General features: G+C 42.7%; 4 protein-coding genes across 5 annotated transcripts; all 4 read left to right on the top strand.

Moving 5' to 3' along the window:
* The first annotated feature begins 14,089 nt into the window (after window positions 1–14,089).
* On the top strand, window positions 14,090–62,683 carry sh3bp4a (SH3-domain binding protein 4a). Of its 2 annotated transcripts, XR_007448775.1 has the most exons (6): window positions 14,090–14,324; window positions 33,428–33,594; window positions 34,268–36,621; window positions 57,618–57,806; window positions 60,025–62,207; window positions 62,659–62,683. XR_007448775.1 is itself a non-coding variant. In XM_049570167.1 (5 exons), the coding sequence occupies exons 2-5, from the start codon at window positions 33,471–33,473 to the stop codon at window positions 60,247–60,249; spliced, it is 2,892 nt and encodes a 963-aa protein (XP_049426124.1). In that variant the 5' UTR covers window positions 14,090–14,324; window positions 33,428–33,470; the 3' UTR covers window positions 60,250–62,290. The 2 variants fall into 2 exon arrangements, 1 of the variants encoding a protein (XP_049426124.1); XM_049570167.1 differs by lacking the exon at window positions 62,659–62,683 and having other exon boundaries at window positions 60,025–62,290.
* Window positions 62,684–66,688: 4,005 nt separating this feature from the next.
* Window positions 66,689–110,563, top strand: LOC125885258 (uncharacterized). The gene is made up of 11 exons (XM_049570808.1): window positions 66,689–66,743; window positions 74,156–74,264; window positions 102,546–102,612; window positions 102,940–103,055; window positions 104,498–104,719; window positions 104,875–104,952; window positions 106,647–106,752; window positions 106,895–107,027; window positions 108,351–108,591; window positions 110,155–110,302; window positions 110,442–110,563. The coding sequence occupies exons 3-11, from the start codon at window positions 102,576–102,578 to the stop codon at window positions 110,561–110,563; spliced, it is 1,203 nt and encodes a 400-aa protein (XP_049426765.1). The 5' UTR covers window positions 66,689–66,743; window positions 74,156–74,264; window positions 102,546–102,575.
* arl4ca (ADP-ribosylation factor-like 4Ca) lies at window positions 74,674–79,618 on the top strand. The gene has a single exon (XM_049570170.1). The coding sequence runs from the start codon at window positions 75,095–75,097 to the stop codon at window positions 75,677–75,679; it is 585 nt and encodes a 194-aa protein (XP_049426127.1). The 5' UTR covers window positions 74,674–75,094; the 3' UTR covers window positions 75,680–79,618.
* A 76-nt stretch (window positions 110,564–110,639) lies between the features above and the next one.
* LOC125884899 (uromodulin-like) lies at window positions 110,640–119,242 on the top strand. Its single transcript, XM_049570169.1, has 9 exons — window positions 110,640–110,695; window positions 110,834–111,033; window positions 111,990–112,112; window positions 112,303–112,493; window positions 115,075–115,226; window positions 115,339–115,584; window positions 115,665–115,821; window positions 117,716–117,837; window positions 118,035–119,242. Exons 2-8 carry the CDS (start codon window positions 110,844–110,846, stop codon window positions 117,806–117,808), a joined length of 1,152 nt encoding a protein of 383 aa, XP_049426126.1. The 5' UTR covers window positions 110,640–110,695; window positions 110,834–110,843; the 3' UTR covers window positions 117,809–117,837; window positions 118,035–119,242.
* The last annotated feature ends 3,285 nt before the right edge of the window (window positions 119,243–122,527 follow it).

Consider the following 122,527-nt stretch of genomic DNA (forward strand, 5'->3'; position numbering starts at 1 on the left):
TCACATTCTGTCTGATGTTTTTGCTTTAATGTTCCTGTTGCATTAACGTTCCTGCTGTAGATGTTTAAGGTTGTGCTTGTTTTAACTCCTTTATAAACTGTTGGTTAGTTTAATCTGCAGCAAAGCATCATAGTCTATAAAATCATTAACCTGCTTGAGGAAAAATGTCGTCCTAAGTCAGATTCAAAATCACACTGAAAATCAAAGTGAAAAACTGAAATCTCAAACCGTCTGGGCTCCTGATGAGTCGGCGGATGGTGTCCTGGGTCCTGGTCATCAGTGAGCTCCTGGACAGTCTGTGGTGGTACTTGGAGGAACCCAGGGCCCTCTGCACCAGCGTAATGTCTGACAGTCACTCTGATGGTTTCATCCTGGTACTGTTGGCTATGACATGGAGGTCTGTGTGACCCTCCAAGGATCTGCCTCCCCAGACCGTCACTGACCCACCACCAAACCGTTCATGCTGGATGACCACGGCGTCTCCAGACTCGGGGTGCCAGCGGTGGACCTGCCAGTTCTGGTGTTCTCTGGTGAATGATGGAGCTGCCGTGGGTTTCTCCTGGTTCTGGTGTAACGGCCGGTCTCCTGGTATCTCCTCCGTGCTCTTGCGACTGTGCTGGTTCGGCCTCATGCTACCAGTAGTGACAAGGACAACTAACTGACTTGGTGTATCCCTTTCTATGTGACATTCTTTGTCGTGTTGTTGATATACGAATGCGTCTGCTTGTAATTCAAGCTTTTAAATTGAACTGAGTGGTCATGAACATCAGGTATGAATTGGTCATTGTATCAAAATCTTGTTTACCGGTGCCCTCAACCCTCTTAAACTCTCCCAGGTGATCCAGCTTGTGTTGCCATGGGAAACCCATGCATACAGAGCTTTGTGGGTAATTGGTGTTGCAGTAAAGTGGGTGACAGCGTGGGTTCAGCAATAATGATTGTCACAAAAGGAGACTGTGCAGAGAGGATTTAACTCCATAGTGCTGAATGACATTACCTGGACGAACTCTCTGTATCTATCTGTGCACTGATTGATCGCTCGGTGTCGTCTGTGAAGCTCAGGATGAGATTTAGCCCCCAGCTGTAAAGCTGTCTTTGCGCTGAAGTAATTACTTCACACTGGAGTGGAGTACACACGCACGCAGATACAGAGTTCACCTTTTAAAATAAATCTGATATAAAGCTGCAGCCTTTTCCCTCAAACGTTTTGAAACACAAATTCTTCATGTAAAACTGGATTTAAAGCTGCGTTCAGCAGCTGCCGGCAGCAGGAAGTTTAATATCCACAGACTGAGATTAGGACTGTAACAGAGTTAAATAAACATTTCCTGTTCAAAGTGAGTCGCTCTGAAGCTACAGGCACTGCTCTCAAACACTGCAGAAATAAATCTCAGTGGATATAAACGCAGCATAATTGTATCTTTACGTGACGACTTTGTGCTTTTTCCTCTTTAACAAGATGTATTTATGTCATCTCAATCTTCTCAGGTGCACCCACGCAACAATGATCGTGTTTTATTTACTCTGTTCCAGTATAACTGAGGAGCTGGAGGAGCCCCAGGTTACGGAATATTTTCTCCATTGTTTTTCCCCCAACTGGAATTTTACTTTTGACGATAACCACAGTATAGCTGAACACAGAATTGCAGGAGTCTCCTGGATAAATACCCAGTACTGTTATGCTGTGGCTGTCACTTTTAAATCTTCCGAATTTACCAAATCTTCACCCCTAAAAGTCGTGATCAGGAACTATGGGGGGGTTGCACATCAGGGCCGCTGCATGCAGACGAACCTATTAGCCAAAGTCAGCGTTTGGGTGGAAGATCTCACAGAGCAACAGCTCCATGTTATCTATTCGGACTGAGCCTGACAGAGCACCATGGCCCAGTGCCATGGCAGGTCTGGGGGTGGGCCCCGGTGTGCCCTTACTGCACGAGGTGCTTGAAGCCCAAATATTCTGTTTCATCAAGGTCTTCTTGAATCGCCCTTCGTCTGTCCCCTCTCCTGGGAACACTTTGCCTTGGGAGACCCTGACAACACAACTCTGAGGTTCCACCGGGACATGCAAACCCCTTCACCACGTTAAGGCGCCGATTCTGGGAAGATGCCTTCTGGGTGCCTCCGGTTGGAGGTGTTCTGGGCATGTCCAACTGGTAGGAGGCCAGTTCGGTTCTCTGGTGAATGGCAATCGAGCTGCACGGTGCTGGGCACACTGGAGGGATGATATATCTCATCTGGCCTGGGAACACCTTGGGGTCCCCCAGGAGGAGCTGGAAAGTGTTGCTGGGGAGAGGAACGTCTGGGGTGCAAGACTATCCGTCCTTGAACTACATAATCTGATGCAAAAAAACGCCTTAAATTTGTTACGTAGATCCAGCAGGACACTCCCTTAATCAGTCAAGGTTTTGTTGTGAATTTAAAGCTGCATACGTCAGTATCGCAACTCATATGGGAGTAACTGGTTAGTTTATTACAGGTTCAATTTCTTCAGCCACAAACTCTCTCCATGCACAGACTGACCTCTTCATAATTCTTATTTCTCTCATTGCATTGTTGATATTTCTTGTGAAGTGTATTTCACAAGTTAAAAAGGATGTTTTTGAGACGAGATGTGATGATACAAATACATCTTTTCAATAAACTGTATGACCTTTTTTTTTGCAATAAACACATAGCCAACCAAACCTTAAGCTGGTCATTCGTCAATCAAGTTTGTGAAGATCTGAAACTTTTCTCGATCAAATATATTCAAACCACTCTCTAAAATGGCCATTTACAAGGTTATTCTGTCTATTTTCAGGAAACTATTGAGAGTGAAATGTGAATTTAGTGAGCCATAAATCACTTGACCTCATCAATAACAGACATCCCTCATTTTCACCTCACAAGATGAATCCCCGACATCTGCCAAAAGACTGTACATCCATCTGTGAAGGGAAGACATCATTACCCTCTGTTGATCATCGCGTGTCTCGTCTGAGTGTCCTTGAGCGAAACTCTAAATCCCCCCCGCTCGCTCCCTTTGTAAGTTCCCGTGGATAAGAGCAGCAGAAGATGAATGCTGTAGGAATGCGCTTGGTGCAGAGGATCCAGGCAGTGAAATGATAATCATTTAGTAACCAGGGATTTGAGGATTTAAGGATCTGAGGGCCGCCCTTCAGAAAGGAGCATCATTTGGTTTCATCGTGTTGTCAGAGTGGGTTCCTCTGCATCTCAAATGGCAGATTGAGGTCTCAGTGTGGAGTAAACCTGCTCTTCATTTGCAATCGGATCAGCCGCATGAAAAACACGCTGACAAGCTACAGAAAGACAAACTGAACACATAAGACACCACAAGCTTTCTCCTGAAACTGACCACTTAACCAAACCTCCACAGGATTACAGCGGTGATTTATGGTTTGCATCAATGCAAATTTTATACATTCATCACCAGGAATTAACACTAAATCCTAAAAATGCTGCCTAAGGACAGAAGAGGCTGCAAATTTCAGGTGTGTGTGTACTTGCCTGAAGATACAGCCGACTAATCCGCGGCCTTTTCCCGCTGCTATACCGCTGAGAAAGTGATGAATAAGTAATTTCCCTTGAACAGGTTGCGCAGCCTCAAGTGTGGAGATGGAGTGAATGGACAGATGGAGGCGAGAGACAGAAATGGGCCTGGGAAAAGAGGATGTATAGAACAATACTGTCCTGTTCTCTCAGCAAAATCTCCACATTTCCTGCAACTGTGTTTTTCATGTAGACGTTTGGCACCACGAGTGCAGATTACTGTACTGCAGTGTCTTTTTATGCAGAGGAAAATGCTGGCTTTGAACATTTCTGCAAACCACAAATACGTTACATTTGTATGTTTCTTACAGTAAGTGTCGTATTAACATTTCTAAAGTGACGTGGTTTATGAACTTACCTTGTCATCAGGAAGTAGAAGGGATGGTGGAACACACTGACGTGAGGCCTGCCAACTTGCAGACTGCTCTTCAGAACAACAAACAGCGAAATCGGTTGTGTTTTTATAGCCAGCAGTAGCTGCTTTTCCAGCGGCATTTTCACCACCAATCAACTGTGTTTTTTGCAACCCCTTGCCATTTTTCCATCGGGAATAGCACCATGAAAAAGCGATTGTTTTTTAACAAGACATCGCGGAGTTTCCCACGGGGAAAGTGCCGTGAAAAGTAGTGTTTTTTGCTGCCACAAAAAGTGGTTGGTTCGGTGCTTTTCCTGCTGGATAGTGCTTGAAAGGTGTTTGTTTTTGACAAAGACATCGCTGCATCTCCTGTCAAGATTGTGCCACGAAAAGCTTTTTTGTTGCCTGCTTGGATAGTGATAAGAAATGTGTTGTTTTTTTTACCAAGACACTGCTGCAGTTCCTACTAGGATAGTGCCACAAAAAGTGGTTGCTTTTTACCAAGACATCACTGCATTTCCTGCTGGGATAATGCCATGAAAAGTAGTGTTTTCTTGCTGCATTTGCTGCCGGGATAGTGCCATAAAAAGTGATTGTTAAGTATTCATTTTCTGCTGGGATAGTGTCATAAGAAGTGGTTGTTTATTAACAAATTATGCTGCTCTTCCTGCCAGGATAGAGCCACAAAGAGCGGTTGTTTTTTATGGAGACATCGCTGTGTTTCCTGCCAGAATAGTGCCACGAAAAGCAATGCTTTATTAATAAGTTGTCGTGCTTTTCCTGCGGGGATAGTGCCATGAAAAGCCGTAGTGCGCTGGCTCTGGAGGACTGCTGCCCAGAAGAAGGTGAAGGTCACTGCCTGCGTTTTGGTTTAAACCTGAATGGACTGTGAGACATGTGCTGGAGTAGCCGGGCGGCAACAGGCACATGTGAAAGTTAATTTTGTTGTTGTGAACTGGGAAGTACTTAATAAAACTGCATGTGAATGGAGTGCTGAATCCATGCGTCTCCATTTAATCATTATCAGGTTCATAGCAGTTTAAGAACGTCCTCTTCAGCTGACATGTTTATTTAAAGAGCATCACGACAGATCTGATTCTCAGATTCTTTTCTGCCATTTAGTTCTCACCATTTTCAGGGATTCCTGTTTTTGCATTCAGGCAGCATCTGAAATAAACCAAATTCCTGGCGTCTCTTCCCATAACCAACCTGGCTGACAAGCAAACGCTCAGTTATTCTGATGCAAAGCGAGCCGGGCTGATAGTGAGTGTCCTTGATAAAGCAGTGAATAGAAGGGGGTCCTTTTCAGACCCCACAGTTCCCATTCAGCCCCGATGAATAGACGCGTCGAATCCAGTCTGAGCCTCTAATAAGAGCTGAACCTCGGGGCAGCAACGGCCACTCCGAGTGAGTCGTGTTCAACAGAAACCATTTACCTCTTCATACAAACCCCCTGCTTCCTGTGCCAACTTTCTCCGGAGGCGTCTGCATGTCAGACTCTTTGTCTCAGACAGTTCATGTTCTTAAAATCTGCTTAATAACATGTATTAAAATACAATCTGCTCCTGTGAGATCCCATTAAACTGTATCTCAGCTGTGTGCAGGAGAATGAAATGGTGACAGCAGCAGCGATTGAAAAGCAGATCATGCTGCAGAGATATCAACACAACAGCGACACTGGAAAAATATTTATCTGCTTCTGTGGTGATATGATTGAAACCTAGCCATCTACATGTGTCAGGTCAGGATTACAGCTTCTCTTTTGTTGGCTTCATCGGGCTGCAGCCTCCATTTACCAGTCAGTGTGTCCCAGCTCTTATCTCAACAACTATGGGATGGACTGCCATTAAATTTGGTACCAATACTCAGAGGATGGAGCAGCTGTCTGAGCTGAGCTATTATTTTTGAATTTAACCCCCTAAGATCCAGGATTTTGTTTGCTATGCACAACAGGAAGTAGTTTCAGGGGGAAAATAAAGATGTCCTTACACATGGCTGTGCAACGGCTAAATTGCAAATAAAAAAGAACAAAGAACAGGGTTTGGCTTTACAGTCTTACAGGAAGCAACACCGGCCTCCCAGGTGGTTGTTGGATCCGTCCGCCACCCTTCCCAACCGCCCGACTCGGACTTCCTCTCGCTTAACTTTTGTTGTTGTCAGCCAGGTGCCATTAAACGTATTGGTGATCGACTGCGGATCATGCTGACGTTAAAGGACAGCTTTTTTTAGGTGGTGTCCGACGCTGGAAGTCGAGCGAGACCAGGTTGGATAGGTGGACTGATGGTGTCAGTGGATACCGCAAGCAAGCTGGGAGGCACCTGTCGCAGTGGTATGATACATGAACACATGGTTTGAAACACTGCCGGTAGTGGCATAATATAAGGAGCTGGAGAGTCCCTATAGGGTGGGTGGTAAGGGTGGTGGATGGGTCAAACCAAACCCGGACTTTTACCCACAAAGTCGGTGTTCCCTTCCTGTATGAAGAACCAAACCATGTTTTTTACTAAGCCTAACCATAGACCCTTTTCCAGTGCAAGAACTTTTCTCATGTACCTGGGCTTTTGAAAAGCCTTGGCACGTTTCCACCGAAATTACCCAGGGAAAAAACTTTCCCTCAACCCCAAACCTACCCTGGAAAAAGTACCTAGAAGGGAGGGTAGGACTTTTGAGATTACTTGAAATTCTTGAGGGGTGGGGCTGTTTGCAGAGGAAGCTGATTGGTGGACTCACACTCGCAGCGTTCCGCACTTCCTGGCACGGGCAGCTGCTGCAAACTTTATTTCATTTCTACAAGCGTCACTTCGTTCGTGTTTTGATTAAGAATGGATACTGAAACCTGGTACTAAATTAGCCCCGGGGCTAAATTATCAAAGACCATAGTATTGACAAGCTCTAATGTATCGGTTCTTTTGTGCAGGCGCTGATCTCCTCCACATACACACATATAGGACACAAGCCGAATCATCTACGTCATCACTAATTTGAATAAATTTTCCGGAACTTTGAGGTGCTAGGAAATGCACAAGCAAACCACACAGATTACCAGGGATTATTTCACCCAGGTAAATAAATTCCTGGTAATAAATGTTCCTGGAAATGTTGGTGGAAAAGGGGCTCGTGCCTTTGTTGACCTCCTGGAAAGTCAACAGCTGACGCTGAAGGATGCCTAGCGTGTAATCCGTAGACGTGAAAGTCTGTTAACAAAGTGGTGATATGTGACGACTTGGAATGAGAACGTCTTGGCAGTTCAGTAGAAAGAAAGTAGTTCCTACATGAAAGTGCTCCCGACAAGGTCTGTGGATTATCTTGAGTAACCAGGTCATGATTTCTGGAAAGAGACATTGATGGTGAGCTTTTCAAATCTGTCTTTTGGCACAAGCGTCTAAGTGTCTCCTAGTTGCATTATACTGGAGGGAAGGCAGACATCTTGGATATCTCCAACACTCGGCAACTCACACCAAAACTATCTAGATATTTAACCTCTCTAACTCCGCCAGGACGCCGACGTCCTCGCTCCCCCCCTCCTCTGTTAAATGGTATCTCCCAGGCGCACTATGTCATCAAACCATGTGATGTTTGGTATTGCTGGATTCAGGAAGCTCTCGACTTTTCAAAAATAACATAATTTTTCTTTTATTTATTATGTATTTCGCACCAGGGCAGCCTAAACACACAAAGTCCAAAATCGTGATGAGTGGTGACAAGTCACGTCGTGCTGTTTTTCGACGATATACCGTCTAGAAAGTGGGATCACGACTTTCATGTTTCATATGGCTTTATTTGGTGATATTTTATAGTATTTCTGTGTCATAAACAACATCAGCTATCATAATCACACCTGATTTCAATAAGGTACAATGTTTGAAGCTGGCTGAGTGTTGTTTGATCACTGATAGTACCATTTTGAAGCAGAGTGACCGACTTGTCATTTGGAGCTCCGCCTGGATCTTTTCATGGTAAAAACACTGTAGAATGGTCATACTTTGAGCAGTCTTCTTCAAATTTGAAACAAGTGTTCATTGATAGTGTGCCTACAGCCCCACAGTGTCATTTACCTGCTCAGATGAAGCCACAGACAGTTATTCATCCTGAAACACATCTTTTATTTTATTTTTAGGCAAAATCTTCAACTTTTTATTGACTTCAGAGGCCCATTACTCTGTCTCTGTATCACCTAGAGTGTTTCTGACACTTTCACAAGAAACTTCAGAGAGTTTGCTTTCTGGCAAGACCTCATGCATGCATGTAGTCAGAGCGGTTCAGAAGCTACAGTCATTTTAATTTGGGTATGTCGTTTTAGGCGTTTTTGCTACAGAATGGGGGTGAAGTGCAAGAGGATAAATAGCAGTACAGGTATGTTGGGGTGAACTGTCTCTTTAAGAAGCTGGAACAAGAGAATATTTGCAATTTTCCTTTGGTGGATGACTTTAAACAAGCAATCAATCACCTTATTGATTACTCAACTAATTGTTTACTACACACAGGGAAGAAAAAAGTAAATGTTTGTGCCCCTTGAACGTCCTTCGATTGGAAACAGGAGAAAGTTTGACAAACTTACAAACGAGTTTTCCACTAAATCTTTGGTCTCCCTGAGTGGACGTCATGTTTTCAAGGCGAGCAGACCAGAAATCAGAAACAGACATAAAAATGATTTTCTGTCGAATCCAACTTCCAGAGACAGTTTTGGAGTAAATATACAAAACAAATCTGCAAACAAAGACGCAGCTGAATAATGCTTCAGGTTCAGTCTGTCGAGCTGCACCAGGCTTTTCGTCATGTGAAATAAATGAAACCTTCAGCCTGTGTGATTTAGCCGGTGGCCTCCTCAGCCCTGGCCGCCGAAAACGTCTGAGAAATCCTTTTCTAAAAGCGAAGGTCCAAGGTGACTCCTGCTTGCTGAATGGATATCGGCGCCGTGCTCTGATCTCCAGTCACTTCATAAGTCGCCCTACAGATATCCATCATATCCCCCTCGGCCTCTGACAGAGCAGAATGAGAGAGCATGCGGAGGGCGGTCAGATAAATCACCATGCTTTCACTTTTCTGGAGCTGCTGTAGCATTCATCACACACTCTGTGTACAAAGAGGAAGGTAGAGCGATGCCTGATGTTTTCTAAAATCCCGCAGCTTTGGGGATGTGATTGAACCGTTTGAGTCCAACACAAAAGCTCGAGCTGAATAAGATAAGAACTCATGAATTAACAACAAAAAGACTGAGAAGTGAAGGCTGGAAGTGAGGACTTTTTCGCCCTTCATGTTGGTTGAGCTTGGTCTTTTGAGAGCATATATTAAACTACAAATAAAAGGCAGGAGCAGGGGTAAAAATAGCTCGCCGAAACGTAGGTTGCAGAACTGAACTGATCCGATCTGATGAAGCTGCACCAGCACCTGATTCTTACATGATTAAGTAGGACGATGCATTTAAGTACAGCTGTTAAAGCAGCTCCTCCTCCTGTTGTCTCCTGCAAGCTGTTAGCGCTCGGTCTAATTAGCTGCCTTGTTGAAAAATTTGGTTGCTGCCTTTTAAAGCTCCCTCAGGCATGGCTGAGAGGGGAGCAGGAACTGCGGCATGTGCTGCACAGCTCCACATTTTACAACTTTCCTACTGAGAGCCGATCAAAGTTTTCTTCCAGCTTTGGTATTTGACGTCTTTGAGGTCATTCGGGATCTTGAAGCGATGCTGGATTTAGCGGGGCGCAGTGGGAAGTCCAAACTGTCAGGGAGCAAAGTGGCGTCACTCTGACTCCTCTGACAGCGATAGATCAGGTGTGCAGACGGGTGAGCGTACGCAGGGCTCGAACTTCTCTCTCAAGCTCTCTTTTTCATATTTCACCAACTACTTCTGTCAGTGTTTATGGGAACAGCTGAGCGCTAAACTATAAATGCAGGCTGGTATAATTCATCGCATCAGGACAACAGAGACTCACAAAAGATGCAGAGTTGTTGGAGAAGGACTGGGGCCAGGGGGAGGTGATGGCAGTTTGATTTTCTGTTCTCACACAGACACATTAAATTCAGATAACCCAAACTACATCACTGATGCTGCTTTAATGTCATGCAAGAGTTTTGGATATTATGAGTTTCCAACTTCTAAGTAGCGTTTCATAGATGTCAGAATTGTGACTGAGACACTCTTGGACCTTGTAAAGGATCTCTGTGAGAAAGTATTAGGGTGAGGTCATCAGCATAAAACACAGCAGGAGGAAGATACGAGATTTTTGAGAATAAAGTCCAAATGTTGAAAGCAAAATTGAACTTTCAGTATTATCCCCGGCATTTTAAAAAATCAGAGACAAAAGGATTTTTGGAGAGACTGATGTGACACCGACACCTGCCAAGCTGCAGACATCACTGCGTTTTCAACGACTTTTTAGCAACAACAAATGCGGGTGTTATTTAGCGACCCATCTCTGTGTTTCCAGCCAGGATAGTGGTGCCAAAAGCAGGTATTTCAAGCCAAGACGGTCCGTGTATCATTCGTTCATTCCATTTTCAATTTAAAATCAAAAAACGAAAAAACGGTTTGTTTTTCTTATTTTTGATTTTATGCTCACATCAAAAATAGCAAATTGAAAAATGGGGCATGATTGAAATTTGATTTTGATTTTTCATTTGATCCAACTTGCATGACCCGGAATTATTTTCTACAGAAACGCATTGCATTCACTGGATAAAAAAAAATTAGACAACGATGCCCAGCAACAGGTCAGAAAGAGCAATGAGTCGTTAAGGGTGCTGTCAGACAGTCTGAATCAGGGACTCATGTTGTTCCAAAGTTGTATAATTGCCTAGAGTTGGTTCGTGTTCTCACGGCAGCATTTACAAGAGGACCAGATCAAATGCCTTGTGTGAGAAGCTGCTCTTGATTGGTCAGATTTCCATGTGGGAGAAATCCAGGAAGTAAAGCAAACGTTGAAGAAGAGTACACTTGCAAGACCGCCTCTTCAAGAGGGTCTCAGTGCAACCATGAGTGTGATTGCTGTGTTCACACCTGCCCGAACGAACCGCACTGAAGGGGCAGACGAATTTGAGTTGAGCATGGCAGGTTCCTCGCCTAAGTATCACGCCATCCACCTTCCAAGTATTTGTGAAAGTTCGTCAAAGTTGATCTATGACCACTGGCCTCTGAGCCTCAGCTCTTCCTCCCCCTATCCTGACTCTCCTCTTGCTCCTTTTTTCCACGTCCTCTCCTACTTGTCGATATGTAATTTGAACGGGGAGCCTGAACTGAGTCATTAAATTCACTCCTGATTTACTTCAAGGGGACAAAAACAAGACGCCTACTGCTAATATCCATCAGAGACAACACAGAGCTGAGATCTGAAACGAACTCACACTTGCAGAGCTTCTGGTTGCTATTTCTGTTTCTGTTGTCAATAAAGAAACTGTTTCCACAAACAGCACATAAACGCAATAAAACCGGCCCTGGAGTCAGTAACGATCCGCACATTGTGAGACTTGAACAGGCTCTATAAATAAAGTTGAGTGGAGCTGCGGGGGAAATGGCTCGTGCAGCAGGACGGTCTCCTGCTAATGAGCCGCCGTTCGTTGAGGGTTTGGTGATTAAACGCTGTCAGCGAGCTAGAATCCCTCTGCGGCCGCTGTCGTCTGGGCAGCACCATTAGTGATCATAAAAACAGTGGTAGGAGCTTTATTTTAAAGGGTTCTGTCTTGTGCATGCAAAAAGGACGTGAATTTCACAATAAAACATTATAAAAAGTCAACTTTCTATATAAATAAAACATCAGTCTGGTGTCTGATGAGATTTATTTGCTTTAAATGAGAATCACTATTTACAAGAGCGTAAAAAGGCTCACACTGTATGTATGTATGATTGGTCTCTCCCACACTCAGAAACAGCTTCAGTCTAATAGACTTTCATCTCGTCAAACGATTTGTTCTCTCCGCTGTATAAAGCTGCTGTCACTGCAGAGCGGGGAGGTTGCTCTGGAGCTGACAACGACTGGAGAAGACGACAAAATGTCTGGAAATGAGCTTTCGAATGCAGCCTCGGGGGGAGGATTCCCCGCATGTGAGGAGTGATTCAGAGAACTAAGGCCTCTCTCTGCTCTGATGTGACACTGAAGTCACATATTTGCTGTTTTCATGATTCTGTGTGAGATTAGTGACGTTTATGTCCTGATAAAGATTTCAAAGAAAGAGCGTTCACATAGAATTCTGCAGCTTTTTGAACACGTTGGCCTTGAGTCACATTTCTACTCACTGACTGCGGAAAAGAAGAGGGCCAGCTGTCGCACTGCAAAGTCATAAAGTGCTGACCTCTGTTACCTTCTTTGCAACATGTGTTTGGCATGTTCGCTATTTTTAAACTCTGCACTGTCAAGAAAAAAAGATCTACTGTGATGAAAGTCGCGACCACACTTCTCAAACATTTCGCCTATACAAACCAAAAGTACCAAGATCTACGGAACTATTGGGCCAGGCATTAGAGGGAGAAAATGAGGAGGGATGTTTTTTTTTGTTTTTGCATTTTGAAAATGAAATCAAAATGTCCAAAACATTTTTTTTACTGCAACATTGCTGCTTTTCCTGCCACAAGCAAATGAGTGAGGTCACGGCGGCTACGTCCATCATTTTTATGCAGTCTATATGCAGGGACGGAGAGTCCAAAATGGAGGGAGCGATTATAGTTGCAACCTTTTCTACTGAATGGTTCTCAACCTTTTTTGTGACAGTGACCCCTAATTGATACACATTAGGTCATGGACCCCCACAAAGCAAGATTTCACCCCAGGGACCTCCATCTGAGGAGATGTTGGTTGTAAAATATGATTAAGGCCCCCTTCAGGAATCGCTACCTTAACATGGTGGAGGGCTTTGTGTGTCCCCATGATCCTGGGAGCCGTGTCGTCCGGGGTAAGTAGCACCCGATGCGGTCTCCCAAGGCAAACAGGGGCCAGACTAAAGCCCCTTTTACACTGCCAGATTTTCGGCGAATGTTGGGCCGTTTTGCCGGCAAGCTGCGAGCGTTTAGACACACAGAGCCGGATTGGCGAGTTGATCCGAGGTGCTCAATTTTCCGCCTCGTAGGGTAGACATATTGGTGGAACCCTTTAGTTTAAACAGACCGAGGGGAGGGGCTGTTGATGATGCCGCACGTGCGAGCCACTGGCGGTGGATAAACAGGAAACAGCTGATAGCAGGAATTAGCGAGCAGCTAGTAGCAAGAGGGAAACACAAACCTGACAGACACTGTAAAGATGAGCAACTGGGGAGACAAGGAATTGCGCGCCCTCCTTGTCCTCGCAAACGAAGAGGCCGTCAGATGACAGGGACGGTGAAGGACGGCCCGACTTACAACGTCAACCTCCCACGTCACTGTTTACGTCACACACTGAGCTACACGTTTTGTTACTTGCTCACGCCCCCCATTGCCCCGAAAAAGGTGCATTCTGTATAAACAAAAGTAGGTAGGCGGCATTTTGCTGCACTCCCCGATTTTGTTTTTATACTGCCAATGCTGAAAAAAGACTGATTGGGCTTTCCTGCAAATTGGCACAACTCCTGTTTAAAAAGGGCTTAAAACTCTGATGAAATGCCTAAATCTGACTCTGAGTACCTCACCTGGTACAGGTGGGCATAAGGTGCGGGCACCAACACTTGCTGACCCGTGGCATCACAGACTGGTTCTCGGGATGTGGAGCGTCACCTCACTGGTGGGGAAGGAGTGGAGCCAACTAGATAAAGTTGGTCTCAGCGCTGGTTCTGAAATCTAACCTCCTCAACCATGGAGGAAGTGAACCTATGATCAGAATAGTCACTCTTATGACTGTTACTCAGGGGGGGCTTGCATTGAGCTGGGAGGCGGGGTACCCCCTGGTGTCCCCCTGGGGACCCCCTGGAAGTCCCTAAAGGACCACTGCGGGGCTCCGACCCTTGGTTGAGAACCACCGGCTTAATCTGTGATAATACATCATAATTCATTTGTTGATTTTTCCCATGTTTTTTTAAATTATTTATTTATTTAATTATTTGTTACAAAGCACTTTAACTTTGTTCTGAGATCTGATTAGCTTCACTCTGCTGCTACTGTAGTGTGTGTGTGTGTGTGTGTGTGTGTGTGTGTGTGTGTGTGATTGTGTATGTGTAGCCACGCCCCCTCCCAGTGACGCCACCCACTCTCATCCACCACACCGCAGCTCCTTCAGTCCTCCGGCAGACCGGAGCAGAGACGGACGGCAGCCGGCGCGTCTGCGCATCTATCACCGCCGAAAAACTTCTCGCACTGTGGATCAATAGTCTGATTATCACCTTTTATCACTTATTTTCCTTTTTGTGACCTTTAACACAAATGCCACAAAGGAAAAGAAGAAGAAGAAACCTCTCCACCAGCTGTTATTCTTCACCTTCTTCTCACTTCGCACCTACTCTGAGCGCTCGGGCGTCCGGCCAGCAGGAGGTCAGTTCACTTTATCATCAATTTAACATTTAATCACTTCTAATTATCTTTTAAACCATTTAATTGCTAATTTTTTCGCACTGATTCATCAGGGGGGTGAGCGAAGAGGAATTCGGCTTCACTTAAATTAAAAATTTCAATAGCATTACTGCGATATTTGAGTTATCTGTCTCTGTTGTCCATGGTGAGTTTATGTGTCTTTGCTGCTTTACACTGAGTTTATAGTTACATTTATTATATATTATGACTTTATAAAAATATTTTAAGGCATTAAATGATTTTCTTCAGTGGACTAATGTTGTTTTCAGTGTTTCATGGTCACACTGCTATAATATCCTGCTGAAATTAATTTAAATTTTAATATATTTAAAGCGTTTCTGCACATTTTTTCCATAATTTTCAACTCTTCTCAGTCGCATCTGGTCTCTGTAGTTTATTGTCGCTCATATTCATTAAATATTGACACATTAAACTACAAACGCACGTGCGGCTGCGCCCTGAGGAGACGCTCCGCAGCACACGGAGGAAAAAAAAAAAATGGCTGCAAATGATAAGTTTGACAATTAGCGCTGTATTGTCACGTGTGTGCACGCGGGCAGCCACGCGCGTGCTCGCCTCCTCAGCCCAGGCTGCCAATAAGGTCATCTGATAAGCTGAAAATCCTCCTCACACACACACACACACACACACACACACACACACACACACACACACACACACACACACGCGCGCACACACTACAAGCTCCATTTAATTAGATGGAGGTGATTTTGTGTTTCTGTTTTCCTCCTCTTCCTCCCTTTCTGTCTTCTCCTCACTTTAATATCTACCTCTCCTCCTCCTCTTCCTCCCCCTTTCTCCTGCCTCCTTGTTCTCTTCTTTCCTTCCCTTACATCTCTTCATCATCTCGCCTCCTCTTCCCTCTTTCCTCTTTTCGTCTGCTTCCTTTCCTCCTTTTACCTCTCTCCCTGCTCCTCTTCCTCCCCTATCTGTTGCCTCCTCCTTCTCCTCTCTTTCCTCTTCTTCCTCCTTGTTCTTCTCTTGTCCTCCCTTACACGTCTTCATCATCTTTCTCTCCAGCCCTCCTCCTCTTCCTTCTTCTCTACCTTTTTGTCTCCTTCTTTTCCTCCTAACTTTTACCTCCTTTTCCCATTTCTCTTCTCTCTCCCCTCTTCCTCCCCTACCTCCTGCTTGTCTCCTTCTCCTCTCTTTCTTCTTCACTGCCTCCTCTTCCTCTTCTTCCAAACTGTTTACTGTTTTCTCCTCTCTCGTTTTACTCCTCATTTGCCTTTCTTCTTCTCTTCCTCCTTTTGTTTCCCTTTGTCCCTCCTTTTCCTTCTCCTGTCTCCTGCCTCCTTGTTCTCTTCTCTTCCTCCCTTACTCCTCTTCATCTTTTTTCTCTCCTGCTCTCTTCCTCTTCACCTCACTTGCCTCGTCTTCCCTCCCTCTACTTTTCTTCCTCTCTGCCTTCTCGTCTCCTTCCCTCCTAACCTTTTCCTCTTTCCCCCTTTTCTCTCGACTCCTCTTCCTCCCCCATCTGCTGCCTCCTCCTTGTCCCCTCCTCCTCCTTCACTTCCCTTTCTTTCCTTTTCCTTGCCTCCTTTTCTTCCTCCTCCTTCTGGTTTCTTTTCCTTCCCCTTTCTGCCGCCTCTTATTTCTCCTCTTTTCTTCCCTTGCTCCTCTTCATCACCTTTTTCTCCTGCCCTCTTCCCCTTCACCGTCCTTGCCTCCTTTTCTTCCTCCTCCTTTTGGTTTCTTTTTTGTCCCTCCTTTTTCTTCCCCTTGTTTTCCTCCTCCCTTACTCCTCTTCATCATTTTTTTCTCCTGTTCTTGCTTCCTCTTCCCTCCTTCCACTTTTCTTCTTCTCTGCCTTTTTGTCTCCTTCCTTCCTGACTTTTTCCTCTTTCCCCCTTTTCTCTCCTGACTCCTCTTCCTGCTGCCTTCTCCTTGTCTCCTCCTCTTTGTTCTTCGTCCATCATGTCTTCTTCCTCTTCCTCCTTTTTTGTCTCGATCTGCTTTTTATCACCCTTCTGTGTTCCTCTTCTCCCTTTCTTTCCTCCTCCTTCTGGTTTCTCTTCTTGTGCCTCCTTTTCCTTCTCCTTTCTGCCACCTCTTATGTCTCCTCTTTTCTTCCCTTACTCCTCTTCTTCGTCTCTTTCACCTGCCCTCTTCCTCTTCTCCTTTTCCTTCCTTCTTCCTTTTCTCCTTTGTGCATAATCCTTCCTTCAACTATTCCTCTCTCCTTTTATGTCTCCTTGCTTTCCTCCTAACTTTCCTCCTCTTGTTCCTCACCTCCTCTTCCTTCTCTTGTTTTCTGTCCTCTTTCCTGTTTTTTCCTCTTCAGTTTTACTCTTCATCCTCCTCTTCTTCCTCTACTAAAAAACACATGCTCACAAAGTGATTTGAAAGTGACACACACACACCAGCCCATAAGCCTTAAAACTAGCATGTCATCATTTCTCCAGCTCTGTGCAAAGGTGCGCTCCATTTTGTAATTAATGGCCGCTCAGCACAACACACACACACACACACACACACATGCTTCCTTGCTAATGTATAGATGTGAACCACCACTCTGTCCTTTACACACAAACACTTCAACATCTTGTTCTTCCAGAGTACTGAGCTGTTATTTTCCCGTACTGCGTTGGTGTACAGTAATTACGGGGACCTCACTCATTAACAAATGCATCTTATGATGTTGCAGGGCTGCACAGAGAGCAAAACATGTGCTACTTCCTGTTTTATTTTGTCGATCCTCTCCTCACACCTGGCTCGTTAGTCCCTCCCTGTTCCCTTCACACCTGTGTTAGTCTTGTTTAGATAAGAAATGAGCTCTCTAGCGCCCCCATTTTGTTTGATGGGCTCAATAATGGAGGGGTCCCCTCAGATTATGTGTGGTCATATGCCTACAAAGTTGCGTGGTGATGGGTGAAACCCTTGAGATGTTCTACACCTTTATGTGATGAGCCAAGATTTAAGGGGTAGAAATGGGACAGGCCCTAAGAGTACGAGAGGGTGTGTAGATATGAAGGAGTTCGGACAGGTAGGAAGGGGCGTGGTTATGAAGGGTCTTAAAGGTGAGATGCAGAATCTTGAAATCCATATTTAACAGGAAGCCAGTGAAGCTGCCGGAGAACAGGAGTGATATGATCTATGGGGAAGGTCAGGGTGATGATATGAGCAGCTGAATTCTGGACCAATCAATCAATCAATCAATTTTATTTATAAAGCCCAATATCACAAATCACAATTTGCCTCACAGGGCTTTACAGCATACGACATCCCTCTGTCCTTAAGACCCTCACAGCGGATAAGGAAAAACTCCCCAAAAAAACCCCTTTAACGGGGGAAAAAAACGGTAGAAACCTCAGGAAGAGCAACTGAGGAGGGATCCCTCTTCCAGGACGGACAGACGTGCAATAGATGTCGTACAGAACAGATCAACATGATAAATTAACAGTAATCCATATGACACAGTGAGAGAGAGAGAGAGAGAGAGAGAGAGAGAGAGAGAGAGAGAGAGAGGGAGAGAGAGAGAGAGAGCGAGAGAGAGATATGCAGGTAATGACAGTATCTTACAACAACATTAATGGAAGTAATAATATTATAGTTATAGTTCTGGTTACTGCGGTACAATATGTTGAAAGTATGTATTAATACCTGGCAGTATACATGTGTGACAATAGTCATATGTGTATAATAACAGAAGAAGTATGACTAATGACTAATGATGGCAGCAGCAGCAGGAGGCATCTGGCAGGACCACGGCAGCAGCACAACCACACACATCACGCTGTCCAGGCACCACTGTGATATGAGTTAATCTGAGAGACAGTGGAGCACAAAGGCTCCGGAGAAGAAGCCGAGTTAGTGACATCCAGAATGGCCGGGTTAGCTAGATGCAGTAATAGAATACGAGAGAGAGAGAGAGAGAGAAGGAGAGAAGGGGCCCGGTGTATTATAGGGGGGTCCTCCGGCAGACTAGGCCTAAGTCAGCCTAACTAGGGGCTGGTACAGAGCAAGCCTGAGCCAGCCCTAACTATAAGCTTTATCAAAGAGGAAAGTCTTAAGTCTAGTCTTAAATGTGGAGACGGTGTCTGCCTCCCGGACCGTAACAGGAAGATGATTCCACAGGAGAGGAGCCTGATAGCTGAAGGCTCTGGCTCCTGATCTACGTTTGGAGACTTTAGGGACCACGAGTAACCCTGCGTTCTCAGAGCGCAGTGTTCTGGTGGGATAATATGGCACTATGAGCTCTCTAAGATATGACGGAGCTTGACCATTTAGAGCTTTATAAGTTAACAGTAGGATTTTAAATTCACCAACTGGAGGATAACACCTTACAATGAGGTACACAAAATTAGAGTAGTTACTGAGGAACTAACGGGTAGTTACTGAGGAACTAATGAATAGTTACTGAGGAACTAATGAGTAGTTACTATGGAACAAATGAGGAACTAATGAGGAACTAATGAATAGTTACTATGGAACAAATGAGGAACTAATGAGTAGTTACTGAGGAACTAATGAGTAGTTACTGAGGAACTAATGAGGAACTAATGAGTAGTTACTGAGGAACTAATGAGGAACTAATGAATAGTTACTGTGGAACAAATGAGGAACTAATGAGTAGTTACTGAGGAACTAATGAGTAGTTACTGAGGAACTAATGAATAGTTACTGTGGAACTAATGAGGAACTAATGAATAGTTACTATGGAACAAATGAGGAACAAATGAGTAGTTACTGAGGAACTAATGAGTAGTTACTGAGGAACTAATGAGGAACTAATGAATAGTTACTGTGGAACTAATGAGGAACTAATGAGTAGTTACTGAGGAACTAATGAGTAGTTACTGAGGAACTAATGAGGAACTAATGAGTAGTTGCTGAGGAACTAATGAGGAACTAATGAGTAGTTGCTGAGGAACTAATGAGGAACTAATGAGTAGTTACTGAGAAACTAATGAGGAATTAATGAGTAGTTACTATGGAACTAATGAGTAGTTACTGAGGAAATAATGAGGAACTAATGAGTAGTTACTGAGGAACTAATGAGTAGTTACTGAGGAACTAATGAGGAACTAATGAGTAGTTACTGAGGAACTAATGAGTAGTTACTGAGGAACTAATGAGTAGTTACTGAGGAACTAATGAGGAACTAATGAGTAGTTACTGAGGAACTAATGAGGAACTAATGAGTAGTTACTGTGGAACTGATGAGGAACTAATTATTACTTAATCATTACCTACCCTTTTTGTGTACCCTGAAGTAAAGTGAGACATCAAAATGAGTAGGTAATGATTCAGTAATAATTAGTTCCTCATTAGTTCCTCAGTAATTACTCTAATTTTGTGTACCTTATTGTGAAGTCTTACCCAGCTGGAGTTTATGAGGACATACGAGATACGAGATTCAACCAAAAAATGAACGAGAGACGTAAGTGACGGATGAAGACGATTGATATTTCGTAGATGACAGCATGCAGACCGAGTGACATTATTAATGTGGGCCTCAAAGGACAGTGTAGTGTCCAGGATGACACCCAGACTCTTAACCTGAGGGGATGGACGGACTTTCAAGGCGTCAATGGTTCAAGAGAAAATGTGCGATTTAGCCAAAGTAGATTTAGAACCCATTTGACGATGATAATCTATAATAACCTGACCTCTGGACATGTCGTCTGTGCTAGAGTCGTCATACCTTAACCGTACTGTTAGCTTGACAGTGGAGCTGAAAACAAGAGCAGCCCGTGATGTAATACATCCTCATTATCTAATCACTTTAATAAACGTCCCTTTAAATGGCTGCATCACATTAAGCCGTGGTTCACCTCATTAATCACCATTATTACATCATCATCTGAAAACAAGCCGAACCCTTTTCATGGAATCATGAGTATTAAATGAATTCACGGCATGAATGCATTCTCAGTTTCATGTTTCATCTCATCATCCATCTGTGCGTTATGAATCGCCACTCTGCTTTCGTCCTGCTGAAATTATTCAAAACACTTAAACTATCGGCCGCTCTGAAGTTGACTTGTTGACGTGCTCAAAAAGGCGCTTCCTCTCTCTGAGTGCGAGCCTCTCTCCGGTTGAGGGATCTCCTTCAGCGCGGAGGTGGAAGCGGCACTAAAACTCAGCACTTAGTGGGCTCATTTACCTGGGAATTCATCCTGAGGGCAGAGAGGAGCCATTGTAATATTTTACGGATGAATTTCTCCGGTGATGAACGGTGGCGGTCGGGGCAGAGCCGCGCCGCAGAGTAATGTACTTGACCACATGCCAAGCTGAGGGGTTTTTATTTATTTATTTTTTTCCTGCTGGTCTGCAGGGTGAAAATAAAACCATGAACATGTCATAAAGAGACTGCAGGAGGATGACAGAAGAAAAGAAACAAAATCAAAAGTATTTTAAGGAAGGAAGGAAGGAAATAAACTCCTCACAAGATCTACTGCTATTTTATGGTGTCGTCTTTTACTTATCGGAGATGACAAGTGTCAGATTCAAAGGAAAAAGTTGACATTCATTATCATAAATCACCATAAAGAAGTAACAGCTTGATAAATCTGACATGTTATGACATGGAGGCACATCAGTGATCGGGGCTTGCATGACAGACATGCTGCGCCATCACTCATCACTGATTCTAGCGTGCAGATTTTCTTGAACACAACCAGTTGAAATGGCTTTCCCGTAAATCGTACAAAAGCAGCAGATATGTTGAAACGTGACTTTACTTTTCAACAAAGCTGTGGTGAACGTGTGGTTAGATTTAGGCACAAAAACTACTTGCTTGTGGTTGCGAAAAGATCTCGCTTTTGTTTGAAGTACCTGCTTTTGGCGGCACGATCCTGGCTGGAAATGCAGCGATGGTTTCAGCAAAAAACACCCAGGTTTGTTGGCTAATAAGCCGCTGTTAGCCTGTTTGTTAGCTTCCAACAGTCGTCTTTAGTTTGGCAAGTCTCAGCCTGGTCTCACTTCCAACTCCTCAACACTTGGTTCGTGGTCTTCAGAGTCAGAAATCACACCAAGGCACTGTTTGGTGACAGTATGAGATGCGCAGATGGCATTTTTTCCACGCTGAGCAACTACCATTATAGTGTAAGTTGACGAAATGTGGCGTTAGGTCAGTGACTCCTGGCGTCAGACACTGACGAAAAAGAATTCGCTCTAGCAGTGCCGCTGGTAAAATATTTGTGGCAGTGAAAGCAGCTCAAGTCGCTCATGACGTCAAATTCTGAACGCTTGATTATGCTTCTCAATTTAAGGGAGCAGCAAAGCAGGTTACTGGCTGGAGCACAGAAATGTGACTTTGTGCATTTGCCTTTTGGACAATGAAAACAGAATAAAAAGTCTAAATAGGTCTGACATTAAACATTAAACACACAACCTGTGTTGCGTTCAGGCGTTGTCACGTGAGTAACAAATTCCAGTACTTGAATACACCGTAGCACAACACAGCAGCACGTCAAGTGGGCCGAACCTGAACCAAATATGAGCAACATTTTTTGATATCCCCCCAAAGCTGTAAACCTAGGGGAAACACTGTCAGTGGTTTGGGTTCGAGTGCGATTAGTTAAACTGGTGGTAAGGACAGCTAATGAATTGCATTCCCGCCAAAAACAAGCGTTCCAGAGCACAAAGAAATTGTCCACACTTGTGTATCGATTCAACATGAAAGAAGACGCTCTTGTAATTTGTGCTGCCATGTGGTACCTGCGCCGCCATCGGGTCTGGGTTCACGACATCCTCCGTGAACAGCACGTGGAATATCATCGGCTGGATGGGGAGAGGTTCCAGCGCTACTTCGGGCTCAGTTTGACAGCTTGCTGCTTGTGTTGAAGTAGGAACGAATGCGTGGTAGGAACTAAAAGTTTCCAGGGATGTTGTCTGGGTTCCACACAAGTGATGGTCATTTGCAGCTCAAACGCGTCATAGATAATTTGCATAAAGTTCTTCAACTTTCAGTCTTCAGCTCAATTCGCCGAACGCCGCCGCTCATCGCTTTTGCAGCTCAAAACACTTCTAGTAGCCACGTGATGAGAGGGGAAACGTGTTGGGACAAGAATGGAAATATAGGCGGTAAAAGTCCAAGTGGGGCAGGCGGGCGGAAGGGTCCAACAAACACCAATTTTTAAACGAGAGAGAGCGGTGTTCCCGTCCCGTGAGATTATAAAGCCAAACCCTGTTCCTTTTTCCTAAACCCAACCATGTATTTTTGATGTTGAAGGTAAAAGTTTTGTCCCAACGTAGCGCTTTTATTTTGAAAGGCACTGAATCCTGTGAAAATGGAAGTGCATTTTCAAAAAAGACAATGCGTGTAGCAGGCAGAAGTTGACATGACGTCCCAGAACGTTGTCAACCAACACACCCAGGGTACCTTGGACGTCATGTGGACGTGGAAAATCCATGACCAAACGTGGACATGTGACGAGGTCACAGTGAGGATGTGTTGGGTTAACTTGTGCTTTAGTTTCACCACAAAATCCACTTGGTTATGATCATGTTTTAGCTTCTGGTGGCACAATCCTGGTTGGAAACACAGCGAGGTCTTGGTGAGAAACACTCCGGTTTGGTGGCTAAAAAGCCGCTAGAAAAACAGGGATGAGTCGCTAAGAAAAATCCGGTTTGTTGTTTGTTTATCTCTGGACAGCGTCTTGCACCATCCATCGTCCCCTCCAACATTGTCGTCTTTTGTTTGCTTCACGAGTCCCAAAAGAACAATCTTCGAAGTCTTGATGTAGATATCTCTTCAAAGATTCATGCTGCGTTAACTCACAGGCCTCTACGGTGACCCATAGAGGACAATTGTTAAACTCACGTATGTTAAATGAACTCAACAGAAACATAAGATGAAGCTACTAATTATACTCGAGCGTTTTCCTCCCATCACTTTTAATTTCTCAGACACTGAGCAGACATCCAAGGGCACTCTTCGACTGAGCTCCTGTTCATTTCCTCTGCTGGCTCACTGCAGGTGTAAACACACGTCTAAATGCATGCTGGGAGCAGAGCCGCATTGCCGCAGGCCACAACAGGCCGGCCAGTTCGGTCCTTGACTCCAGCACACCTAATCTTTTCACGTCCCTGAGGTCGGGGCTGAATTAAGCCTGTGCTGAGTTCCTGCAAAATAGACGAAGGAGCTGACCTTTAATGGACCTTAAAGTCAAATGAGGTTTTGATGGCGTTTCGACAAGCTGCGGCTCGTTGCATCGACTAAACAACTTCAACAGTCACTTTTTGGGTCATTTATTTTGTCTGGACGGAGAGACGGAGAGCGCCCACGGAGATCTAATCAATAACCAGCAGACACTGAAGACGTCGTGCAATAAATAAAGAAACCAGAGGGATCGTGATCTTTCAAATTAAAATCCGAGGAGACTTCCGCCGCCTACTACTCAACGAGATCTGTAGAATCAGCTAACAAGTTGTTTTCACTTAGTTAAACTGATAAGAGGAGAATCACGACTCAGACGGAGCAAGGAGTCTGTCCTCGCTTTGTTTGATCATGACTTAAGAGACTTTCAGCCCCTCAGCCGCCGTCTTTGATCTGGAATTACCGCCCGTTTGAATGCTTACACAGGAAATTCAACGCTAGATTAAGCTTGAATATCACACACTGTTGGTTTAGTTTTGTTTCCCAGCCACACTAACAGGTCTCCACCGCCGTGTCTCATTCTCTGTCCGGTAATCTGCTCATTCTAAACAGCCGCGATGGAGAAGCGATAAACTCTCTGCGAGCATATGGCTGCTGGATATGGTTATTATAGCAACATTCATCCAGGGATTAGGACCGGCCGACTCTCGGCTAATTAAACTTTCGACTCACCGCTTCCCCCGCTCTGTCAGCCTGGCTGAAATGACTCGAGTTAGACGGCGGAGCATTTCACCGACTCAGTGGGGGGAAGAAATATTCCAATTTTGAGGAAGGCTAACCCACAAGCCCCCCGAGAGCTTCTTTTTTAGCATTTCCTCTCCTTCTGTAATTGAAATGTCTCTCCTAACGTCAACTAAAATGGACTTCATGTCATTAAAGCTATAATTTCTGTTGTTATTCTCTGTAAGAGAGGTCACACGCAGGCTATCGCAGTCTGTCTTTTTATAATTGCTTGTTGTTCTCAAATCCTGGAATGAACGTTTCCAGGAGGCTCAGCGTGGATTTGAAGAGGATCCAGAACCTGCTGCACCCCCCGTCGCAGCGAACAGCAGCTTCCAATTCTCCTTCTCCCCCTGTATCTGTGAGCGCTGGCCTCACCTCCTGCTGCATTCAACTGGGGATCGCCTCCATGTTCTATCAAAGCCAGTGACAGGTCTTTGTCTGCCGGCTTGTTATTGATCCGGCTGCCCGCTGAGTGCTCATTTTTAAACGGGAGGAGGGGGTTTTATCGACGGGCCACACGCTCCCCAATGAGCAGGGAGGGTGCGAGAAAATGAAATGTCACCCCGGAGGAGTTTGACTGGCGCTCAGCTTCCACGGGAACAGATGCAGCTGTTAAACAAGGCCCCGCTTTCTTTCTCCTCGCTGCATGCTCTGCATCCCAGAGTGCACCTCTGCTGTAACCTCCAGAGAGGAGCTGCTCTCAAACAGTTTCTTTACTTTTCTGTCATCCTCAAGCGCGGGACACAAAGTATTGATATATCTGCTCGATCCAAAGAGGAGCAGACTGAAGCTGCACAGGTTTAAATTTAGACCAAAGTTCTGTCGTGCACCAACGAAAGCACAAGAAGTAAAGCCGCGCAGTCATTTTGTGGCGTATTGTTCAAACTGAGTGGAAAATAGTGAAAGAGGTGACACAGATGAGCAAGAATTTAGGCAGGAAGTCGGAGGATTTAACTGTTTAGAGAGCCATCTTCTTCTAGAGATGTCTTGGCTCTAATTGGTTGTGTAAACGTCTACAAGGCAAAGACTTTCGTTTAACTTTAAGGTCCAGTGTGAAGACTTTAGGGGGACATATTGGCAGAACTATAATATAATACGTATGTTTTTTTTAGTGTATAATCACTTGATAATAAGAATTTTCGTTACCTTAGAATGACTCGTTTATATTTACACAGGGAGCAGGTCCTCGTCTACAGAGATCGCCATGTTGCACTGCCATGTTTCTACAGTAGCCCAGAACGGACAAACCAAACCCTGGCTTGAGATAGGGACATTCTTTTTTTCCTGTTTTGCATTTTAGCATCGGCTACTGTCGTTAGCCGCCCCGCTGTGACGGCTAGCATTGGAAAAACACTCACTGCGTTTTAAGGCCCTGACACACCAAGCCAACGGTCGGCTGTCGACCAAAGTTGGGCCGTCAGTGAGCGTCTGTCGGCACCGTCGCTTTTCGGCCGATTGATGTTGAATCAGCGGCAGAGCTTATCGGTGAGAGAGATCACTCTGATTAGCTGTTCAGGTTTTATTTCCTCGCCCCTGTAGCGAGTGAATCTGCCTGTAGTGAAACCGGGGCTAACCGGTGCTTCCTCCTCAGGCTCCACTTCACTCAGCTGCCCCACAGACCCGCTGCTTCTTCCCACTTTAACCTGAATAACAAACCGGAGCTAGCTGGGAGCGGCTAGCGGAGCGTTAGCCGCAGCATGACCGGAGGGAAGCACAGCCAGCTAGCCTCCGCTAGTCTCTGAGCTAGCCCCGGCTCTCTGTTTGGATCCAACCGGAGCACCGAGCCCTGGTTTGTTATTCAGGTTAAAGTGGGAAGAAGCAGCGGGTTTATCGGGCAGCTGAGTGAAGTGGAGCCTGCTGAGGAAACACCGGGACCATCTGGATGTAATAGTCTGTGGAGGTGCTGCGGTGCTCGGCTGCACAGATAGGAAACCCCTCGGCTGACAGGATGTACCACTCTCTCACTCCGCTCTCTCTCACGCAGGCGCAGAACGTACGTGCTACTTGGCCGTCGGATGTAGACCGTGTAGTGTGTTCAAATGCAACTGACACAGGGCGACGTGAGGCGACGTAGACGACGCAACAGTTGGCTCTTTGATGTCAGTTTGGCGTGTCTGCACCTTTAGGCTTGTCAGGATATCAGAATTTCAGTCGTCGATACCAATACCAGTGAATTTCCACGATTCTCGATACTCATTCGATACCACGATAAAAATCAAAAACAGAACTCATGCATTTCTATATTCACTACTTTATTAAAACTGTTTCAAACTTCAAATGAAATCTGCGCGACTCGAGCAGCGCGTAGAACGGATGCGGTGTGAATGCTCTAACCTGTTAACATGCTCGCCAGAATGAAAACACGAGTAAAGAAGCGACCGTCGGCAAGCGCTACGCGAACGCATCGCTCTCCACACATGACTCCTACTACCTGACTTTTCGACAAGCTGGGGTGTTGTGGCTCCAGCAGCACTTGTAGAAGCCACTGTTTCTAGCAAAGACGATGGAGAACAGGCGTTCTTCTTCGGCGCTCGTCCTCTGCACCGACTGACGCGAACAAAGACAGGAATCGACACGGCCCACTGAGGGCAAAGTTGTATCCGGTACTTACGGTACTGGATAAAAACCAGGTACCAACGTATTTTTTAGAAGAGACCTCTGTGGATTATTTGGCTCCTGGTAAAAACCTCCTGCGCATCTGAATCCAAAATGAGTTATAAGAGAAAAAAGGTGATAGATCTGGCCTCTATATCTGCATACATCTCACACACTGCTCTTTTAACATCGTCATGTGACTGCAGTTGGTTGGGATCCAGGTCTGAACACGTTCTCACCGCAAACCAACCGCACCAGAGTTCGTTTGTAACCAAGACCACCTCTTCAAGAAGGTCCCCATCTGGTTGTGCACCTGAGTTCCCCTTGGACCCACTCAGTTGACCACCTGTGGCCAAATGGTTTGTTTTCTCCGTTAGATTGAAGTGAAACTGTGAGGGACCTCTGAGCAGCTGTTCAGCGCTTGGTCTCCGTGCTAATCGTATCTCATTTGCTGTGTGTTGCTCTCAGTTTTGGCTGCAAACAGACGATGCTGCAACATATTGAAGTGCCATATTTTATGAATGCAAACACCTGCATCCGAATCAAAATCCTCATCTTTTAATGTGAAAAGTGAATGCAGAAATTCAGCTCCGAACATTAAAGCTCTAATGAAGATAATCAGTGAGACGCATTTGCATGGAAGCTCCTGCAGTCTGTGTTGCTTTAATCAGATTAAAATGGCATCATTAGTGTGCAAATGCAAATGTTCCCAGTGTCGCTGCCCGCCACATCCTGCAGTAATAACAAAAGTCTCTTGTGACTGAAGGGAACAACGTTTTGCTGCAAAACAATTTCTCGCCGCTTCTCTAATCAGATTACGGTCCTCTGCTGACTGTGTGTTTTCATACACAAATTGAATCACGTCTCAGTCCTGACAAGGAAATTGGGAACTTGCTTGACACAATCAAAGATGCAAATCCTCAGAACACACGGAGCAGGAGAGCGAATACAGCCAGAGGAGGGAGAGATGGTTGCTGGTTTGAATCCCCAGTAGATAGAAAAGCAGCGGCTGAGCCTCGGAGTCTGGGTATGGACTTTCAATTTCTGGTTGGCAGGGAGGAAATATTGATATAATTGTTTTACATTTAAGCTATATGGTCATACATTTTTGTTTTTCGTGCTCTGGGCAAAGACCCTGAAGGCCCAGAAACACCAAACCGACATCAACAAACTTGTTACCATGACAGCCGACTGTTCTGTCGCCACGTGTCGCCTGTGTCTTGGCCAAAAAAGTTGCACTTGAAATCACTGCATAGCCAACGATACACATCCATTCTAGGCCAGCAGGTGGCGATAGTCTGTATTCGTCATTTAAAAAGGGAAACTGGAAAACCTACAGAACACATTCAAGATGCTAGTTAGCCAGTTAGCATACTAACAACACAACCAAATTTTGAAAGAACGTAGCATATTTATTGGTAAATTACAAGAGCCCAGTCTCACTCCAAAGTTGTCGAAATCCAGCGTTTGGGCAGTGACTTGCGGTGTCAGAAACCAACAAAAAAAGACGTCCTTTAACGTTGAAATGATACATGGCCAGTTGACGTTATAGTTTAGCGGTACTTGCGGCGTCAGGGGGAAAGGTGGTAGGACAAGGACGAAAGTTATAGCAGAGAATGTCCCGAACTTTCACCCGAGAGAGCGATGTTCGCAGACAAACCCTGTTCTTTTTTCCTAAACCCAACCACATGTGTTTGTTGTCGAAGGGAAAAACAATGTCAGTTTGCGTTGTTGTACCGACATAGTGATTTTATTTTGAAAGAGACTGTATATAACGTTAAATTTCCTGTGAAAACGTAGTTGTATGTTGAAGGAAGAGAACACGGTGTCCCAGAATGTCAACAACCAACGCACCCAGGGTACGTTGCATGTCGTACATGGACGTGGAAAGTCATGACCAAGCACGTCAAGATGCGACGAGGTCGGCGTGAGAATGTGTTAATTATGAACCATTGCTGCTAAAGAGCTCATTGGCTAAAATTGATCTTGATTCAACATGCTGAATTGGCCAACAAACAGGCTACAAGGGCCAACTAGTGCCAACGGTGCAGGACACACTGTAACTGATGGCATGACATTGACTGATGACCGGCTGTTGGCTAGGTGTGTCACGGCCTTTCGTTGGATGCTAGCATACAATGATATTCTAGACAATAGTGTGTTTGCAACTTTAAGTCCCTAACTTTGTGTCAGTATGCAACGTATCTTCATAAAACACATTGTATGATGAAGTTCGGCACACGGTTCATATGTCTTGTGAATTAGCGCCTTGATATCTTACAAATTAGCACCCCGCCAGTTGGTTTAGGGTCTGTGTGCTTCGCGGCCATTCGTTTTTCGTTTCGAAATAACAGATTGAAACACGGAAAACCAACCATTACCCGTTTTTTGTTTTGAAATGACCAGACGAAAAAAGGAAAAAAACGATTCGTCTCCCATTTTTTATTTGATAATAAAGACGAGAAAAACGGAAAAAGAATCGTTATCCATTATTCGATTTAATTTGGGAATTTAAAAAAACCCTATTTTTGTTCGTTTCTTCTCTGTGACCAGTAAGTTGCATTCATGTGGTGTATGAAATGTACATACAGAGCATGTATATTTCCTATAACTACTAGAATATTGCTTTATCTGACATGTTATGCTAATAAATAACTTTTCTAACTAATCTAGGTCACGCTACATGGACAACAACTAACGGCATACCACATTACACATTAATTGTCCGCAAAAAAATGATATGCAATACGTGAATTAATAAAAACTTTTACTACCGTGGACCAAATGTTCCTTTTCATCCACCAGTTTTCTGTGAAAGTGCCGTCAATTTCAGTCAAGTCGGCAACTCCTGTTCCAGAATTATCTGAGTTGTTTTTCCGACATGCATCCGTTCATGTGTATTTTCCCAGTCGGAAAGTCATTTTTCCGATTATTCCGACACCACATGAATGCAACTTACTGGTCACAGAGAAGAAATGAACAAAAAATACAGAAAGGAGTTTCCCACAGGGTTTTTTTAAATTCCCAAATTAAATCGTTTTTTCTTTTCTTTATTATCAAATAAAAAACGGGAGACGGATTGTTTTTTTCCTTTTTCGTTTGGTCATTTCAAAACAAAAAACGGGTAATGGTTGGTTTTCCGTGTTTCAATTTGTTACTTCGAAATGAAAAACGAATGGCTGCGAAGTACACGGACCGTTTAGGTCGAGGGAAACAATCAGCTGGGCCTCATCGTGTTATGTACTAAACATAATGACACCATAACAATGGCGATGTGACGTGTTGACGGGATGTTACGTACATATGTAACTTAAACCCCTGAACCCTGGTGTCCTGGGTCAAAGTCCTGTGTTTGTTTGACCAGGCCACCACCCTGATCTTCCTTTGTCACTCTTTATGTTACATTTGATTTGACTGATTTAAATTTAATTTACTGTCAAACAAAAATCTGAAATGTGTCTTACAATCAAGGACGTCAACTGTTTCACATAAATATAAGTATAAAACAATATGTAACCAAACAAAATCATCCACCGAAAACTACAAATCACAGCAGACGTAACAAAAACTGAACACAGTGCAACACATTACTCATTACCTTTCACATTCAGTGTTTGACCCCGGCTACTTAGAAGCCATCCTCTGATTTAATAGGTTGTCAGACCCAGGAACAAATGCCAACCCGCTCAGTTGAGCCTGTGGGACATTTAATCCTCTGTGTGATTGCAGAAGCTGATATTGTTCAAATAGAGAGAGGGGTGACAGGGGTCAGACGCAATATTACCAGCCAGAGACAATAATCTTTTAGTAGACGCAGGCTGGAAACTAGACTCAAGTGCTTGACCCACAACTTAACAGAGAACCATCTGTACCATGCACTGATTTCATACTGCATAACACTCATAGAGCGGAGAAACAGTAACAGGATCTGTTTGTCTGACAAATGACCTCAGTGTGCTGAGGGAGAAAATATGTTGTTGTACCTCAGTAATATGATCTATATGTGCACTCCAGGACAGAGCAGCGTCCACATAGATGCCCAAATGTTTATAGGAGGAAACTGGTTAAATCTGTGTGTTATGGACAGTAACTGGAAGACAAAAATGATGATAATAATAGGAGTATTCCTCTCACACCACTCCACTCGTCTGTCCGTACAATACCAATGAACACATAGCCTGACTCCCTTCTCTCCTGCTGTCATATGATGGAGGACAGCCTGCACCCAGAGGTCACATGATTACATGGGTTAAATACAAATTATTAGGGATGCACGATATTGGATTTTTTGCCAACATCCGATTTACCGATATACAACAACTTATTTGGCCGATAGCCAATACCAATATCGATATATCTGCTTTTTTCCCCTGCTAATTTTAGTGATCATCAATTGATTCTAATAGTTTATTTAAAAGCCGATATTGGCCGAAATCGATGATGTGCCGATATTATCATGCATCCCCGACAAATTATAGTGCATTACTTTTCATACGAACAGTGCACAAAAGAAGTATTTGTTAACAACAAGGTGATTTGCATATCAGCTAAATATTTAGTTTGACCCAAAACATTTAGATTAAACATTTAGATTTAGATTTAATATTTAGATTCAACATTTAGATTTAGATTTAACATTTAGATTTAGATTTAATATTTAGATTTAGATTTAATATTTAGATTTAATATTTAGATTCAACATTTAGATTTAGATTTAGCATTTAGATTTAACATTTACATTTAGATTTAGCATTTAGATTTAGATTTAATATTTAGATTTAGATTTAGCATTTAGATTTAATATTTAGATTTAGCATTTAGATTTAGATTTAACATTTAGATTTAAATTTAGCATTTAGATTTAGATTTAATATTTAGATTTAACATTTAGATTTAGATTTAGCATTTAGATGTTTTCCTTTAGATTTAGATTTAGCATTTAGATTTAGATTTAATATTTGGATTTAGATTTAGCATTTAGATTTAACATTTAGATTTAGCATTTAGATTTAGATTTAATATTTAGATTTAGATTTAGCATTTAGATTTAGATTTAATATTTAGATTTAACATTTAGATTTAACATTTAGATTTAGATTTAATATTTAGATTTAACATTTAGATTTAGATTTAGCATTTAGATTTAGATTTAACATTTAGATTTAGATTTAATATTTAGATTTAATATTTAGATTTAGATTTAGCATTTAGATTTAGATTTAGATTTAATATTTAACATTTAGGTGTCACTTAACTATTTAATATATTTCTAAATTAACAAATATTGCTGTAAATGTGGTAAAAGGTGACGTTAAAAAATTGACAACACTTTTTTTAAACATTGATTGCTAAATATGGCAAAATGTTGATGTTATTTTCAGTGTGAGACACTTTACAAACGGCACCCCATACAAAACCCACGCGCACACACTACAGTATCGGTGAGCGGAATAGCATCCTCGCGAGGACGCATTTCTGCTCTGCACGCACAGTTACAACTGCCTACATGTGCGCTCGGTTCTGCTCAACACTTGCACGATGTCGAAAGTAGCGCAATGCAAAAAGTCTTTTGAGACAGGAGGCAGGGACAGTGACTGGGGTCTCCACTTCTTTGATTGGTCAATTTCAACACCAGCAGTTTCTTTTTGCCGGCAGAATTATTGGACAAGAAGATGAAGGAGGAAAAAGAGGTTACTTAACCAAAGATACTCCACTCTGATGTCTAAGTTCCAGGCTCTCTCTGGTTCCTAAACCGTCTTTGACTTAACTTAAATGTGAGGAACACCACCTCTCACGGATACTGTTGTGTGTGTGTACGAGTTTTAAGACTGATTAAACGCCATAGAAATAGTTGCCCCACCTTGCCGTGAAAGAACTTGACTGGCCTGCACAGTCCTGTCCTGCTCTCAACCTCATCCTATACCTTTAGGATGAATGATGCATTGATTAGATGAAAAGTTGTTGTGACCCGACTCGAACACCAGTGCCCATCAGGCCTTATTGCCTGACATCAGTGTTGAATGGGAGCAAATCCCTGCTGCCAAATTTAACATCTGGTGGGAAGATTGAAACCAGCAGAGTGGAGGCTGTTATGGCAGCATGTTAACACCTGTGGTTTTGGAATGGCGTGTTTAACAATTACATATCAGTACAATATCGAGGGGTTCTTGCATCATGCATCATACTTCAGATTAAATTTCAGACAAAGTTCATTGTCACTTTCACTCAACACTTAAATATCTTTGTTTCATTTCTTTGTTGCCTTTCGATTGCACTCCTACATCACATCTCTCCTCCTCCCTCTCGTAGCCCACCGCTCATGCTCTTTGCATTGATTTAGAGAAAAAGAAAGAACTCGCTCTGCTCAGCTGGGAGTCATTCCTTCCCCAGCACGTCCTTCAAAAATGCAGTGATATTTATCAACCTTATTTTCTGCCTTTGCAGCTTTGACCTTTGTAGCCTTTAACTGTTAGTCATCTAGAAAATGAAGCTTCCTACTCCAGTGCTGCTTCTGGGATTCGCTCTAGATTCAAGCAGCAGCTAAATGCCTGAATGCAGATGTGTTTAAAATTGGCTGGTCACTCCCACCCCTGAAATCCGTTCTTTGTTCCCCGTCCAGATGAAAAGCTGCCAATGAGAGAATTCTGTGTTGAGTCCCGGCCATGGCTGCCCATCGCATCATCAGAGTCACGAACAACAATCACATCCTCCCTCGCTGCAAGTCTGAGGGGACGCTCATCGACCTTAGTGAGGGGGTCACCGGGGCCAGTCTTAACGATGTCAAAGGTCAGTGTGTCCACACCTGTTCTCAGTCATGAAGAAAGCATGTGGTCTGTAAGGTACAAGACTCAGTTGATCAATTTGAAGAACTGATTAATCAAAGTATCTATTTTCATCTTTTGTCATTAGATTATTCAGTCGTATGTTGGAAACAGGAGCATTCTGTCTCTGGCTCTTTCACTTCAATGGTTGCACTTCATTACAGCTTTGTTTACATGCTCTATATACGCTAATGAGGGAACTAAAAATAGAAGATTATGCAGTAAATTATGCAGTTCGTCTGCTCATACATTTACCTAGTGATCTGAAAATTTTGTCGTTGCATTCAGAGTGATTAAAGGTTTTTATTTTGGGGGCTATATTTGCCGCCTTCCTTTTTCCCAGGATCAAGTTCTTCCTTTACATGCTTTAAACTGAACCACTGAACCCTGCTGGACACAAACCTCTTTGTCTGAGCTGTAGTAGCATTGCCTCATTATTTCAGCTCGCCCATTATATCTGTGTCTGATTATGAGATAGGCATTGTTGACTGCAGCATTTTGATAATCAGCCATTAAGTGATTAAGTGTGCTCATCTAAATTAGTGACAAACCAGTTGCGAAACCACTTTGCAATCAAGGCAGAGGACCGTCGCTAATAGTTTTAAGAGATTCTGTCTGATATTTGTTTTCCTTTGCAGTGCCTTCTCCGAGTGCCTTAAGGCTGGACACTTCAGCCTCCTATGGAGCTGCGCAGGAAGTGGTCGCTATAAAGGATTATTGCCCCAGCAGCTTCACCACCCTGAAGTTCTCCAAAGGAGATCGCCTCTATGTGTTGGACACATCCGGTGGAGAGTGGTGGTATGCCCACAACAACACAGAAATGGGCTACATCCCAGCAGCCTATGTCCAGCCGGTCAACTTCAGGAACTCTTCGTTTAGCGACAGTGGGATGATTGACAGTCTTGGGGAGGGATATGAGGATGGGTCGAAGGAGTTTGGAGGTTTGGGGGAGTGGACAGGGATGACTCTAAAGCCATCACCAACTTACAACAACAGCCCCTTCTCTGTGAACCCCTTTATCCGTCCGTTAGATCAAAACTGCAAAGATTTAAGTGTGAGAAACTCAACGGACCTAATCCTCTTTGATGCACTGGCATCTCCATCATCTTGCTCAAACTTTACCACCAGTACAATCATGACCAATGGGTTCAGCAGCTGCCACATTAACAATACCACGCCCACCAGCCCAAACCAAGAGGTTGTCCCTAATCTGCACAGGGATAACCCGTTTTTCAGGAGTAAACGTTCCCATAGTCTCTCTGAACTTTCAGTTCTGCAAGCGCAGTCGAATCCGACTTTACCTTCTTCGGGATTCTTCACAGGCCTTAAGGCTCCTTCGCCGGAGCAGTTTCAAAGCAGGGAGGACTTCAGGACTGCTTGGTTGAACCACAGAAAGCTAGCCAGGTCTTGCCATGACCTTGATTCCCTGGGCCAGAGTCCTGGGTGGGGCCAGACGCAGCCGGTGGAGACCAACATCGTGTGCAGGTTGGACAGTAGCGGTGGAGTTGTTCAGCTTCCAGACACCCAAATCAGCATCCACATCCCCGAAGGCCACGTCAGCCATGGAGACCACCAGCAGATCTCCATGAAAGCCTTACTAGACCCTCCTCTGGAGCTCAACAGTGACCACTGCTCCACCGTCAGCCCCGTGGTGGAGATCAAGCTGAGCAACATGGAGACCAAGTCCTTTATCACGTTGGAGATGAAGGTACTGGTAACTGTCAAGAGGGAGAGTTGTCACACTGCAGAGGTGCTTTGCGTTCGCAGTGACTGCAAAGAAGGACCTTACACACCCATCCCTAATGCTTACATTTACAAGGATACAGTCCAGGTACAGCTGGATAGTCTGGAGCCATGTATGTATGTGGCGGTTGTGGTTCAGTCACAATACATCAGCCACAACACCACTGTTTGGGACCATGTGCAGAGGAAAGTAACTCTTGGCGTCTACGGACCCAAACACATTCACCCTTCCTTCAAGGCAGTTGTGGCCATGTTTGGGCATGACTGCGCCCCCAAGACCTTGTTGGTAAACGAGGTGGGCCGGCAGGCTAGCTCCAGCCCACCAGTTGCCCTCCAGCTGTGGGGGAAGCACCAGTTTGTTCTGGGCTACCCTCAGGACCTCCAGGTGGGATTGTACTCCAACATGTCTAACTACCAGGTGAAGGCAAGTGAGGGTGCAGGGGTGATTCGTGGATTTCAGGTTAAATTGGGGAAAGTTAGCAGGCTCCTGTACATGATCACATCACACAACCCCAACAGCATCTCAGACTTCACTCTCAGGGTCCAAGTCAAGGATGCCCTTGACTGTATCCTCACCCAGTTTTGCGTCCAAACTCCACCACCGCCACCAAAGAGCGGAGCGAGGATTACAGGCCAGAGGAGGTTTCTAAAAAAGAAAGAGGTGGATAAGATTGTCCTCTCACCGCTGGCTGTCACTTCCAAATACCCAAAGTTTCAGGACCGGTGCATTACCAACCTTAAATTTGGCAAGTTGATCAAAACAGTGATTAGGCAGCACAAGAGCACTTATCTGTTGGAGTACAAAAAGGGGGACGTTATTGCTTTGCTCAGCGAGGAGAAAATCAAACTGCGAGGGCAGCTGAGGACCAAAGAGTGGTACATTGGATACTATCAGGGGAAGATAGGCCTTGTCCATGCCAAGAACGTTTTAGTTCTGGGTAAGGTCAAGCCCATTTATTGGTGTGGGCCGGACCTAACGACCACAATGCTGCTGGAGCAGATCCTGAAGCCTTGCAAATTTCTTACATACATCTACGCAACGGTGAGGACAGTTTTAATGGAGAATGTGGGCAACTGGAGGGCGTTTGCAGATGCCCTGGGGTACGGGAATTTGCCACTGAATTATTTTTGCCGGACAGAGCTGGACAATGAGCCAGAGAAGGTGGCGTCGGTTCTGGAGAAACTCAAAGAGGAGTGTACAAACATGGAGAACAAGGAGAGGAAGTCCTTCCAGAGGGAACTCATGATGGTAAGACCGATCATGTTTTGATTTCTTATTGGTTTCTGTTTTATTGTGGACTAATTTAATAAGTGTCGCAGTATCAAAGTTGTTGTAGCATTTGTGTGCTTATCATGAAAGGTAAAAAGGTAGACATCAGTTTATTAATAGATTGGGAATTACCTAAATGATGAAACGATCCAATGCTTTCAAAGCCTGTTTTAACCAAAGAATAAACCAGAATAAACAACAGGGTTTTCCTGACCTTTGTAAGACCCGGGCGCAGTGATTCACCCTTTTATTTCTCTCCAACCCCGCCTACTTGTGCTAGTCTTAAGAAAAACAAAACACCACTTCAAAGACGACACAGTGCACCTTACCGGTAGCCTGCAGCTGCACTTTTTGAAGTGGAAGAGACAGTTATCATAGTCGTTAGCCTGCCAACCCCTTGCACTGACCCAAAACGTCCGTCGTTTGTAGTTTTACCCTTCAACAACTTCATCCTTTACTTCACAGATCAACCATCACTTGGTTTTGTTTTTGTTGGCCAAATTTTGTGTTAAGTGTCAGACCGAAGAAGATTTTGCCTAAAATAAAATAAAAAATGTGTTTCAGGATGAATAACTGTCTGTGGCTTCATCTGAGCAGGTAAATGACACTGTGGGGCTGTAGGCACACTATCAATGAACACTTGTTTCAAATTTGAAGAAGACTGCTCAAAGTATGACCATTCTACAGTGTTTTTACCATGAAGAGATCCAGGCGGAGCTCCAAATGACAAGTGGGTCACTCTGCTTCAAAACAGTACTGTCAGTGATCAAACAACACTCAGCCAGCTTCAAACATTGTACCTTATTGAAATCAGGTGTGATTATGATAGCTGATGTTGTTTATGACACAGAAACACCATAAAATATCACCAAATAAAGCCATATGAAACGTGAAACTTATGATCCCACTTTCTAGACGGTATATCTCAGGCAAAAATAGTGGTAGGAGTGAGACTCTTACCTTTTATAAAAGAGCTAAGTTCCCGCTAACAGCTCCGCATAAGATCGCAAGTAATCCTTTAACTTTTCCCATCGAAAAACGGCATGACATGACTTGTCACAGCTCATCGCAATTTTGGACTTTGTGTGTTTAGGCTGCTCTGGTGCGAAATCCATAAGAAATAAAAGATGTTATTTTTGAAAAGTCGAGAGCTTCCTGAATCCGGCAATACCAAACATCACATGGTTTGATGACGTAGTGCGCCTGGGAGATACCATTTAACAGAGATGGGGGGGAGCGAGGACGTCGGCATCCTGGCGGAGTTAGAGAGGTTAAAACCAGCCGCAATCAACTGGACCAGCTGAGTTGCAGGTGACACCATTAGCTGCCTTGAGTCGAGGTCAGACCGGTCAGTTCAAAGTGCTGCAACTTTTCTCTGCAACGTTCTAAAACGGTTTCATCATGTTGTGTATCTTTGGTCTGAACTGGGCTTTGAGAATTAAAAGTTTGTTGCTCTTTGAGAAGGTGTACATGCAATATTATGCTCTTTGTATGTTAGGAAGTGGTGGGGTAAGTTCACAATCACTGAATTGTCCTTGACAAGAGAAATACAGTTTATGAAGTCGCTCCTTTAATGTCATTCTCCTGAAATCATCCGACTGTTACACTGCTGCAAAAACATTCCTGCTCAGCAGAAGTGTTTCCTGCACACATAAATCTGAATAAAAACTGTCGGGCATTACCCTAACAGCTCTGATGCTCAAATAATATACATGTATATTACAAAATGAGCAAGAGAAGACTTGTCAATGTCCCTCGGATGGGTGCGGCATCGTTAGTTAAGCTTCACTGATGCTGATAAGAGCCAAAATGTAATTTACTAAACAGTTGGAGTCAGTCGCTGTCTGATTGATTAGTGTCTCTTTGCAACATTGGCCCTCGACGTGATTTCTCTCCTCTTCAGCCTGTGTTTCAGTCGGACAGGGAGGGATTTGAGTCCTTATGTTCAGTCACATGTACATGTCTTACAGCCTGAGGCACCTCAGAGCGGGAACAGCCTCCACATGAAAAATGAAGGAGTGGTCGGAGAGGGAAAAATCCTGTAAAGAGCAGCATAGAAATAAAACTCAGCATCTGCAGTTTGTGCGAAAACAACTCTGTCAAGCAAACGCACGCCGGCCTCGATGTGTTTTTCTTTCCCGGCAGCACCGGCACCCTGGGGGGAGCAAAATAGTCCCGAGACATTTTCCCTCGCCAGACGCCATTATTCAAAAAGTACTTTAGCAAAGTACATTTTCCAACTGCTGCTTATCCAGGCAGAGTTGATGAAGCGTGCATGCACTTTTGTCGCAGCGACCACCGGAGCAGCTGGGGGTAAACTGCCTCGCTAAATGGGACTTTGACAGTAACTGTTAAGGTAAAGGAGTGTTACCCTTTTTCTGGTCATGCTTTTCACCTGCAACTACCTCTCCGTGTTCGGCTGCACGTCACATGACCTCCGCATAATCTCAAAAAAGTCTGAAGCAAAGGAGGGAATGCTTTTATGTGTTATAAAATGCTTTTCTTCTGGCGGCTACCTTCAACTCCAGCTGAGGCTTTTAAACTCACTGTGTGCACAAAGAGCGCCTCGGCTTTCTTATCTCTGAACCAGGCTTCATCCTTGACTCCTCTGAGCTTCGTTTTTTAAATATTTACTGCAAAATGAAACGAGCACACGCTCAGATGTCCTTCACTGAAGTCCAGCTATTTTCCTGTGAAGTTGGGAACACTTTCATCATCAAGGACGATAAAGAAATTTGTTCTGTTGACCTCGATGGAAGGATTTATCCTCAAGTGTTACAGCACCTTTCAAGTGTGAGACAGATTTGTGGTTTGTCATTATGTGGGCTTTACGTCTGACATGATGTTTCCTGTCTAAACCAGAGGAAAGACACAAAGAAGCCTGACATCATGTTTTAAACTGGAGTTAAAGGGCCATTTCCCCAAAAAATATTCCATTACTTTGTGTCTGAGCCAGACATTCAGTCTCATGTTGCTCTGCAACCTGTTTCCATCCTGTAGAATACTGTATGTGGCATGATGTTTTCAGTTGTCCATCGGTCCATCCCGTTCTCGTGAACACAGTATCTCAAGAATGCCTTAAGGGAATTTCAAATTTGGCACGAACATCCACTGGACTCAACAATAAACTCATTAGATTTTGGTGGTCATAGGTGAAAGGCCTCAATCACTTTAATCTCATCTGTCTCATTCTTGCTAATGCGATATCTTAAGAATGCCTTGAGGGAATTTCAAATTTGGCACAAACATCCACTGGAGTCAACAATAAACTTATTAGATTTTGGTGGTCATAGATCGCTATAATCTGGTCAAAGATCAAGGTCACTGTGAAACTGCATTTGTCCCATTCACATGAACATGATATCTTAACGACACCTTGAGAATTTGGGAATTTCTTCAGATTTGGCAAAAACATCCACTTGGACTCAAACATGAACTGACCTTGCATGTGTCTAATTCTCATGAACATGATATCTCAAGAACACCTAGAAGAATTTTCCTCAAATTTGGCACAAACATCCACTTGGACTCAACGATAAACTGATTAGATGTCGGTGGTCAAAGGTCAAGATCATCATGACCTCGCATCCATCTCATTATTGCAAAAGCAACATCTCAAGAACACCTTGAGGGAATTTCCTCAAATTTGGCACAAACATCCACTTGGACTCAAAGATAAACTGATTAGATGTCGGTGGTCAAAGGTCAAGATCATCGTGACCTTGCATCCATCTCATTATTGCAACAGCAACATCTCAAGAACACCTTGAGGGAATTTCCTCAGCTTTGGCACAAATGTCAGACATGAGCATACACTGTAACTGCAACTAGACTGGTGGGCGAAAGCAACAGGAATGAGGCTAAAAACCCAGAAATTTATTAGCATTTTAGCACTCTTTGTTCCCTCACCTCAGTTTTTTGGCCTTGGCCTTTTTGACCTTGAGGGAATTTCCTCAAATTGGGGGCCGACGTCCACCTGGACTCAGCAATGAAATGAGTCGAATTTGGTAGTCAAAGGTCAAAGATCAAGGTCACTGTAGCCTTCAAGGCATGTTTTTGGCCATAACTCAAGAATTCAAATGATAATAATGAGAGAAATTCACACAAATGTCTCATAATAGGATTTCAGTAAGACAACTCATGTTTTAAATGTTTATTTTAACAGCAGAAGAGTTTGGCGTCTGGACTCCGGCCTCATCGCTCAACGCAGATATGGTTACATGAGATATTGGGCAGTGATGATTAAGTATTTCCCCCTTTAGATGGAGCCTGCAGGTGGATGTTGGTGGAAGTGGACTGAAAGACTGACATACGACGTGTGTGTATGAATCAGTGCAGCTCAAGTTGGCTGCCTGAACTAGCTTGCAGGTGTCGCCCCATATAATGAAGAAGTGACATTTTATATCTAAAAGATCAAAGGTCAACTTCACCGTGACATCATAATGTTCTACAGAAACAGTTTTCTGGCCGTTACTGTCATATCTCAGGAACAGAAGGAAATACTAAATGGTAGGATACTGAATTGCTGACATTAATCTTGGGTGTCCATCTTGAAACTGTGCTGATGGCGGTAGTTCTAGTTTAAAAGAACAGGTTGTCTGAACCTGATTTTCCCCAGATGCATTTAAAACTTGTGTCCTGCTGCAAAAAGTCCCTGATGCACCACACCAGTTGTAAACCACTCCAGAATGTGTGTGAATGTGTGTGTGTGTCCCCTGCGACATTTTCCCCCAGAGTGCAGTAAATTGTCATCGCCTGCAGGAGCAAGGTCCAGTGAGTCAGGCAGGCTTGAATTACTAAATCTTTTCCTCAAAACAACAAAAAGAAGCCAATCGTATATAATTGTTACTCAATAAAACATCCCCATGTTGAGAACCTCTGGCTTCAAAATCCTCGATTAGTGAACGAGGCATTCGTTCTCCCTATTGTGAGGCTTTTATCAGTCAACGCCAGGAGAAACATACACACAAATGTGAGAAATTATTCAGATCTAAGTGTCTAATCAAGCATCATGGAGGAACACAGTATGTTGGTGTTGTGTGTCCAAGGTGCAAATCAGAAGCACTTCAAACACTCACGTATGCAGATCAGTTAATTGGAAAGACGTGTCAGGAAAGGATGGGATGAAATAATGATATCTCAAGGGGATGAACGGACGGTCGAATGGAAATCGATAAAGATTTTAAACTGGAAGTTGTCATGGTGAGGAACCCAGGGAGCGAGACTCAAGGTGGGGTCAATGACTCGACGAGGAAGCTTCATTGTCCCCCCTGTGGTTTCTGTAATGAGAGAGGAGGCAGAACAAATGGGTTTGATGGGAGGGATGTGAGAACTGATACAAGTGGGAAAGAAAGAGTTTAGACACACCTGTATACTGTTAACAATGAGAACAAGGTGTGGTTTCTGTTTTCTCATCTCACTACATTGACCTCATTCAGTTGTTCAGTTCTGGACTTAAACTGAATTTTGAAAAATAGTTCAGTACAGACGCTAAGCATTTATGTGATTAGCTTACTTTAGCATAAAGAGCTAGCTTGGCAAGCTACATCACATAATTCCCCTTATGCCTCTACGCTGGCAATAGCCACGGCCAGAGGCAGTATATTTTAGGGTTGTTCGTCCATCCCATTCTCATGAACGCAATCTTTCAAGAACACCTGAGCATATATTAAGGGTTAGGGTCACTGCGACCTTGTCTGTCTCAGTGGACTCAATGATGAACTGTTCAGAATTTGGTGGCCAAAGGTCACTGTGACCTTGCATCCAACTTTTTCTTGTGAAAGCAACATCTTAAGAGAATCCTTGATGGGATTTTTTCAAATGTGGCACAGATTTCTTCATATTTGGCACGAATTTCTTCAAATTTGGCACCAACGGCCACTTTGAGGCAATGATGAACTGATAAGAACCTGGTGGTCAAAGGGTGATGTTATTGTGACCTTGTGTTCATCTCATTCTTGAAATCTCAAGAACATCTGCAGGATTTTTTTTTTTCCAAATTTGGCAAAAACATCCACTCAGACTCGACGATGAACTGATAACAATTTGGTGGTCAAAGGTCACTGTGACCTTGCATCCAACTTTTTCTTGAGAAAGTGACATCTTAAGTGAATCCTTGATGGGATTTTTTTCAAATGTGGCACAGATTTCTTCAAATTTGGCACAAATTTCTTCAAATCTGGCCACTTTGAGTCAATGATGAACTGATAAGAATTTGGTGGTCAAAGGGTGATGTTATTGTGACCTTGTGTTCATCTCATTCTTGTGAACATGATATCTCAAGAACAAATTTGGCAAAAACATCTTTGAATCCATCTAATTCTTGCAAATGCCATATTTCAAGGGGAACCTTTAAGGAATTTCTTTTAATTTGGCACAAATTAACGTCCACTTTGACTCAACAACAATGAACTGATTGGAATTTTGTGGTCAAGGATGAATTAATTAGAATTTGGTGGTCAAAGGTCAAGGTCACTGTGACCTTGCATCTGTCTCATTCTCATGAACATAATATCTCAAGAACACTGTGAAGGACTTTCCTCAAATTTGGCACAAACATCCACTTGGACTCAGCAATGTATCAGCAATGTACCAATAGACTTTGGTGGTCGTAGGTCAAAGGTCAAGGTCTCTATGATCTCATCTGTCTCATTCTTGGGAAAGTGTTATTTCAAGAACACCTTGAAGAAATCTTTTCAAATTTGGCACAAACATCTTCGTAGATTCAACAATGAACTGATTATATTTTGGTGGTCAAGGATGAATTGATTAGAATTTGTTGGCCAAAGGTCAAGGTCACTGTTACCTTGTATTTGTCCCATTCACATGAACATCATATCTCAACAACACCTTGAGAATTTGGGAATTTCTTCAAATATGGCACAAACATCCACTTGGACTCAAACATGAACTGACCTTGCATCTGTCTCATAATTGCAAAAGCAACATCTCAAGAACACCTTGAGGCAGGAATGAGGCTTTCTTTTAATTTGGCACAAATTAACGTCCACTTTGGCTCAACAACAATGAACTGATTGGAATGTTGTGGTCAAAGGTCAAGGTCATGGTGACCCTGCGTCCGTCTCTCTTTCGTGTGAGCATGATATCTCAAGAACACCTTGAGTCAGCAGTTAATGACAATAAAACAGTTAACAAAACAGATTTTTCAACAACTGTGAATCACCACAACTATGAGAGGTCCTTCAGTATACAGTCATTCATTTGTATACAAAATATTAGGCTGATTGGCACAGTAGTTTATGAGATTAGCTGCAGACAGACAGATACAGACACTCACACAACAACTCTGGGTGGTGCCCTAGGCGGCTGTCTATGCCAACTACAGGAAGCACCGCCACTGGCTGCTGCTTGTATACAGTAATAACTGAGGGAACTTTCTCTCTTTTTCCCTCTCCCTGTTATAGCTCTGGCCTGTAATGACCTTTACTGTGAAAAGGTTGTGTTGAGGGATTTTAAACTGCCTCTCTGAACCTCTAGGGCACAGCAACACTAAGAAATAACACTGTGGTAAATCCTGAAGTGTCATTCCAATTCTGCCACTGTATGGGCTCACACAGAAAACAATAAGCTCAGGTGTTTTGGCATGCTGCAGGCGCATGTTGCCCTTTCGACTGTCAGGGACAGGAAATGTTTTCACTTTATTTGGAACATCAGCTGATATTGTCAGGATGCGGAGTTGAAGGAGATCAAAAAGGTAGCGTGTATTGTGGCCTTAAAAAGAGTAAAAACACTAGATTCAGAAAGAGTAGTTCCAGATTTAGAGAAACAAGCATATTTACATTCACATCATTTGTATGCAAAGTATGGAGCTGGTGTCAGCACATGGTTAGCCTAGCTTAGCATAAAAACATAAAGTAAGGGAAAGTGCAGCTAGCTTGGCTTTGTTCATCTCTGACCTTTGACCTTTTGGGTATGTCATGTCAACACTTTAACATTTTATCCTATTAGACACTATCTTGCATGGTGTGAAATTTTGTCATGATTAGCTTATGAGTTTCTGCAAAAACGTGTTTTTTTTTAGGTCACAGTGACCTTGACTTTTTACCCTTTGCCACCAAATTCTGATCAGCTCTTTGTTGAGTCCAAATGGCTGTTTTTGCCAAATATGACAAAATTCCCACATGGTGGTTTTGAGATATCATGCTCACAAGAAACAGATGAACACAAGGTCACAATAACATTGCCCTTTGACCACCAAATTCTTATCAGTTCATCATTGACTTGAAGTGGCCATTGGTGCCAAATTTGAAAAAAGGTTCCCTCAAGGTGCTCTTGAGATATCATGCTCACAAGAAAGAGAGAGACGGATGCAAGGTCACCATGACCTTGACCCTTGACCACCAAATTCTGATCAGCTCTTTATTGAGTCTAAATGGCTGTTTTTGCAAAAAAAAAATCAGGAAATTCCAACACAGTGCTCTTGAGATATTATGCTCACAAGAAAGAGATAAACACAAGGTCACAATAACATCGCCCTTTGACCACCAAATTCTTATCAGTACATCATTGACTTCAAATTCGTGCCAAATTTGAAGAAATTTGTGCCAAATTTGAAAAAAAGATTCCCTCAAGGTGCTCTTGAGATATCATGTTCACAAGAATGAGACAGACAAGGTTGCAGTGACCTCACCCTCTAGCGTATGATTACCAAAATTTCATCAAATCATTGTTGAGTGAACGTTTGTGCCAAATTTGAAAAAAAGGTTCCCTCAAGGTGCTCTTGAGATATCACGTTCACAAGAATGAGACAGACAAGGTTGCAGTGACCTCACCCTCTAGCGTATGATTACCAAAATTTTATTGAATAATTGTTGAGTGAACGTTTGTGCCAAATTTGAAGAAATTCCCTCTTGAAATATTGTGTTTATGAGAATGGGATGGATGAACCACCCAGTTAGATACTTTCGTGGCTGTCTTTGTGTAAATGAGCCGACCTCTTGACTGTCTGATGTATGTTTTCTCCCAGTTTCACAAACTCTGCATGATAGAAACGTCATCAACACGCCCTCGCGCCGTTTCATGTCCAATCCAACCGATTTGGACATTTGCATTCTTGCATGCAGCTCCTCCGGGTAGTGTCTAGATAACTTAAGGTTTGCAGTGCATGTGTGAAAGAGGCTTAATAAAAGCAGCAGCTTTGATCCACTTGAGTCCAAGATTTTTCTTTTGATAGCAGTCCTAATAAAAAAATTGCCGGAGCAGCATTTTTATCTCATTTGTTTCCTAGATTGGCTCATCCAGGCTCCCATACTTTGATTGCCATATCTGTCTATTAGATGTGACAACCTGGCAGCACAGTAAGAGGTGTTATGTTTCCTTGATGATGCCTGCTGTTTTTCATCTTACCAGCCTTTTCTTTGCAATAATTGAAGCCGATATAATAGCAGTCAATAAATCCATATCTTTTTGTGTAGAGCAGTTTTTATCACAGTAGCGCCACAAACAAAGCTTTGCTAATCTTGGTGTCTTCTGTCTCCAGCACAGCCGCACACAAGTTGAGCTAATCAGATCAGCAGCAGGAGCATTTCCTGTTGTGTACACAGAGTTTTGAGGATGACGAATCCAAATTCTGGCTTCTGCAAAACTTGAAAGAACAATTCTGAACTTTCAAAGCAGAGCAGAGAGAGAGATTTCAGCTGTAAGCCTGCTGCCTTTAATTGCACCTCTGGACAGTCTGAAACATATAAAAAGGAAAGTGTTGCAGCAGAACAAGTGCCAGGGGTTTGTCCTTAGGGTTTAGAGCAGCTCATCGTGTCTCCTCTGTCTTCCACACTAGCCGACAGGTGTACTCATGTGAAATGTGAGCAGGCATTGATCAGGTCGGAGCTGGAGGCCTGTGGGGGCATCCGACACCGCCCCGGCAGATCTTTTAACGCCGGGGCTCGAGTTACGAAGGCAGAGGACAAATGAAAGAGCCGTCTCTTATGTTTGTCAGTGGAGGAGAGTGTTGTTTAATAATAGATCTATGCAGAGAGGCGGGACGAAGCGCTCCTACGGGGGACGCAATCAATCCCCTGCTTGTAGACTCCCATCTAGAAGCAAAGTCTTAAGTCATAAAAGTCAGCAGTAAAAGACTCAGACATTTAGACTTCTTTACAAACATGCAGCCGCCTCGATCCCCAGTGAAAGTCAGCGTGTTAATTAGGCAACAAACCTGATTAGCTGGACCTGACTGCTGCAGTTTACTGGACCACAACTAGACATTTGTCTGAGAAACAAGAGCTCCTCTGTGGCTCATCACACAGAGCAGGAGAGTTCAGATAGTTGCAGGAGAAGCACCTTTCAGGAAGTGATTAATAAACTAAACTCAGAGCTGGCAGACTTGTCCTAATGGGACATTTCAACTGAACTGCTCCAGTTGGAGCCAAACTCATGAACAAATCAGGAACTAAATCTTTTTGTAGAGCAGCTATGTTTGTGTTTCTGCCACAACCTTGAAGAGGAAACTGGCTGCTTTTGGCTGTACTGTGTGTTTGAAGGTGGAACGGGAGATTAAAGATACCAGACAGACAAAAATCACCACTAGAAAATGTTGGAATTGAACATTTTTGCAGACCACAAATATGTTGCTGTCTGTTACTGTTTTAACACTGAGGATAGTGCCACAAAAAGTAGTTATTTTTCACCAGGGCATAGCTGCATTTCTTGACAGGATCATGTGAAGAAGAGCAGTCCTTTTTACAGAGACGTTGCTGAGTTTCCAGCTGGGATAGTGCTACAAAAGTTGTTTTATTTATTCATTTTTTAATGAGACATTGCTGCATTTCTAGCTGGGATAACGCCACAAAGAGCGGTAATTTTTTACAGACATCACCGCATTTCCAGCAAGGACAGTGCCACAAAAAGTGGTGGTTTTTAACTGAGACATCACTGCATTTCCAGCTGGGATCATGTCAAGAAGAACAGTCCTTTTTACAGAGACGTTGCTGAGTTTCCAGCTGGGATAGTGCCACAAAAGTTGTTTTATTTATTCATTTTCCAATGAGCAATAGCTGCATTTCTAGCTGGGATAACACCACGAAGAGCCGTTATTTTTTACAGAGACATCACAGCATTTCTAGCGAGGATGGTGCCACAAAAAGTGGTCATTTTTAAGTGAGACATCGCTGAGTTTCCAGCTGGGATAGTGCTACAAAAGTTGTTTTATTTATTCATTTTTTAATGAGACATTGCTGCATTTCTAGCTGGGATAACGCCACAAAGAGCGGTAATTTTTTACAGACATCACCGCATTTCCAGCAAGGACAGTGCCACAAAAAGTGGTGGTTTTTAACTGAGACATCACTGCATTTCCAGCCAGGATCGTGTCAAGAAGAGCAGACCTTTTTACAGAGACATAGCTGCATTTCCAGCTGGGATAGTGCTAAAAAAGTTGTTTTATTTATTCATTTTTTTAATGAGAAATTGCTGCATTTCTAGCTGGGATAACGCCACGAAGAGCCGTCATTTTTTACAGACACATCGCTGCATTTCCAGCGAGGATAGTGCCACAAAAAGAGATGTTCTTTTCCACATCGAAGGCTTCTCCAGCTGTGAATGTGCAACCAAACAGGATTCGCTTTTACAGCTACAGACCACTGTTGTGTTTTAGGGACAGATCGCTGTTTGTGGTGTTTTTTGTGACCAGTTGCTGTGTTTTTACTGAGGCATTGCGGCGTTTCCTGCCAGGATAGTGCCAGGAAAAGCAGTTGTATTTTACAGAGACATTGTTGCATTTCCTGTCAGGATGTTGCCATGAGTGGTTGTTTTGCCAGACAAGTCAATGCAGTGATTCACGTTTCTTAATTGGAGTGCTTGGCATTCAATAGAACATATCATATGCACTTGACAAGACACCGTGACACGGCCCCTTCTCACTACTGCTGTAATATCCTTTTCTCTTCCTTCTGCCATTTTGTCTCTCATCTCTTTGTCCCTATCATTTGTCTTTCTCTGCCTGTCTTTATTCCCCCCCTTCCCCTCCTGTCCCTCCCTCTCTTTCCTACCTGTCAGTATTATCATCTGCCCTGCTCCACCTCTCCTCCCTCCTCCCTCCTCCCCGTCAAAGCTTTTGGAAGTGAGGCTCATTTAGTTGACAGCCGCCCGGTCAGCTGTCAGCTTCGTCTGTCCGTCTGCTTCAGGGCTTCCTGCAGGTTGCCGTTATCTTGTATTTTTTTCAGACACTCTGGTCTCTCGCACAGCAGGCTGTTTTCTATTTTTAGAGCAGAATCATGTTGTTAGTTAATAATGTGGAAACATCGACCAAAACCAGGCTGGAAACAGACAGACAGTAAACATGTTGCAGTGCTTTCATTTCTAAATTAAAGTCAAAATTAGGTTATTGCCAAAAAGGCGGCTCAGTTGCCAGAGGGAAATGTTGGCATTGTACGTCTCTGCAAACCATGGATACGTTACATTTGTATGTTTCATACATCTCATATCAATGTCTCTAAAATGACAGATTACATGTGTATGAGCTGACTGTTGTTGAGAAGTGGAGCGGATGATGAATGATGTGACGCCTCGGCAGGGCGGTTGCCACACTGCAGACCACTGCTAGAGACCAACAATCAGCAACACCTGTTGATTTTAAGTGAGCCAACACTTAAAGGCTTAGAGTTACGCATAATTAAGGGCATGGACACAAGCTGTCTGCCAGTAGTGTCCCCTTTGTCCAAATATGGTCACTTCTGACTTCAACAAGCCAAGATGGTGTCGACCAACATGTTGAACTTGAGGCTTCAAAACAGGAGCCCACAAACCTTTGGGTGAAGTCACGCTAGCTTATGTACATGGTTTCCAGCAGTGAGCAAAAAGCTGGTGTAAGCCATGGTTGTATTTCCAGCTGCAACTCTGCCCCCCTCTAAGCTGCAGACCACTGTTTCAGATCAACAAACTTACTAGTGGCAACTGTGCAAAAAAAAAAAAGAGTCTGTTTTTAAGTGAGCCATTGCTGCATTTCCAGCAGCCACTGTGCCACAAAAGCAGGTGTAATTTAGTCAGCCATCACTGTGTTTCCAGCTGCTGCTTTTCTACCCATGAATCTACCCAGAGATGCAGGCTGCTATGTTGCAGACCACTGTTCGAAACCAGCAAACAGCAGGTGTTTTTTTGTAAGTCACTGCTGCATTTCCTATGCAACCAAAAGAGGTTATTTTTAGTGAACCATTGCTGCATTTCCAGCAGCAATTTTGCCTTCAAAATTGGGTGTTTCTTAGTGAGCCACTGCTGCTTGTTTTTTAAGCAAGCCATCGCTGTGTTTCCAGTGGCCATTTTGGCACAAAAAAATTGTGTTGTTTTTTTTAACGAGCCGTTGTTGCATTTCAAGCAGCAATTGTGTGAACAAAGGCAGGTTTTTTTTTTGAGCAAACTATCACTGCATTTCCAGCGGTGATTGTGCCACCAAATGTGGGTATTGACAGCCAAAACATGATCTTTTTCTTACCATAACTAAGTGATTTTTGTTCCTAGACATTACCTCAAGTTAACCACAGGTTGTTGAAATATGAAGAAACAAGCAACTGTTTTTTAACGAGCTGTTGCTGCATTTCCAGCGGCAATTGTGTGGACAAAAGCAGGTGTTTTTTTAGCAAGCCATCACTTCATTTCCAGCGGAAATTTTGGCGACCAAAAGTGGAGATAAATGGGGAAAAATTGGGTGTTTCTTAGTGATCCACTGCTGCATTTTCAGTGGCAATTGCATCACAAAAAAGGTTTTTTAGGCAAGCCATCGCTGCGTTTCCAGTGGCAGTTGTGTGGACAAAAGCAGGTGTTTTTAACAATTTTGGTGACCAAAAGTGGGTATTTATTGGTGAGCCATAATTGCATTTCCAGCAGCGATTGTGCCACCAAAAACAGTTTTGTTTTTTTTTATTATGAGCCATTGCTCCATTTCCAGCTGCAATTTTTGCCACCAAAGTGGGTATTTATTGGTGAGCCATAATTACATTTCCAGTGGTGAGTTTTTCAGAGGGCCATTGCTGCATTTCCAACGGTGACGGTGGCACTGAAAGTGTTTTTTAGCAAGGCATTGCTGTGTTTTCCAGCGGCCATTGTACTACAAAAAATTGTGTTTTTTTAAAAAGAGGGTAGTGCTGCATTTTTAGCTGCAATTGTGCCACCAAAAACTATTTTTTTAGAGGGCCATCACCACATTTCAAGCGGCCATTGTGCCACTAAAAGCAGGTTTTTTATAGTGAGCAATTGCTGCATTTCCGGCAGCAAATGTGCCACCAGAAACAACTTTTTTGAATGAGTCATTGCTGCATTTCCAACGGTGATTGTGGCACCAAAAGTGGGTGTTTTTCGTAAGCCATCGCTGCATTTCTAGCAGCCACTCCTAACCTTAAGTGAGTGATTTTTGTTCTTAAACATGACCTAAAGTTAACCCCAGTTTGTTGTGTTTGTATCCGCTACATAATGATATACAAACTTTACATTTCTTTTTGCAGAAATGTACAATGCCAAGTATTTCTCTGGCGTCGGCTGCATAAAGAAGTCTCCATGAATTAAACTGTGGGACCGAAATGAACATGGAAATGTCCCCAGCTGGAGCCAAAGTGTCCGAGAGCCAGACAGTGACCTTTGACTTCCATCTGGTGCAGTGTGAACATGGGTTCTGTGTCTTTCAGTGAGAAGTCTGTTTATCTCAAACTCAGATTGAGAAGACTCAGATTTAGAGGTTTTCCCACCCTGATGGGATTAGGAAAAATCTGATTTGAAGGTACATGACTCTTCTGACCTCCTGGCCTTTATTTTGAAGCACAGGCTCCTTCCTGCGTTAATCCTTTCCGGCTCTACACAGCCTGTCTCTCCTGCACGTACCGAAGTGCCTGATTTGCATTTGAACACATCACGCTCATTTCCAGACAGCAGCGTTGAACCCTGACGTGTGTGTGGGTTTGGTCTATATTTAGACCTAAACTTGTGTGAAGCCTGAATCAGCAGGCGGAGGACATCACAATGGAAGGCCAAAGTGCTCGTCGGCCAGGTGGGGGAGTGAGATAGAGGCGGGGAAGGAGTGAGAGAGGAGGAGGGAGGCGTGTGGTGTCCGTTTCAACAGCGGATAATTCATCATCTCAGTTTGGTTTGTAAAGAGTAACCTGCACGTTGTAGGTTATCAGGTTGTTTCGCGTCATTACAGAGCGGCAGCTCGTTACAGAGACGATAAAAGAGATAAAAGATGACGGATGGGAGAGGAAGTAAAACAGCGCGTAAAAATAGATTATTCTAATAAATGGAAATAACGTGACCTTGGGATTATAAGGTTCATCCTGTCTTGTCTTTTTAAGACTGAGTTAAAGCTTAAACGTGCTTCTGCTGACAGTCATTGATGTGCAGTATTTCAAGCCTGCAACGTGAGACAGTACCAATACCATCACGTAAGGATACTTCATTACATGCCATCGTACTGGGGTCAGAATCCTGTGGGTCTTTCTCAAAGCTGGAATGTGGCTGCCTCTGCATGACGACTGCTTGTCTTAACTATGTAATTATGAAAACTCTGTGTGTGTGTGTGTGTGTGTGTGTGTGTGTGTGTGTGTGTTCCGTGTTTTTCTCCTCACTGACTTGGTCAATCCATGTGAAATTTGGCACAGTGGTAGAGGGTCATGGGAGGATGCCAATGAAACAATATTACATCAATTGGCCAAAGGGGGGCGCTATAGCAACCCATTGAAATGTCAAACTTTGAATGGGCATATCTCATGCCCCGTATGTGGTAGAGACATGAAACTTTGCACAGAGATGCCTCTCCTCATGAGGAACACATTTGCCTCAAGAACCCATAACTTCCGCTTATATAGATTTTCCGCCATTTTGAATTGTTTGAAAAACACTTCAAATGGATCTCTTCCTAGGAAGTTTGAGCGATCTGCATGAAACTGGGTGAACATAATCTAGGGAGCAATATCTAAAGTTCCCTCTTGGCAAAAGTTGGAAAACTTCCTAAAACTGAGCTTCTATAAGGCAATGAATATTGCGGAGGGCGTGGCTCATCACATAAAGGTGTAGAACATCTCAAGGGTTTCACCCATCACCACGCAACTTTGTAGGCATATGACCACACATAATCTGAGGGGACCCCTCCATTATTGAGCCCATCAAACAAAATGGGGGCGCTAGAGAGCTCATTTCTTATCTAGGCCTAACCGCCATATGGATTTTTACTAAACTTGGTAGATATGTAGAACAGGACGCCTCAAGGTGACTGGAGAAATTTAACTCTAATTGGCAACTGGGTGGCGCTATAACAACAGAAAAATGCTTCAAAATGGCTAAAATGCGACCGATCGCTGTGGCTCCCCCTGTGGACCAATGTTGGTGTTGTTTCTGATGTTTGGTATGACTAAGTCATGGTATGGTATGGTAACTGTTCACACGGGCAACTTGCTCGCTAGTATCCGTAACGAATAAAAAGTTAATGAAACACCTGCCACAAGTAGGTTGCTGATTCGTCCAGTAGAGGGTCATGAGGAACCACTCACTGAGGGCCAGGTGTTTCTAGACGGGGGAGCACATTTTTTGACCGCAATGCCGAGCCTCGTCAAGTCAGGTGTGAAATTTGTACCCTTGAATGGTTTGTGGACAACCATTGTGTGTGAGCTCAGAGTTTCAAAACTTTCAGCTCATTTCAATCGGGAGAGACTCGTTCTGAGAGACAAGAATATTTATTTACATGTGCACATAAGTATGAGAAATGGGAAAAGTCTTTGGCGATTTGACCCCATTGTGATGTCATATATTCCAGGACGGTGGTAAAGACTTGGTAGATTAAGGAATTTATGGAGTCTAGACGCTGGTGGTGATGAGCTCGTCCTGGGCTCTGGATAAGGTGACCACGTCGGAGTAAGTCATCTTCCTGTTTTAACAGCAACCTTCTTTTTTTAACTTTGAGCACAAAATTAAGTTGTATGTCAAAAACGAAATAAAATTGGCCAACAGTGCGACAAATCAACATTATCAGAAAGTGACTCAGAACAATAAAATATATCATAAAAATGCCAGAATAAGGACTACATGTTCTACAATAAATGAGACTCAACATAAAGCGTCTTCAAGATTACGAAAATAAATTTGAAAGGAAATTGCATAGAATAAGTATCAACGTGTATATCAATCAAAATAATAATATATATACATATATAGTCATGTGTCATTGTTTCAGTGTGACAGCCGTGTGTGATTGTAAGTTTGATATCGTGCCAAAACATTGTCATGAATTTTAATGTGAATGACAGAGAGAGAAGTCAGAATGAAATTTGGTCTTTTTGATGTGTTTAAGTGGCTGGAGACTGTGTGTGTGTGTGTGTATGTGTTGCTTTGAAGCTGCAGCTGACTGACAGCCAGGCTGATTCAGTACAAACTAATTGAGCTCCATTAAATTAAGTCGAGGCTCCGCAGTTGAAGATTTCTCCTCGTATGGCACAGAAGGCCTGTTCGCCCTCGCTCAGAGTGCGTCTGGGAAATCTTTGATATGATTTACATAAAAGCACAGAGCCTGAGATCCAGTGACTCGTCTCTGTTCTCGTGGCTGTGAGTAATCAGAGCTCAGACGGGATGAATCACGTCGTGTGACAGTCAGAACGCCGCTGCTTTGTCTGTCTGAAGGCCGTTAAGACGAATCTTTTCTGAAGTTTCATGCAACAGTGAATGCAACGCTGACCTCTGACCTGATCTCATGAAGCCTTTAATAAACTGTTGGAATGACAAGAACAGGAGAGCAGCTCCTTACTATTAAAATGTTTAGTAAAGTTCTCAGTTCAGATTCAAACCGGTGTTGAGAGTCAAGTAGGCTTTACTTTGCTACTTTCTGCCTACAGCTCCTCGAGTTCAGTTCATATGTAGGGCAGTGAACGCGACTTCAAGTGGCACTACCCTGAAAAAATGTTGGCATTGTACGTTTCTGCAAACCAGTAATACGTTGCATTTGTACATTATGTAGCAACAACGTTACGGTTACCATGTGGTTAGGTTTAGGCACAAAAACCACCTGGTTATGGTTCGGAAAAAGGTAAAAGTTTGGCTTAAAATACCAGCTTTTTGTGGCACTATCCTGGCAGAAAGCACACCAATGTCTTGCTAAAATTCAACAGCTTTCTGTGGCACTATCCTGGCAGGAAACACACCAATGTCTTGCTGAAATTCAACAGCTTTTTGTGGCACTATCCTGGCAGGAAACACACCAATGTCTTGCTAAAATTCAACAGCTTTCTGTGGCACTATCCCGGCAGAAAACTTGGCAATGTCTCAGTAAAAAACAACCATTATTTATGGCACTATCCTGGCAGGAAATACAGCGATTTCTCAGTTAAAAAACAACTGCTTTTCATGCCACCATTGCCACTGGAAATGCAGTATTTCAGTAAAAAGCACCACTTTTCTTGGCATAATCCCGGGAGGAAAATATAAAAAAATAACCGCTTGATTTGGCACTATCCTGACAGGAAACACAGCGATGTTTCAGTAAGAAAAAGAAGCAACAGGTCACGAAGAAACACCAATGTTTTGTGGCTAAAGTGCTGCTGTAAAAACAACGATCTATCCCTGAAACACAGCAGTGGTCTGTCGCTTGGGAAGTACCACGATCTCCTCCTGAAAACAAAGTCACCTAATTTACTACATCACTTTAGAAACGTAGATGTGATGCATATGAAACGTACAATTGTAATGTATTTGCAGTTTGCAGGAACGTCCAATGCCGACATTTTCTTCTGGCAACTTGGCTGGAAATGCAATAAAAGGGGAGCAACTAGTGCAGACTGACAAACCGTGGGCTGAGAGAACTCATCATGCCACATTATTTCTGGTTTCACCAGTTTGAACACTTTTAATTTGAAGCAGCAGCATCAAGAGTCTTGAGTAGAAAACAGTCATGTCTTCCTGTTTTCGTGCACAATTGGTTGTCATTCCTCCACGCCAGAGGACATTTGCCTAAATTTGAACCTTTCTTTAAAGTCTTGAGTCAAGCAGAGGGATGTTAGGAGGATAATTCATGTGTGTGAACATGAAAACATCCACTTCCATCTTTCTGACGTCTATTGTTTCCTGGTTTTGTTGTGCTGGTGCACTGTATGATTGGTTGTCAATTTTGTTGGCAGTTTGAGCTCTAAAGACCAATAATACCTGCCTCTTGCTTGATATTTATTTGCAACCTCTAACTTTTTATGCCCCATTTTGAGTTTACTTTAAACTATCTTCACGTAAAATCCCTTTAGCTCCTTTAGCTCCTTTAGCTCCCAGCGCTCGCTGCGTCTGGCGCTGGCAGCAAAGAGAAACGTACCCTGCAAAGAGCCTGAGAGGTATCACCACAGGACGGTGCATCACTTTGAAGTGTGTGTGTGTAAAGATGTAAGACACCCGCGGCGGCTGAGAGCCCTGCTTTTCTGCACCAACATCTTATCTATGGATGGACACACACAACTGCACATGCTGCATTTTTTGTTCCTGATAAAAGAGGAAAAAAAGAGACGCTGTGTGTGTCCGTTGTGCTGCTTTTCAAGAAAAGAAAAAGGTGCCTGGAGTGTAATTTTTAGTCAGCTGATTTTATTTATCCTCAGAATTTTCTCACCCTCATTTAACCGGGTTATCTGAGTAGAAAGGTATTAACAGCCGCAGCCTGAGGGTCATGACTACCTAAAGGAGGGCTAAGGATTATATTCACACACTTACCCATTTCCTTTTTTTATAAACAGTGTTTTAATCTTTTATATTCACCATTCAGCCCCTGTGGCCGGTTTAAAGACAAACAGGAATCTTCCCAACCACATAAATTTGATGATTAACATGTATTTTCTACACAAATATTAACTCAAGCCTCTAAAAATGATTCAGACGAAACCTTTCGAGAGGACTTTGGTCAAATGCCGGTCACACATGGATACTCTGTTGTTTTAAGGGGATTTAAGACAAAAAAGGTTTGAAACCACTGGACTAGAAAATGGGATTAGGAAAAGGAAGTCCAAATTGGGAAGGCTGGACTAGATTTTGCAACCAAGATCTTCACTGGTACAATTGGCTCCTAAACCGATTACGATGTGGCAGCTGTTCCATGAAACGTATACTGTGCAGGATTTACCTAAAAAAACACAATGTATAGATTCATATAAAGTGTGTGTGTTGGTGTATTTATCTGCAGAGACTTTGCCCTCTGCCTGGATTTTTGAAAAGTTTCTTCTTATTTTGCTGAACTTGGGACGTTCCTGGGTACAGTGCGTAGGTAAGGTCTGGGGCCAGTTGCACAGAGCACCTTAAGATTTCCCTTAAAGCCCTAGTTAAGGTTTCATCAACATAAAATTGGTTGTCTTTTCCTTAAGGTGTCCTTAAAATGGACACTTAAATATGATATTCTCCTTGTCTTGATGTTTTACTTCAGGAGTCGCTAGACCGTTGCACAAAAGACCTTAGCGGCCAAAGCAAGGTAAAACAAAAAAAAACAGAAAAAACTTAAGGTACCTCAAATTTACTTTGTAGTTTGTTCTTTCTATGATTTTATTCCTCCTGAGGTTTCATCTTTTCCTCGTCTGACTACTGTGGTTTTCTTGTCTTCTTTTCTTCTGTCATTTTAAGCCAACTTTGTGAGATGCTAACAGGCGTCACAAGTGCGAGTTCAAGCAAACAAACAATCTCCATGGGAACTTTTACCGCTGTAAAATCTCTTTCAATGCAGTGAATGAGTTTTTAAATAACTAAGTAAACCTTTTAGGGCATCAATTAAGGAAAAATTAAGCCTTAAGTGACATACTTATGGGGGAAACTTAAGATGTGTTGTGCAACCGGTCCCTGGATCTTTATAAAAACGTAGCAGCCAGGTGTCAACCAAAAACAAATCATCTCTGGTATCTCAAGACTCTTGGAACCTTGGTGCTATCTAGCCAACCAGCCCGTGTTTCCACCACTTACATCAAGCATGTGTCACCAACGGAGCAGTTGAGCATGTGAGATGTTCCACCGTTGACTGTATCTCTTCCTTTCATCAGGCGCTGCTGAAGATGGACTGCCAGGGTCTGGTTGCCCGACTGGTCCTAGATTTCGTCTTGCTGACCACGGCGGTGGAGGTGGCGTTCCGGTGGAGGGAGCTTGCTGAGAAACTAGCTCGAGTGTCGAGACAGCAGATGGAGGCTTACGAGGCTCCGCACCGCGACAAGAACGGCCTATTGGACAATGAGGTGAGAGGCCTTGTGTCTATGGCGGGGAAACAGAGTGCCAGTGTTCCAGGAATGTAAGAAACATGTCCGTGGGACATTCTGAGCTAAAGTAATGCCGAAAAATATACTCAGAGACTTGAAAAATATGTGTGTCACATCCAACACATTCTCACCCCCAACTCATCAAATAAGGAAGCTTCATCAGTCACCTCGAAGCATCAGTTTTGTAAGGTCAGCGATGGCGCATCAGTTTTCGCTCGTTACATGAACGTTATCTTTTCAAAATAAACTTCCATCGTCACAGGAATTGTGCAGTTTCTGCTTGTTACATGCACACAGTCTGTTTCAGTTTGGGAAACAGAAGTACTTCGTTGGGTAAAGGAAAAGATTGTAGTTTGGAATAAAATTTCACACAGCACACAAACGACGCTCTCCTGGGTGAAAGTCCTGGGTTCTCATTCATAAACATTGCGTACGCACAAAATGAGGCCTGAAAGAAGCGTACGCAACTTCTCACGCAAACGTTATCGCAAGACAGACATGATGGGAGAGACTTTGACTCTTGCTTACGAACATTTTGGAGACGAAATTGGCAAAATTGTTTTTGTCCGTACGTAAATTTTTAGCATGGATCGTTAGCATTGTTTTATAAGTGAGACCCCATCATGTTTGACCCATCCGTCCACCCTGTGTTGCCAACTTTACGACTGTCTTGCTAGATTTAGTGACTTTTCAAACCCTTTTCAAAAAGCACCTCACAACAAATTCAGCATCTTATTCAGACCATCAGGTAAAAGAGAGAAATATACAGAAATATATTGTACTGCACTTCATTATCATGCATGCTGCTCAGACTAATTGAGGTCCATGGCTCCTCTGCCAACAGCGCCTTATCTCTTTCCCTTTCTCCTGCACAGCAGCACTGTGCAAGCACTCAGTAGGTGTGGGGCAGGTAGGAGGAGGAGATGCTGCTCCCTGAGCTGCGGGGGTTCAGCTGTAGTGAGTTTCTGTGGATTCATTGATGCTCTTGCTCTCTGGATTGAAAGCAAGAGAAAGCTCTCGTTGGATTCAGTACAATCAGGTGCCAGACTTGGTTCTTTTGAGGGTATGTACCGAACTACATCAGTACCAAATTTTGGTGCCCAAGGGTTCTCGCGAGAGCACAATTTGAATTTGCTCAGCGAGTCACTCTGGCAATCAGTAATGATGCTCATTACCCATGCCGTTGGAGCCGAGCTGCACCAATCACATCGGTGTATCTGATATAGGCGGGCCAGAGGCGAGCTAAACAGATGATGATAGCGCTGCGATGACGAAGTCTGGAATCAGTCAGTAAACATTGCAAGATGGCTACGGATGAACACCAGTTTTTTGAAATGGCTTTGGCCGCTACAATGAACGAGTTAGACTTGGCTTTTTCTCTAAAAGAGGAACAGAAGACGGCGCTCGAATCTTTCCTTTGCAAGAAGGACGTTTTTGCTGTTTTGCTGACTGGATACAGCAAGAGTCTCATCTACCAGTTAGCTCCGCTGGTAGCTAAGCGTATACGTCACCCCGTGTATTGTTCTGATTGGTCGTAGTGTTATCCAATTGCGTGCAGTGATATTTTCAAATGCATGCTTGGTGCCGCCCCTCGAGTTGGGCCATTGGCATTACTCATAGCCAGACCCTAAATCTTTCTAGATTTGGGTCTGGATTTCCAGGCTAACCCACATACTAGTCCACATACTTGTCAGTTGTGTCTAATTAGAGGGCGAGAGAGACGAGCAGACACATGCACACACACATGAGCAAGCAAACAGAGACTTGGCTCTGTACTGTGAAAAGCAGAGAAGGAGAATCACTTCCTGACTGCAGCTTGTTCAAAGGTACATTTTTGTTAATACAGAAACAATAGTACTGACAAAAAGGTACCGTGGGGTAATCAGTACTGAATTCGAGGTACCGGCACCTCGCATTCGTTTTGTTGAGTATTTTCTATTGAAAATTTCTGTTTCTATTGGCGTTGGTATTTGACGAGTTGGGAGTGACAACCAAGAGTCTGTGTGTTCAGATTTGACTGAGTTGTGACCCATCAGTATCTTTGCCTTACGTCTCACTGTTCAAAAATAATAGAAAGTTGGGAAATGCAGTAGAACCTCTTCCAGCAAAGATAACAAATGTCAGTCCAATCTGTTTCCCTCTGTACCTAAAGAACTCTTTCTCTTCTCTCTCTTTGACCCCAATCCCAACCCTTCAGTCCATGTGGAAGCCAGCCTACGACTTCCTCCTGACGTGGGCTGCCCATGTGGGGGACAGCTACCGAGATGTGATCCAGGAGCTCCACCTCGGCCTGGACAAGATGAGGAACCCCATCACCAAGAGGTGGAAGCACCTGACCGGCACGCTAATCCTTGTCAACTGCCTCGATACGCTGCGCAGTGCCGCCTTCTGTCCCACGGGATATGGAGATTTTGCTGTGTGAACATTTTCATCCACCTGGAGAACAACTTTCTTTGCGTCGTGGTGGGAGTTACTGGAGCTACTTGGCCCTAAGAGTTTTATCTTGGACGGTTTGACAGGACGACATTGAGGACACAAAGTTTGGGATTGAACCTTTGACCGTCCAGTTCAGGATGTGAGATCTGTACATCCTGGTCTCTTGTTTGGAGTCTTGGATCGGCATCATCGGTGGCAGCATTGGTAGTCCCTAATAAGCGCCAGGTGGAGATACACCTGCGGACGATTTCTAGCATTGAACAAGTCAATGTGAAACTGGAGGATTTTATGTTACGTTTTCCTTTATTTTTACTCTTCTTCATCTCTTTATTACCTCACCCTTTGTCTTTACCACTTCCTGTCATTGTCTCTGTTGACGTATTCTATATCTGTCTGTTTTTTGCTATCCTACACTATTACGTTCTCTTCCAGTTTGTATGATTTGCTCTGTTTCCACATCTCTCTCAGGACAACATCAGAGACCTCAACCCCTGCAGTACGTATCCACACATACTGTGACCTCTCCGCTATCTTTAAAAGCTAATTTCCCCCGATACCGAACTGAACCTCCGTTTGCAAGCCAAATTTTTGAACACTTTCCCTCCATTTCTGACTGGCAGTTTTTATTCTTTCATTGTTTCTCACTTATCTCAAAAGAGGACAGAGCAGATGATTTTAGTCAGGATCAGAAATCGTTTCACACGTTCAAACATCAAGAGCATCTGTCAGTAATTAGCTTGCCAAAAACAGTTAGCACAATGCTAACTCGACATGTGACTCGGTGTAGTCCATGCAGTAAAGGTACAGTATATCTATTTATGCAAGATATACGTCTATTTTTTATACCTGCAGAACGATACAGATGAATATATTATTGACAGTGTTATTCTTGTGCACTTTTCTTGGTTCGGTTTGTCATTTCCACCATTTTTCATTTTTTGTGCAACAATGCTACAGTAGGAAATTCAGAGCTGAATTTGATAACCTCGATTTCTTCTGTCCAGCTAAAGACACAAAAACATGGGACACAAGTTTTTAGTGAAGCATCGAGATCGAGTTTCCTTTTTCAGGCATGAATTCCTACATTTATTGGAAGTACTTCCAGTATTTTGCACACACGACAGTTTGTATGATATGCTACAAATTAGCGCCCCATGAATGATGTTACATCCCTAACGTAAAGTTTTGTAATTGACGCAAAGTTACCGAGGTTAGGTTTAGGAAAAGCAACATGGTGAGGACGTACCTTCAAATGACTCAAAGTTCAGACAGTTCTGAACGCCAGTCTCCTGGGAGTGAAAGTCCTGTGTTTTTTGACCACGCACCCCTCTTTCATCCCAAAACTAAACCAAAATATCGCAGACATGGCCGCCGCCATCTTTCACTGGGGCATTTGAAGCCAGAGTCTGCACAGTAGCGACTGCTGTGGTATCAAGTTTCTGCCGATACACCCGTCCAACCAATCGAGAGCAACGCCATTGAATGCGAGCACACCAACTGGCGCACATAGCTGTCAATCATGTCGTCACACTCCGTCTGTATTGCATCAAAGAAGTTATTAAAACCAAAATGATCAGAAAAAATGTGTTTGATGCGGTACCATGGAGGACACGGGGTATACGACCTGTGGGTTCAGGACAGGCCGCCACTGTTTACTACTTAATTAAATGAAACATGACTTTAAACTGTGAAAACATACGAACATACAAGTTTATATTTAAAGAAGTCTTTTGTCTCTGATTTGTGTTCTCAAGCATTTTGTCATTGATTTTATGATCTCAGCAAGTTCAGTCAATCAGCTTTGAGGCTTTTATTGTTAATTTCCACGTCTGTGTTTTTGTCTTTCATTCAGTGTTTGTTCTTGTTTCGTTTCAGTATGTTTTGTGACGGCTGCAGTGTTCCCGTATCTGTTTGGAATATGAACTCGCTCTGAGCAGAAAATGTGTGAGGACTTTATATATTTGTACTGAATGCTAATTGAGTGTTGACACATTGTTGATGCGGTGTCGTATCTCCTGTGACATGTCGCAGAGCTGAAATCTGTTCAGAAGGTTTCAATAAAACTGAAAATTGAAAACATGTGTTCGTGTGTGTGTGTGTGTGTGTGTGTGTGTGTGTGTGTGTGTGTGTGTGTGGGAGGACGACGACAAAATAGATTTTACTTTAAGTATGTGTGGACATTAAAACTTTTGGAATATTTGCTTGTTTGCGTGTTTCAGGAAAAAGTATTCTTATTAATTCACTGCTGGGTTCCTCCTGGTGCAGAGGGCCCTGGGTTCCTCCTGGTGCAGTGGGCCCTGGGTTCCTCCTGGTGCAGAGGGCCCTGGGTTTCTCCTGGTGCAGAGGGCCCTGGGTTCCTCCTGGTGCAGTGGGCCCTGGGTTCCTCCTGGTGCAGAGGGCCCTGGGTTCCTCCTGGTGCAGAGGGCCCTGGGTTCCTCCTGGTGCAGTGGGCCCTGGGTTCCTCCTGGTGCAGTGGGCCCTGGGTTCCTCCTGGTGCAGTGGGCCCTGGGTTCCTCCTGGTGCAGAGGGCCCTGGGTTTCTCCTGGTGCAGAGGGCCCTGGGTTCCTCCTGGTGCAGTGGGCCCTGGGTTCCTCCTGGTGCAGAGGGCCCTGGGTTCCTCCTGGTGCAGAGGGCCCTGGGTTCCTCCTGGTGCAGAGGGCCCTGGGTTTCTCCTGGTGCAGAGGGTCCTGGGTTCCTCCTGGTGCAGTGGGCCCTGGGTTCCTCCTGGTGCAGAGGGCCCTGGGTTTCTCCTGGTGCAGAGGGCCCTGGGTTCCTCCTGGTGCAGTGGGCCCTGGGTTCCTCCTGGTGCAGAGGGCCCTGGGTTCCTCCTGGTGCAGAGGGCCCTGGGTTCCTCCTGGTGCAGTGGGCCCTGGGTTCCTCCTGGTGCAGAGGGCCCTGGGTTCCTCCTGGTGCGGCAAGCTCTTGGTTCCTCCTGGTGCAGAGGGCCCTGGGTTCCTCCTGGTGCGGCAAGCTCTTGGTTCCTCCTGGTGCAGTGGGCCCTGGGTTCCTCCTGGTGCAGTGGGCCCTGGGTTCCTCCTGGTGCAGAGGGCCCTGTGTTCCTCCTGGTGCAGTGGGCCCTGGGTTCCTCCTGGTGCAGAGGGCCCTGGGTTCCTCCTGGTGCAGAGGGCCCTGGGTTCCTCCTGGTGCAGTGGGCCCTGGGTTCCTCCTGGTGCAGTGGGCCCTGTGTTCCTCCTGGTGCAAAGGGCCCTGGGTTCCTCCTGGTGCGGCAAGCTCTTGGTTCCTCCTGGTGCAGTGGGCCCTGGGTTCCTCCTGGTGCAGTGGGCCCTGGGTTCCTCCTGGTGCAAAGGGCCCTGGGTTCCTCCTGGTGCAGAGGGCCCTGGGTTCCTCCTGGTGCAGAGGGCCCTGGGTTCCTCCTGGTGCAGGACAGCGCCTGGCCTCATGTGTCCAGAGTGTGTAGGCAGTTCCTGGATGACGAGGGCATTGATGCCATGACCTAAATCCAACTGAGCATCTATAGGATGTTATGTATCGGTGCATGCGACGCCTCCACCGACTAACTTCCATCTTCTCGTCTGACTCTGGGTGAGACAGCAAACACACATTTCTCAAAATCTGCAGAGATGCAGCAAAAGGCTGATAAATTCTTTCCACCTCCGTGAGTTTGCAAATCATGCCCCCTGACTGTGATTCTTTCTGCACAACAGCGTTCACAAAGTGCTGTGTGACGCTGCCATCACGAATTCCACACAGACAATACAGCAGATTCCTTCATGTAAACACACAGAGGGACAACACATCCAAATATCACACATGAATGCACAAACGATCACATGTGCTGCTAATGCATGCACAAACGCCACACATGAGTGCGCTCAAATCCGTCCTCTATCCCAGCTGAGCACAATCCTCTACACACACACTCGCACACACTTTAATTTGCTTTAATTAAAGCAGATAATTATTCACCCTCAGAGGACAGGCCACCTTGACAAAGTCGTCCTTTGCCTTTCGATGACTCACCCTCAACATTCCTGCTCGTCTCCCGGATACGACTTGAAACTACTTTCTTTTTACAACACGGCACTATAAGGGGATAAAATAGCTTTTAACAAGCTGCTATTTAAATAGGAGAGCATAAATCATCCCACGCTGTGTTCAGCCACTCCTGTTTATAAATTACCTTTGCGCTGAAAGAAATATTCATATGGAGATAAAAACAGGTTCATCTCCAAAGTCTGAGAGCTGTCTGACCCGGTGTGTTCTCCAGCAGCAGCAGAGCAGAGCAGAGCGTTCTTATCGCTTGACACAACTCTTAAAGTTTCTGCATGGAAAGCTAAATTAAAATGATAAATCATCCCGGAAATCACCAGAGGACAATGTTGTCATTGTATGTTTCTGCAAACCCAAGATATCGAAGATACATTTGAATATTTCACGTATCAAATTAATGTTCCAGCAGCCTTTCAGGCACGAAAAGTGGTTGTAGTTTACCAAGACATTGCTGTGTTTCCTGCCAGGATAGTTGCATGAAATGTGGTTGCCTTTTCCGAAAAATTGCTGTGTTTCCTGCCAGGATAGTTGCATGAAATGTGGTTGCCTTTTCCGAAAAATTGCTGTGTTTCCTGCCAGGATAGTTGCATGAAATGTGGTTACTTTTTCCGAAAAATTGTTGTGTTTCCTGCCAGGATAGTTGCACGAAATAGGATAGTTGCATAAAATGTGGTTGCTTTTTCCGAAAAATTGCTGTGTTTCCTGCCAGGGCAGTTGCATAAAATGTGGTTGTTTTTTCCGAAAAATTGCTGTGTTTCCTACCAGGATAGTTGCATGAAATATGGTTGCTTTTTCCAAAAAATTGCTGCATTTCCTGCCAGGATAGTTGCATGAAATATGGTTGTTTTTTCCGAGACATCGCTGCATTTCCTGCCAGGATAGTTGCACGTAAACCAGTTGATTTTTACTGAGATTTTGCAGCTTTTACAGCTGGGATAGCTGCATGAAATATGATTGTTTTTTCACCAAGACATTGCTGCTTTTCCTGACGGGATTGTTGCATGAACAACTGTTGTTTTTCACAGAGATTTCGCTGCTTTTCCTGCTGGGATAGCTGCAGGAAAATTGTCTTTTTTTGTCTGCTCTTTACAGAGACATCGTTGCTTTTTCTGTTGAGACAGTTGCATGAACAGCAGTTGTATTTTACCGAAACTTTGCCGCATTTCCTGTAGGGATAGCTGCATGAAAAGTGGTTGTTTTTAACTAAGACATTGCTGCATTTGCTGCCAGGATAGTTGCATGAAAAGCACTTGTTTGTTACTGAGATTTTGCCGTATTTCCTAGCTGCATTAAAGCAGTTGGGGTTTTTTTTTACCAAGAAATCGCTGCTTTTTCTGCCAGGATAGTGCAACAAAAACAAGTTGTTTTCTTTACAGTTTTTACAGTTATGTTGCTGCGTTTTTTGCCAAGATAGTTGCATTAAAGGGTTTGGTTTTTACTGTGACATTGCTGCTTTTTCTGTTGGGATAGCTGCATGAAAAATTGTTTTTGTCTCTTGCCAGGATAGCTCAACGAAGAGTAGTTATTTTTTACAGAGACATTGCCTCTTTTTGCTTTGGCATAGTTGCACAAAAAGTGGTTGTTTTTCACTGAGACATTGCTGTGTTTCCAGCGGGCTTGTCCTCCCCAAACCAGGTATTTTAAGTCAAAACATGATCTTTTCCAAACCATAACTAAGTGATTCTTGTGCCCTAACCCATCCACATTAACCACAGTGTTGTTGTCTCAAAGTATCCGCGACATAATAATGTGCAAATGTATCTGTGGTATCTTTTCCTGCTGATTGGTTTGTCAGAAATATGGATGTGGACAGTTTGATGAACGAGCAGGACAAACTGTGCTACACCCCTTTCACCAAATCCAGCCTGTAATCAGAGGATCACAGGTGTCAGTCGTATAATCTAAAACTTTGTCTTCCTGTCCGTCACGTCAGATGATCAGAGAGATGTGCGAGGAAAACAGTAATTTTTACACAGCGCTCTTTCATTCCTTGATTCGGGACAAATTGGCCGGCTTCGAGGTGCTTTTGAAAATGCAAAACAGGTGGCGAGATGAAAAGCTTTGGGACGAGCCGTCGGCCTGTTTCATCTGCTGTTGTTTTCCGGAGCCTTTGGAGGATGTGTGTGTGTGTGTGTATGTGTGTGTATGTGTGGAAACAAGCCAGGATGGTTTCACCTTGTGAGCCTGGAGAATGCAAAGAGCCTTTGAAAGCAAAACAAAAGTGCCTCATCTGCTCACTCCCTCTCCATCTCGTTCGTTTGGAGCCGTGTGAATGTTTTGCTGCTGTCGTGTGGACGCTTCATGAAAGTCGCAGACATGGTGATTATCTGAACTTCAGCTTATTGATTATTTCTATCATTTATGGGCTCGTAGACTTCACAACTCTTAACAAGCTGTTTCTCTCTCAGAGTAAAGCACAGAGCGATGAATTCTCTCTGAGCTCCACAGTCCGTCTCAGCAGACCAACAGGTGAGGCTCAGTATAATCCTCCTATAATGGAGGAGACATCATTTGTGCAGTGTTCAGCATTTTACAGTTTGTTGCTGTTTATTTGTTGAAGTTTTCTGACACATTCTTCAGGACTTTGTGTCTTTGCGACATCAGCTTCTCAAAAACGAATATCTCTCTCATGCTTAAAACACATTCATTGGAACTGTTCAACCAATCGACAGAATAAATGTTAGCATTTTATGTTTCACACTTTTACATTATTATTTCACGACCACTTTTAAACATTATGTTGCAACAACACTGCGGTAAATGTGTGGCTATGTTTAGTCACAAAAAGCGCTTAGTTATGGTTAGGAAAAGATTATGTTTTGGCGTAATGTTTGGTGGCACAATAGCTGCTGAAACATAGCGACAGGTTGATTAAAAAAAACACCCATGTTTGGTGGTGTAAACGCCGCTAGAAAGTCAGTGACTAGCGCTAAAAAACACCCACATTTGGTCACACTGAAGTCAAGGAAACATAACGATGTGTTGCTAAAAAACACCAACGTTTGGTCACACAAAAGTTGCTGGAATGTAGCAACGGGTGCTGCTGGAAACATTGTGAAGGGTCGCTAACAACCACCCTTGTTTGATGGCATAAATGCAACTGGGAATGTAGCAACTGGTCTTGAAAATCTACCATGTTTGATGTTTGAAAAGGCAGCGGCAGGTTGCCCAAAACCATCAACGTTCATTGGCACAAATGCTGCTGGAAACATGGTGATGGGTTGCTAAAAAACACCCATGTTTGGTTGAACAAACGCTGCTGGAAATGTAGAACTGGTCTTGAAAAACACCATGTTTGATGTTTGAAAGAGGCAGTGGCTGGTTGCTGAAAACCACCCATGTTCAGTGGCACAAATTCTACTGGAAACATAGTGCTGGGTTGCTAAATTAAACACCTATGTTTGATTGAACAAACGCTGCTGGAAATGTGGTGACAAGTCAGCGAAAAACACCCACATTTGGTGGCACAAATGGTGCTAGAAAAGTAGTGTATGGTTGCTGAAAAAAAACCCACAATTGGTGGCATTAAAGCCACTGGAAACGTGGCAACTGGTCTCAAAAAACCTGCCACATTTGACGTTTGAAAAGAAAGCAGTTGGTCGCTTATAACAATCAACGTTTAGTGGCACAAACGCCGCTGGAAATGCGGTTACACATCCCTGAAAAACATCCACATTTGGTTGGCAACAGTTGATGGGTTGCTAAAAACACCCACGTCTGATGGCACAAACGTTCCTGGAAACATAGTGCCAGTGTTGTTGGTTGGTTGCCAACAGTGGTCTGCTCCTTGTGTGTTTCAAATACTTTTACCATGAACTCACAAAACCACAACAATCCCAACTGGAGGTACACTGACTTCCTGAAACTCAACAGATGCATCTCCATGACAACCGAGCAGTCCATTGACAAGGACAAACCCGGCACCTGTGCAGTGACTTGCGGCGTCAGAAACCAACGAAAAGAGGCGTCTTTTAATGTTGGCTTGATACACGGCTGATTGCCATTTTCCCTCATGTACTCTGCTCGACTACAGACCAGACTTCATGGTTGTGTCGCCCCTTCTTGCTTCAGTGCGACAGCGCAGAGGGTTAGCTCTCCTCTAAAGAAGCCTGCCTTGTTTCCTGTTAACCTTTCCCAACATCTGGCAGCTGCTCGTCGTCTGTTACCTGAGGAACAGCGAGGAGACGGCGGAATAAATTAGAAGCAAATCAGTGAAGGAGGCTCTTGTTTTATGGATGAGGCGACTGTGTGGGTGGCGGGTGAGCGACGTTCAGGTGACTCAGCCTTGTTAGAGGGGGAGAGGGAAGTGGAATTAGAGTGAGTTGTGGTCTTATAAAATCAGGTTGTTTGTGTGTGTGTGTGTGTATGTGTGTGTGTGTGTGCGTGCATGTCTACGCCCTGTTTGCAATTCGTTTCATTGATCTCACACACACTCATTAGCAGGGAAATCAATGGCGGAGGAGGGCACAGAGAACAATTAGTGAGGTCTTGATGACTCAGGTTGTGTTGTTGCTGGTGTGTGTTTGTGTGTTTAGGGACCGCACTTCTTAAAGGCGCTGCATATACACACAGGTGTTTTCATTTATTCTGACTAATTAGACCTTGATGAGGTTTAATTTGTGTATTTGGAGCTGGGTTGGTAGTTTGCTGACTTAAAGGGATAGTTTGGATCTTTTATATGAGGTACTGATCCAGGGATGTCCCTGGTTTGGAGAAGACATCGATTTCCAACTGGGAACTGAAGCCACATGCTCTAGTCGACATCCCAGCGTCAATTGTAGCATCCCCAGATGTCAACAGCACACACAGAAGGACACCTAGCAGGTCATATGTGGACATGAAAGTCCACTGACAAAGCAGCGACATGTGACGACTTGGGATGAGAATGTGTTGGGTGTTCACACAGACAGTTATGACTACTGTATTTCCACAATCAAAAACAGGAACTCCACCCTTTTTGACAACATGGTCATGAAAATATTTCACAATAAAAAGCCTTGTGCTAACAAATGAAGGGATTCTGTCCACAGAAACATTGTCTTAGGGGTTGTATTTTGAAACAAACAAACAAAAAACATTCATATTTTGTCAGTCTGTGACAGATACAGACACTGAAACAGTGGTGAAAGGTGTCAATATTATTATCTATTATCTTAGATTCACTCTCTATTTTCGTTAAAATTATGTACATCACATGGAAAAAATAGGCAAGCCTCCGAATCTGTAGATGTTCTACAGCCGCACTGCGCCGCGTCTGAGCAGCACTGCTCATGCGGGCAGTGTGGCTGCTCAAATCTGTAAACACTGGCACTGAAAAAACAAAATAAAACCAAAAAACACAAGGGGATCCATGACACAGACTGGCTGCTCACACAGGCACTGTAGCTGCTTTAATCTGTTGACATGGGCACCAAAGAAAAAAAAGCAACAAAACAAAGCACGAGGTCCCACGACACAGACGTGCTCATGTGGGTAGTGTGGTTGCTCTAATCTGTTAACATCAAAGAAACAAAAAACTAAGAGGTTCCACGACACGGACGTGCTTACACAAGCAGTGTGGCTGCTCTAATCTGTTAACATGGGCATCAAAAAAACAAAAAATACCAAGAGGCTCCACGACACAGACGTGCTCATGCAGGCAGTGTGGCTGCTCTAATCTGTTAACATGGGCATCAAAAAAACAAAAAATACCAAGAGGTTCCACAACACAGACGTGCTCATGCAGGCAGTGTGGCTGCTCTAATCTGTTTACATGGGCATCAAAGAAACAAAAAACCAAAAGGTTCCACAACACAGACGTGCTTACACAGGCAGTGTGGCTGCTCTAATCTGTTTACATGGGCATCAAAGAAACAAAAAACCAAAAGGTTCCACAACACAGACGTGTTTACACAGGCAGTGTGGCTGCTCTAATCTGTTAATCTCTGGCATCAATAAAACAAAAAACCAAAAGGTTCCACAACACAGACGTGCTCATGCGGGCAGTGTGGCTGCTCTAATCCCTTAACTTAGACACCGAAAAACAAAAATACCAAGAGGTTCCACGACACAGACGTGCTCATGCGGGCAGTGTGGTTGCTCTAATCTGTTAATCTCTGGCATCGATAAAACAAAAAACCAAGAGGTTCCACAACACAGACGTGCTCATGCAGGCAGTGTGGCTGCTCTAATCTGTTAACATGGGCATCAAAGAAACAAAAATACCAAGAGGTTCTACAACACAGACATGCTCATGCGGGCAGTGTGGTTGCTCTAATCCCTTAATTTAGACACCGAAAAACAAAAATACCAAGAGGTTCCACGACACAGACGTGCTCATGTGGGCAGTGTGGTTGCTCTAATCTGTTAATCTCTGGCATCGATAAAACAAAAAACCAAGAGGTTCCACAACACAGACGTGCTTACACAAGCAGTGCGGCTGCACTAATCTGTTAACATGGACACTGAAAAAAACAAGAACAAACAAACAAGAGATTCCACGACACAGAAGTGCTCATGCAGGCAGTGTGGCTGCACCAAGCTGTGGTAAGAAGCTGCACAGACAGTGAAACCTGCTGAAATGCAGAGCAGACGCCTCAAATTGAACTAGAAAAAGGTAAATATCAGAAACAGCCATATGATAAACATGTTGAACCACTGTCTGTGTGTGCAGCCTTAAACACAGCTGAACCTTATTTTCTTTTACAGTTCTCAAATGTTGGCAGAGGGAGTGCAGTATTTTCCCATTTGGATCCACCCATAATGAACCATGTTTTCTGGTGGTGTGTATTTTCTTATATTTAGTTTACTTGCATTAGATCAGTTTGGCATCAGAGCCATGTTCCGCTTTGTGTGTCAAATTTAAACAAACTGGAAATGATGCCCAGCTGGCGTTCGCCCGCTCTGCGTTGTGTCTGAAGCAGTGTCCCAAATGCATACAAAATAAAGTAGTAGACTCAAGGCTGTCAGCTTGTAATCCAAAAAAGCTTTGATTTCGAACACGCCGTCCCACAATGCAGTGCATAAAATAAAACAGAGGAGCAGCTCACAGCTGGAGAAAAATTAATTGTGGATAAGAATAAAACAGCTCTAAGAACACAGCAGAAAACAAAAACATATCCATTACATTTTGGGACACAGACACAGAGCTAACTGAACGCCAGCTGGGCATCATCTCCAGTTTGTTTTAATTTGACACACAAAGTGGAGCAAGGCGCTAATGCCAAACTGAACTGATGAAAGCAAACTAAATATAAAAAATTACACAGCAGAAAACATGGCTCATTATGGCTGGATCCAAATGAGAAAATACTGCACTCCCTCTGCCAACATTTGAAAAGAAAACCTCAAACACAAAGCACAGCATTAATGGGAAACATTTAAGGAACACTTCACCCCCCAGATGATATTCTGTGTATCAATTACTCACCTCACGTTACAGTGAATTCATGAAAATAAACTGTATTTTTCTTCCACGCCTCCATAGTGAACAAAGACTTTAAAACTGGAAAAAAATCTTGATGAAGTCATAGGGGTCCACGTTTACCTACAGCAAAACCATATCAATGTATTTATATTTTTTCTGACATTTTATCAATAATGTCTCAGAGATTTTATTAATATGTTTTTGGACATTTTAATAATATTTTTTGGACATTTCATCAATATTTTATTGATTTTTTGGGGGGGTATATGAGCAATATATTTCGTTTCGGACATTTCAATGAATATAGTCGCACATTTTATTAATATGTTTTTGGACATTTAGTTGTATTTTTTATACATTTTAATAATATTTTTCGGACTTTTTATTAATATTACTTAGGATAATTTATTAATTACTTTATCGGACATCTTATTAATATTTTTCACACATTTTATTGATTTTTTTGGGCGGTATATAAGCAATATATTTCGGATATTTCAATCAATATCATGGTCGCACATTTCATTAATAATTTTATCAGACATTTATTCGTATGTTTTAGACATTTTATTAATATTTTTTGGACTTTTTATTAATATTACTTCGGATAATTTATTAATTACTCTATCGGACATCTTATTAATATTTTTGGACATTTTATAAATATTTTTTTGGACATTTTATTCATAGTTTTTTCTGACATTTTAATAATATTTTTTGGACACTTTCGTAATTTTTTTTGGACATTTGATCAATATTTTTCACACATTTTATTGATTTTTTTGGCGGTATATAAGCAATATATTACGGACATTTTATCAATATCATTGTCACACAATTTATTTTTTATTTTTTCATCATTTATTTGTAATTTTTTTAGGCATTTCATTAATATTTTCCGACATTTTATTCACATTTGTCACGAATTTTATTAAGATTTTTTGGACTTTTTATTAGTATATTTCTGACATTTTATGAATATTTCTTCAGACATTTTATTCATATTTTCAGATATTTTAATAATATTTTTTGGACAGCTTATTCTTTTGGTTTTCATTTTATTCAAATTTGTCATATATTTTATGAATATTTTTCGGACATTTTAGTAATATTTTGTTTTTGGACATTTGATCAATATTTTTCATACATTTTCTTGATTTTTTTGGGCGGTATATAAACAATATATTTCAGACATTTTATCAATATCATGGTCACACAATTTATTAAGTTTTTGTTGTCATTTATTTGTATTTTTTAGACATTTTAGTACTATTTATTTGGACATTTTATTAATATTACTTACATACGGATAATTTATTAATTACTTTATCAAACATAATGTTAATATTTTTGGACATTTTATTCACATTTGTCAGACATTTTATCAACATTTTTTTTTGGACATTTCATTTATAATTGTCAGACTTTTTATTAATTTTTTAGGACATTTTTTGAATTTTTTCAGACATTTTCTTATTATTTCTTTGGACATTTTATTAATATTTTTTGGGACATTTTATCAATATTTTTGGGGACATTTCATTTATAATTGCCAGATTTTTTATTTTAAGGACATTTTATTAATTTTTTTCAGGCATTTTATTAATATTTTTTGGACATTTTATTAATATTTCGTCAGACATTTTATTATTTTCTGGGACATTTTATTGATATTTTTTGGACATTTTATCATTTATTTTCAGACATTTTCTTAATATTTTTGGGACATTTTATTGATAATTTTTGGGGCATTTTATCAATTTTTTTTTTTTTGACATTTTATTGACATTTGTCAGACATTTTATTGACATTTTTTTGGACATTTTATTATTTTTTTCAGACATTATGTAAACATTTTTCTGGGTGTTTTATCATTTTTTCCCCCAGACATTTTATTAATTTTTTGGGACATTTTAATCATAATTGTCAGACCTTTATTAAAATTACTCTGGAAATTTTATTAATATTTATGTTGGATATTTAACTAATATTTTTTTCAGTCATTTTATTAATGTTTTTTGGACATGGTCGGCAGGGCCATTTAAATATATTGCCACTAGATGGCAGCAAAACATCCCATAACAGAATGAGCTCCTGTGCAGTCACAGGAAACTGAACACTGTCTCTGCATTTTAATTTGCAGTTTCAACATGTGAAGAGAATTTGTGAATGCAACAACATCATGAGTGTGAACTGTGTCTGTGCACACGGCACCATCTGCATCACTGTTCACATGTTGAGACTGTAAATCATGACGCAGAGACAGTGTTCAGCTCCTTCTGTTCTGGGATACTGTGCTGCCATCTAGTGGCGGTAGCTTTAAATGACCAGGCTGCTTCTGCTGCTGCATGAAGACATCACTTATCTTTTGTACGTTATAATTTCCTTTAAGTTAATCTGAGGACAAACTGTTGTCACATGTTGTTGGTGTGTTTGGAGGGGTTTCTCTCATGTGCTCCCTTTCCCTCTCCTGTAGCTGCGCCCAGGTGTGCTGCGTTAACTGACGAGGTGCACTGCTCAGCGAGGAGGAGCACCTGGTGTGGAGGGAGGTGCTGAGAAACCCCTCAGACTGGATTGATTTAAAGGTGTGTTATGGGGTTGGTTTGGGTCTGTTCAGTGTCCACCAAAGGACAGCCAATCACAGGGTCAACCACACCTCCTCACCAAGGTAAAAGCTCCTGTCACTCCCTCCGTTTATCACAAGTAGGTCATGTTGTAAGGTCTCTGTCACAGACCCACTGTCGTGTTTCCTTCAGCTGCTGTGTGAAGAGCGTCGTGGCCTCACTTCACCGCCAGGTGTCAGCAGAGGTGTGAGAGTCTCAGCAGCTCGGTGCGCAGAGGAAACACTAGAGCCAGCACATGAGTGAGCACTGCTCAGGATAAAACCCTCTCCCACCTCACTGCAGCTTTCTACAGGATCAGAGCAGGAGAGGCTTTTATTTTGTAGGCGCCACTGCTTCACCGGAAGTCTTATTTTGTGTTGTTCTGCTTGAGCTTGACGCATCTTTTCATGGCAACATTTAGAGGCTGGTCCACGCGTCACACACTATCACTTGTGTTACCACATGAAGACTACGCACTTGGAGACAGATGCGGAGACATGATGTGACATTTGGCCGCGCGTAATTTGCGCATTTGGATAGCGGTGCGCGCGGTGAATGCGCCGCTCTTTGCGTGATGATTTGACTGTTTTCCGGACGCGCCGGAGCTGTTGGAGTGAGTCCAGGGATGCTGCGGCTTGTCTGGCTGCCGGAGTGCCGCCGCGCAACGAGGGGCTGCGCCCTCCACATTTGCTGAGGCTTCTGCTTCTGATCTGCATCACCCGCTATGGATCACTCCTGGGACATTTAAGCATCTCCTGCGGTGATAACGGGGCTGTGGGAGCGCGCACTGTCCCTCCTCCCCAGGCTGCAACATGGGGAACAGTTTCTCCAATTTGGGTGCCTTCCAGTCCCTGCACATAGTCATGCTCGGCTTGGACTCTGCGGGTAAAACCACCGTGCTGTACCGGCTGAAATTCAACGAGTTCGTCAACACGGTGCCCACCATCGGCTTCAACACGGAGAGGATCCGGCTGGGCGGCGCGGGGGCCTCCAGGGGCATCAGCTGCCACTTCTGGGACGTCGGGGGCCAGGAGAAGCTGCGGCCCCTGTGGAAGCCCTACAGCCGCTGCACGGACGGCATCGTGTACGTGGTGGACTCCGTGGACGCCGAGAGGCTGGAGGAGGCCCGGACCGAGCTGCACAAGATCACCCGGTTCGCGGAGAACCAGGGGACCCCGCTGCTCGTCATCGCCAACAAGCAGGACCTGCCCCGGGCGCTGGATGTCGGGGAGATAGAGAGGCAGCTGGCTCTGGCTGAGCTCAGCCCCTCCACCCCGTACCACGTCCAGCCGGCCTGCGCCATCATCGGAGAGGGGCTGGATGAGGGCATGGACAAGCTGTATGAGATGATAGTGAAGAGGAGGAAGTCACTGAAGCAGAAGAAGAAGAGGCAGTGATGGAAATATTAGGAGCAGATAGAAACAAACCATGACGCATAGATATGATTATTGACCCCCACTGACACACTGCAAGCCTCATATATGACGGGAATATATTTATAGTGATGCTATAAGCTAAACAATGTCACTCTGAACTCATTAGGGTCTGTGTGATTGTATGTGAATGTTACAGAGGGACATAATGAAGCAGGACAGCTATGACACAAAGTCACAAAATAATCATAAGAATCTCACATTCCTGTGAACATCTATGGACAGTTTAAACCCTCTTTCCAGGCAGATTAAAGCAGCGAGTCCCTGATGTAGCATTATTAATAGGACAGTGTCATCAGGGACGTCCACATTTATATGGAGTGTATGGATCCACTGGCAGAGCGCCCTGTTGCTGCCGCGTTGGTGCCGAGCACAGATGTGAGACTGTTGTAAATGTGGTTAGGGATGCACTGATGCTGTGAGGTGGTGTCACACCAAAGATGTTTCCCTCTCTGTCTCTTCCACCCCGCCCCCCCGCATTGTGTCGTTACTTACAGCCCACTGAAGGTGATTGTTTGGGATGAAAATCACCAGATAACATGCTGGCATTGTGCTTTTCTGCAAGCGAATATGTTGAAAGTTTGTTTTATTACGTGTCAGCAGCGCTGTGTCAAAGTGTGTGACCAAAAAACCCTTGGTGAGAAAAGATAATGTCTGGCTCAAAATACCCAGTTTAGGGGCCACAATCCTGGCTGGAAATGCAGCCATGTCGGGGCATTGTCACAGATGCAGCACATGCAGCAATGTTTCCTTAAAAATCAACCTCTTTTCGTGGCCCTATCCCCGGCTGGAAATGCAGCCATGTCGCGGTAAAAACGAACCACTTTTCAAAGCAAGAAATGCATCGATATGATGGTGAAAAACAGCCACTTTTTGGGGCACTATCCCGGCTGAAATGCAGCGATGTCTTGGTCAAAAAAAATGTTTATCCCAGCAGGAAATGCAGTGATATCCCAGTAAAAAACAACCGCTTTTTGAGGCGCTATCCTGGTTGGAAATGTAGTTATGTCTTCGTAAAAGAAATGCTTGTCATGGCACTATCCCCGGTGGAAATACAGCATTGTGTCTTTAAAAAAACAACTGCTTTTCATGACGCTATCCTGGCAGGAAATGCAGTGATATCTTAGCAAAAATCAACCTCTTTTCGAGGCACTATCCCAGCTTGAAACACAGCCATGTCGCGGTAAAAACAAACCATTTTTCAAAGCACTATCTCCTGCAAGAAATGCATCAATATGACGGTAAAAAACAGCAACTTTTTGGGGCACTATCCCGGCTGAAACACAGCGACGTCCTGGTAAAAAAACAACAGCTTCTGGGGCACTATCCCAGCAGGAAATGCAGTGATATCCCAGGAAAAAAACAAGCGCTTTTTGGGGCGCAATCCTAGTTGAAAATGTAGCAGTGTGTCCGTAAAAAAACAACTGCTTTTTGTGACGCTATCCTGGCAGGAAATGCAGCAGTGTACTGGTAAAAATCAACCACATTTCAAGCATTATCTCTGACAGGAAATGCAGCGATATCTTGGCAAAAACAAGCACTTTTCATGGCACTAACTCCAGCAGGAAATGCAGTAATATCTCAGTAAAAAAAACAAGCGCTTTTTGGGGCACTATCCTGGTTGGAAATGTTGCGATGTCTTAGTAAAAAAAAAAAAAAAGCTTTTCGGCACACTATGTCCAGTCTCGGTAGAGAACAAGCACTTTTCATGGCGTTATCCTGCCAAGAAACGCAGTGATATCCCAGTAAAAAATCAAACACTTTTTGGGGCACCATAAGAGCAGGAAATGCAGCAATGTTTCCTTAAAAATCAACTTTCCCAGTTGGAAATGTAGCAGTGTCTTAGTAAAAAAAATGCTTTTCAGGGCAGTATATGCGGTGGAAACACAGCATCATGACTTTAAAAACTACCGCTTTTCATGGCACAATCACAGCAGGAAATGCAGCGATATCTCAGTAAAAAACAAACACTTTTCGAAGCACTTTCCCTGACAGGAAACGCAGCAATATTTCTTCAAAAATCAGCCACTTTTTGGGGCACTATCTCCGCCAAGAAATGTATCGATATCTTTGTAAAAAAAACAGCCACTCATTAGGGCTCTATCCCGGCTGAAACACAGCGATGTTTTGGTAAAAATCAACTGCTTTTCCCCGGGGGAGACACAGCTGCAGGTTGCTTAAACAAACACCCACATTTGGTGGCTAAAAACCAGCTGGAAGCCCGAGCTATGACTCGCTTCAACACAACCGGTTTTGTTGTTTGCTCGTCTTGAACAGCGGTCTGCAGCTTGGCAGGTGTCTTGCGTAAGTGTTACTCCATCCTCCGCCAAATGTGACGTATCCATGCTTTGCAGAACCGTACAATGCCAACACTTTATTCTGGAGGGTTTAAATAGTCAGGTGTTAATACGGTCACTGAAGTCTTGACGTTATAGGAATATGTTTTCAGAATCAAACTTGAAAAGCTGATGGTTCATGGTCGATAAAAAGGGCTCTATGTTCGTTGCTGACAGGTTGAGACAATGATAAGCTACATTATAAGATTATTTTATGTTGCATTTGATGTAAATATGTGTGGCACCAACACTAAAGATCGAAACTATACATTTGAAAAAGAAATTTGCAACTAAGATGATGAAATTCACCCGTTGACCCTTTGCTTACTTTGCACTTTGAGACAGTGTCTTGCCCAGAGAAACCTCCTGTCACATCTCCCCCTGCAAGCCATATTGGAGGTCTGATGTTGTGTCGTCTGACTGTTCACTTCTGATCTACAACAAGCTTTACAAGCACATGTAGCGCTCTGTTTTCAACCTGGGTGCAGCGTCGCCACGTTTCTTCCAAGAACAGTAACGACTAGTTGCGTACTGAGTTGCCGGTATTTGCTACATTCCGCGTGACCGAGCATCATGATCAGATTGTCTTTTTTCTCATGGTTGTTTTATATAATTCTTTGTGCCATTTTGTAGTTACATCTCATCAGAAGTTCTCCAAACTAACGTCAAAGTTCCATGAGTGTTTTTCCCCGGCAGCTCACGCCAAAACACGACACATCGTTATGATTTTGGGTCCAAGAACTGGAGACAAAATCAGCTTCTGTTTCACTTCAGTCCCAAATAATTCCTAGTTTTGTTATTATCCGTTCCTCGGAGTTGTTGAGAAAGAGTCCTGAGTGCATCCCACGTAGTGTCGACCTGCTGGCAGTGACGAGGAGCGAAGTGTCTTCCTGTAACGATGAAACAGACCAACGGGCTGGAACCTGTTCTGCTGCTCCTCACAATGACTTTTCCTCTTACTGAATGATATTTAATCATCAAGTTTCCCTTTGGTTGATTGATTGTGTGTGTGTGGGGGGAAACGTTCCACCCAGGTGATTGACAGCTTGCAGAATAGTGCGTAAGAAACCACAGAACATAGCATTTTGTCTTAACTGACAGGACTGTTGAATGTCTCACACGGACTATTGTCTAATGCCGCGTTCACGTCAAGGAACAGGGTTTTGTTGCTGCAGCTCAGCGTCCACACGTAACAGATTTTAAATGATAAACTGCAGCATGTTTGTCTTTGTTTTCTTCAAGTACAGTTGATTGTGTTTTAAGTTGAATTTGATCATTCAGTATCTTGGAATGCTACAATAACGCCCATATATAATGCCAATATATCACATATATAATAACCACAAGCGGGCAGACATGAATGTTTTTTTCCGCAGTCCAAACAGACATCAGTCGGACGTGAACGTGGCATCCTTTCCCCTGCAGTAATCAGTCGAGCTGTGTTCAACATTGCATGACAGCCACGACTTCAGACAATGTAAATTATACAGTGTAGTGTTACAGCCAAGATACAGCAAGACCAAACAATGTGTTACATGCCAAAATGGAGGAGAAAAAAAGTAAAGTATTTTTGGGATTAAACTCTTTGTAATTGAACTTGTGTGTCGTCTGGCTCGTGTTTGGTTTCGAAAGCTTTCATCAGGGTGGGGAATTCCCAGCAGCTCGGCCAAGTGCCACTTCTACAGTGTATCATGTCTGAAGTTACTATCAACAGAGATGTACTTTATTACTTACAAAATGAAGTAAATTCTTTATATTGCATGATGCACTTTGCAGACCTGCTACAACTTACAACTTGTTGGATATCATCAAAAATTGTGAAATTTGACTCAATGCAGCTTCTCTGCCTCTAAAATAATCCGCCAATACCATCTTTATATTTGTTTAGGGCCGTGGGATGGAGGGATGGAAGGAAGGAAGAAGGTGGAGGGTGGAATCTGATGTCAGTCCGGTGTTGGCTGAAGGGAGGAGGGCGCAACAGAACCAGGGAAGCTGAGACAGGGGGACGATGGGATAAAGGTGCAGAGTCAACTTAATGTTTTATCAGTGTCTTGGTTAACATGTGGTTAGGTCTAGGCACAGAATCCTCTTAATTATGGTCAGGAAAAGATCATGTTTGGGCTTAAAAAAAAAGGTTCAGGGGACAAAGTCCTGGTGCAATCCCCACCAATTCAATGCTCCAAAACATCCACATTTAAAGCCTTAAAAACCAATAATAAACACACAGACAGGTTGCTACAAAACAACCACATTTGGAGCTTAAAAAGCTGAACGAAATGGATAGACAGATCGCCATAAAATACCAATGTTTGGAGCCTAAAAAAGCCACCGGAAAATCACAGATTGGTTGCAACAAAACAACCACATTTGGAGCCTAAAAAGCTGAATAAAAAAATGCAGACAGGTTGCTACAAAATACTAGTGTTTGTTGCCCAAAAAGCTGTTTGAAAAACACTGATGGGTTGCTTCAAAACACCCACGTTTGGACACAAAAGAACAGCTGCAAAAAGATAGGTAACTGCAAAACAACCATGTTTGGAGCCTAAAAAGCTGAATAAAAAAACAGACAGGTTGCTACAAAACACTCCCGACAATCAAAATGGACGGACAGTTTGCCATAAAACACCAATGTCTGAAGACTAAAAATTTCACTGGAAAGACACAGATGGGCTGCTACAAACACCCATGTTTGGAGCCTAAAAAGTCAATGAATAAACACAGACAGGTCGCTACAAAATACTAGTAATTGGTGCCTAAAAGCTACTTGAAAAACACTGATGGGTTGCCTCAAAACACCCACGTTTGGAGACAAAAAAGCAGCCGCAAAAAGATAAGTAACTGCAAAACAACCACATTGGGAGCCTAAAAAGCCACTGGAAAATCACAGATGAGTTGCTACAAAACACCCATGTTTGGAGCCTAAAAAGCTTAATAAAAAAACGCAGACAGGTTGCTATAAAACACTTATGTTTGGAGCCTAAAAAGCTTAATAAAAAAACGCAGACAAGTTAGCTATAAAACACTTATGTTTGGAGACTAAAAAACACAGGAAAAACACTGGAAAAACACAGGCAGGTTGCTACAAAATACTCCCGCCAATCAAAATGGACGGACAGTTTGCCATAAAACACCAAGGTTTGAAGACTAAACAATTCACTGGAAAGACACAGATGGGTTGCTACAAACACCAATGTTTGGAGCCTAAAAAGTCAATGAATAAACACCTAACAGGCCAATACAAAATACTCATGTTTGGAGCCTAAAAAGCTGAATAAAAAAACGCAGACAGGTCGCTATAAAACACTTGTGTTTGAAGACTAAAAAGCCACTGGAAAAATACTGAGGGGTCGCTACAAAACACCCACGTTTGGAGCCTAAAAAGCTGAACAAAAAAATGCAGACAGGTCGCTATAAAACACTTACGTCAGGAGCCTAAAAAGCTGCTGGAAAAACACAGACAGGTTGCTCCAAAACACTCCTGCCAGTTAAAATGGACGGACAGTTTGCCATAAAACACCAATGTTTGAAGACTAAAAAATTCACTGGAAAGACACAGATGTGCTGCTACAAACACCCATGTTTGGAGCCTAAAAATCTGCCAAAAAAACACAGATAGGTCGCTATAAAACACTTATGTTTGGAGACTAAAAATCTATCTATCTATCTATCTATCTATCTATCTATCTGAGCAAGGCTTTCCATTTGAAGTTATGCAATCTCATAAATATCTTTCAAGAATTATGTAAGGAACACTCGAGGGTAGTTGTGGTAGTACATTAAGCTGTCTTAAATACTATTTCCAGCAACAGAAAGTGCATGTTTTCCTCCTTGTTGGTTACTGGTCTTCCCTGTCTCGAGCCATATTTACCTTTCTGCAGTCATTGTGTTTACAGCTAAACTGCCTCCCATCTTATTATTATGGTCTGCGTAACTCAAAGCCGCTGTCATGTCGAAGTGTAATCACTGATGAGGAAAATGTTATTTTCCTACTGTTATTTACTTGTCTGGTGTAATTGTACCATGTACTTTGTGTTCCTGAAATAAGACCTTTTTTTTTTCTTTTTATCTCTCCTCTGGGATTAAACTGTCTGGATGTGAAAGACAGCGCGTGTTTACAGATTCATCTCCATATCAGACATATCTGGAGCCGGAGAACAAGGCTTATGGACGAAACATCACTGGTTCAAGGTGCAGGTGCAGGAATCAAGTTAAAACTGTTCAGAACTGTTCATTTCAGCGCCTGAACGTGACTGTGCGTAAACAAAATTGCAAATGATACAGCATATCTAAAAGCCTTGTGATTCCTTCATTTTGTAACTCCTTCTGGATAGCCATTTTTTCTAAACATATGTATCATGTTGTCACTGTATCACTGTACTGCAAATGTGTCTGTACAGGTGAGCCACAGGTAAATTTCTTTCAGGGACAGCAGTAAAAACTAGTAAAATGTATTCCTGCTTTTAAAATTGTATGAACTCAATATCTCAGATACAACCTTAAGGACTTTTTAATTTGAACTTATTCTGGGTTTTTTTTGTTTTGTTTTGTTTTGTTTTTCAAATTTGGCACAAACGTCCACCCTGAGTCAAGGCTGGACTGATTAGACTTTGGTGGTCATAGGTCAGAGGTCACTGTGACCTTGTCTGTCCCATCCTGAGATTGCAATATCTTAAGAACACCTTGAGGACATTTTTTCGAATTTGGCACAAACATGGACTGATTTCCAATTTGGTCGTCAAAAGTCAAGGTCACTGCGACCTTGCATCTGTCCTGCTCTCATGAACACAATATCTCAAAAATTCCTTGAGGGATTTTTCTCAAATTTGGCACAAACGTCCACCCTGAGTCAAGGCTGGTGGTCATAGGTCAAAGGTCACTGTGACCTTGTCTGTCCCATCCTGGAAATAAAATATCTTAAGAACACCGACCATGCATCTGTCCTGTTCTTGTGGGCATGATATCTCAAGAAGGCCTTGAGGGATTTATCTCAAATTTGGCACAAATGTCCACTTGGACTTGAGAATGAATGGATTAGAATTTGGTGGTCAAAGGTCAAAGGTCAAGGTCTCACAAAACATGTTTTTGGCCATAGCTCAAGAATTCATACGTAAATTAGGACAAAATTTTCACACAAATGTCAAATTATAATCTTAAAAAACACTTTTCTGTCCATTACTCAGCGTCATATCTCAGGAACAGAAGGGGAGACATTTGGTCAGATACTGAACTGGTGACACTAATCTTGAAACTGTGCTGATTGTATAGATCTTGTGTGAAGCATCCATCCATGTCTGTGAAAACATGGATGGAGACTGTCAGAGACACTGGGCTGGTGGGTGGAGTCATATAACCGTGGGGCCATAAATCTAGTTTTTACCAGTGTTCAAGTTACAAGTTAATTTTGGAAACAGTCTGTGTGCATTTAACAAGCAGGAACTGTACATTTCCTGTGAATAACCAGAGTATATTCTGAAAAGACATAATGCATGACCTTTGGCTGCTGAAGAGCATTGGAAAAGCACTACTGTATTGTATAATAAAGACACCAACTCCTATGATCCCACGGTACTTCACAGCGTCATCAAACTCTGTGTTTAGTTATCGTTCAATTCACCTGTCATGCTCTCAGATTTGTCCTTTTATGTGTGAGATTATATTGACCGGAAAATCCTTGATTCTCTGAACAAAACAAAATACAGCACTCCAAGGTTTGATTGACAAAACAGGCGTTTAACCATGAATAACCTCTGGTCTCTAGCCAGACGCTATGCACGCACTTGTGGAAAACGCTGCCAAGGAAAATGTATTGGCATGAAACTGGTTGAAGTTTTAACATATAATGGCTCAAAACTGTGGCATTGTCCGTCCACAAGCGCTGGTATCTGTATTGTTATTAATCAGTTCCTACTCATACAGATGAGCCTCTGAACGTCGAAGGCGCAATTTATACATCTGCGTTGAATCGATGCCGTAGCTATGGTGTAGGGTCTACGTCGACATAGCACCTACATAGTGCCCTACGCCGTAGCCTAATGTGCAGCTCTCCAGAAATGTAACCACATATCGCAGCGATGCAGACATCCCGTTTGTTTCTGTAAGCTGAAACCATTTCCCTCAGTGGAAACAAAGCTTTGATTTACTTTAATTTCACAGATAAGAAACAATAAATTGTGAATTTGTAAATTGTGTGTGATTTATCCTGGCTTCATATGAGCAGAGGAAATCTCTGCTAGCTGCTAGGCTAATTTATACAATGTAAAATGCCATAGGCTTGTGCTAATAACGTTAGCATGTTATATTTGTTTGGAAAATGTGTTTAGTATAAGTATAAGTTGTCTTGTCAGTGAACCTTGTGAGTTGTAACGGAGCTGAATTATGTAACGTTACCTTTGTTAAATGTTGCTGTTGTCCCTGGTTTTATATGAGAAGAGAAAAAGTCCGCTAGCTGCTAAGCTAATTTATACAACTTAAAATGCCATAGGGAATGATCACACCGAGATGAAACGCTAGAAACGCGACACCAGTAAAACCATTGTTTTCCTATGATACAGCGCGTCTGACCGCCGTTCAAGCATCTTTTTAGACAGGCGTTTTTCTGGCATCTTTTCAGAAGCGCATTTTTGTAGACACTTCTTTTTAGATGCGCTTAGGCGCTGAAAAGTTAAAATATTTTCAACTTTTTGAGCGTCAGACGCCAGTAGCTAGCGCGCATTGAATAAGTGATTCCAGTGTTTCAAGCGTCTTTGAAGTGTCCGCGTCTCTAGCGTCTCATTTCTGTGTGATCACCCCCATAGGCTTGTGCTAATAATGTTTGTTATAAAGTAAATAAAGTATGTTATACTTAAAAACATGTTTAGTATACGACAGTAACGACAGTTGTTTTGTCAGTGAACCTTCTGAGCTGTAATGGAGCCAAATTATGTAATGTTACCTTTGTTAAATGTTGCTGTTGTCCCTGGTTTTATATAAGTAGAGGAAAAGTCCGCTAGCTGCTAGGCTAATTTATACAATGTAAAATGCCATAGGCTTGTGCTAATAACGTTAGCATGTTGTATTTGTGGGGAAAATGTGTCCAGATAAAGACATGTGTTTGAGGGGTATCTAGTGCATCATAGTTCAATGTTTAGGGCAACTGTTAAAGACCAACGTCAGTATTTGACGAGTTGGGAATGTGTTGGTTTGATCCATCTGCCTCTCCTCCGTCCCGCCCTATACGAACCTTCTGGCTCTTTATCCTTTGTTTTACATAGTTTTACAAGCCTTAAACCTCAGCATCTGGTGAAGTAATCATTGAGTTATTGGTTTTATTGATGCACAGCCTCACCAACCCACGTAGATACACTCTATAATGATCATTTTGTGGAGGGAAAATGTGACTTAAGACTTGTTTGTACCCTCTCTACTCCACAGCTTCTGTTCCCAAACCCAGGCCTGTAAGAGCCAGTTTATCTCACAGCTACAATAAATATTCATCCTCAGTGTCTCCTTTTCAAACCACTGACAGAGCGTAGAGGTTTCATCTGCTCCTTTTGTTTCTCCACCTTCTTCTCTGTGTGTTTCCGTGGGTGGCCGTGAATGGGATTTCATGTTTTATCTGTGTGTTCTCCTGGATGATAATCCCTCGCGTTTCCATCCGTCGCCGTCCAAAATGGAGGGCTGTCACGTTTCCCGCTGAGCATGCAGAAGCTTTGAGCGCCCAAGAACAAGAGCGACGTTAACGTGCTAGAGTGATTTTATTTTTTTAAAGCTTGTCGGATTTTTGTCAACAGCACAAACCTTTTGTCTGATGGGAGGAAAATATATTTGACTGATGTGCCGTGTGTTCTCTATCCAGAGTACGACACAGTTAGTACAATTTAACAAGCTTTGATTTTAAACCCTTCAAAGAATATCAACACTAATAAATCTGAGTTTTTGAATTTGAATTGTTTCGTGCAGGTTTTCTGTATTTGCCTCTGATATTTCATCCGTAGTGTCTCTCTTATCTTGTGTCCAACGTGCTGCAGACACAATCACTTGTTGCATAAGCTCAGTTTACTGTTTAATGTTGGGAACAGCAGCTTGTGTTGAGTCAACAGAGGCTTTAAGACTTAAAAACCAGTCTGTCTGCTGACAATAAAGCCGCCTTGATTTCATTTGTTCTTGCCTAGTTTCCACTCTGCTCTCTGATTTCCTCTTGTTTGAGTCAGTCTTCGCTTTCATCTTCATCCACTCTGATCTCAGTCTTTCTAAAGCTCTGCATACACTGTATGATTTGAGCCCGTTTGAGAAATGTTGTTTGACGCCAGCTCCTACTGTACGAGTAAATCATCTGTGGTGTAAAGCCAAGGCTCAGGATTTATGTGCTCGCACTGTACATGTAAAATAGACAATAAAACTGTCCATCGGCCCCTGTGGACTGTTGTGGCTATTGACCCTTTTGTTGCCTGGACCTAACAACTTTAACCTTGTGTTAGGAGTTTGACCCAGGAGACAGCTGTGCATCACATACAGACATTAAAGGATGCGTCATATAGAGACGCCAAAGGGTGCCCTTAAGGTGCGGACACACCAAACCAACATCAAAGAACTAGCGGCGACAAAAGCCAACTGTTGCGTCGTCTACGTTGCCTCACGTCGCCCTGTGTCAGTTGCATTTGAACACACTACACGGACTACATCTGACGGCCAAGTAGCACGTACGTTCTGCGCCTGCGTGAGAGAGAGCGGAGTGAGAGAGTGGTACATCCTGTCAGCCGAGGTGTTTCCTATCTGTGCAGCCGAGCACTGCAGCACCTCCACGGACTATTACATCCAGATGGTCCCGGTGTTTCCTCCGCAGGCTCCACTTCACTCAGCTGCCCGATAAACCCGCTGCTTCTTCCCACTTTAACCTGAATAACAAACCAGGGCTCGGTGCTCCGGTTGGATCCAAACGGAGAGCCGGGGCTAGCTCAGAGACTAGCGGAGGCTAACTGGCTGTGCTTCCCTCCGGTCATGCTGCGGCTAACACTCTGCTAGCCGCTCCCAGCTAGCTCCGGTTTGTTATTCAGGTTAAAGTGTGAAGAAGCAGTGGGTCTGTGGGGCAGCTGAGTGAAGTGGAGCCTAAGGAGGAAGCACCGGTTAGCCCCGGTTTCACTACAGGCAGATTCACTCGCTACAGGGGCGAGGAAATAAAACCTGAACAGCCAATCAGAGTGATCTTTCTCACCGACAAGCTCCGCTGCCGATTCAACATGCTCAATCGGCCGAAAAGCCGCCGGCGCTGATGCCAAAGTGCTGACAGTGCGGGACACACCGCAAAAACTAGGACGACAGACGCTCACTGACGGCCCGACTTTGGTCGACGGCCGACTGTCGGTTTGGTGTGTCAGGGCCTTTAGAGTCGGTATCAAACCCTGAGGCCACGAGAAAGCATAGTATCTAATGACCTTGGGTGACAATGCATAGAGTCTTGATGTTTCGTCAACCTGGTCTCACTGAGAAGTTGTCAAAAACGGTGCTGGGTCGGTGACTTTCAGTGTCAGGAGGAAGCAACGAAAGTTAAGGCGGCGAAAGTCTGAGTAGGGTGGATGGGTCCAACAACCACCGCCTTACACCTGGGAGGCTGATGGCTACTTCCTGTAAGATTGTAAAGCCAAACCCTCTACATTTCCTGTGGGAACAGAAGTGTATTTTGAAAACAGACGACGCATGCAACAGGCTGAAGTGGACACAACACAATGTCCCAAGAAAGAAGGTATTTCAATGAGGAGCATTAAGATGATAGGCCGACAGAGAAGGTGTGTCACTGTGCTGTTGGTTGATTGTGAATGAGCTCATGACTCAAAGGACCTACCCAGACAGTGACAAAGAAAGAAACTTGTCTTGTCCTGACTGAACTTTCGTGAGAGCTTCATGAAGCAGCTGAAGATACTTCGAGAGGTACTTCATGTTGGCACAGACAGAATCCTAAGGGTTAAACTCTGGTCCAGTCTATCTGAACTCCAGTGTCTTTCTTTCTGCAGAGAGACTGAAATGTAGGCTTTTGTCTTTCTAAACTCTTCTGGTCTTGATCTTTGGAAGCTCTAGGCTTTCTAGACCATGGTTTCTGTCTTTCCAAGTCCTCATCAGTTTTCTTTGGTCTTTGCCTGCAGCTGTGATGAAGACCTCGTCCCAGACCAATCTAAACTCCTTCAATATGAGCTTGTGTTTGTCGCACCTCTAGCCTTGGTCTTGATCGACTCTAACCTCTGCTTTGGTTCTGTTTTAATGATTCGCCCAACAACACTGTCCCGAAATCCCCACGTTAGACCTGAGGTAAGAGCCGGGTAGATTTAGGATGATGTTGCACACATAGAGAGAGAATATCCCTCATTCAGTACGCTGACTGCTATTCCCAAACTAAAAACATCATAATTTCTATTCTTTTGTTGAGAATGGATCAATCACCACTTTGGAAATGAAGTCGTTCTATTAAAACGCAAATCCCACCCATGTGCTGATGTCCCAGTTGGTTTTAAATCACCGTTCATTCACACACAGACACACACTCTAAGTGTGGAGTGTGTTCGGGGGGTTTGCAGCACACTGAGCCGGTTCAGGCGGAGGCTAATCCGGCAGTGTTTCCTCCTGCCCGCAGTGTGCCGGGGTGAACCGAGAGTCACTGCTGACGTCACGGCTGAGGCTTCGTTTGAAACGGGGCTCATTATCATTTTAATTACAGGCTGGGAGTCTGAGAGAGAGAGGGAGGAAGAGAGGGAGGAAGAGAGGGGCGCCAGAGCCATCAACAAGTAATGTGCAGTCAAAAAGAAAGTCTTTTTAAAGCCTCAAGTCAAGATGTGATCAGGTCTCTGAAGGTTGACCATATTACGCTCATTTTCAGCTTCACAACTGTATGCTGGGTTTCTGCTAGAACATGTTTACATGCTTGCAACCACATGTGGTCTAGCTAAATATATTTGTATTCAGGCATGCTGTCTAAAGGGGAGCAAAGGGTAGAGGTGACCCTGGCCCAAGGCTAAGGGGGGCCCATGAAAAGGTCTACATTTGACCCTTAAATAGGATCAAGAACAACAATTTACTTACTACTTTACATGAGAAAGAAATGTAATTTTAGAAATTGGACACATTTCAGCATGCCATCTGATACTTCCAACCCCCCTGCAGGTATTAGGTAGGAAAAGTCAGAGTACAGAGGGAACAAGAGAAGGAGCAGAAAGGTGATGGACAAATGTCTGGCAAAAAAATGTGAGGAAGCAGCAGGTGTGACAGCTGAAGGTGAGAGGTGAGGCAGACTGACGTTAGCAAATAAAACCTGCTGTATCAAGCTAGGCTTTAAAGCTACAGGACGGACTTTTGTACCGAAGCGTATTGCATTCACTTGACAAAAATTTTTATTGAGTATTTTTTTCTGTTTTCTGTTTTTCTGTGTATTTTTTTTTTTTTTAATTTTTCTGTTTTTTTGTGGTAATTTTTTAATTCTTCTGTTTTTCGGTGTAATTTTTTTATTTCTCTGTTTTTCGGTGTATTTTTCTGTTTTTCGGGGTAATTTATTTTTCTGTTTTTTGTTGTAATTTTTTTATTTTTCTGGTTTTCGGTGTAATTTTTTTCCTGTTTTTTGGTATATTTTTTTTTTATTTTTCCGTTTTTCATAGTAATTTTTTTTTCTGGTACTTTTTTGGTTTGTTTTTCATTTTTTTTTCCTGTTTTGTTGTGGTCATTTTGTTTCTGTTTATCGTGGTATTTTTTTCTGTTTTTCATGGTAATTTTTTGTTTGTTTTTCATGGTATTTTTTTCTGAGTTAAGAGAGCAATAGAACAATAGGCGCTTTCATTCCTTTCTTGAGAGCTCGATATAATGGAAGCAAACATGACCCGCTTGTTTAGTTTAATCCAGTTTTACTTTGTTTTGGGTTTGAGACACTGGGAGACACTCTTGTCTTTAAGTCATATAGATGGTGTTATCATTAGTTTGTCGACTTTACGCAGGCACCTTGAGACTTTGCGGTTGTTCAGACGAAAAGCACATTCAGATCTGCTGGACACTGTAGTGTTTCTCCAGAATCAGTTGGACATGTAACCCAAAACAAAGTAAAACTGGATTAAACTAAACAAGCGGGTCATGTTTGCTTCCATTATATCGAGCTCTCAAGAAAGGAATGAAAGCGTCTGTTGTTCTATTGCTGTCTTAAGTCAGAAAAAATTACTCCGAAAAACAGAAAAAATGACTCAATAAAACAGATTTTTTTAAATTTGTCAAGTGAATGCAATACGCTTCCGTACTTTTGGACCGTCTTGTGTAGAAATCTGTTTCAATATATTGCTGCTGTTTTCAGTGATGACGAGAGCTATTCATCTATGACCTTATGTCCATGACGAAAAGGAGACTGTGACTCGTTAAAAATAGATCTTGATAACAAAAACTAACACGAAATCTTTAACTTTTGTTGATGAGATGTGATGAAAATGTTTGTGGTCAACTATGGGACTTTGAAAATCGACAACGGCCATGCTTGTGATGATCTTCAAATCCTGCCGGAGCGACAGGCTGGTAAACTCCAGTGAATAGTCGGCGGCACCAAAAAGACTCACACCGGAGCAGCATCAGCCGTTGGTGAGAGTTGTGAGCTGTAACTCAGAAGTAAATAACCAGCCGTGTGTGTCTGACTGCGGATGTTGGAGCTGCTGAATGGATCTGTGGAGTTTGTTAGTTGCAGCGGTGGCTGTTAGCAGTTAGCTCTGCTCATTTGCTGCTGAACGGCAGCGAAGCTAACCGCTAACAGCCACCTGCCGCCAGACGCAGTTATCTTTCATTGCAGATGACTGAGCTTTTCAAATGAGTTCGATGTCATTATTTTGCGATGTGCAACTGTCAGTAAAACATGCATCAATTAAAGGAACTGATCAGCTCAGAGGCTTATGATTCCAATGGATCGTAGAGTTTGGAAGTGGTTCTCGATTCATGTCTGTAGTGTTCCACAACATAACATTTTATGACTTTTTGTTTCTAAGGAGAAAACTAGAGACGTGTATACAACAGAAATAAATAACATACTATAAAAACAGGAATAACCCACCTATCTTAGTGTCAACCATTTGATTTAAGCATGTTTTTTATGCAAAGACATCCAAACTCGACTCTCAGCAGAGTGATCATGTGCAGTTCCTACAGTATTTAAGCTAAATCCTGCAGAAACAGCCGCCGCTGCAGGTCGACCTCCTCTGAAATGAGAGAAATCTGCTCAGATATGTTTTCTGTGTAGGTGGCAGCAGCGCTCTGATTCTCTTTGCTGCTGTCAAAGCCAATTATTTCATATGTAGCACACACACACACACACACACACACGTATGGATGGATTCACAGATGGGATTTCGCAGATGCTGAGGCAAATCAGATTGTAACAGACGAGATGAAACGTCCTTTGAGTGACGTTTTGAAGAAGAATCATCATTTTTATTCAGTGACATTAGCAGGCCAGTGTGAAACCCAGACAAAGTCAAGTTTTGTTTCGGTGTTGGACTGTTTTGCTCGATGTTTTCTGTGCTGGCTTCTCTCTCCATGAGAGACTACATTGCACAAACAACCAAGCTACAACAAACATGCACAGAGCGCTTTAAAGAATGAAGAAGGTTAATTGGCAACGGGTCAGTAACATGACTGGATATAAAAGGAACATTTCAGAGTGGCTACTGTCTGTGAACACAGTTCGCCGTGCAATCCACAAATGCAAGTTAAAGTGAAGCAGGAGTGAAGAACTTAAAAAAAAGGGAGTGGAAGCAATAAAAAGCAGATGTAGAGTGACACTGCGCCAGATTTATGACTTTAATGACAGCTGTTTGGAGGAGCGTGTCATTAACACGTTAAATTACACAGCTCACCTCTGTAATCCAGAGGGTGGGTCCCTCTCCGTCGGGACTCTCCCAGAGGATGCTGGGACTTGACGGAAATAAACTGCTAGCAGCCCGACCCCACCTCAGAAACGTTCATCTGTCTGTCACTGCTTTGAGATGATTCTCAGGGAAGTGAATTTGTCTCAGATTTATGGGCATGTTTTCGAAAAGGGGCTCAAAGATAAATATGTTTTCTCAATTTACTTGGCCAGATTTCCGTCCACATTCCTGCCCACCAGAGGATGAATCTTAATGAGTTTTGTGACCATTAAACCTTTCACCATCAGGCCAAGATCTTTATCTGTTGGCTTAGCACATTCATGCTCCCCAGAGGATGAAATCTTTACATTTTTGATACACTTTAAGGCCGTTCCTTTACCGTCACCCTTCAGAATGACTTATCTTAACAGCTATTGGATTTTGTACAGACGTTCATGTTCCCCAGAGGATAGATCCTACTGACTTTAGTGATCCCCTGACTCTTCCTCTGGTACCACTAGGAAGTTAACCTCTGTGGTTTTCACTGAAATATCTAAACTATTGGATGTATTGACATGAAATTTGTTTACAGACATTCGTGTTCCCCAGAGGATACATCCTAATGACTTTAATGATCCCTTGACTCTTCCTTTGTTGCCACCACAAGGTTGACATCTGTGGTTTTGACTGACATATCTCAACAACTATTGGATGCATTGCCATGAAATTTCTTTACAGACATTCATGTTCCCCAGAGGATACATCCCACTGACTTTGGTGATCATCTGACTCTTCCTCTGGCACCACTTTGAGGTTAACATACATGGTTTTCGCTGAAATATCTAAACAACTATTGGATGCATTGCCATGAAATTTTGCACAGATGTTCATGTTCCCCAGAGGATAAATCCTACTGATTTTGATGATCCCCTGACTCTTTTTCTGGTGTATGAACTCTTTCAAAGGTGGAGCAGCCAGATCATTAATCACTCTGTACAATAGATTTTGTCCCGTGCCTTGAGGGTTTGTTCAGTGTTTGCCTGAGTCCTGAAAGATGATTTTTTTATCCTGTGCACACAACATAATTGATTCAATTCAATATAACTTTACTTATCCCAAAGGAAATTATTGTGCCAGTGAATGCTTCAATTACAGTAACACCAGGTACAGTAACAACAATTTAACTTTCACAACCAAATTGAGTCATAATTAGGGTGTTGCATTTTGAAGGCTGGTGTTTTCGAGGTGACCGAAGTTTGTCAAATTTTTTGTGCTTAGAGTTTTCATATTTTTTAGTGAAAACAGTGAAATTGCGCTCAGCGTTCAGCAGCCTGGAGTCTTGTGTCTGAAACATGAGCTGTAAGTTTTCAGAATTGTGGTGTTTAAGGTGCTGAAATACCTTTAACAGGACATGTATGACATGCGGACTGTATTTAAAAACTTTATTTATAAATCACCAAAAGCAAAGGAAGTAAATAAAAGTGGTAGTTTCCTCACTTGGCCCGTGTAAGCTGTACTTAAGGGGTAAATTATTTCCCACCACACATCAAATGTGGCTGAAAATTGGCAGTGCTGTTCACTGTTCACAACCCTAGAGATGGTTGTGCTGAAAATCCCAGTAGATCAGCAGTTTCTGGCACCAACAACCAAACCACCTTTCTTTCTTCTTCTTCCGGTGGATTTAAAGAAGAAAAACCTGTCTTGAGTTAAGTAATAGCAGCATCAAAACGTGTGAGAGAACACTGTGAACACTGTGGCTTGACTTTGTGTATATCACCCTCTCGTGGTTGAGCCCAGGGTTGACAGTGTGTGGGTTTGTCTTTCCTTCAGGAAAAGGCAGCACATATTCAGCTGTTACCCGTTCACGTAGAAAGCTTGTCTCAAAACAGTGAGATATTTTTATTATAGTTTATGAAAACATTTAGATTTAGAATCAGGTTTCTCATGTGTTTTTCACATATTGTCTCCCTGTCTTTCCTCTACAGCCACATTTCTAATTCCCCAAACCAACCTTTTGCAGTTCTCCCTCCATCCTCCAGATGTCCTCAGAGTTTCACTCACACCCACCTGTCCCAACTTCCCTCATCAGTTCTCCACATATTCAGCCCCTGACAGTTTATCCTGGTTGCTTTCTTGTTCTGTGCGTTTGTTTCAAGTAAGTGCATGTAAGGGAGATGCCCTGTATGGACACAAGTATTCGGATGCCTGACCATTACACCAACAGGGACTGTAATGATATTGTAGTCAAATACATAAACTTCAATATGGAATTGTTCCCCTTTTGCTTGAAGGGCTTTCCACAAGATTTTGGGTGTTTCTGAGGTAATTAGTGCCCCTTCATTCTGCAGAGCATTTACGAGGTCAGGCACTGATGTTGGACGAGAAGGCCTGGCTCGCAATTTCATTCCAGTTCATCCCAAAGGTGCTCGATGGGGTTGAGGTCATGGCTCTGTGCGGGCCGGCCAACTCTTCCACACCGAGCTCATCAAACCATGTGTTTGTAGTCCTTGCTCTGTGCAACTGTTGCCACAAAGTTGGAAGCACAGCATCGTCCAAAATGTCTTGAAGCATTAAGATTGCTTACTGGAGATAAGGGGCCGAGCCCAGACCCTACGAAACAGCCCCATACCATTATCCCTCCCCCACCAAACTTCACAGTTGGCACAATGCAGTCAGGCAGGTAACGTTCTCCTGGCATCCGCCAAACCCAGACTCGCCCATCTGACCGCCAAACAAAGAAGCATGATTCGTCACCCCACTGCTCCACAGTCCAGTGTTGGTGTGCTTTACACCACTCCACTCGACACTTGGCATTGGACTTGGTGATGTGAGGCTTGCGTGCAGCTGCTCGACCGTGGAAACCCGTTCCGTTAATGCCAGTGGAAACTCAGAACTTTTCAGCGATGGAATCAGCAGAGCATTGGCGACTTTCACGCACCTTGCGCCTGAGCAACCGTCGACCCCACTCTGTGGTTCTGCGTGGTCTTCTGCTTCGTGGCTGAGTTGCTGTTCTTCCTAAACGCTTCCACTTTCTAATAATGTCACTGACAGCTGACCGTGGAATATCCAGCAGGGATAGATTTCACCAACCACTTTATCACAAAGGTGGCGTCCTATCACAGTACCACACTTGAAGTCATGGAGCTCTTCAGAACGACCCATTTTGTATCACAAATGTTTGCATGGCTAGTTGCTTGATTTTATACACCTGCAGCAACGGGTCTGATTGAAACACCTGAATTTAATAATTAACAGGTGTGGCCAAATACTTTTGTATCTTTGGTAAAACAATTATAGAGAGACTATAGAAAGACTGCTCATGTATGATTTACCAAAAACACCTATCCAAGGCATGCCCAAAGTAAATTGAAAGCTGTTCTTGTTTCGTCTCATTTGAAAGGTAACACCTTTTAGTCTTCCCCCAACAGTCAGAATCACTGTCAGTGCTGAACTGTCACTGAGTTAGATAACTTTCAACACACTTGCCTGAATATTTTCCTGAGAAAAGATGTGTGGTACTAGCTGGAAAACACAATGGGACCATGGCATGAAGCTTCACCTGGTCCAGATACAGTAGATACGAAGATAGATAGAAAACAGTATTACTGAAAATAAACATAACACTCATGTTTGTCAAAGGTTTTGTCCAGGCACTTTTGATAGTAAAGGTTGCAGACCCTTGGATTAAACCATACACTAAATAGGTAGATTTGAGTGAAAAAACTTATCAGCACAGATAGAAATGTCAATTTAGGAGCTTAAAGACACTTCTATAAAACCTAAATTGATGAGAAAGACTGTTTTTTTTCTCTTAAGAGTTCTGAGAAACATTCTGAGAATACTCTGAGATCTCCTGACTTGAGTTCTCAGAGCAACTCTGAGCAAGGAAGGGACCGAAATCTTCACCTTAGTGGGGAGGTGTGTGTTTGACCTCATTGCTAGGTGTGATGCTTGCTGATTAGAAATATGATTGGTTGTCACAGACACGCCCTTTTGCGAGTCTCTTAACTTTAGAAGAAATTCTAAGAAAACATCAATTCTAAGAATTTTCTTCGAATTTTGTCACTAAGAGCAGCTCTTAGTACGAGAAAGCTTTGTGAATAGGGCCTCAGATCTGCAGTGGAGCTTCAGAGTTACATTGACTACAAGACCCATATAAGCCTCGGGAACAACTAACCAGTTGCTGGCACTTTTACAAGCTTAAGGGTGCTTTCAATTGAACTCAAGTTTGTTTGGGCAGGAGTGAACACAGCAATTGCACTTGGATGCACACCAAAACAACAGGACCAAGACCTTCTCATGTTCCTTTCATGTCCGCTGCTTGTCTTCCCACTATATTTGCTCCTATTGGCTCGAAAGCATCGGCAGCTGGGTTTTTGACTTTGTCCTCGATTCTATCTTTTTAGATAGTTTATCTATCTCATCAAAACTCTCAAACTCCAGTGTGTCGACAGTGCAGTGTTGTACTCAGCATTCCTGGTAAACAACCATTCTCATGACGTAAGCAATGGCAAAAACATAGATGGCAGCACGCAGTGTTCCAAACACAACAATGTCATTGTTCTGAAGCTGATGCAGGCAGTTAGATTGTCAATGCACTTCCTGACATTTGAATTTACATATGTATGGAACATACACTTAGCATGTTAGAAAGGTATCTGTGGCATGACAATGGCACAGACTGTTCGAGCACACCTTAACCCCTCAGGAAAAAAAGGTGAGTTCATTGTGAGAGAATGTCGTCTTGGGAGATTTTGAAGTCGTGTGATGGACGTGTGAACAGAGAGGGGAAAATTCATGACTGCAAATGAAAGAGGGGGGTGAACATATAGGGGAACCTAATAAACAGAAATATATGAAACCATGTGACGCATCTCCACAAACTCACTCAGTAACATGGTATTAGTTTTTTTCCCTTAACTTTGTTTCCATGGGTATGACTCCATCAGTATCTAGTGGTGTAGTCTTTGTGATACACAGGTATATGCCTGAGGAAAAGCGCTCCACATCTTCTCTACTTTTTTCCCATTGTCTAATCAGTCGATTTGAGAGGCAGGCCTTCTGTGGAGTCACACCAACAAGTTCACAGTTTGAGGAGAAAACTATTGGTAGTGGTTGCGCGATACCCAGAGCTATACAACTTTACAAATCACAATTAGCACCATCTCAATAGAAAATGGCAGGCTTGGAAGTACATAAGTGCAGTACTTGACATGGCCATCAGAGAGGCGAAGCTCCTGGACCAACTGGTGGTACTCCCCATGATCCTCCCTCTTTTTTAGTGACCTTTTACAAAAGAGATTTGGACATAAATGAATGAGCATCTGTCTGATTGTTAGAGAACTGGTTGGGTATCTTTAATGCAGATGTCCTACATTTTCTAACCTTTATTTAACCAGGAAGTCTCATCGAGATTGAAAATCTCTTTGACAAGAGAGACCTGGCTGAGGTAGCAGCCAATCAAAACACTTCTAAAATGCAACAACTGCAACATTTAATACAAAAATCCATAGTAAAACAACAACCATTCAAATAAAGTGGCCTCTCAAGAAAAACAAGCACATCTTTATAATGCCCTTAAATTCATTGATGGATATAAGTCTTTCTAATTTTAGATCTTTTGGAAGATTGCTTTCCAGCTCCTCCTGGAGGACCCCGAGGCATTCCCAGACCAGATGAGATATATAATCCCTCCAGTGTGCTCTGGGTCTGCCCCGGGGCCTCCTACCAGTGGGACATGCCTGGAACACCTCGAACAGGATGTGCCTCATCAGGTGGATCCTGATCTGATGTCCTTACCACCTCAACTGACCCCTCAAGACACAAAGGAGCAGCTGCTCTACTCTGAGCTCCCTAGGGATGTCTGAGCTCTTTACCCTACCTCTAGGCTGAGCCCAGACAAACCACCATGTAGTGAGGGTGAACTGGGAACGTCTTGCTGAGGCCCCTGTCCGTGAGGTCTTCAAGTCCAACCTCCGGAAGAATTTCTCTGGGGACATGGAATCTGAGTGGTCCACGTTCAAAGCTCTGTTGTGGAGGTGGCTGCTAGAAGCTGTGGTCAGAAGGCTGACGTTGCCTGTCGTGGCAGCAACCTAAGAACTTGCCTTTTGGGTGTGGCTGGCCCAGGAGTCACCTGAAGTAGCAGACAGGTACCAGTTTATATTACGTGTTTAGACTGTTTAGACTTACTTTTGTATATGTTGTACACTTGGTAATCAGTAATTGGATCAGTCCAAAATCTGAAATTAAATGAATCAGAAGCTAATATGAAATTTATGTCAGTTCAGAAAGTGCAAATATGCAAATATGCAAAGTGATACTGTTTTCATCAGTGAGGGAGCTCAGATGTGTCGGTATGTTGGCCTTATAGATAGAACGTACAGTATGTACAGTGTACATGCTGTTGCATTGAGGATGCTTTCTTTAGCATGACACCTACGCAGCTTCTTTAAACACACCTCAAACCCCCTCAGGATAAAAAGCCAAACTCAATGTGAGAGAATGTCATCCTGGCATCCTTTCTAATTAGGTCCTATGATAAACATGTGAACGCAGAGAAAAGATTTACGACAACAAGGGAGTTGGAGAAGAAAGAGGGTGATGATCACAGAGACAGCTTTACACCTGTGGTGTCTGGGGCATTGGCGGCAGTTCCGTTGAATCCCGTGGGTTTTGACGTGGGGCACCAGAATGTCCCATGAATGCTCGATGAGATCAGCATCTGGGGAATTTTGAGGCAAAGTCAACACCTTGAGCTCTATGCTGTGTTTTTACAGTGTGGTATGGTGCATTGTCCTGCTGGAGGGGCCCACTGCCATCAGACAATGGTGTTTGGGTGGGTCCACATGAATGCCAGGCCCCATGAACCCATGCTTTAACTGTTATGGATATCTTATTGAGTTTTGAAGATACTGACCAATGAACCTCAGGGGAAGCGTGGCGCAGCACATAAGTGGACCTAACTCCACAACCTTTGGACCAATTATCAAATAACGACGAACCACATTTTAAATTACTTTAAAATCGTTCAACAGGGGGGTACCACAATTTTGATGACATCTCCTAAATCGTAGGCCCGAGTTGTACCAAATTATCTGTGGATCATTATTGGAGCAAGCTCATCAAAAGTGATCAACAGCTTGTTCTTATCTCATTGGGTTTTAATGATATTGACCGATCAGCTTTTGTAGGGGCGTGGCTCAGCACATAAATAGACCTAACTCCAGAACAGTTGAGCCAATCATCACAAAACTTGCAGGAAATGTCCACATAAGTACTAGCAACATACCCTTCGAGTAGTTTCATTTGAATCGACTGCTAGGGCGCGCTGCAAATGCTAAAAAAATGGGCGTGGGATAACACAAATCAGTCTATAAATCAGAAATTATTAATCCAATCATGACAAAAACTGGGTATGTTGATTTCTATTGTTAGACCATGTGTGTGAAGTGATTTTAAAATCCATCAATAGGACAATGTGCAATGCCACACCATGAAAACTGCTCAGGAATGGCCTGAGGAACATGACAAAGAGCTCAAGGCCTCTGAATTCCCAAGATCGCAGTCTGACAATCACCCCAGAGTCAGGTCTGATCCACGGCATGGACGCAGGACCTCTGGAGCTGTCCTGTGGTGTTTGCAGTGGGTCATTTGAGTCCGATGGGTTGCGAGGTGGGGTACTGGCACACCCCGCAGATGGTTGATTGGATTGGGAGCTTGGGACTTTGTACGTTGGGTCAAGCCTGGTAGCTCTTTGTCCATCAGGTCATTCCTGAGCAGTTGGTCTACAGTGATGGCGGTGCATTTCAAGTGGACCAGGTCTCATGGGAAAATACTTTCTCATGGGCTTCTCAAAGATTATGAAATGCTCTTATGTATTGATGGTTGCTGCCACGTTAGAGGTCTCAGAAAGCCAGTTTGGGGAGTTGAAACTTTAAACAAACGTAAGATGTACGTCAGTCTTCAGGGGCGTGAACGAGGAAGACCTGCTCATAAGAGACAGAGTCAGACACACAGCAGGCACATCATCCTGAGAGCTGGAACACCCCAGATAGGTTCAACACCAAACTCCACCTGCACAGCTTCATCTCCCTGCTGCTCCACCCAACCTCCAGAGGGTAAGACAAGCTTCATGCCCCTCCCCTCTCTGTCTGGCTTCATGTAGAGGATGCTTATGCACTTACAGGATGACTGCTCTAACACTGTGGAATAGACTCCCCCTCAGTATGACATCAGCAACCTACATGTAGAGGCTCTTTACTATGGTGTCATGCTGTTTCTGTTCATTAGCTGCCACCAGCAGCTCCGTAGTTTGCTCTGTTGGTCGGTCAGTGGGTCCACAAAAATTTCCCCACCCTTTGGCGGTCACCGTTTTTGCCTAAGGAGGCTGAAATATGGTATGGAGGTCAAATGTGTGTGTGAAGGTGTGTGTATGTATTGATGCCAATTGACTACTATTCGATGGGAATGGTCCAAAAAGGTTCGTAGCTTCAAAATACAAGATTTTGGAAAATAGATCTGCCCAGAGCCAGAGGTAGGCAACCTTTGACTTGAAACCCATGGGACCATGTTTCCCTGGATGCGTTTCCTCCTGATGCCAAAGAGCGCCGTTTAACTATAACGGCAATCAGCCGCATATCGTGTCAACATTAAAGGACGCCTTTTTTCATCAGACATAAGTACCTGCCCAGGCGCTGGATTTCGACGACTTCGGAGTGACACCAGGTTGAGGGGGGAGATTTGGATGGGTCCGGCAAACCCCAAACTTTCACCCAGGAGCCCGCTGTTTGCTTCCCATATCAATGTTAAGCCAGACCATGTTGTTCTTTTACACCAACCATTCATTCATGAAAATTAAGTTGATGCGTTCTGGTTATGGACTGGCTGCTTGTTGTTCGCTATTGTTTCATTTGTATGTTTATATGTTAGAGGCCCTGGTTTTCAGGCTCTCATAAGTACAAGGATGACTGAATCGGTTGGTTCTTGTCACTGAGCATAGGTGTCTAGCATTTCTATGTTACTGTATGTCTTTTATGTTTTTTATTGTCTTCGTGTTTGACCGTAACTTTTTTGTATGCTGCTGTCTCGGCCAGGTCTCCCTTGAAAAGAGATTGTTGAATTTACATGGTTAAAAAAAAAAACAGTAGTAAAAAAAAGTAGTTTGACATGTTCATCATGCATGTACTGTACTGTAGATGTGGCAGCGTGTGGTGTCATGTTCTGTGACATTACTCCCCCGCCCACTACCACCCTCACAACCCCTTTTGTTCAGGTGCGTTCTGTACCGTTTTGCCACGTCTCCTTTCATAACTTAAAAGCTGGTTGTCGTGGGGAGGCATCATTAGACTTAGTGACAGGAGGGAAGCATGTGTGCAGTATGCAGAAAGCCTGAATCAAATCATGAATCCTTTTATACTGTATGTATTTATATGGTATGGATATTAAAGGGATAGTTCAGACGTTTTGAAGTGGGGTTGTATGGGGGACTTATCCACAGACAGGGTATTACATACAGAAGATGTCCATCAGTGCAGCCCCTGTTTGGAGAAGCAGGCTGGAGTCTTGAATGGAATCTAAGAAATGTATTGTTGTGGATGGGGGCCAGCAACAAAATGCATTTTAGCGAACTAAAAAAAAAAAATTCAGTATCAGTTCCATCTTTGATCCTCTTCCTTACCTCCCACATCCCTCGACGCCTCATCCTACATCCCCCAATCTTCTTCCCTACTTCCACTGAACCTCATCCCATCATCCAACATCCCTTGATCCTCTTCCCTACTGCGCTCAACCCTTGTCCCTTCATCCCACATCCTTCAATCCTCTTCCCTACATCCCTCGATCCTAATCCCTTCATCCCACATCCTTCAATCCTCTTCCCTTCATCCCTCGATTCTCTTCCCTATATCCCTCGACCCTAATCCCTTCATCCCACATCCCTCGATCCTCTTCCCTACATTCCTCGACCCTCATCCCACATCCCTCGATCCTCTTCCCATATCCCTCGACCCTCATCCCACATCCCTCGATCCTCTTCCCTACTTCCCTTGACCATCATCCCACATCCCTCGATCCTCTTCCCTACATTCCTCGACCCTCATCCCACATCCCTCGATCCTCTTCCCACATCCCTCGACCCTCATCCCACATCCCTCGACCCTCATCCCACATCCCTCGATCCTCTTCCCACATCCCTCGATCCTCTTCCCTACTTCCCTCGACCATCATCCCACATCCCTCGATCCTCTTCCCTACATTCCTCGACCCTCATCCCACATTCCTCGACCCTCATCCCACATCCCTCAATCCTCTTCACGACATCCCTCGATCCTCTTCCCTACGTCCCTCGACGATTATTATTCCAGGTTGGTCGTGTTTCTCTATTTTGACTGATCTGTCCAGTTTTGTGTCCTGGAGTCTTATGGGGGGACAAAAACTGCTCCCAGACTATGTGGAGGGTGCCAGTTTATTAGGGATTGCCAGTCAGCTGATATACATGTGGTATTGATTGAGAGGGGTTGAGGGTGCCGACCATCATCTACTGTATCTAACACACTGACTATGGAAGTACCCCATAAAACCCCAAATCAAAAAAATCCAAATGATCCCTTTGTTGAAGGGATTAAAGACGTGTTTTGCCACTTACTATGTGAACTGTATCTCTCCCAGCTCTGTGACATTTACTGACGGGGCTCCATCATGGTGAGGCCTGGTGCACTGCTCCTCCTGCTGGCAGGTAAGCAACCACTGAAAAGTTATCAGTGCTTTAAAACATAACCTTTATTTTAAAGCCATACATAAATGAATAAGGGGACCTTTCAATCAACAGAGTCCAGCTGGGGCAGTTTGATGTTTGATATTGATGAATGAAATATTACTATCAGATTGAAGCCTTCAGTAATTCACATTGATGGTACATATTTTGATCAGTCATTTGATCCTTTTTAAACCCAGAAATCATTGCACCGATGAATGCCATTTTAACTCAGAGCTGGGAATTGGAAAAGTTGGTCTTGATAGATTGATGTGTGATGTTTTGTGCCCGTTTTTTCCCACGCTGTAGTTGCTGCCAGCCAGTTCGACCTCTATCTGTCCCAAGAACCCATCACCGGTCCGACAACTGTGGATATAAGCGAATGTAAAGTCAAAATTTATGGAGAAGAATACTCAAAGGCCGACGTGAGTCAACTCTTTGTCTTTCCTGCTACTGCCTGCTGATGACTGTCTGTTACAGATTTCATTTGCTGTTCTTGCTGCTTTACTGTCAGTGTATGTAGAGGAAATATAAGGCTCTAAATCTCTGGCTTTTAATTGTGTTTCACCTGTTTTCTCTATTTCATGTCGGTATAACTGGGTGTGAATGCAAAGGATGCAGCATGAATTCACACATATTAAAGCCCTTACCATTTTTCTCGTACTGCATAACTGTTTTCTGATACATTCCAGTCAGCACTGCAGTCTAGAGTCAGCTTTTCAAATATCCTTTCAAGATTCCACATTATTAGTGTCATTTAACTTTTTAAATAAATTCATACTAATCAAACCTATTCACACTTTTTCAACTATTCCTACTACTTCACCTTCTTCTTACACACTTAAGCCAGCATTGCAGTGTAATGTTAGCTTTTCAAACAATCGAGAATATTCCACATCATTCATACATTAATAATACAATTCAGCATTCAAAGCAAGCACTGCAGCGTATCACCAGCTTTTTGAAAAACCTTGACATATTCCAGAGTATTGGTCTCATTCAACTATTCATTGACATTCATACACATTAAAGCGAGCATTGCATTGGCGCCCAAGCTTTTCAGACCTTCAAATATTCCTCATCATTCATACATGCATGGTATTATTCAGCATTTCAAGTGAACATTGCAGTGTAGCGTCAGCTTTTCAAACAATCTAAAATATTCCACATCATTCATACATTAATAATACAATTCAACATTCAGAGCAAGCACTGCAGTGTACCATCAGCTTTTTGAAAAACCTTGACATATTCCACATTGCATTGTAGCCTAAGCTATTCAGCTTGAGCATTCACACCCGTAATTGCTTCAGAAATTGCATTCTCTTTTTTTAAATAATTTTCTTATTTTTAATTTTCTATTTTTACTAATTTCTTGTAATTTTTTACAGGTCACGTTATTCTATTTTTAAAATATGTTGTAGCACTCTTCCCAGGTCATTTCTTTGTTTGTTTGTTTTTTACGGTATTTCTTCTTATTTCTTTTTGGAATAATTTTCTTGTTTTTAATTTTCTCTTTTTACTAATTTTTGCTCATTATTTGGGTCACTTTATTATATTTTTAAATCATCATATGGAATTGTAACTAATTTTTAAGCACTCCGTCCAGGTTATTTCCTTTTTTTTGGAATATTTTTCTTGTTTTTAATCTTCCCTTTTTACTAATTTCTTGCTATTTGTTGGGTTACTTTATTATATTTAAAGTTATGTTGTAGAATTATTATAATTTTTAAGCACTTTTTTCAGGTCATTTCCTTGTTTGTGTGGTTTTTGTTTTGTTCATCTGAATAATGTTTTTTTTAGACAAACGCTGTCCTGAAAAGCCTCAGTGTTGTTACTTCATGGATGCTGTCTGTGTTTTTACCAGGTGTCCTATGTAGATGGGTCTGTCACAGTTTGCTTCAAAAAGGAGGGTGAAACTGCTTCATCTGTCTGTGTGTCATTGGAAGATGGAGGGGGTTCAGACACACTGAAGGCGTTGATAACAGAAGAAGAAACTAGCAAAGAAATTACCGACGAAATGTCACAGTTCACGACCACCTCAGCTTGCAATATTGGACTGCAATTCTCAAATGGAGACACATCAATTGTGAGTCATCATCGTTTTATGTTTTCAGACTGATTGACTCTGAACATTTCAAAGACATCATGTGCCAAAGGGAACTTCAAATCAAAGTTCATATCAAAAATATTTTGGGTCTTTATTCCTGACATTTTCTCTCTCTTGTCTGTTTGTGCTTTCAGTTTGAATGGAGATTCTACAACTTCGGCCAGCAAACAGCTCTGAGAATTAAGTCAAACGCAGACAGACCGGATAATTTTGTAAGTATGTGTAAGACGTAGCCTTAGAGATGAGCCCCGGCCTGTTACTATGGCAACTCATGTCCTCAAACCAATGTGCTTTATGGCAAGTATGGCAACTCCAGCTTTCAGCCATAAGTTAACCACTGCAGAGTTCATAGCATCTTGTCACTGATTGTAGACCCAGTTTGTCCCAGTTGTACCAGTTACCTACCTAGAACATTCCTTGTCAAGTTCCCCCTGGCACCCCCCTTCCAAAATGACTATAATTATTGTTATTATCATTAAGCTAGGTGGCAGCCGATGTTGCCTTCTTCAACAACACATTCTCACTCCAACCTCACATGTCCAAGTTTGGTCATGGACTTTCCACGTCCACATATGACGTCCAAGGTACCCTGGATGTGTTGGTTGTTGACGTTCTGGGACACCGTGTCAACTTCAGCCTGTTATATGCATTGTCTGTTTTCAAAATACACTTCTGTTTTCGCAGGAAATGTACAGTTTCTGCTCGTTAGATGCAAATAGGCTTTTTTCAAAATAACCTTACAATGCCAATAAAACACCTCGTATTCACGTTTATTTTCCTTGTCCAACAAACGCAAGAGGTCAGATTTGGAAAAATCATCGTGGTTTGGCTCTGCATTCATACAGGAAGTGAACACAAGGCTTCCGGGTGAAAGTCCTATGTTTTTTGGAACCCATCCACTGGCTACTCCACAGCGACTCTCCAGCTCCTTAACTTGCATTGTCTTCAGATGGCATTTCAAGCTCAAGTAGCAGTATTCTGTGACTCTGGAATGAGACGGGGTTGGGTTGTCAGGAATTGATTTCGGCGTCAGACACCAACGGCAAAAGCCAGCTTGCACGGCGTTATGATACGCTGGCAGGTCCATTTGAAACACTGCCGGTAACGATGTGGTATAAGGATCTATATGTCCCTATAAATATAGGTCGGGGGGCAACACATTCTCACTCCAACCTCATCACATGTCGACGTTCGGTCATGGACTTTCCAAGTCCAGATAAAATATATAAGGTACCCTGGGTGCGTTGGTTGTTGACGTTCACTTCTGTTTTCACAGGAAATCAACATTTTGCATATCGTCTCTTTCAAAATAAATGTTTTACGTCAGTACAACAACGCCAACTGACTTGTTCCCCCCCAACATCAAAAACATGTGGTTAGGTTTAGGAAAAAAGAACAGGGTTCGGCTAACTCCGCTCTCCTTGGTGAAAGTTGGTGATTGGTAGACCCATCCATGACCCCTCCCACTTCCATTCTCTGACTTTCACCACCAGTTTTGTTCTTGACCTGCCGCGTTTCCTCCTGATACGGCAATCGGCAGCGTATCATGCCAACATTTAAGGATGCCTTTTTTCATCAGATGCAAGTACCTGCGCTGCTGGATTTCGAAGACTTTTATGTCTCTGTGCTTATATGTGTCTGTCTCCCTGAAACACTTTGGCACAAAACCTGTATTCCTTTTTCAAATGCTCTATAAATGAGCTAAACATGAAACTTGAATCGGCTGCCGACTCATCATACGGCTGCTGATTCATCTGATGCTTGGGTCACCATTGCTCTCACTGTCCTACTGAATTGTCCTATAAATGGAGGAAGATATAAATGCATATAAAAAGTGGGGTTCAGTTCCGACACTTCACTCAGTATTACAGTATTTGCCTGGATTTTTGTCTTATCCTTTTTCTAGAAAATTACTGCAACGGTCGATGAGTCAACAATGGGCACGTTAGACCTTACTAACGAAGAAGTGAAAAGCAGTGCTTATATGGACTTGAGTGGATGCAGACATGATGGTAGGCAAATTCCCCTCAGGGATCCTCCAAACAGAATTCTGATATTTTTAGATGACTGTTATTTCCTTCTCTTAAACTGTGCACACTCGTTAGAGATTGTTTAATACTGAGCTAATTTCACAAACCTTCTATCACCTCCCAGATAACGCCAATCTACCTGGTGCAGTGTTGGATCTCAGTCCAGCAACCTGCCACTCGACAATATGTGATAAATCTGCAAACATCGTGGATGTCTCTTCATGTTTAGAAGGGGAGGTCTGCAAGGGCAACGACAGGTAAATATGTTTGTTTTATATTTAGCGTCAAGTTTGAATAAAGGTTTTAGCAGTTGCGTTGAAAGCGTCTTGTATTCAGACAAATGTCACCTGTGACTGTGACACAAACACCTGTTCAGAGAGTCCTGAATTTTTTCCGTTTAGGGCTGACACTAACAGTTATTTTTATTATTGATTATTGATGTCCATTATTTGTTTCTTTCTTTTTTGATCAGCTGATGAATAACTCAGTCTGTAACACTTTACACGTAGATAGGTCTCATTGTGTTCAGTTTGAAGGGCTCACCTCTAACTTGCTCAACACTTGTAATGGTGTACCCCAGGGCTCTGTGTTAGGTCCGCTGTTGTTTTCATTTTGTATTAATAGTCTTGGTCGAAATGTGGTTGGCGCCAATTTTCATTTTTATGCCGACGACACAGTGATATATTGTGACGACTCAGACTCAGCTCTCATTACAAAAGCTAGTTTTCAATACTGATAAACTAAGTTATGCATTTCTCAAATGCTGGGAAGAAGCCTGTGAGCAATCCTGATGTTCTTACTGCTCAGTGAAAGATGTGGGAGGTTGTTACTCGTTACTAATATCTCGGTATTTGGCATGATGACTCCCTGTCTTTTTAAACCCCGGGTTGATAATCTTCTTAAAAAGCTGAGGCTGCAGGGTTTTTTTGTTTTTTGTTTCCAGAAACAAGTCCTGTCCTGAGTTCGATTGCTGTGTTCACACTTGCTCTTGAAAAAGAGTCAAAGGCCAAGGTCACTGTGACCTTGCATTCTTATTAATGCGATATCTCAACTTGGTGGTCATAGGTCAAAGGTCAAGGTCACTGTGATCTTGGCCAGGTTTCCCTTGAAAAACAGACTGTTGATCTCAGCGGGAGTTATCTGGTAAAGTGTGGGTTGAAAACAATAAAATAAATAAAACAGCACTCCGCTGATTTGGCATCACACGTCAATAACATTGTCAGTTCAGCAAACCTTTGCACTGAGGTTGCTGTAAAACCTTTTTTTAAATCCAATAACTGTCTCAAAACATGTGAAGTTGGAAAGATTTTTCTTTTATCTAAGGTCACAGTGATTTTTAAGATTATGGATATGTTTCATAGGTAGGTCTGTAATACTTGCCTTTGCGACAGCAGCACTGCATACTTTAGGTTTGAATCCAAATAGGGTTTTATTATTATTAATTTCTTAAAAGTTCGGAGATACACATAGTCATTTTCATTAAATGACATTGTTAATTTATATGACCTGAAAACAATGCCTTGGATAAAACATCCGCCTGTCTTTGACCTAACACATCTGTCTCTTTCGATCTCCATTAGATGTGTGCCATCCAAGGTTGTGTGCACTGTGACCGGCTCCTCTGTCATTGATTTCTTCAACCGCGAACACCATATTGGGAATCGGTGCGCATACACTCTACTGGCGCCTCAAGAAGGTTCGGATTTTGAGCTGGTGGCCGTTTTCAAGGAGCGACGTCGTACAGATGTGGCATTCTTGGACCACTTGGTACTATCACATAGTGGGCAAAAAATGCACGTGGAACAAGGTGGAAGAGTTCGGGTGAGCTGCCACAGTCCATCTAAAAACAAGTAACAATTTGTTTTTGGAGGTGTTTAAAACAAATCCACCTTATATCCTCTTTGATTGATCAGTCACATACCAGGCGTTACTTTGTGTTGTGTTGTATTTAAAGTGAAGACCTGTGGTGGCACCTTTCCTTCCGATTTATGGTGGGGGAGAAGTATAAAGCAGCATAGAATAGGAATGCATAAGTATTTCCTTTTGATGATGGCATACAAAGTTAGTAGCATTTATGTCAAGTAGTAGTATTTATGTTGTGATTTTGGGGGTCATAGGTCAAAGGTCAAGGTCACTGTGACCTTGTCTGTCCCACTCTTAAGATTGCAATATCTTAAGAACACATTGGGGACATTTCTTTCAAATCTGGCACAAACCTTTGAGTTTGAGTCAAGGATGCCCTGATTAGAATTTAGTTATCAAAGGTCAAGGCCACTCTGACCTTGCCTCTGTCCCATTCTTATGAATGTGATATCTCAAGAAGGCCTTGAGTGATTTTTCTGAAATTTGGCATCAATGTCCACTTGGACTCAAGAATGACCTGATTCAGATTTTGGTGATCATAGTTTAAAGGACAAAGTCACTGTGACCTTGTCTGTGTCATTCTTGTAAATGTGATATCTCAAAAAAAACACCTTGAGGACATTTTTTGTGGCTTTTTTTATTTTTCAGAATTGGCACAAATGTTCACTTTGACTCATGGGTAGACTGATTAGAATTTGGTGGTCAAAGGTCAAGGTCACTGTGACCTTGTCTGTCCAATTATCAAGATTTCAATATCTTAAGAACATCCTTGGGGCATTTTTTTTTAAATTTGGCACAAGGGTCCACTTTGGGTCAGGGATGGACTGATTAGAATTTGGTTGTCAAAGGTAAAGGTCACTGTGACCTTGCATCCATTTTATTCTCATTAACACATTATCTATGAAAGGCCTTTTTTAGGTTAGAGTCAGGTCATAGCTTAGAGGAGGTCACTGTGACATCATCTGTTTCATTCTTGAAAATGTAATATCTCAAGAAGGCCTCAAAAGATTTTTCTCAAATTTGGCACAAATGTCTACTTGGCCTGATCCAAATTTGGGTGTCATAGTTTAAAGGACAAGGTCACTGTGACCTGAATCCATCCCATTCTTATGAACACGATATTTCAAGAAGTCCTTGAGAGATTTCTCTCAAATTTGGCATAAATGTCCACTTGGACTCAAGAATGACCTGACCAGATTTGGTGGTCAGAGGTGAAAGAACAAGGTCACTGTGACCTCGTCTGTTTTATTCTTGTAAATGTAATACCTCGGAAAACTCCTTGAGGACATGGCTTTTGCCTTTTTTTCAACTTTGGCACAAATGTCCACTTAGACTCAACAATGACCTGATTCCAGTTTGGATATAATATATCTTGTTATCAAATTATGTCAACAAAGGTGCAAGCACAAAGCTATCTATAAACATCACAAAATCCAAGTCAGAGTTGCAAGTTGGAACATGCAAAGCACATGCCTACATATATTTTAGATGTTTGTCCTTCAATCATCTGCTGTGATGTAGGTTGATGACGAAATACTCGAGCTTGGCCCAGAGTTTGAGACGCATCATGGTGTGGAGCTCTTCAAGGACCTCTATGGAGTTACTTTTAAGATACCTTCTTCCACCGACATGGAAGTTGTCTTTGATGGCAACAGCGCACATATTATAGGTACAGAAAACAACACATAATACACTGTATGTTACTATTTGCCTTTTTGAGAGTTGATATTGAGAATGCAAGAATGACAGCAATGGTTGTTATGTTGAAAGGTCATTCATTTGTCTTTATTTGTCTCCTGTTTGACCAGTTCCTGAGTCTGAAGCTATCCTGGGCTTGTGTGGCAACCCCGCCGATCCCGAGCAGACCACCTCCGCGAGTGATCAGAAGTCAGACGAAAGTGCAGACAGGCACGACTTAGTCTTAACATGATGCACTGACAGATATTTACCTGTTTATTAATGTTTGGGTTTCAGCCTTAATGTGCTGTTTGTCGCCCCCTAGCTGTGAGGAGGAGCACACCGATGACCATGACGATCCAGAATGCCAGCCCTTAACTTCTTAGTAAGAACTGAACATATCAGAGCATGTTTTTGACCACAGTGAGAATGTTTTTGAAAAGCTAAACGCTGACAAAAATGGACTGAAGCAAAATTATTTCCTAATTTGCTCTCATTCTTCTTCTCTGCATGGCTGGAACAGCTGTGAACTCATGAAGCAGGCTCCCTTCAATGCCTGCAATGATAAAATTGACCCAACGCCCTACATCACTGCCTGCACAAACATTTTGTGCCACTACCCGGAGGTGGACGGTCACAAATGCCAGTTTTTCGAGGCTTACGCCAAGTCCTGCAAGCTGAAACACAGAATAACAGTGGACTGGAGTTCAACGGACGGCTGCTGTAAGATCATCACTCAGTTTTTCTTTATTGAGATCACATTGAAATGATTTACCCCTGCTGTTCCAGGCTCAAACTATTTCTAATCTTACAGACGAGAGGAAGTAGAATTAATTTTTGACTGAAACAGAGTGACTTTGGGTTGAATACACCGTCCACAACCTTAATGCTGGAGTTCATGAAGTCAAAATCTATGTTCAGTATAAGTAAAGTATATTTATCGTATGGTATGCACTTCGATTTCTCCTCGATATTTGGGATTATTAAGCCAAAATTGTATATAATGCATTGGTACAATTATTAAGTCCCCATGTCCTCAAACGAGTCCCTTTTAGGCCCAACGTCCCAATGATGTCAGTCTGTTAGCTGGAGGCAAAACCTGCCTCCCCCCCACAGGGCTGTAGGCTACATAAGAGTCTTAAAATGTGTTTGTCTTGTTGTGTTATTGTGAGCCAGAATAGAAGGAGTCATGACTCAAAACCAGCCACCTCTGATGTAGTCGGTGGAAGACGTTGTATTGTATTAATCCATGTCTTATAAGGACGCGGGCTATACTGTCTGTCCAGATCTGTGCTGATAGTTCTTGCCCTTTGTCTTCTTCCCAAACTTTTTTGTTGTCAGCCAAAGTAAGTGGGTTACTGTTTTGAATGGAAGCATATACCTTGGACATTAGATGCTTCCCATGCAGGTTACGATCTAATAGGTAGTGTATGAAGGTTCAGATTCTGAGGGAGTCAGGAGTGATATAAGCTCCATGAGTGACCAAGTTGGGCCTACTTGGTCAGAAAATGCAGTGATCCAGTATGGGAATCTGGATATGTGTGCTGCCCAGTAATAATGTAGGTCACTAGGTAAACTGAGACACCTTCAGACTGTATACCTTTTGCATATGTGTTATTTTCATGTCATTCATCCTTCATTTGAGAGTGAAGCTCATTTGTCTGTGTGTCTGTCTGTAGCTGCCGAGCCTCGGCCCTGTCTTGACCACTACTGCAGTGAAGACGAGTTCTGCGGCGAGAAGCCAGGTGGAACCCGGTGCTTCTGTCGGGCTTTGTTTGCCTCCAATTACCCAGACACTTTAGGTACAGTGAAACATCTGTGGCATGAGAAACCTCCTGAGAGCTTGTGGTGTTTCTTTAGAGCTGGTTCAGACATCCTTTGAGACCGAATCACAGACGACAGCTACTGAGTATTGACTTATTTAATTGCTAGCTCAAATGAATCAAAGTGAAGTGGTGATGTTTTAACTTCTTTGTCCTGTCGGGTGTTCAGGTGATCCGACTGTCTGCAAGCAGAACTCTGCTACTCTTACTCTGGCAAACTGTCTGCTGGAAGACAAAGGCGTCAACTACAAAGTCTTGCACCTCAACGACAAAGAGTGCAAAGGTGACTTTGATTCCAACAGCCACATGGTGACCTTCTACTTTGACACCAGCAAGAGAACCTGTGGAGCGGAGGTCAAGGTGGGTGCTTTCCTAGGGCTGCGAAATTCTGGAATATGTAAGGTGGAAACTTTCCATGATAGATAATGGGAATAAAATGTAAATAACATCATGTCATAGGCAAACAGAAACAAACCTTTTACCTTTTAGATATTGTACGGCTATCAGCAGGGATTGACCCCCCAAAACTGGCTATTATAAGCCCCATTCACTTTAATTAAATTAGTTGACTCAGTTTACATTGTATTGAACTTGTGACCTATTCTCTCCAAAGTCTTCTCAGGCCTCCATCAGCTTCTCCATGGATTTCCTCCCTGTGTGTTTCCCCTAAAATAAGTTCACTTCTAAAAGGTTCACATTTTATATTGACAATAAATTGAAATCAAGGTTTTTTTCCCAACTTTTTTTTTAAATTTAATTCCCTTAAAAAATTCTAGTAATTTACTGGAAATGTGCTGGCCCATTGCTACTCTGGGTGTACTTTTGAACAAAAGTTTTTCTTTAGTGTAATTCCCTCAAAATGAGTTTCTAATTAGGGTCTGGGCAGCTAAGCTAATCCTAGGTATTCTTCTTCTTCTTTCTTCTTCTTCTTCTTCTTCTTCTTCTTCTTCTTCTTCTTCTTCTTCTTCTTCCGAGGAAATCATACTTCCCATGGGTGAAAACTCACCAAACTTTGCACAAAGGTCCAGTCTCATGCCAGATATCCTCAGCTGTAAACTCAGGCCAGTAGTCCTGATGGTAGCGCTACAGCAAGCATCTAAAGTTCAAAACTTTGAACAACAAATCAACCATACGTGCTACAACTTCACAACTTTCATCAAACTGTAGCCCCAATACTGAAGAAACTTTTGTACATTTAAACCTATTAAAAATTATGAAGTTCATCACTCTGTTTTTTTCAAAAACTGTAAAACTTCTTAAACCTATCTCCTCCCACAATTTTTGCACAATTGACACCAAACTTGCTACAGAGCATCTTCAGACTGTCCTACAAAAACTAGTTTCTCAGATTTTTGATTTATCAAAAATTGAGCCTACAGTGCATCAAAATGTTTGACTGTAAACGGTACTGTAAACATATACATGCAAATTCTTGCTAAATAAATCTTCAATGTTCATGAAAAAAAGACAAAATTCTAGAGTCATGGTAGATGATGTGTGGCAAATTTCAGAATTTTATCTCAAAAACTGAATTTTTGACAGCATTTTGAATTTTGCTCTAATGTGAACAATTGGAGTCAATGTAAAAAATGGTAATTTTAAACATCAGTTTTTCACTTATGGAGCAAATCAATCATTGTTACAAACAAATTACCAACATCTCCATGCTGTCTAGATGCAATATGTGTATTTTCAGATTTTTGTCTTAATAACTGAATTTTTTACAGTGGTTTGAAATCTGCTTGTCCATGCATGGATGGCTGCTAAACCTGCACGTCTGGCTTAGTCAATTTGTGAAGCTACACATGAATTGTCACTGACTAATTAGCTCAGTGAGATAGAAACTGATTCTTAGTCTCAGAGGTTGTGAGTTCAAGCCTCAGCTGATGCAAAAGGCAGATTGTGTTGCTAAATTCCTAAATGTCTTCCAATTCTTCTGCTTGTTGCTCAGAATTGCCTGAAAATGCCTGGACCTGACCCATCGCAGCTATAATTTTTCTATTGAATTGTGATTTTAATATTCTTCACAAAATTCCTATGATTGACTTCCCTTGAAAAAAATATCAGAACTTACTTGAGATGTGTTGACCCTTGCAGCCCTGTGCGGCCCTTCATATATTTTTTTTTTCATGTGTATTTCCCACAAAATGAATTTTCTATTAAAAGTTTCAATTTTTATATTGGATTTTTTTTCTAACCTTTATTTTACAAGGCACAAAAATGGCAGCAGTTTACAAAGCATAATAAGACACACACACATAAAGAAAAAGCACAGACATAACAAAAATGTAATAGTTTTCAACATTTTTGTGATTAACTTTGTACAGGATTTTTTTTTTTTTTTTCCACTGGAAATTCGCTGACGCTTTTGCAACCCTCGGCAAAGGTACAATCTTTATATTAATTTTTTTATTTATTCATCCACGAAATTCCCAAGCTCAACTTCACTTGAAAGTTTTACTGGAAATTTGCTGACCTTTTAAACAAAACATGCCATAAGCCCTAGTACTTTGAGATGTATTTTCCCCGTGCAACCCTAGGAATAGTTTTAAAACTTCCAAAACATGCCATAAGACATTATATTTGTATGTGTATTTTTCCTCCCAAATAATTTTAATATTAAAAGGTACAATCTTTATTTTGAGATTGTGTTATATTTAGTTATTTTTTACAAAAATTTCCTTGGAAAATTTCAGGAGCGAGTCAGTCCCCACAGACCCCCTATGGGGACTGACTCGCTTTTGGGGCCAGCCTCAAGTGGCCATTAGAGGAACTGCAGCTTTTGGTGCTGTATAAGTACTTTGACTTTCTTGTGTCTTCCTTTTATAACTGTCAGGTTTGCAAATGTCACAGGTGAATGTGAAAATAATCTGAACGCTGTGATAAAATAAATACATTTTTCCAGATCTGGAAACACATTTGTGTTCTTGTCACAATACAGGAAGAAGATGGCAAAGTTTCCTTCACCAATGTTATCATGGCAAACGATGGCTCCAATGAAGTCATCGTCCGCCACGACCAAGTACATATCGACTTCTCTTGCTTCTACAAAAAGCCAGAGATCAAGGACGTGACCTTCAAGCTCGCAGACAGGTGTGTGGAGGCCGGCTGAGCTTCATCTGGTTGTTAATGTGCAGCTTGTTGTAGTTCCAGTTTCAGACAGCTTGAGTGTGTGTGTGTGTGTGTGTGTGTGTGTGCTCTGCAGCTCTGTGATCAAGACCATTGAATCTGGAGAGTGGACTTACACACTGGTGATGAATACCTACACCGACGCTCTCCACCTGCACCTCATCGATACAGACACGAAGGTCCAGCTGAACCAGAAGATCTGGGTGGTGCTGAAGACGGAGGGGCTGGAAGACAGCAAGATCGCCCTGGTGACCAAATCCTGCTGGGCAACCAGCGAGCACTCAGCTGATGATGACCCACGATACAACCTCATCACGAATGGGTGAGACTCTGTCAGTGGCTGTAAGGATCAACTGTTGATGCCGCTGATGTCGTCATGTGTGTTTTCCTGTTTCGGAGCAGATGTCCTGATGACTCGACAGTTAAGGTGTACGAAAGCGGACGGGGATTGTCTTCCTCCTTCTCTTTCGACATGTTCCAGTTCACTGGGAAAGATGGCGAGATCTACCTAAACTGCCAAGTGGAGCTGTGCCCCTCAGAGGACAACAACTGTGTTCCGGTAAGAGGAGTGCAGGAAATACTTGTATCCAACATTACATCTGTCACTGGCATTAAAAAAGGCAGAAGACCATGGTGATGCTAGTTAGCCAGTTAGCACATTAAACGCATAATAAAGTATTGAAAGAACAAAGCATATCTACCGTGCACCAATGAACAATACACAAACCATTAGAAAACGTTTCTGCTGAACGAGCTAAGTCCTGTAGGATCTCCCTCCCTCTTGACTTTAGCCCTTTAGGCAAGGCAAGGCAAGTTTATTTGTAGAGCACAATTCATACACAAAGCAATTCAAAGTGCTTTACAGAACAAGAAAATGCATTAAAATCACAATACAAAATAAAAACATAAATAATCATTATAAAATGAACTTTAAAAGAGAAGAGTGCAGATAAGATCCTTTCAGTCATATGCACAGTGAAATAGAGCTGTTTTGAGCCTAGATTTGAACATTGTCAGAGTAGAGGCCTGTCTCACATCTCCAGAAAGACTGTTCCAGATTTTAGCTGCATAAAACTGGAATCCTGATTCCCCATGTTTAGTCCTGACTCTGGGCACCAACAGGAGGCCGGTCCCTGAGGTCCTCAGAGTCCGAGATGGTTCATATGGCACTAACATGTCAGACATGTACTTTAGCCCCGTTTCCACCAATTTCCACAATTCAGTTCAGTTCGGTCCGTTTTTTTTGTGTTTCCACTGTGACAAGTTGTGGATGGTACCAATGGCACCGTTCCATACCGTCCCCATGTTTGGTCCCCCCTCTGCTGGGGTACCTAGCACACAGATCTGGTACTAAAAGGTGGAATGAGTGGATCTTCTATGTATATTAGTTTCAACCGGGTTATGTAAACTGCATATATTCCAATCCTCACTTGGAGAAAAAAAAGCATCGCAAAGTGTAGTTCCCGTGGGCTACAGCAACACTAAACCCCTGAGCTTGCCTGAGAAGGACTAAATGCAGAAAGCTGCTATTTTCAAATATCCCATTGAGAGAGACTCTCACTGCAGCCTGTTCTTTTTGTTCTGAGATCTGAGTACCATGTCTGAGGGGTGACCTTTGGTTCCAAAGGTACGGTATTGAAAGGGGGCTTTTGTTTACTTTCCTCACTTCTGTTTCTCTTCTCGTATGCTGAGCTGAACTGCCAATCAGAGTGCTTCATTCATCAAAAAAAGCCAACAGGGGCTGACGAGGGGCAAAGATGCTCACTGACAGCCCACCGTTGGCTTGGTGTGTCAGGGCCCTAATATGAATCATATCAACGTTTCTAAAAGTGACATCGTATATGAGCTGACTTAGTCATCCAGAGGCAATGGGCACAGTGGAGGACGTGTCACCAAGCTGCAGACCATTGTTCTGGAACGACAAACAGCAAAGGCGATTGTGATTTAGCAACCTGTCGCTACTCTTCCAGCAGCTTTTTAGGAACCAAACATGCAGGCAACTGGTAGCTACTTCTGCAGCTGGAATAGTTCCACAAAAAGCAGTAGTTTTTTACCAAGACATTGCTGAGTTCGTCTGTGGTCTTTGTGCCTAAACCAAACCAAACATTAGCCACAGCATTGTTAGAAGTAACGCACAAATGAAACACATCCAGGGTTGTTCAATACCAATATTTAATCTGGTGATTGGGTTAAAAAAACTCCAACGTTACAAAACATTTCTGTCCTTAAAAGCTGCTGTGGTGTCGTAAGAATATTTCAACGAATTTTAATTTTAAATCAACCTGTTTGAAAATACAGTGAAGAAACAATGAATACGTTTCTGTGTCTTGAAATAACATGTGTATGTCGAACTAAAAGGATACAGTGATGAGCTGAATATTCACAAAGTGTTGACCTTCAAAAAGCCGACACTGTCTGAAGTCTAACACCTGACCATCCTCTCGATCTTACAGGAGTGTGACAACGAAAAAAGGAGGCGTAGATCTTTAAGGTCTAAATATGCAGCTAGAAACTCAGCCCTCATCACTATGGCCTGGAATAAGTAAAGACGGCTCTCCTTCTGATGGACTACACAGTATGTATGTGTTTAATTTGTTTAATTTGGCTATTTTTGGTGCTAAAGATGTAAAGCTTGTCTTGTGGGCGGCGCTAGAATACAGGTCATGAGGTCATTAATATAAAGGGGTTCATACTCTCAGTAGCAGGAATATGATCAGGAAAGTTAACGACAATCTGACCAAACCATGACTCATCACAGTTTTGTCTTCTCAGGTGATTCCTGACTTAAGCTTCGTCCCAATAAAGAGCCTGAAGTCTCAGAAGTTATCGTTGCTGTGAAACAGCGCCAGATAATCTTCATTTGATCCACCTGAGACGGCGTTTATTATCTCTGCAGAATCCGTGGGCTGCTGATTCGATCCACTGATCCATGCATATATAATCTGTGGTGAAATAAATACGAAAATAATCACTGAAGGGTTTAGAGAGTTTTAAATAGTCCTTGCACTACTTCCTGGTGCTGTGGCTTCTTTTAAATTATAGTAGTAAAGTGTGCACTGGGGAAGAGAAATAATCAAAGGCAGTGTTAGAGGAATTTATTTAGTTCTTCCACTACTTCCTGGTACTTTTCTTTTTAAAAATACGCTACCATTTAAAAGTTTGATAATCAATATTGTAACGGAGATGAACTAACATTAGTTACATTCGAGATAGTTTGGGCTCTAAAAAAAGAAGAAGTCCGAAGTCAAGATTAACGAGTACCAGGCATGGATGTATTAAGAGACCGAGATACAGCATTGGCGTCGGGCACCGATTGTTCCTTTTAAAGTTGCTTAGTTGCACACGAAGCCAAAAAAGCTCCATTGCTCTTGTATGAAATTACTCACATGATTGACACTGATTCCGCCAACTTCCGTTGGCTGAGCAGCTGATTTAGCGCAGTGCTAATTTGAATAGGTGTGAAATAATTTAATCTTACGGGTCTTTTAGACTTGTTGGGGGTTGCGACACTTTTAACAACTGTATGCACTGATTTATAGACGCCACTTTTCAAATGTAAGTTTATGAGAAAAAGTATTTTGGGCCCAATGGCATCACATGACGGACCCCGGAAATTGCACTACCACTGATTCACCACCATGAAAATTGTCTTCAAAGCCCAGAGCACTTCCTGGGGGGCCCAAGTCTTTATCTTCAAGTTTCAAGTCGTACTATGTTCGCTAAATGTTTTGTCATTTTAACAAGAGATAAAAATATATCAAGTGTACAAAACAATTATGGATGCTTTTAAAAAATGTAAACGTTACCTTGCTGTTTAGCTAGCGCTAGCTAAGCATTAGCTTGCCAACTATGTTAATATTTGTCTTGTGCGACTTCAAATGTATCCAACACATTTTGCATCCTGCAATTTGTTTATTTGTTGACCACCATATAGTTTTTGTTCGCAAATTAAAATTATCTTTGGTATCATCAGTTCAAAAAGGCGCACAGTAACATAATGTTAGCTCTTCATGGTTCGTCATGAAAGACCATTCAGAAATATAGCATAGTCCTCTCAGACATTAGACTGCACCCAACTATTCCTCCACAGCAGACGATTCCAAACTTTTGAACAGTTATGTATAATGTCTTCTGAAGGGAGCTGGAATAAAAAAAAGTTTCATCATTTATTCATTTGTCTTTCTTCTTTCTTGTTCCATAGCAAAATTATCAGCATCAAAATATATTTGCTTGATCTATATTGGTGTGTGTGTACTTGTATATGCTACATTATGAGGACCTATATGTGTTTTTCACCAACAGAAAGAGGACATTTTGGAAAGTGAGGACATTTATGAATAAATGACCTTTTTTTGTATAGCTCCTTTTAAAACACCGTTACCAAGTGCTTTATGGGACAGATAGAATAGTATACACCATCAAGATAAAAACGGAAATAACATACGTTTAAAAAAAAATACCACCAGAGGTGGTACAAGGTGTCACAATTTTATGAAGTAACTAACTCCCTCCTGTGTGATATGTCTCTTAATGTGAAATTGATTTGGCAAAGGGACCTTGGGGAAGAAATTGATGGTCTCAAATTGTGTCGTTAAATAACAATAGTTGTTGGAAGTGTAAAGCTGAAACGGGAACTTGTAGATAGAGTATTAGAAATTTTAAGTTGTTGGTTTGGTTCGGAAATCCCTTGAAGGGATCGCAAATGCAAACTTCCTCAGTTGATTACTTATAATAGTATGAAAAAAATGTATTACAAGTTTTTAAAAATGTAATGGTTAATGATGCAAATTAGGCATTATCTCATTGAATATGCACTAATTTGCATATGTTTTAGGAAGATAAATCTGAACATCTAATAAAGCCAGGTGCAAAATTCTTTTTTCATTTTGTTTACATATAAGATGAAAAAGAAATGACAGAGGGATTTAAGGATATCTGCTTTTATTACCTAGAAAATAATGAAAAATAAAAAAATACACTGTCCATAGCCTTAAAAAAAATTGATTTTCGCTATATTTTTGGGAATAAAATGTCACATAAATCAGGCTAGGAATGATTTATTAACAAATCCCCGTGTAAATATCTTCAGAATATAGCTAGGTGTGTAACTGGAAAGTTTGGTGTTTGGTGTGCTACAGAGGCTGAGATGTTTGAAGATTTACATTGGGGAATTTAATACATTTCTATTGGAAACAATTCCTCACAAACACAATAAATGTTCAGGCCCTCAGTAATAATAATTTAGTGTATTTAAAGCTCATGAAAATGGATCATTTAATAACATGACAACTGTAGTGACCCAACTAATAAACATGTTGGCTTACACTGCACAATGCTAACTTTTTGGTAAATTACGCAAGTCGACAAAATGTAATAAAATAAATGTCTAAATGTAGAATTTGAATGGTTCCGTTATAGCAGTTTGAAAGAAAACATATTAAAGGAGAAAACTAGCCCAAAATCTCAAAATTGACCACTGCATGAAAAATCAATGTTTTTGCCACGTCTCGCCAAAAACTTCAACTCAAAGCAAAAAAATGCTCCATGTCGTCTCTTTTTTCGTCATCTTTTCTCCCAACGTCCAACTGGATTGGCGGGCCTTCTGTGGTGGTCACGACAACAAGTTTACAGTGGGTAAACAGTGGAGGAGAAACTGGTGGTAGCGGTTGCTGGATACCCAGAGCTATATGGCCTGACGATAGACAGCAGGTTGCAGGTTGTTGTGGAAATGGCCATCATTGAGGAGAAGCTCCTGGGTGAACTGGTAGTACTCCCCGTGATCCAGCCTCTTTTTTAGGGTCTTTACAGGTTGCAAGATGCATTCTGTGTGATTGGGACCTTAGGCCTAGTCCACACGGACCCGTATACTTCTGAAACCAAAGTTTTTCGGGCTCTGGTTTCCCAAAAAAATGGAAAGGCTATTTTAACCAATCAGAAGTCAGAGTCAATACCGGAATAGGGAAGTGCTGAAAATAAAAACAACCCGATCCACAAAACTAGCGCGACCTAATTCAACAGCAGAGGCGCCTGAACGACCAACTACACTACCATGAAAGCAGCGATGGGCCTGCCAACGGAAGTCCGACCTGGCCGGATCCAGAACCTCTGTTGGTAGGCCCGTCGCTGCTTTCGTGGTAGTGTAGATGGGGTTGCTAGCAACAGGAGCAGCCTCCTTCCTTGGTCATTAGGTCAAGCAGCTGGATATGCCATCCAGCACGCTCACAAATAAAGTTAGCACCAGCATGTTTGTGTGGTCTACCATTTCACTAGCTATTTACCGTCGCTCTGACGCCAAACAAAGACAGGAAATAAAATACTGCGGTTATCCTATCTACATGCAAACGCTGGCACCGGAGTCTTCCAAAAACTTCACCCTGGACTCTGGTTTCAAAGAACCACAGTTTTGGTTGCGTGTGGCCAAACAGCCAAATCACATAGAATAATACACAGTTTCGGAAGTACAAGCCTTAGAGTGCAGAAACGTGAGGAGCGTCCCAATGCAAAAACCTTCATTCTCATTAAAAACGGTTACCAAAAACCACCTACAGCTGCTCAAACACCTTCTGTGTGATCAAGGCCTTACATTGGACGTTCTTTTTTAGGTCTGAGGTCAGGTTTCGGCAGCCAAACAAAAGGACCTCAGATTTGGACTTGAGCAGGAGGAAGTTTTGTGACATCCAGGACTTAATATCTGAGACACAAGCCATCACATAGGCGAGATTTGGATCAGTTTGAGGGCCTGTTTAAGGGGCTAAGACTTGGTTTTAAAGGCCCTGACACACCAAGCCGATTGTCGACTGTCTGTCAGTAAAATCATCTTTTCTACAAGGATTACAAACTGCAAAATTGGACACACTGTAGAAGAACATCCTGGTATTTTTGGCACACTGCATTTGACTTACTACGTATTGGGACATACTAAATCTTTTCCTGGCGTACTATACAGTACAGTAGTCTGGGTACTGGAACACTCCTAATGTCTCTCTGCAGTCCTTTGCTTTCCTTTAGCTCCCTCGTGTGGCAGGACTCATCTCCTGCGCTCTGTCTGACAGTAAACAGCTCTGATGTTGTTTATCATCTTTAAATAAAGTGTTACATTTACTGTATGAGGACACAGCAGGCCTACAAGTGGAGAAAATCATGTTCTCTTTATGATAAACTACACAAAACTGTAGATTATATGTTAATATTTTTAAGAAAACAAGAGTAAAGTCTTGTTGAACATGACGTGTCCCTTTTGTCAATAAAGCACAACAGACTGACAC

Source organism: Epinephelus fuscoguttatus, linkage group LG24 (genome assembly GCF_011397635.1).
Source record: "Epinephelus fuscoguttatus linkage group LG24, E.fuscoguttatus.final_Chr_v1".
In the NCBI taxonomy this organism is placed as follows: domain Eukaryota; kingdom Metazoa; phylum Chordata; class Actinopteri; order Perciformes; family Serranidae; genus Epinephelus; species Epinephelus fuscoguttatus.

Bases quoted from the DNA above. Each gene is read 5' to 3' on its own strand.
- LOC125885258 (XM_049570808.1), top strand. From the start codon at position 102,576: ATGGTGAGGCCTGGTGCACTGCTCCTCCTGCTGGCAG. The intron at 104,953-106,646 runs GTAAGTATGTGT...TCCTTTTTCTAG, and splicing joins CAGACAGACCGGATAATTTT to AAAATTACTGCAACGGTCGA. The intron at 107,028-108,350 runs GTAAATATGTTT...GATCTCCATTAG, and splicing joins GTCTGCAAGGGCAACGACAG to ATGTGTGCCATCCAAGGTTG.
- sh3bp4a (XM_049570167.1), top strand. From the start codon at position 33,471: ATGGCTGCCCATCGCATCATCAGAGTCACGAACAACAATCACATCCTC. The intron at 33,595-34,267 runs GTCAGTGTGTCC...TTTCCTTTGCAG, and splicing joins CAGTCTTAACGATGTCAAAG to TGCCTTCTCCGAGTGCCTTA. The intron at 57,807-60,024 runs GTGAGAGGCCTT...CCAACCCTTCAG, and splicing joins ACGGCCTATTGGACAATGAG to TCCATGTGGAAGCCAGCCTA.
- LOC125884899 (XM_049570169.1), top strand. From the start codon at position 110,844: ATGAAGCAGGCTCCCTTCAATGCCTGCAATGATAAAATTGACCCAACG. The intron at 111,034-111,989 runs GTAAGATCATCA...GTCTGTCTGTAG, and splicing joins GAGTTCAACGGACGGCTGCT to CTGCCGAGCCTCGGCCCTGT. The intron at 115,227-115,338 runs GTGTGTGGAGGC...TGTGCTCTGCAG, and splicing joins ACCTTCAAGCTCGCAGACAG to CTCTGTGATCAAGACCATTG.
- arl4ca (XM_049570170.1), top strand. From the start codon at position 75,095: ATGGGGAACAGTTTCTCCAATTTGGGTGCCTTCCAGTCCCTGCACATA.